Below are 117,798 nucleotides of genomic sequence, written 5' to 3' on the forward strand. Positions count from 1 at the left end.
GCGGCAAATAACATAGTAGCATCATCAATTAACACTTCGCCCCATTCTTCTGGCTTCCTCTATAAGCCTCTCATTGATGTTAGAGTGGCAAGGAAGGGTTTGTGATTTCCTACTAAGTGCATCTGCCACCACACTGGCTTTGCTTAAATGGTATTGGATAGTGCCGGATAGAGGGGTTAAAACTATGCTCAACTTCCGCTCCGGGACTGCTTAGTTATTTAGCTTAAACTAAGTTGTATGGATTTGTCCTCTAATAGTTTCCACCTTACATAATGGTATAAATCAATTCCGGTTTAGTTAATATAAAGTCCAGTGTATATAAGGACCCAGTGAAAATCAAACTCTGAGCTTATACTTCTAGGAATAGAGAGATGCAACTATTTCCATATACTTCGTCCAGTATCTGTACTCCTAAATTTTGGGTTGAATGACACAAGGCTGTACTACTTTGCTTACCTGGCTTTTCCTATGAGGACTTTCACTTCCGATCCTCCAATACCTAACTCGACTTTAGAATGAATTGGAATATTGATGGAATCCCTCCTGTTCACTCCCAATAACGGAGGGGACATTCGGGACCCATTACTCCACTCATATCTATTGTTGAGCAAGGTTTTGTCGAATCATTCACCCAATTCCTTTTTGTTCTTGATCGCACTTGGCTACACTAACACCGATATAATCTGTTCATCAACTTAAATTGCTAGATCTATCATTCTCTTTCAACTACATGATATAATCCATACCTCCTAGCATCAGTCCTAAATTATCCTTTCTAGATATCCATCGGTTCGTGGGTGTATAGACATATCGAGATTTAACTACGTGCCTATATATATATTGTTTTTCACCGTCCCTTCGGAATCTAGACACAATTGCAGGGTTTCCTATTGGACAAGGTCCCCGAACGTACAGGCCCATACACCAAGCCAATCCCGGCATTCCCGGTAGATTTACCAACAAGTCCTAAAAATGGCTCTCTGAGAGACATGTAGGGCCATAGGCTTACCAAGGGTACTTAGGACCAATACTCAAAATTTCTAGGTGGTTCCCAAAGAAAGCCGGATCATCGAGGATACGAGAAAAATGAAAGATAATTTCTCCTAATCATTAGCCTACGTAATGAGTCTGGAGAGTCTCTCACCGATAGCTAGCTTTTTATGGTTAGGCTAATCCCAATTATCATTATATTTTACATCATTGTTCATGACTTTACCCTCATAAACCTTAGTATATATCTTCTTCCTCTTTTTTTTTTTTTTTTTTTTTTTTTTTTTTTTTTTTTTTTTTGTAACTCCTAGGGTTTAGTATGTAGTTTCTCATCTTTTCTTCATTTCTAAACTGGTTTATGTTCTATGGAAGTCCCATACCTTTATTTGTATTATTAAAGCATTGTTCTATCAGCAAAATTTATATATTCTCCCTTGTTCTACTGATTCTTGTTTGTGGATAAGGTTTTTAATATTTAACCCTAATTTAGAGTAAATCGGGTCGTGTGAACACTGAGTTAGTCCATAAGGTAGAGCATCGCTCTGATACCAAGTTGTCACACCCCCATCCCTGAACCACGGGGAATGCAACTAGAGCGTACCAATACGCTCTCTAACCACCAGAATCACTGATGCAGTACCCAAGACTTACTCATTCACAACGACAGATAATAGGTAAAAAAAAAAGGATTAATATTAATAACATCAGAGTTAGCAGAAGCTAGGTGATAGCATATAAAATATCATCTATTCAAGTTTACCCCTTCAAGTACAATTCGTTCTAATCAGGACCTATGTATTACCTACTATATAAATAATACATCTATCATGAAAGGAATCAAAAGAATACACCTATAATTCAAAATGAATAATCAAGTGCATCAAAAGATGGCCACCGCCATAAGTCATGTCTCCGCCAGGAACACACATCGCAAGAACACTCGGTCCATGCTCCACGATCTCGGAGCCCACCAATCAACGTAACCAGCCTCGGGAGTCTCGTATCTGTGCCACTCTGCTCGAATGTACTGCATCAACTAAAAATATGTTTCCTCGAGGAGTGAGCTCCAACTGAGCCCAATGAGTGGCTAAGCCACACAAACATACACAATAATAATAATGAATGGGGTTGACTGCAAACCATACATGATGGACGGATACCAAGGTGTCCCATACCACCAAGGTAGACCGTACATCACATACAATTTACAATCATGCTACATGAATGAATGATGATGTATAGTTTTATTGTTATCCACCTAACACACAACTAAGTCAGGTATAGTACTATAGCAACACCTTAGGTAGCATCCCTGAACATCGGTACCATAAACGGATGGTATACCGGCGATGACAAACCCGAGTCGCGCTGAAGCTCTTGCACGGTCTCCACCAAGAGATATACGCAAACCCCGAGTCAAATCCCGCCCCGGCGTTCGCCCAAAAATACGGTTGGCGCCCGAACTTCCCGGTGGGTATACCGAATAACGGTCGGAACCCACGGATTTGACCGACACCTAACCCCCGTCGGTAAGGGTCATAGTACTGGGTAAACATTTATCCTAGCCAAGCATTCACCTATTGTATGAGTGAGGCACGCATGTGCATAGGCCGAGGCCGAGTCCATAGATACCGAAATACGGTCGGCCGACTATCCTCTCGCCCTCTAGCCCATACGACGTATACAAGTACGAGATGTGAATACCGAAGGCTCGGTCGGTCACCATCCCGTTTCCACCTAATGCAATGGACAACTCTAATGCAATTTCAAGTACGGCAATCTCAAGCCCAAGACCCACCGGCACTTGATCCCGCTTCAAGCCCTAAGTCTACATGCCATGAGTGAGTCCATATTATGGAATCCTCGTGTCCAAGACCAACCGCACCCGAGTCCCATAACTAAATCCAACACCATTCGCACCATAGTGCAGAAAAATAAATAATATCGCAAGACAAGAATGTAAAGTCCTATCAACATCTAAACATTTATATCGTCCTATATCTTACTAATAATTATATATTATAGCACACATGCATGAATGACATTCGCAAGACACGACACACAAACATTCCATAAATTAAGACGTTTGCTTAACTCACTCACCGATTCTCGGTCAATCGTCGACGGAGCTCTTCAAATCGGCGTTCGATGCCAAGTACACTGCCCCACGTACTAATACGCTCCCGAGCCGGGTCGGCCAACCTAAAGAGAGTGTACAACGTGGGGAGAGATTAGTGCCTTAGGGCTAGAAGAGTTGGGCCCCATAAGTTATCAAACAAGGCTAAAATAGGGGACCGGCACATACAGCAAGGCTATATCATGTGCCTGTCCATGTGCCTGTCCATGTGCCTGTCCCTCTCGGACTTTCCCACCTAGGTGGCAGATCTAGGTTCTCAAGGACTGGCACTTGTATGTGCCTGTCCATGTGCCTGTCCCTCTCAGACCTCCCACCGGCAGATCTTTCTCAGGGACTGGCACTTGCATGTGCCTGTCCATGTGCCTGTCCATGTGCCTGTCCCTCTCGGGCTTCCCACCGGCAGATCTACTTTCTCAGGGACAGCACTTGCATGTGCCTGTCCATGTGCCGTCTTGTTGCTCATGCCATTCCGAGAATGGTTTTGCAGCCCCAAAGTCTTGGGCTAAAATGGGGTATTCTTAGGGGTTTTTAGGGGTCTCTTTGGCCATGAGAACAACTCCAACCAAGGTGTCATAGCATACACCCAACATGGGTTTGTAAACCCCATGATCGATTAGGTTTTCTTCCATTAAAATACATATGGAAAGAAAACCCATAGGTTTGGGTATTGGGGTTTTGAAAGGGTCTTTAATTTATGTTATTTAACACCCCTCAAACCCACACATCTACGGTCTTCCATGAGGGTTGGTAAAACCCATAAATGGAGGTAAATCCCCAACTTAGGGTTCATAAATGGAGAAGGGTGAATGGGTTTAAGGTAGGGTTAGGTGCTTCATAGTTAAACATCAAGGATTTGCCATTAATGGCTCTTCTAATTGAGTACATGGAGCACTCAAGGTGTGCTCAACCAATTCAAACCCTAGGTAATAGAATTAGGGAAAGAGAGATGGAGAGAGAGAGAGAGAGAGAGAGAGAGAGAGAGAGAGAGAGAGAGAAAGAGACTCACCAAGGGTTGATGATGATAGCTTGTGCTCCACCATACTTCTCCCTTCTCCTTCCTTCTTCCTCTTCTTCTTTCTTCTTCTTTCTTCTTCTTCTTTCTTCTTCTCTTTCTTCTTCTTTCTTTTTCTCCTCTCCTCTCCACGATTTAGGATTGAAATGTGAGGTGAATAGTAGTTTTGGGTCTTTAATAACCCATCTAGGCATTAGGTCTTGTTTGGTTAGTCTCAAGTCCTTAGGTCCATTTGTTTAGGAGCTTGTTTGGTTAGGTATAAGCCCAAGGTCTAGTTTAAGTCATTGGGCCATTGGATCCACTTGGGCCCATGGCCCATGGCCCATGTCCTAAGTTCTAGTTACAATTAGAAAAAGACTAAGCTCCTAAGCCCAAGCCCATTCCAGTTCTTATGCTTATTAATGGTCATGCATAGGCATGAATTATTCGGATAGTGACTTACTCCCAATCATCGTTAAGTGGATAAGGGCGATTCAGGTGCGGGCCCCGCGGATCCCTATCATAAGGGAATTCCAAGAATATGCTTTCGTGGACGATTTTCCCCCTTTCTCTGACGGTGGATCTTTCCTCGAGGACTTCCCCTGTTTCGCGGTCGACAATCTCGTGTGATGGCTTGAGTATTATGACCCACAGTTCACGAGCGTACTCCACTCTTGGTTCTACACAAAAGGTTTAAACCAGACCGGTGGTCGATCGCTTTCAAACCGGGTTTTGGGCACTGATTTAACATCCTCCCCACCTTATAAGAATTTCGTCCTCGAAATTGAGACGTACCTAGGTATCTGCATAGGTGAGGATACTTCGACCGCACTTCACCTTCTCATTAACGAGATGCCCCTTTAATCAATGAGATTGCTCCACCGAACTTTATCAAAAGTTACAGTTCGATTGTGAGGATTGCTGTCCTTATAATCAAAGTTCTCTTCAGGTAGCTCTTCATGTGTCAATCCATGACAAGCTGATGTGGCTTTTTAGTCTTGACAATATCAATGTAGGGGTGTACTTTCTCACATCATTACGTAAAATACATTAACACACTTGCCCTCTTTGTCGAAGCGAATTACTCCCTTAGTTGGCGGTACTCGCAAGAAAACATAATCGGCATAGCTCTTCCATTTAGATTAAGCCGCCATGATTCGGTCCCTTATCAAATCTACTTTTCCACAAGTGGCTTGTATCAATTCAGACCCTAATATTCTTTGCTAATCAACTTCCTCCCAATATAGTGGTGTTCGAAAATTTCTATTGTACTGTGCTTTGAACGGTGTCATACCTATAGTAGTTTGGTAGCCGTTGTTGTAAACAAACACTACGAGTGAGATGTGCTCATCCCGACTACCCTTCATATCAATGACACAAGCCCTGAGCACGTCCTCTAGGGTCCGAATAGTCCGCTCTGACTTACCATTAGTTTGTGGAGGGAGAACCGTACTAAAATTCAGCAGTGTACCCATAGCCTTCTGAAAACCGCCACAGGACTTCAATGCAAACTCAGGATCACGATTAGAAATGATATCCATCTCCATGTAAGTGAGTCACATTTTCCATGTATAGCTTATTCAACTTGTCCATTGGATAGATCTCCTTTATTAGGATAAATGTGCTAACTTGCTAAGTCGGTCAACAATGACCCAAACAAGATCAATACATTTAGCTATACCGGCAATTTAGTGACAAAATCCATAATGATGTATTTCCACTCGCTCGGGAATAGGAAGTGATTACAATAGTCCATATGGTCGTTGCCTCTCCATGCCACCTTAACTCGCTCACCATTGGGTACACATAACCTATCCCCGAACCGAAGGACGTTATTTTCGGACAAGGTAAAATCGATTCCTCCCGCATCTCTTCCCGAATGTCATCTATCAATTTCTCGTAACTCCACATTGGTATGTTGGGCTTCCTTAATCTTCTCCGCCAATGAGGGTTGTATCTGTCGAGCGGCAAATAACATAGTAGCATCATCAATTAACACTTCCACCCCATTCTTCCGGCTTCCTCTATAAGCCTCTCATTGATGTTAGAGCTGGCAAGGAAGGGTTTGTGATTTCCTACTAAGTGCATCCGCCACCACACGGCTTTGCTTAAATGGTATTGGATAGTGCCGGATAGAGGGGTTAAAACTATGCTCAACTTCCGCTCCGGATCGCTTAGTTATTTAGCTTAAACTAAGTTGTATGGATTTGTCCTCTAATAGTTTCCACCTTACATAATGGTATAAATCAATTCCGGTTTAGTTAATATAAAGTCCATGTATATAAGGACCCAAAGTGAAAATCAAACTCGAGCTTATACTTCTAGGAATAGAGAGATGCAACTATTTCCATATACTTCGCCCAAAGATTCGTACTCCTAAATTTTGGGTTGAATGACACAAGGTCTGTACTACTTTGCTTACCTCGGCTTTTCCTATGAGGACTTTCACTTCCGATCCTCCAATACCTAACTCAGCTTTAGAATGAATTGGAATATTGATGGAATCCCTACTGTTCACTCCCAATAACGGAGGGGACATTCAGGGACCCATTACTCCACTCATATCTATTGTTGAGCAAGGTTTTGTCGAATCATTCAGTTCCAATTCCTTTTTGTTCTTGACTGCACTTGGCTACACTAACACCCGATATAATACTGTTCATCAACTTAAATTGCTAGATCTATCATTCTCTTTCAACTACATGATATAATCCATACCTCCTAGCATCCGTCCTAAATTATCCTTTCTAGATATCCATCGGTTCGTGGGTGTATAGACATATCGAGATTTAACTACGTGCCTATATATATATTGTTTTTCACCGTCCCTTCAGAATCTAGACACAATTCTGGGGTTTCCTATTGGACAAGGTCCTCGAACGACTACTGTGCCCATACACCAAGCCAATCCCAAGATTCCCGTGTAGATTTACCAACAAGTCCTAAAAATGGCTCTCCGAGAGACATGTAGGGCCATAGGCTTACCCAAGGGTACTTAGGACCAATACTCAAAATTTCTAGGTGGTTCCCAAAGAAAGCCCGGCCACCATCGAGGATACGAGAAAAATGAAAGATAATTTCTCCCTAATCATTAGCCTACGTAACAGTCCCTGGAGAGTCTCTCACCGATAGCTAGCTTTTTATGGTTAGGCTAATCCCAATTATCATTATATTTTACATCATTGTTCATGACTTTACCCTCATAAACCTTAGTATATATCTTCTTCCTCTTTTTTTTTTTTTTTTTTTTTTTTTTTTTTTTTTTTTTTTTTGTAACTCCTAGGGTTTAGTATGTAGTTTCTCATCTTTTCTTCATTTCTAAACTGGTTTATGTTCTATGGAAGTCCCATACCTTTATTTGTATTATTAAAGCATTGTTCTATCAAAGAAAATTTATATATTCTCCTTGTTCTACCGATTCTTGTTTGTGGATAAGGTTTTTAATATTTAACCCTAATTTAGAGTAAATCGGGTCGTGTGAACACTGAGTTAGTCCATAAGGTAGAGCATCGCGCTCTGATACCAAGTTGTCACACCCCCATCCCTGAACCACGGGAATGCAACTAGAGCGTACCAATACGCTCTCTAACCACCAGAATCACTGCGATGCAAGACTCCAAGACTTACTCATTCACAACGACAGATAATAGGTAAAAAAAAAAGGATTAATATTAATAACATCAGAGTTAGCAGAAGCTAGGTGATAGCATATAAAATATCATCTATTCAAGTTTACCCCTTCAAGTACAATTCGTTCTAATCAGGACCTATGTATTACCTACTATATAAATAATACATCTATCATGAAAGGAATCAAAAGAATACACCTATAATTCAAAATGAATAATCAAGTGTATCAAAAGATGGCCACCGCCATAAGTCACGCCCCGCCAAGGAACACACATCGCAAAGAACACTCGGTCCATGCTCCACGATCTCTGGAGCCCACCAATCAACGTAACCAGCCTCGGGAGTCTCGCACTCGGCCACTCGCTCGAATGTACCGCATCAACTAAAAATATGTTTCCTCGAGGAGTGAGCTCCAATCGAGCCCAATGAGTGGCTAAGCCACACAAACATACACAATAATAATAATGAATGGGGTTGATCGCAAACCATACATGATGGACGGATACCAAGGTGTCCCATACCACCAAGGTAGACCGTACATCACATACAATTTACAATCATGCTACATGAATGAATGATGATGTATAGTTTTATTGTTATCCACCTAACACACAACTAAGTCGTATAGTACTATAGCAACACCTTAGGTAGCATCCCGACATCGGTACCATAAACGGATGGTATACCGCGATGACAAACCCGAGTCGCTACTGAAGCCTCTGCCGGTCTCCACCAAGAGATATACGCAAACCCCGAGTCAAATCCCGTCCCGGCGTTCGCCCAAAATACGGTTGGCGCCCGAACTTCCCGGTGGGTATACCCGAATAACGGTCGGAACCCACGGATTTGACCGACACCTAACCCCGTCGGTAAGGGTCATAGTAGGTAAACATTTATCCTAGCCGCATTCACCTATTGTATGAGTGAGGTACGCATGTGCATAGGCCGAGGCCGAGTCCATAGATACCGAAATACGGCCGGCCGACTATCCTCTCGCCCTCTAGCCCATACGCACGTATACAAGTACGAGATGTGAATACCAAGGCGCTGGTCGGTCACCATCCCGTTTCCACCTAATGCAATGGACAACTCTAATGCAATTTCAAGTACGGCAATCTCAAGCCCAAGACCCACCGCACTTGATCCCGCTCCGAAGCCCTAAGTCTACATGCCATGAGTGAGTCCATATTATGGAATCCTCAGTCCAAGACCAACCAGCACCCGAGTCCCATAACTAAATCCAACACCATTCGCACCATAGTGCAAGAAATAAATAATATCGCAAGACAAGAATGTAAAGTCCTATCAACATCTAAACATTTATATCGCCCTATATCTTACTAATAATTATATATTATAGCACACATGCATGAATGACATTCGCAAGACACGACACACAAACATTCCATAAATTAAGACGCTTGCTTAACTCACTCACCGATTCTCACCAATCGTCAAGACGGAGCTCTTCAAATCGGCGTCGATGCCAGTACACCGCCCCACGTACTAATACGCTCCCGAGCCGGCCGCCAACCTAAAGAGAGTGTACAACGTGGGGAGAGATTAGTGCCTTAGGGCTAGAAGAGTTGGGCCCCATAAGTTATCAAACAAGGCTAAAATAGGGGACCGGCACATACAAAGAAGGCTATATCATGTGCCCGTCCATGTGCCTGTCCATGTGCCTCGTCCCTCTCGGACTTTCCCACCTAGGCAGATCTAGGTTCTCAAGGACTCGGCACTTGTATGTGCCTGTCCATGTGCCTGTCCCTCTCGCACTCCCACCGGCAGATCTTTCTCGTGGATCGGCACTTGCATGTGCCTCGTCCATGTGCCTCGTCCATGTGCCTGTCCCTCTCAGCTTCCCACCAGCAGATCTATTTTCTCGTGGACAGCACTTGCATGTGCCTGTCCATGTGCCGTCTTTGTTGCTCATGCCATTCCGAGAATGGTTTTGCAGCCCCAAAGTCTTGGGCTAAAATGGGGTATTCTTAGGGGTTTTTAGGGGTCTCTTTGGCCATGAGAACAACTCCAACCAAGGTGTCATAGCATACACCCAACATGGGTTTGTAAACCCCATGATCGATTAGGTTTTCTTCCATTAAAATACATATGGAAAGAAAACCCATAGGTTTGGGTATTGGGGTTTTGAAAGGGTCTTTAATTTATGTTATTTAACACCCCTCAAACCCACACATCTACGGTCTTCCATGAGGGTTGGTAAAACCCATAAATGGAGGTAAATCCCCAACTTAGGGTTCATAAATGGAGAAGGGTGAATGGGTTTAAGGTAGGGTTAGGTGCTTCATAGTTAAACATCAAGGATTTGCCATTAATGGCTCTTCTAATTGAGTAGATGGAGCACTCAAGGTGTGCTCAACCAATTCAAACCCTAGGTAATAGAATTAGGGAAAGAGAGATGGAGAGAGAGAGAGAGAGAGAGAGAGAGAGAGAGAGAGAGAAAGAGACTCACCAAGGGTTGATGATGATAGCTTGTGCTCCACCATACTTCTCCCTTCTCCTTCCTTCTTCCTCTTCTTCTTTCTTCTTCTTTCTTCTTCTTCTTTCTTCTTCTCTTTCTTCTTCTTTCTTTTTCTCCTCTCCTCTCCACGATTTAGGATTGAAATGTGAGGTGAATAGTAGTTTTGGGTCTTTAATAACCCATCTAGGCATTAGGTCTTGTTTGGTTAGTCTCAAGTCCTTAGGTCCATTTGTTTAGGAGCTTGTTTGGTTAGGTATAAGCCCAAGGTCTAGTTTAAGTCATTGGGCCATTGGATCCACTTGGGCCCATGGCCCATGGCCCATGTCCTAAGTTCTAGTTACAATTAGAAAAAGACTAAGCTCCTAAGCCCAAGCCCATTCCAGTTCTTATGCTTATTAATGGTCATGCATAGGCATGAATTATTCGGATAGTGACTTACTCCCAATCATCGTTAAGTGGATAAGGGCGATTCAGGTGCGGGCCCCGCGGATCCCTATCATAAGGGAATTCCAAGAATATGCTTTCGTGGACGATTTTCCCCCTTTCTCTGACGGTGGATCTTTCCTCGAGGACTTCCCCTGTTTCGCGGTCGACAATCTCGTGTGATGGCTTGAGTATTATGACCCACAGTTCACGAGCGTACTCCACTCTTGGTTCTACACAAAAGGTTTAAACCAGACCGGTGGTCAGATCGCGTTTCAAACCGGGTTTTGGGCACGGATTTAACACACGGTGAATGGGATCTCATTCACCAAGGGGTGGGAGATGGTGGAAATGGGTATCAGGAGGGTATTTTAGAACATATCAAAACCTTAGGAGGGGTTTGTGAACCCTAGGATGGTAGGTGAACCGTGTTCTATGGGTAGAGGATAATTTTGTCCTACTTCATGAAATTCAGGTGTTTAAAAAACTTAAAAAGTCAATTATAATTTTTGGATGAGAGTGAAAGGATATTTTGAGAACTTCATTCAACATCAAATGTTTTTTTTCCATAGTGGATGAGTTTAGACCACGATGTCCCATCACTGCTCTATCGTCCATTAGAAAAACTTTTGCCTTGTTATATAAGGGATTGTCAATGACACCTCTATAGGTTTATTTAGAATACATAATCTTCGTGTATCTGTTCCTAGTTTTATACCAACAGCTTTTTAAGTTAGCGGTTAAAAAGAGTTTTAAAAATAATTTGAAAGTGACTTACCACATGTCATTATTATATATGGTTTTTTTAGTACACATGTGAAATAACATGATTTTATCCTCGATGAAAGAGAAAGTGTGTTATATAAAGATATAAAAATTAAAAATTAAAAATTAAAAATTATTTGACATTTTAAGAGATGTTAATAAGCAATTCCCACCATATAATGAAATGTTACAATTTGCTAGACATCCCACAGTTTACCATGAGCCCAGTCCCTGAATCTATGTTTTCCATGTCCATGCAAAACTGCTTTAAAGTATTAGGGAGGATTTTGCTAATTTGCAATTAACTTGGCTGGCCATAAATTTAAGGGTATTGGTATTGGATCTCACAAATTTCTCCTAAGCATGAGATGTGATATCACTGGATACCTCTTCAGAAGATGGCAAGATCGAACGGTTGAAACGTGTCATTGTCTTGCCAACCTATGCAAAATGATCAAAACAAATTAATTAAAAAAAATAGAAATCAGCCTTATAAACAGCTAAACAAAATAATATAGTTAATTATGCTTCTTCCTTACTAATTTTGTCAAGAATTAATGTTTGAAAATAGGAACCACATTGCCTCAAGCCACTCATCCATCTGAACTCATATCTACAGACTAGGTAACTTAAAATTAAGGGAACCAATTTGGTCTCTACCCCCCCCCCCCCCACCCAAAAAAAAAAAAAAAAACCCATGCTCACCTTCATTTAGAGCTAATTTTAAGCTTCAAAATCTAGCTGCCCCTGTTGTTCTTCACCCAATTGGATTCGGTACAACAATGTAGGAAACGAATAGAAATCGCAGAAACAATATTTGCGTTGTGTTACAACCGCTCATTATCATGCCTCTGTCAGAGTACATAGAATGAACTTGCTACAATATCATAGCAACATTATATATGTACACTTCACCGAAATCCCATATAACCCTAAAAAATTTTCCTCGAGAGCTGCTGCCCCTGAACCCTCCACATGGACTCATCAGTTCGTTGAAGCCCTAGTAACGAAGATAACACACAAGGTGCAATGCCCTATCCTTGAGAGCTCAGTGAGTTCTCAAGGATGATTCCACCATTAGGGAGAATGAGAGAACAAAAGTTAGCAACTTACCGGTGAATATGGGTATTGGGATATACCATACAGTGATGGGTTCAACCACAAATCTAAGGTCATCATTACTCTCCCGTATATGTTGGAGGTCAAAAATACCCTTTACTATTCCCAAACATCCATCTAAGTGACTATCAGTGAAGGAATTCCTCCTTCACCATGGCTTAAGGAAACTGGGTCCAAAAATTGAAGTTTGTGATTGCTGAAATTGCAAAAAAGAAAAAAAAGAAAAAAATCAACCACATGTTCAACCTAATGTAGGCCAGGATGAGCCGTGCATCTTTTCAGATCCAGATGGGCCTATCAGGCCAAGCTTCTGCTAGGGAGGATACCCAAAACTATTCTATGGGTGGGCTGGGCTAAGTAGAGTATGCTAGCTGCCCATTTCCTACCATATGCTTCCATATATTTATCTAAGCCTAAAGCGTATACTGCACGTCCTCATATTCATTATAATATTAATTTTTTGAGGAGATAGAAACAATGATTTAAAAAAGGCCAAATGTTCTTTGTATGGGGGTGCAGGCTCTGCCTAGACACATGGGGGTGGGCGACATGACCACCCTGACCCCTAAATGGCAGGCCCATGTGTTTGGGGCCCTGGGTGCAGGCTGCACTGCGGCACAGAGAACATCACAAAACAACGTGAGAGGGTATATAATCTACCTTGTTTGCTGAGAGAACCCTCTCCCATCTTGCTTTGTTGATAAGTTTAGTTTTATTTACCTGAGCATCCCAATCAGTTCTCCATGTGATGAACATGAGTATTAGCGTCTGTGTCGCGGTCCCACATATCATCCCAGCCCATATACCCTAAATATGAAAAAATAAAAATTATGCAAGTGAGTATTTAGCTCATTATAGAAACTCAAGAAAGTTATAGGTTATCCACAAAGGTTTTATTAAGTTTCTCTTCACCAATGATGATGTGAAGTGAGGTTATGATTGTACTATGTGTTAGTCATCAACTACTATTCCTATTTTTCATGGTCCAAAATAACCTTCACCAGTCCAATTAGAGGGTCAGATAGGGTGGATGAAGAGATACTCTTCTCGTCACTGTTGGTGGAGAGATACTGCATCCATCCACCAAAATAGTCAATATTTGGGGATGGATAGACTTGTGAGTCACCCCAATTCAATTGAACATTAATAACTAAGCACATTAATTCCTTGAAAAATTCATTATTATTATTTGGGAAAAAGAATTCTAAAAGGCAGCATGGTCGTTGCACCCAAACATAGATGGGGTAAAATGACCGTCCCATTCTCATGAAGCTAGGGCAGTAATGATCGCTCCGTTGATGTTGTCGTGTGCACTTCCATTGGCCCTCGTACCAACGCAGGAGCCACACTATCTTTTGGAGTACCCTCTCCCTTATTATTATTATTATTAGGGGCACTGTTCTCTGTGCCGCAGCATAGGTTGCGCCCAGCCACATGGAGGTGGACGCAATGACCACCCTACCCCTTGAGTGGCTGGCCCATGTGCCTGGGCGCAGCTTACGGTGTGGCACAGAGAACATTCTCCCTTATTATTATTATTATTCACTTTTCTTTAGACTCCAGTTGTTTACAAGCACACCCTATGCAAAAGGAAATATTTTCAAGTAAAATTATTATTCGAAATTTACATATATTTTTTCACATGAATTTTACCTAGAATAACTGCAATTATTTTAAACGGTGATTACTTAAAAATAAACAAAGCCTAATTAACCCTTGTTATTTAAAATGGAATTAACCTACACCATTACTCCTTGTAATCTTTAATAGGTTCTTTTAGTCAAGATTTTAATTTGATTAACAAATAGATTTTTATATTAATTAATATGTTTTTTCTTAATTTTTTTTAAAGAAGGTTTAAGACCTCATTAATCAGCATTGATTTCTGGATCAATTGCTATGGATCAAAACAGGAAAAGCCAACCCAATTTCCAGTTCTGATCCCTCTCTTACTCTCTCCTTCTTTCTTCCAATCAAGTATATATCTTTGTTTGCTTATTTGATTTGCATTTGATCAATATTTCTTGGATCGTGATCTTCTACGGTGCGCCGCTTGTAGTGGCTTGAGCGGCGCACAAATAAGGCACGGTACAATGACCGCCTTACCCCCACTCTGGCAAGGCGCTCGGGCAGGGGTAAGGCAGTCATTGTGCTGCGCTCTGTTTGTGCACCGCTCAGGCCGCTACGGGCAGCACACCGTAGAAGATCTGGATTGATATTTCTTACCCTAACTTGGAGATTGATCACATAACCGAGATACATTCCTAAAGGAAACCCAACTACATAGTAGCAAAAAATGTTCACACATGCCACCAAGCTTTGCCGACCACAACCGATGGCCACCCCTGCTTGGACAAAGAGAGAGAAAACAAAGTTAAGAACTATGCATTTAGGCTACGTTTGGAAGCCAAGAAAAGAAAAAATATAATAAAACAAAATTAACGATGAGCGCGAATGATTGATTTATGTAACTATCTCTCTCCTCAAATTCAAATTTTTTTGAATGTTTTTTCTTCTTTTCTTGCCTTCCAAACATAGCCTTGAAAAAAGAGTCTAAAACTAGTGTGTTTTAGTAGTACTGCTACAAAGAAAACATGTCATTGCAATAAACGTAAAATGAAAAAGGTGATTGTATTCAAAATAAGGTCGATAATATTCTTGTATTGTTCCCCGATACCCTCTAGAGACCGTCCAAACGCCTCAGTCCCTTGATTGTGGCTGAAGTAAAACCATTTTCATCAAGGAATTGGTGATGGGGAACTTAAAAATGTAGAAAAAATTCAAAAAATGAGAAAGAAAAATCACAAACAAAATCAAGGTTTATATGGTCTACCCAAAACAAATCTTTTCATAATTTAAAGAGGGAAAAGGCTCTCTGAGCCTAAAGCGTACACTGTGTCCTCTCATAATGCATTATTTTATTGATTTTTTAAGGAGAGAGAAATTAGATTTTAAAAAAAAGATAATGTGAGAGGGTGTAGAGTACCCTGTTTGCTTAAAAGGTTTAAATTTAAAAAATAAATAAATAAATTGTTAGCATAATTAAAATAAAAAAGTTGTCATTACATGAAAAGAAATAAGAAAGCTTGCCTGAAAGTGCTGCTTGAACACTATTGAGCAAGATAATTGAAGCCAGTAGAACTGAGAGGCTCGATACCTCTTTTGCAACTTCAATGCTACTTGTGAATAGAAAAGAAATGGATTTGCCATAAACCAGAGCTAGAATGGAAAAGATGACACCTATAGTTAATGAAATACTTAAGTTTAATTTAATGGTAAACTTTGCTGCCTTTGCATCTCCTTTCCCCAGCTCATTTGCAACACGCACACTACAAAGACATAAAGAAAGAAATTATCAGATAACTGGCACACCTAATTGAGAGAGAGAGATGTTTGGCTCACCTACAAGGAGTCTGGATCGTCTCCCCACGTGGGGACGGTCCTCATGCCATCCACATTGTCCATGGGGTGTGGGTCCTGTAATGCGTCTTGTATTTTATGTACAAAGTGGATGGGATGGGGGCCGTCCATGTGAAGAGTGGATCTAGACCGCACGTGCAAGTACATGCATGCTACACAATGGTCCTTGCCCAACACCTGTCGTATGTTGGACCCATGCAACAAGTAGGTGTACATGCAGTCTGTGAGCGGGGCTCGAAACATGGACAGGAACGTGAAGTACCAATGTACCACTAACTAAGGAGCTCCAGCCCGTCATCCCAAGCCCATCGTCCCAAGAAAATCATACATGGGCCAATCAACTGTTAGTTTCGAGTTTTCCACCAGTTAAGGTGAAAGAGAATCTCTTCATCCAAGGAGATTGAGGCTATGATTGCATTTCCGGAATAGTGATTTCCACCACTTTTTTCTCAGTCCAATTGGGAGGTCAGATCCCATGGATTAAGAGGTTTTTTCTTCATCGTGGATGATTGGGAAAATTTGATCTATTTTTCTATGTTAGTCTCTTAGTATAGTAGGGGAATTTTATCCTGTCTGGCTCTCTACCCGGAATAGTTGTCCAGTTCCTCTCATAGGGAGGCAAAAATGACAACATAACCTCACTCAGGTAGTGTATTCAGACAGGGGGTTAGGTTGTCATTTCCGACCCCCTATGAGAGGAACCGGAGAGGATAATGATCCATAGTAGGGTTTATCCTTCTCCGTTTTATTGTTAGAATGTAAATTTGAGAAGGATGGAGTAAACCGTTTATAATTTTCCATGGAGGTTTTCCATGAAAAACTCTCTTAGCTTAGGCCTTGTTCTTGGTTTGACCTCAAATAAAGTTGAATTGGAGAGCAAAGATCCATGTGGTGGATCCCATTCAGTTGGACCATAATGATGTAATGCTAATGTTGTATTACGCCATCTCGAGACTTAGAGCGGAATGTTGGGCAGTTAAGAAACGGTGGCATAGCTAATAAGGGACGATGCCCTAGAGTTTGTGTCGATGTTGTTTGCCTCCAATGACCCCCCCTTTTTGTTTACTTCTCTATTATTATTTTGCTGTCTTTGCTAGGATCCATGTAGCCGACCCCATTAAGAGAGAGAGAGTGTGTACCTTGCTGCACTTAAGAATCCAAGGGATACCATATATACCCAAGCATTGATGTTGAGGCTGCAAAGTTCAAATTTTTACTACAAATCATGGCAATCAAACACAACCAAAATCCAAAATAGAAGAAAGAAAACATAGAGTGTACCAAATAGAGAAGGCTGATACAACAATTTGGGCATTTTTCATGTTGCCTACCAGTAAAACCAGCACTGCACCATTCCAAAACTCAAAGCTATTCAAAAGACAAAAGAGGGATTGGATCAATAAAAATGACCATATATAGTTCATGGGCTCATGTTCTCTGTGCCACAGCGCAGGCTGCGCCTAGACACATGGGGGTGGGCATAATGACCATCCTGCCTCCTTGAGTGGTAGGCCCATGTGTCTGGGCGTAGCCTGCGCTGCGGCACAGAGACCATTCTCCCTTAAGATATGGACTTTTAGAAAGAGAAAGGAATATTATTTGACTAAGCTTACCAAAGCATTACACCTGAAGATATAGAAAGCTTGAGAAATGGCCATAGTTCATTAAAGGCACTTTTAGAGAAACCGTTCCAAGAATCTTTACACCAACCTCCAAAGATATAGATGAATTGTGTTAAAAGGATCAATAAAAATGACAAGTTCATTGCACCCATGGCACCTGAGACTCCCCAACTCAACCTGTCAACCATTAGCCTAGATAAAATCATACTCAACACAAATGAGATGGCAGATGCCCATCCAACAATCATGATCTTGAGTTGGGCTTGTAAAAATGTTTGTGTGGTTATGCCAATCAATTGGTAGAAAAAAAGAGGAAGAAACCATAGACTCAATTTTCCTGCATGCTTTGTTAACTCCTCTTCTTCACCTAGAAACCTTAGAATTGGAGTTGTGAAGATGAAAGCAGGAAGCATAAAGAGAGAAGCTGTGAGAAGAATAATCCATGACTGTTGCAGGTAGATACCCATCATATGATATTTTCCTGCTCCAAATGCTTGACCACATACAGTTGGGAGGGAACTCCCCACACCTAACTGCATTAGAATTGGAAATGGGTTACTAGCATAAACATTTTGTTAGAAAAAAACGACGACTAGAATGGCGATTTTGCAGAAGAAAAAACGAAGAGAAAGAGAAGAACAATCACACAAGACAAGATTTATGTGATTCACCCCCAAGTAGGAAGGCTACATCCATGATCGAGTGATAGAAAGATTTCACTATTTCTGAGAAGCAAAAATACAAACCCTCAATCTCACATCTCTCAAAGAGATAATAACATTATATAAGAAAACCCTAACCCAGAAAGTACAGAACTGCCCCTAGAGACCCACCCAGTCTGGTTCGAACCTGAACCAACATATAGTTAAAATACATATCAAATCCACGACCTGCAGAAAAATCACCACAGTACTTTCTGGACTGACTGTGATCAAGATTCATCAATAACACAATTATAATTTATAAGAGAGAGAGAGAGTCTTACTAATATTCCATCAACAAATCTCATGATGATACTTTGGACTATTGAAAAAGAAGCAAGTTCTATTTCTCCAATGTGTCCTATATATGCTTGTGTAACAACTAGGATTCCAAACCCTGAAACCCTAGTGACAATGGTTGGTGCTGCAATCTTCCACAGCTTCTTTCCTTCTTCCCAAATCTTATCCTTTAATTCACTTCCATTTTTCTTTTTTGAGTAAAGTAAACTTTCTTTGATCCCATCATCCATTTTGATATTTTCACCTAAACAATTTAAAAATGAAAGAATAAATTAATATATAACAGGGTTATAAGTTTCAAGCAGTCTAAGAACAAATTAATATACAATAGGGTTGTAAGTTTCAAGGAGCCAGATATTTTCATGAATGAAACATGCTTATGTGAGCTCCTAACAACTACATATTTAAGATCTTTTTTATTTTATATTTGATTATTATAATACTAATAAAACAAAAGCATGTTTTCCCATGAACTCAAATGTATTTTTGATAATTTTATTGAAAATCAAATGTTTAAAAAAAAGAAGTTACAGGTGTGGAAATGTTAGGTATAATATAGAAGGGTATTATTTTCACTATCTCATAAGCAAGAAGTTAAAGCTTACCCAGAACTCGAGAAGTGCACTAAACCTTATTTTTACTATCTTTATCAAAAAATAGTACATTAAAAAACTCTTAAAATGGGCAAATGCTTCTAAAGAGTCCATACGGATAAACTAATCTAGATGGTCTAAATATCTATCAAACGGTTGATCAGATGGGACTCAAATTTTATATATAGGTCAAGGTCCTGCACGTACTTATCAGGTCTCAGCCCAAACGAAGATCACCAAGTGGAAATAACGCTTTGAAAATGTAGAGACCAATGGAGGATGCATTGACATACATAATTAGCTGAGAAATGCAGAGGTGCAGGAACATATACGGATGGATATTTGATTGAATTTTGAGTTTAAAGAGAAAATCTCTTCAACCATGGGATCTAAATGTCTGATTAGACTCGAGGAATGTATTTTCTGTTTTATACAATATGGGCTACGATTTAATAATGACATCCACCATTCATACACTTCAATCATAAAGTCAAACCACCAATGGTGAAGAGAAATGAGTGAAGGAAAATTTATTCCTTAATAAATGAAATATTTAACTAGCAGGCTTGTACTGGGTTTATTTTGTGGGCCCTAAGGTTCCTTGTTCAAATGTGCAAATGATGCTTTGAGGTTTGAAACATGGAAATAAAAAAAATGGATAAATAAAAATTGGGAGAAGGATAGGCACACCCGCCTGCGGTTGGCACCAGATCCGGATCCTCTATTTCAGCCCTATCCCTATTGCCGTGCGCCCTACACACAGTAAGGTAGAAAAGGCTGCCTTACCCCCACTCAGATAGGGGTAAGGCAGTCTTTTCACGCCTTGTTGAGTGTGGGGCGCACATGACAGTACAGGTAGGGCGGAAGTAGGGGACCCCGACACATGGCACCAATGGGGGCGAGGGATGGGTATGAGATATCATACAGGAGAGACAAAAGAGTCACTTCAAAAGGGGAAGAGAGAGAAAGACACAGCGGAGTAATAAAGTTTAGGGCTTATTTTAAATATTCCAGGTGTTAAATTTCAAAGCTAAATTTATCAGATATTTTTTGGGGTATCCTTTCATGACCCATTTGCAGAGGAATAAAAGTCATCTCAAAGGGTATTAGATTCTCTCTTTTCACCCTCTCTTTGAGGCATGCAGTACACCTAATGAAATAGAAGTGTTTTATTTGTAAAAAAAATTGAGGAAGAATTGAAGAACTAAAAAAGGAAAAAAATGAGAAAGAAAAACATTAAAGCAGAAATAAAACTTCAAAGAGATTGAAGATTACAAATCTTTTGATTTTCATTTCCAAAAATAAAAAAGGAAGATAAGTAAGTACCTTTGTCTGCTTTGAAGTTTATTTTCTGAGTCACTTTAGATTTTGGATTTCCATTTTCTTCTGCTCAATCTTGCAGATGGGAGAGAGAGAGAAGATGGGTTTTGGTGATTCGAAGTGGAAACAGAGATTGAGGGTTCTTTTTATAGTCTCTGTAGGTCGAATGAGAGAGAAAGAGCCAAAAAGGAAAAGATTTATTGCTTGATATTAATATCTGAAAATTGAGAGTGGACTCTTTCAACTCGTTTAGACTTTTGAGGGTGTGCAGCATGGTTTGAGGGATCAGTATTGGATTGCCCGAATCATGAGATTCGTATAAGAATCGATCGATGGTGATGTTGATTCTGGGGTGATCCCATATTGATGGATCAGTATTGAATCGCCCAAATCTGTTTTTTTTTTATTATTATTTTTTATTTTTAAGAGGGTAAATTTGTTCGATTTGACTCAATTCAAGGAGATTTAGATCAATATCGACCGAGACTGATCCGATACTAAAACAATGGGGTTTGGAGGTAAGACTGCCCCACACAGAAGTCCTTTGGATGGCATGAAATAGCACCACACAGCATGAAGCTTGCAAATAATGCCAATAAATATAAAAAAGACAAAGGCAAACACGTAGTATTGAGTTTTCTGTTTTTTTTTGGTAAATTTCTGTTTCCTTAACAACAGATTTTCCAAGTTTCATAAGAAAACAGAAAAATATGGGCAGAGGGTTCTCTGAGCAAGCCATTGACCCTCTCACGTAAACAATGTTAATTCATTTATTGAAGGAGAGAGAAAAAATAAAATAAAATGTGACTCCGCATCGTGTATACCTTAGGCTCACATTGCCTCCCTTTAAAAAAATAAAGGGGCGTTGTTCTCTGTGCTGCAGCGCAAGTTGCGCCTAGGCATATGGGGATGGAGATGGACGCAATGACTAACCTACCCTCTGCATAGGCTGCCCATGTGCCTAGGTGCAGCCTGCGCTGCGGCACAGAGAACATTCTCCCAAAAATAAAAAAGGAAAGGAAAAAGATTGTTATGTTGTCCATGTACAGATTCCTTTATACTTTTCTCACATAAAAAAACAGTGGGGTCTATATTGATACACTCTTTTCTATTCTGATCATGTGGGTCTCATATGGGCACCACGTGGATGATACTATTTTCAACCCCTCAATGATGTAGTGCGCAAATTTCTTTTTATACTGCCTTTCTAGGAAACCCCCCAATTTGCTAGAGAGTAAGACGTTGATTTAACATTTGACGAAATTAAGATACGGAACATGTATAGAAGTGTCAAATTCCAGCCCGAACCGAGCCGAGCTCGACTTCGGTTTGGGTATTCAAAAGAGTAGAAGCGAAATAACTGGATCTACTAAATGGAACAAAAATCGAACCAAAACCGATAAAAAGATAGAAAATCGAAACCGAAAACCAACTTTTTATTAACTTTTAAAACATATTGACAAAAAAAAAAAAGAACCGATGTAAATCCATTAAGAAAACCTAATAAAAGCCATTGAAACCAAAGTTATCGGTTCGGCTTGGCAAGTATTAGTCCAAAATCGATTCAACCCAACTAAAACCATATTGAACCGACCAATTGACACCCCTACATGATCACTTTGTACGTGTACGATATCCCTAGAATGCCACATTCAAGGGGAGAGAAAAAGAATTAGTTTGTATTTTAGTCAATTATATATTTATATGTTTTCCAAGTCTTTGTTGAAACATGGAACAATATAATAAGGGCAAGAGATCGCTGCCCTATTGTGTAGCCCTTGCAGCAGTGCAAGGATCAATGGGAGTGTGCGTAAGGGCATTTGTCTAGATGGGATTTTTTATTCACTTAAGCGTTGAACAGTAATTCCGTGTGCTTCTGTGTTTGGGTGCAAGAATCATGCGATCTGTCAACATTCTTTTTCCCATATAATTATATACAACACATAATTTCTTTAAATTCTTGAACATAATTATTTCTTTAAATTCTTCGATTTTTTTCTTCAATAAAATATTATTTAAGGCTCCATTTGTTCGCACGTAAATGCATGGAAGTAAAATAAAGTAGGGGATACAGATGCTTGAGCAAGTGATTAGTAAATGTCTTTTTTTGTTCTTCCTTTTTGACTATCTCTGCCATAGGTATGCATATCAGGAGGATCGATCCCTTGACCTCCTGGGGGCATGCGCTTCAACTAGCAAGCCACCAACCAACTGACCAAGCGGTTGTTTGCAATTGAATGTCTTATATTATATTCTTCTTAATTAACCTTCTCTTTCTGTCTTTTCTAACCTTATTCAATCCAACAGAATGAGATAGGAGAAAAAACCTATCAAAAAAAAAAAAGAGCAAAGGGATGAAAGGTGATGAAAGATGATGACGGATGTTATCACTTATTATTTTTTTGCTTGCTATTGACTTGACATGTAAGATGTACCAATATAAATGGATAGTGTCCAAGTAAATCCCTCTCCCTCTTATTTATCCCTCCCTTAAAGGCATTCATATATTACTCCTCTAGCCTTCCCATTGACCGGCCTCATTTGGAGCTCTACAAGAAGGAATCCTCCTACCATAATTCCACATCCACCATTCCCGAATTGGAAGAAAATTTTCTTAGGGTCATTGCTCCATTGTCCAAACCAAACTACTGTTCACAGCAAACAGAAATAGTCATTCTATCAACCTTAGACCAGCTCCCCATACGTGAAGGCTTCACGTATGGTTTCATGATGACACATGTCCCTTTGTTTCCATAAATGCCTCTCCATGTTGCCATTAAAAGTATTTAGCGGGGCATTTGTGAAAGAAAAAAGACACGTGTTTTCACGAAATCATGCGTGAAGAATCGTTACACTCCATGTACAGGGAATTGACCCGAACTCGCCCTATCCTCTTCCAATTTGCAACAAAATATTTGGAGACCAAAAATTGTTCACCACCAATAGATACGAGTTCGGATCCTCTGCATGTACATATAGAGGAGTTACATTTCACATACACTGGTGGGTTGCCATGTGTCCTATCATGATGAAGTAAGTTCTAACCATTTTTGTCATTTTTTTAAAATTTGTTCGGAGAAAGTTTTTCGGCACACCATCCTAGGGTTCACAAACCCTTGTAGAATTTTAGTATGTTTCCAAAATACTTTGCCGATATCCTGCCACGTGCATATGAAGCCCTACAATGATGAATGGATTCCCATTCACCATTGCTGAAGGAAAACTCGGTCCTTTTTTTTTTACTGTATTATTTCCCTTTTTTATGTTAGCAAAATTTATGGAAACCCACACTCAATTGTCGAGTCCCTTTTCCCTCTGTTTTCTGAAACTTGCAAACTTGCTCTGCCTTATTTTTGCTCCCGGTCACTCTCATTGTTACTAATATTATTGAAATTTGACTCTACATTGTAGCACTCTGCTGCTTTGGTCTCTTCCTCTTCTAAGTGTTGAGGCTCTCCATGCATTGTGGTCCTCAGATCTGTGGAGAAGGTCAGTCTTTTATGCTTTTTTGTATCCATTTTTAAATTCATCTTTTACACACTATTGCAGTATCAATTAATGGGTAGGGAAATTCCATCCACACTACAATCTTTTTCGGATTTGTCTAACTGATAAGAGTAGTTCGTTCAATACTCCCACCTTCTGTGGGCCGGAAAGAAGTCTATGTAAATTAATACTAGAGAGAGGGACATGCATAACGCTCATGTGGGATAAGCTAGTGAATGGCACCAATGGGGGCACAGGATGGAGCATCATACAGGGGGGGCATGGGTCATTTCAAAGAGTGAAGAGAGAGATAGACTCAGCGAGTGCTAACTTACAACATACAGATAGTGTGCTCAGTCTTTTCCTTAATATTATCATAGAAGACAATGAACAACATAGCATTGAACAATTTTTAAGCCATCATTCACTCGTATAAAACTCAAGATACTATTGGTATGTTGGAATATGGGTGTCTACTAGTTATTTGTTGCTACTCTGATGAGTGGAGGCCATGGTTCAAGGAATCAATATCAGAATAGTTAGATTTGTCGATTTGTATCGGTATCAATAGGGGCCGATACAGGTTTGTGAACGATCCTGTATCAGTGGATCGGTACAAACCAACCCAAGGGTAAAATTGAAAATATATATATATTAAATGAAACCAGGGGCAAAGCCGTCCGATATGGGCCAATCCAGATTGGTATTAGATTAGTATCGGGCAAGATTGATACTGTATCTTCCTAAATCCCAAGTGGAAGCATCACAAATATAACTAGTAATTCCTAAAGGAGAGGGTTGGGCATGCTGCCAGCTTTCTGTAAACTAACGACATATACCAACCACAAGGTTGGACACATTAGAGCAAGGAAATCTTATCCAAAGGGGGAGAAGAGAGGATGAAACATGTTGGGCACTATGGTTGTGTGCCCAGCCTTTTCCCAATAGATATTTAAGAAGCATTGAACAATTTGCAAAAGGGAAAGAGAGGATGGAGGCTATCAATGATGCAAAAGTTTCAAAGCGGATGGTGCCATGTTAGTGTGTTACTCAAAATCCGTTGCCCACAAGTTTAAACTATCCTATGGTGGCTACCTGTAAAGGCAAGACATTCCACCTGTTAGGGCCATGTGGAGGGCCGAATCATCTCATTCAACCATTGGATACATAGAATATTATAATTTTGATTGGCCAGGTGATTAGTTTTGGACTCCATCTCATATGCATGTGTACCATGTATTGAAGTTTTTTTTTGTGGGAAGAAAATATTTATTAAACTAAAGAAAACAAGAAAAAAATTACAAAGAGTAGCATTGCTCTCTCCAAAGTTGGTTGAGAGCTTTAGACATCTAGTAAACTTAGCAAAAAACATGAGGCTATAAACATGATTTCAAGGGACCTTCTTTACCACCACTGTTCTAAAGTTTTTAGTAGTTGTGTAATGTCATATACTAAAGCAAAAAAAGACCAAGGCCATAGTGTTGAAAGTTTTGAAGTTAGCCATGATGCCATTTGATCTGAGTCCGTCCAAACTTCTAGATATTGGTCCCCCTTGGAAGCTACATCTTTGACAGCTCGTTTGATTGCTTTTCCTTCTGCTTCAGCTATTGAACCTAAGAAACCATGATCATATAAGACAAAAATACAATCGTTATCCAAAAAGAGACATGATGCCCAACCTGACTCCTGAGTAGTCTGTAAAAAAATACCATAAATAACAAGAAGGTGATGACCATCAGTTGGTTTAAAAACAACAATTGCATGCAAGGCTCATCCAATGGAAAAAGCAAACCAATCCAGTGAATGATCCTAAGAACAAGATGATGCAGGTTAGGCTTCTTTGGCTGAAATAAAATCATGTTACGTTTAGACTATAAGTAAAACATTACATGAATTGAAGTTTCCCCCCTTATTTTTTCACTTGGCAACCATATTCCAAAACATTACAAGTCCAAAACTAAGTTTGGGCTGAAACATACTACATAAGTAGATGTGCACAAATTCTCAACATCAACTATTAGCTTCCACATGGGGATGAGCTTCTAGCTCAGTGGTAATTGGCTAGACAGTTGGGTCTAGCGTAAGTCCAAAGAAGGCGATAGTTTGACCCATCCCCCCCCCCCCCAAAAAAAAAAAAAAAACCTTCTTGAAATAATAGGTAGTATGGTAGTGTAGTTTTCAATAGGTAGTATGGTAGTGTAGTAATAAGTATAGCCCAGTGAAAAATTCCAACAAAAATAGCTCACTCTACTCACTACTTTGCTTCAATCTTCTAGTGTAAGTCCAGGGAAGGTCAAGAGTTTGACCACTCCCCCTAAAAAAATCACATTCTTGAAATAGTAGTAGTATAATAGTATAGTAATAAGTGTGGCCCAGTGGAAAATTCCAATAAAAATGACTCACTCTACTCACTACCTTGCTTCAATCTTCTGGAGAATCTCAAACTGATATAGGGAAATGAATACCGTAGACCTTTTGGTGAAGAAAAGTGCTTCTAGGTGGTTTCTTTGTTTGGTTGAAAATTATTTGTGACTTTCAAGAAAGACCACGTTATCGTTTTGATCTAGTTTGAGCATTGTTTGTCTATTTTTTGGTGCTTTAAGCTTCTGTTGATGGCAATGTTGAAGGTGGTTTCTTAAGGCATTTTACGCTATTGATTTGTTTTGTGATCTACTGATAACAATGTCGAAGGTGGTTCCTTAAGGCATTTTGCGCTATTGATTTGTCTTGTGATCTACTGATGACAATGTCGAAGGTGGTTCCTTAAGACATTTTGCACTATTGATTTATCTTGTGATATGCTAACAACGCTAAACAAATTTCTTACAATTTTTTTCTAGTCTGTGAATGCGGCCTAGACTTTAATCTATACATCCTTTTTTTTTTGTTCTTATTATTAATATATCTTTTGCTAAATTTTAGGAAGCAAAAAAAAAGTATGTTCCAATGGTCCCCAGTCCCTATGACCTTGCCCCAAGTTGGGCCTAGTAATTCCACCCCCCCCCCTCCCCCTACCAAAAAAAACAGATAGCAAAATGAAGCCTTGAAAATTGTTGAAGAATCAAGAAAAAGAGTGAGAACAATTTAATGACTAAAATTAAATACAAGAAAAAAAAAAAGTTCAATACAAGATGGGCCAGACGAGAAATATCACAGTTGACATGTTTAAGCTTGTGAATAATTGGGGTGAAGCCCTAGCAAGGGAAACCCAATTCAATTTTTTTTTATTTTAAATAATACGAGGGGAAATTATAATTAAGATCCTAAACTGCTAATTTAGTATTATCATATAGTTGATTTTGAAAAACTGGCAAATTTGACATTTGATCAATCAAATGTGTAACCATTCAATGCAATGATTCAAATTTACCATATTATCCCTACAAGTGACCTAATCGTATGACCCACCATGTATGAATTAATTCTACACTATCCTTCATATTTCTAACCATTGAAGTGGTATAATTTGATCCTTTTAATATGGAGGACAGACAATGTGCATTGCCATCATCCATGACATCTTGTGTTTAAACTCAATCAAAATATTATATAATACTTTTGGATTGAAATTTAAGCTTGATGGGTGATTTTTGCAATACACCCACACTGCTTGAGCATCAATTAAGTTGTTAGTTGTCACACGGTAGGAGAGACTTGACTTTAAAATAAAATCACACAAGAGAGAAGAGATCCACACTACACACTTCACTTTACAATCTTGCAATTTGTCTCATAAACCCAAGCACCTATGTACATCCTTCTCTTATCTCCCATTCACTTTACATCTTCCCCTTGGCTCCTTGCTTAGTCCTTGTACAAACGTTGCTCCCACATTATACCTCTTGGACTCTCACTTTGATCAATACTCACTCCTTTTTGGTAGACACAACTCTCTTTTTATAAGACTCCTTTTCTACCTTCTTGTTTTCTCTTTATTTAAAGAAAACTCACTAACTCTCGCTCCTCTACTTTATTGGGTAAGATTATACTTTCTCTCTTCTTAGAGAAAATCTACACTACACACTTCTTCCAATATGTCTCTTGGAAGACTCCACCTTACGTAATATCTTCAACGGCCAACCACTTCCACTCTTTTGAAAGACTCTACTCTTCCAGTTAGTTGGAAGACTTTACTTTCTTGAATACTCTACCTCCTTGGAAAACTTCACCACTTGGAAGGCTCTACCTCCTTCACTCTCTTGGAAGACACAACCTAGCAAACTTCCACTCACTCTGTTTCTTTTTTTTTATGATAGAGAAAACCCAATATACCCACTTCCCCAACTGACCTTTTGGTTTTCACACCCCAATAAGAAAAATGCTTGCCAACTCATATGACACTCACACATGAACTTGAACTCAACATGTCCAACACCAACAAATTTTCTACCTTCTTCATTAATCCATTTAAACCATTGAACCAAACTTTTAACCGATTTAGATAAAAGTAATCAAACCAACATCACACGCTAAGGGAGACTTGACTTTTGAAATTATGCCAATACCCAAGTTTGGGGATATAACTCCATTAAAACATTGTAATTTATTTTTTGCTGAAAAACCATTGTAGTTTATTGATGACATACCTTTGGCTAAACTCTACAAGTAAGACTTAACAGATCGTGTTGGATAACGTTGTTAAGGTGAGTTATTGGTATTCATTGCAGAAAATTCCAATGTTTATTTAATGTTGTTATAAGACTACACTAATAAGAATAAGGGAAAATGTTCTTTGTGCTGAGGGAGAGCCCAGAGCCCCAGACACATGGGTTGGCAAAATGACCGCCCCGCCCCCTAAATGGCAGAAATACCACCCACATGTGTCTGGGCGTAGCTTGCACTGCGGCATAGAGAACATCAACCCTAAAAATAATGGTATAGAGGCATTATTTCGTTCAATTATTTTTCACCATTAAAATATTGCATGATGAAACTTGAGGCATAAATAAGCTATCCAAACCACAAATTTTGTCCTCCATTAAGTCATAAACTATACAAGAGGTTCTACCAAAAAAAAACCTATACAAGAGATGAGAGGTTTCTATCTCCTGATACATTTCTATATATACTTGCACACAAGTGGGATTTTTTTTCCCCAATAATGTGATGGTTAAAGAAACACTTTCTTAAGTTGTAATTTCTTTAATGCAGTGTGCAGTTTCATACCTTGAAAGAAGGGTATTATATATAGGAAAACATTAAGAATAGGGGGACATGAGATTTTTACAAGGGGTGTGCTACAGTAATCTGAATCTTACGAAGGGTGTCAGTATGCAATTTTGAAATTAAGCTAGCATTGTGCAAATCTTTTACCCTTCTTTAATTTATCAAACATTTGGGCAAGTTTGTATTTTAGTTGAATTCCACTATGTTCTCTTTTTCGCTACATTATATTTCCCATCTATTGAAGTCTAAAAACTATTAGGATGGAATTTTACAAATTGTCCAACTATGGTATGTCTTATCAAGTGATACAACCTAGGAAGACGGCAAGATCCAACGTTTGAGATGTGATGCCGTCTTGTCAACCTATCCAAGGGAAAAGAACAAACTAGTTAAAAAAATCAAACTTGTTAACTCAGGAAAAAAAAAAAACAACATAGTAATTCTTTTTCTTTTTTATTCCATTTTGCACTATATGATGGGTTAGGTTTGTATCCAATCTACATTTACATTTTTTTTTCCTTCATTTTTTCGCATTATTAATAAATTAACTAATTAAAACAAGGGAAGGGTTCTCATAGCCGTCAAGTTATCCTACACTCCCTCACAGAGAATTAAACGCTCACATTATATAAGTTAGATATGAAGAAAAAAAAAATCATTCATCGTGGACTATATGGTTGAGATCAACCACAAATTTCAACAAATGAAATACTAGGGTTCAAAATCAATCCATTAGTCAATTTGCCAAATTATCAGTCTCTGAAGCTAAAAAGTGACATGTATGTTGGATAGAGTTCCTAACAAGTGTTTAGTGGAATCTTTTCCCTATTTATATAGTATTGGAGTCGATTGTACAAGATTTAATAATTCATAGCCAATAATCACAACATAAGAATGAACAAATACAATTAGCATCATAAGAACACACTATGATTTACAAAAAGTTACATATGTGCATGCAACTGTATTTTCCTTCGGCTTTGTTTGTTTCGGCGTAAAATTTTACCTAGAAAATTTTCACTTAAAAAATAAATTAGATGTAAAATTTTAAATGTTGGAAAGTGTTGCAACGTTTGTTTTTTTATGGAAACAAACATTAGAAAATTTTTCAACATGTAAAATTTTACATTTACGAAGTAAAATTTGCCGTGGAAAATTTTCTAGGTAAAATTTTACGGCGAAACAAACGGAACCTCATAACAATCACAAGATATACACGTAACAAATAAAAGATTCACTGAACTTAAGTGATTATGTCAAACATAAACTAAAATTACACAATTCAAAGAATTACATGAAAGAAACCTAATAGTTAGTTGTTGTTTGATGCATAAAGATAAAATGATGCAATCATACTCAATCCTTACAGAAATGCATTTCTAATAATAGTTACATACTTATAGATAAATATTTATTACCAAATTCCAAAATCTCTATAAATAAAATGGGCACTTTCCTATATAGTCCTAAAGTTTGCCACATGGCAAATCAAATGGGCCCAAATTTTGTTGACTGGTAGACCCAGATTCAATTATCAAATGTCATTCAAAACAAGTTCTCCACTTGAGAACATATAACTTTAAAAATCTTTGACTGTGGGAGAGTGCACAATAGTGGATAGAATATCGTAGGCTATACGAGGGGTTTTTGATTGAATTTGAGTTTGAAACTTGAAACTTGAAACATGACGAATGGTGACCATGATTTCCCTATTCAACTGTTAGAATAGCCACATCATCTGTCCACATGGCTCAAAATTGTGAGCTATCTAGGAAACTCTTCATAAGTAGGGCCATGCAAAACATCTTTTTTCCCAAATTGCAAATTTGCTACTCCACATCCACAAGTTCACTTAAGCAAAGTTATGCAAACAAATGAATCATGTCATAAAGACCCAAAATCAATTATTTTAATATCAGCACATTGAATCAAACCCCCATAATACATAGACATAATTAGTTAAACCTACAAATATTTCTCTTTGTTGATAAAAGTTTAATTTCTTTTACCTGTGCGTCCCAGTCAGTTCTCCATGTGATATAAGCAAGTACCAAGGTTTGTGCTGCCACCCCAGATATCACCCCCATCCAAACACCCTATATGGTAAGGGAAAAAATCAATACAAATGAGTTTTTAGCATTATGAGCCGACATATCGTCCCAATCCACACACTCTAAATGGAAAAGAAACAACACATATAACTATTCTACGAGTGGCAATACAGAGGTTAGTCCATGTGATAGAAGACCAAGCATAATAATAAGGGTTTTCTTCCCCATCACTAAGCCAGTGAACTATAACGTTTCAATATTTGCTACATGGCAGTACATGGGTTATAGTCCATGTAATAGAGGGCTAGGCAAGCATCTTATTGGTACAATTTCATCTTAAAATGAGTAGAGGAAGTAGTTAAAATTGCAAAAAAATATCATTTATATTTTATATTCATCTCCATTTGATCGCATTTTGGTAATTTTACTAAAACTTGGAATCAAAGTTGGAGCAGCTTTCCTTGCTTACTTTGGACTAAAATTTGGCCATTGAGATGTAGGTGAGGTCCTCTATCACATAGACTAACTCATATAAATCCAAGTGGTAGAGCATTATACTTCACTAGGCATAGTGACGCCTGGAAGGACCCAACCATAAATTGTTTTGCCTTATTCTTTAGATGGTTTATAACCTAGATCAGACGAGACTGATTTATTTTTTTTATTTTTGTAGTGACCAGCTAATCTAACTGATATTACTCAGGGTCAGTCAGCCTCTTAATCTTCTCCACAGTAAACTCTCTCTCTCCCCTCTTCTTCTTTGTATTGGCTTGTCTAACAACAATCTTCACTAGCTTATTTGCTTTGCTTTTGATTGTTAACTACAAATGCATTGCCTTGCATGTGTAATAGTCTATCATGTATGTGTGCATGTGTTTGTACTTAATAAGTTCTTACCTTAACTTGCAGATGGATTACATAACCAAGAAATATAGCTAAAGGAAACCCAATTATGTAGAGGCAGACAAGGTTCACGTTAGCCACCAAGCTTTGCCAACCAGCACCAATGGCTACCCCTGTTTGAGCAAGATAGAAAACATAATTAAGAACAAATCAAAAACAATATACAGAAAATAATGAAATACAAATAGAGGAAATACAGAAGCCACAAAAAAACCCCAGAAGTAGTCAGATGTGGAATTATTCTTCATAGCTTTTAATCCTACTCAGATCACCAAAACTATCTTACTGTAAGGTTTTAGGGTATTGATGCAATTTATAATGCATGAGCTTTGACATTTTAGGGGAAAAGATTCACACAACGCCAGCTCAAAATTGAAATTGCACACCCCCACCTGAAACACTGTAGCTTTCCCCTTAGGAATTGTCCTAAATACCCCTATTGGAAGGGTCGTCTTTTCCAACCCCTTCCTTCGCCTGAAATTGCACATAGGCATCGGAGGAAACCTACTCCCGATATTTTATTACAAACTAAAAATTAACTACAAACTACCATACCAAAGTAATACATGAAAAGAAAGCAAGACTTACCTAAAAGTACTGGTAGAACACTATTGAGCAAGATAATCAAAGCTACTAAGGTTGAGAAGCTTGACACCTCTTGCGCCACTTCATTGCTACTCGTGAAGGCATGTGATATATTTTCGCTGAAAACCAGAGCTAGAATGGAAAAGATGACACCTACAGTTAATGAAATACTTAAGTTTACTTTGATGGAAAACTTTGCTGCCAATGCATCTCCTTTCCCCAGCTCATTGGCAACACGCACACTACAAGGAAACAGAACAAAATTAATAATTACAACTTCCTATACAGAAAAATCTGTGTGGATTATATCGCATAGCAACCATTAATAATCCTGAGAGAGGGGGAGACCATACCTTGCTGCACCTGAGAATCCAATAAATATCATATACACCCACGCAATGATGTTGAGGCTGGAAACCAACTTATATTTAGATTAGTGGAATTTCAACACCCAAAATCCAAACATAGAAGAGAAGAAGAAGAAGAAGAAGAAAAAGGGAAAGAAAAACCACATCATACCAAATTGAGAAGGCTGATACAGAGACTTTAGCATTTTTCATGTAGCTTACTAGTAAAACAAGCACACCACCACTCCATAAATCAAAGCTGTTCAAAAACCATGAAAATTTGTTGAATTACTATCCTTAAATATTAATCAGTACTCTCAATAGCAATGATATAAAGGGGTTTAATTAAATTTTCACTAATTAAGCTTACCAAAGCATTATACCAGAAGATATAGAAAGTTTCACAACTGGCCAGAGTTCATTTAAGGCACTTTTCGAAAAACCCTTCCATGAATCTTTACACCAACCTCCAAATACATAGAAGAATACTGAGATGAAGATAAAACAAACTGACACGGTCATCGCACCCATGGCACCTGGAACCCCCCAATTCAACTTGTCCACCATGAGCCAAGATAAGATAAAATTGATCACAAATGCTATGGCAGATATCCATCCAACAATCATGATCTTGTGTTGTGCTTGTAGATACATTTGTGTGGATAAACCAAGCAAGTGATAGAAAAGAACAGTAAGAAACCACGGACTTAATTTGCCTGCATAGTAGGATAGCTCTTCTGGTTCACCTAGAAGCCTTAGTATTGGAGTTGTAAAGATGAAAACAGGAACTAAAAACATAGAAACAGTGAGAAGAATAATCCATGACTGTTGCAAGTAGATGCCCAACAGATGATATTGTTTTGCTCCAAATGCTTGGCCACATAGAGTTGGAAGTGCATTACCCATGCCATACTGCATTGTAATTAGACCCACTTAAGCTCTGTAACCAACTTGAATTTGACAAACACATACAAAGATGTATAGATGTATTGATGCATAAACTAGAAGATCATACTAAAAGCATATATATATACCAGTATTCCATCCACAAATCTCATGTTGATGTTTTGGACAAGTGAGAAAGAAGCAAGCTCTATTTCTCCAATGTGTCCCATGTATGCTTGTGTAACCACTAGGATTCCAAATGATGAAACCCTTGCAAGAATTGATGGTGCTCCAATCCTCCATAGCTTCTTTACTTCATCCCATGTCCTGTCTTTTAGGTTATCTGCATCTTTCTTATTTGAATCAAGTAGTCTTTCTGTGATCCCATTCTCCATATTCTTATTTTCACCTGAATGATTATAAATGAAAAGATATGTAAAACAATGGCATTGTAAGTTTCAAGCTGGATCATCATATATGAGAAAATTGGGGAGGGAGAGCATAGATAATTGGAAAAGATTAAATTGATTTGTAATATTTCCTAGGGAGAGGGTTGGGTATGCCGCCAGCTTTCGATAAGCCAGCGGCATATACCATTCACAGGGTTGGACACAGGAGGGCAAGGGAATCTTTTTAAAAAAATTGGGTATGCCTCCAGCTTTGAGTAAGAAAGACTATATTAAACTAGCTTAATTTACAATTTTCTAAATGCCCTTACTTTATGGCAAGATCCTGATGAACATAGCGTTTTTTTTGTCATTTGGTTTGTGAATTCACGAGGGCGCTTTTTCTCCAATTTTGTTCACTTCTTTCTTCCTCTTTCTTGAGTTGCAGAGCTTGATACCGTCTCCACCCCACACCAACTTTGAGTTGCAGAACACCGTCGTTGAGGTTAGGAGAGAGGTGGTTAATGGTTATCCCTGCGATGGTTGCCCTTCACTATTCCAATTTGTGTTGAAGCTTTTCCCAGATTATGTAGTAGTACCAGGGGAAGAAACTATTGATGCAGATATTTGCTTTTACAGATCCAGCCCAACTCATTTGACCCTCTGATCACCTCGACCACAGCTTCGGTGATATCTTGTTCTTCTGATTCATGCTCTTTCACAGTATCTGTATTCTGCAGAGATGGGGGAGCATAGAAGAAAGATCGACGGGGCATCCCGAGAGATCTGGCACCAAATTTCCCGTGTTTTGGCTCTCTGATCTGAATTTTAATCTCAGATTTCTGATATAGCGGCGGTGACCGTCCCTTCAGCTTCAATTCCATTGACCCCCATTCCATTTCCACCGGCCCTCTACACCTAAAGCAAGCATGCTCTCTCAAACTTTTACCTTTCCCACATCACTCTCGAATTTAGCTCGTCTCCAGGGAGCCCAGCACGCCCAGGGTGCTGCCAGCCGTTGGGCTGTGCCGCACACATCCCTGGAGACGATCCTGATCATAAGGGTTTGTCTGGGAGAGAGGAAATGCAGAGAGATCTCGAACCGAAGGGCTCTCCCGCACCCCGTTTCTGGCAATCTGGCGCCGAATCAAAATGTTGAAGCATGGTTCTTTATCGGTGGGATCGATCAAGGCCGATACTGATCCGATTCGGACAAAATTGGTCTAGACAAAAGACAGATTTACCCCTGCTTTTTAACAAAAATTTTGGTCTTTTATTGCATGTGTACCCTTTAAACGTACCATTGGATCGGTATCGAATCAGTCAAGATTCGGGTTCAGCCTCAACCGATGTCAATCTGATCCAGCCAATATCGGCCGATCCGATCCAAGATTACAAACCATGTGTTGAAGAGTTTCATCCATCGAAGACTGCGGATTCACAGATTTTCGTTTAGACCCTCATTCAATGGATGGGTTTGACATCATGTTGAAATTTCGTTTAGACCCTCATTTACAAACGAATTATAAATTTACTATGGGCAAGAGATCTCTACTTGGTCGCATGGTTTCTACACAAGCGTCTAGGCCAATGGGGGAGCACGCCTAGGGATCTACCTAGGGGGTAGAAGCATCATATCACAGTACCCTATGAGAGGGCGTAGGAAACACCACCAAGTAGAGATCTTTTTCTCATTTACTATCTAGGGAAAAGGTTAGGCACATCACCAAGTTGTGCAACATGTGTCTTCCTCTCTCTTCTTCCTTTGGAAGAGACACACTTGCTCTCCAATGTCCAGCCCTGTGATTGGAATATATCACTAACTTATCAAAAGCTTTCGACATTCCCAACCCTCTTCCTTTATTATATTAATATATATGAAACATAAAATTAGGTTACAATATTTTTTGTATCCTACTTCTTTTTTTTTGGGTAGAAAATCAATTTATTGAAGAGTTCGGATACAACTCCTACCGTCTACCACACAAGGGATAGCTAGGCAGGGATCAGAATTTGGCCAAACAGTTCGCTCCGTAACGGACTGGGCCCTCCTGGCCAGGGTGTCTACCACAACATTAGCAGCCCTAGAAATATGATGAAACTGGCAGGAATCAAAGTAAGAAGCCAAGTGAAGAGTATCCTCAATAATAGGACGGATAGTGAGCGCAAAGGTGTGGCCTTGGTTAAGCAGCGCATTGATGACCCCAATATTGTCACTTTCCACAACAACCGAGAGAGTGCCTTTAGAGATAGCCTCAAGGAGACCTTGCCGGATAGCCATAGCCTCCCCCACATCCACATCAGTAAAATAGATTGGGTCAGAGACCGCCAGGATGCAGCAACCATAATGGTTCCTAATTAGAAAACCGATACCACTTTTCTTCCTCTCCTTGCTGTAAGAAGCATTCCCACTTATCTTGACACAACTAAGGGGGGGGGAGGAGACCAGACCTAAGAAATGGGGGGAGTCACCTGCATCCTCGCCCTCACACTTGGACTGTGTGCCCCAAGGAACTCCCTACAAGCCTTAGAAGCCGCTCGAATCACCTCCTCGGGGCTCCAGACTATGTTGTTGAAGAGCAGATCGTTCCTCGCTGTCCAAAGATACCAAATGATGAAAGAGTAGAGAGACTGGTTTGCTTTCGTCAGCTCCTTTGGTTGATGGTTAAAATTCAACCATGAAATCAGCCACTCATGCATTTTCACATCTTCACTCGCAGGGGTTCTGTGCGAGAGAGCACTGCCAAACCAAAAGCTCCTTGCAAATTGGCAAGATACTAGAGTGTGCACACTAGTTTCCTTAGACAAACCACACCGTTGACAAGTTATATCCACCTGAAACTGCCAGCGACGAAGAGCTGAAGTTGTAGTCACTCCATCCGCGCACACCCTCCATAGAAAATTCTTGATCTTCGACAGCGTCTCAATCCTCCAAATCATCTTCCACATCTGCTCAGGGACCTCTTCCCAAGAGTGGAGGGAAGAAGAAGAAGGTCTTTGGGCAGCTACTTCCTGCTCCTGATTACAAAGGACGTAGTAGGAACTTTTTATAAAGAAAGTACCGTCCTTCGATCCCCCCTAAACCAGCCTGTTTGAAAAATTGAAGAGGCGCAACTGGATCTGCAGAATAGCCATCTGATCAGCAAGGTGGAAATATCTTTCCACCAAGGCACGATTCCAAACTCTGTTATCCTGGTCAATCAACTCGGCAACCTTAGTGAGGGGGCAGAACTCGCGGGGTGGGTGATTTGGTTTAAAACCCTGGGCTTTTGGGATCCATTTATCCTGCCAAATATCAATGCACTCCCTAGTACCCACCTGCCACAAGAGACCAGGCTCAAGCGCCTGACGCCCTGCTAGGATACTCCTCCAAGCCCAAGACGGGGATGATCCAAGAGAGGCATCCATCAAATCACATTTAGAAAAATAAATACTCTTCAAAAACTTGGCCCAGGCCGAGTCTGGTTCTTTCCAAAGTCTCTAGGCTTCCATAAAGAGCAAGGCCTTATTTTGAAGCTCTGGGTCTTTAAAACCCAAACCCCCCCTTCCCCTTAGACTTACAAAGCCTCGACCACGACACCCAGTGTAACTTTTTCTTGCTGGAACCATCCCCCCAATAAAAGTTTGTTGCGGTCTTGCGTAAGTGGGCATGGTGAGAAGCCGGCAGCTTAAAATGTGATGCAGTATATTAGGGAGGGAAAATGCCACAGCCTTCATCATAATCTCCTTCCTTGCAAAAGAGAGTAAATGCTTCTTCCACCCCTCAAATTTCTTGTTTGCCTTATTCGAGATCTCCTTAAATAAAGCTACCTTGGAAGAACCAAAGTGGGTTGGTAACCCCAGATACTTATTGAAACCTTTCCCATATTGCACCTTTAAAATACGGGAGAACCATCTTCTAAACTTCAAGGTAACATTAGGGCTGAAAGAAAGAGAGGACTTCTGCAAATTAACTGCTTAACCACTTGCCTTGCAATAAATCTGAAGGCAGTCTCGAAGGTGACACACTTCAGCCAGTCTCAACTCAGAAAACATCAAGCAATCATCCGCAAATAGCAAATGATTGATCGGGGTAGCTCTGTTACAGATTCTAATGCCTTTAACCAGTCCAGCTCTTCAGCAGTCGAGATCACCGCACTCAAAGCTTGGGAACAAATAATAAAGAGAGCTGGGGACAAGGGGTCCCCTTGCCGAATACCTCGAGTAGGGGTAACTACGCCACGAACAACACCATTAATAAGGATTTTATAAGAAACTGATCGCAAGCAACCTAGAACCATATCCACCCAGTGATTAGCAAAGCCAAACCGTCTAAGGAGCTTCTCCACAAAAACCCATTCCACCCTGTCATAAGCCTTCCTCATATCGAGTTTAAGTGCTAGAAACCTCTGCTTTCCTTTCTTTTTGTGGTTGATGTAGTGGAAGAGCTCATGTGCAGTATAGATGTTATCAGAGATGGATCTTCCTGGGATGAAGGTCGATTGTGAAGGCGAGATCAGCAGCTCAAGGACATCCTTCAACCTATTAGCCATGATCTTAGTAATAACTTTCACTGCCACAGAACACAAACTAATAGGGCGGTACTGGTTAGCACCTTCAGGGTTAGAGCACTTAGGAATCAAACACAATAATGTCTCATTACAATAGGGGGGAAGATAACCCCTATTAAAAAAATCCAAAAGAAAAGAAAAGAGATCCTCGTGTAAAACTCCAAAACTTTTGAAAAAAGGCTGGGGGCATACCATCAGGGCCAGGGGCCTTCAGGGGAGCAATATCAAATAGAGCTAACCTCATTTCATCAATGGTGGGTGAGTCGCACAGTCTCTTGTTCATATCATCTGAGACCACTGACTGGATCGAGTCCAAGACCAGTTGGAGGGACTCAGAATCAATTCCCTCATAGGAGAAAATATTCGTATAATATCTAACCATTTTGCCATACACCTGCTCCTGAGAGGTTGTCCATGAGCCATCAGCCAACTTCAGCCGAATAATTCTGTTCTGGCTGCGCCTTTGAATTGTTGACATGTGGAAGAAACTGGTGTTACAATCACCTTCATTGAGCCATAGGACCCTACTCTTCTGTCTCCACATGTCCTCCTCTCTTTCCAGCGCCTCATTAAGACGCGAGATCAGATCCTCTTCCCTCTTTTGGTTCTCTACCGAACTTGGATCACCTTGCACCTAAATCAGCTCACGATGCAACCCATCAATGGTGGTTTGAATATTTCCAAAAACCTGCTTATTCCAAATTTTGAACGTGTCCTGGCAGTTTTGCAGCTTATGACTGAGGACTGGCCCTTCACTTTGATTAATTGGGAGATTCCAAGCTGTTGTAGTAGTGGGCATGCAGTCTGGGTGCCGAAACCACATGGCTTCAAAACGAAAAGGGCGGGCTCCTCTGAACCTTCCCCCTTCAGAATCAATGACCAGGGGAGCATGGTCAGAATTAGCCGCAGCTTTAACAATAATAGTGGCATTCGCATAAGTAGTTCTCCAAGCAAGATTGGACAAAGCTCTATCTAGCTTGATCCTGATCTGCGACGTGCCTTTCCTCCTGTTGCTCCAAGTGAACGTGGGACCATAAGAACCAAGATCCAAAAGCGCACAAGACTCCAACATCTGGTTGAAGTTTGCCATATCACGACCCCCTGTCCTATTCCCGCCCTCTTTCTCGTGCCAGGCCAGGTAGGAATTGAAGTCTCCATAGCAAATCCACTCATCTTATCTACCACGGCTGAGATTGACAATCTGGTCCCAAACAGCTTGTCTTCTTTCTCTAATAGGATCACCATATACTGAGGTCATATAAAACACCGCACCACTAAGCAATTGCACTTTGGAATCAACAAAATTTTTATTAGAATCAAGAATGTTTAGGGATACCTTATCACTCCACAGCAACCCCAGGCCCCCAGCGGCACCCTCACTATCCACTCCAAAACATTGATGCATACCCATCCGCCTGCGAAGTTTCTCCAATTCATTAGATTGGCACTTGGTCTCCATAAGAAAAATAATATCAGGTCGTTCCATTCTAGAGAGGTGTAGGAGAGAACGAATTGTCGGGCCCCTCCCTAGCCCTCGACAGTTCCAAGATAAAATTTTAATTGTTCCTCATGGCATTGGTCCTCCCCAGCTGCCACGGGTTCGACCTCTAAAAAAGGCCCAGCCAACTCTACTGCCATTGATGTCTGTTCTCTTTGCTCATCCATCCCTGCAACTAGCCTTGGTCTCTTTGTGCTCTTTATACGCATGGGTTCCTTCTTTGAGGTTGAGTGATGATTTTGGCCCGGGCCCATGTTCACACCATCATGGTTTCCCAATCCGAACTGGATTATAGCAGTACCAGTCGTTGTGGATAGCTCCTGAACATTTGAAAGGTTCGATTCATTGCCTGGTGACGTAGCTTTCATATTGGGATGATCCGAATCTGGGGTAGGTGAGTCAATAGAAACACCTGAGAGATGGGGTAGAATAAACGCGATCCACTACATAACTTTCGGTGTCTGGATCCCCGAAGGAAGATGCGTCCGAGAAGCAAGCTGATTTGGTGGGAAAGGATTCCCAGGAATGGAATTTTGGTGAGTGCCTAATGTGGAAAGTTGAAAAAGAGGTTGGAGATTGAGGTTCCCCAAAAATCTGGGATAATCACAGCTGGCATCGAAGAGGCTATTGGCAGGACGCCAGGACCCCCACCTCCTCCTAGCTGTCGGTGGCCATTCAGGTCTCGTGGCTCCCTACCACCATGGTCCTGCTTCTCTGAACCAACTTGAGCCGCACTCATATCTGGTTTCTGGGGTTGTCTTCTACTAAGATCCACTACCATTATATTCTCCAACTGTCTCGGGAGAGGTGTATATCCCCTCAGGGCCGGACCAAAAAGAAAGGGGGGGAAGCTGGGGCAAGCGAAAGTATCACTACACCCATGTGACTGACAGTGTTGGCCTCTAGCATCAAACAGGGCTTCATACCTCTTCAGCTCATGATCCAACCTGCCACAATAGTAACAAAAACTAGGGAGCCTCTCATACTTCAAAATAACACTCGCGGTCACCCCTAATCTTCTCTTTATCTTGATAGATGTCCGGAGAGGCTTCAAAATAGCAATCTTGACTAGGCAACGAATGTACTTCACCCTCGTTCCAAACTGAAAGCCAAACATCATAATCTTACTTGGCTCTCCCACCTTCTTCACCAGTTGAGCGGCCAGTTCCAGATCGAATAACTCCATAGGAATATCGTGGAGTTGCACCCATATATCCACCAACCTGAATAACCATTCCTTTGACTGGTTCCATTCCTCCAAGATGATCAGGTTTCCACCCACAGACCAAGGTCCCTCAGCCATGACATTAACCCTGTCCAACCTATGTCGAAACTGAAATAGAAATCTATCACCTTGCATCTGGGAAATTTCCACCGGGTGCCGCAGGTTTCAGGCTTTCGGCAACGCCTCCATAACAGCCTATTTACGGTAAGACTTGACCACCAAGATCTGGCCGACTAAGCTATTATCCCATCGCTGCGCCAGCCGCGCTTCCAAAATGTCATCTACGACAAAGGAATCTTCCTCCTCTTCATCTGAGGGGTTTAGAGGTTCAGCGTTCGCCAGGTTACTGGTCGGAGGGGGGGGCAAAGGGTTGTGGGGTGGTCGTTGAGGAAGGAACTGGGGACGATGGTGCACTAGAGGGCAATGTATATTGCAGAATAGGACTGGAAACAGAAGGCTGGGTTGATGGGTTAGTATTCATGCTGGTGGAAAAGACAATGGGACGTGGGAGAAAGGCACAAAAAGCATTGCAATCGAACTATGGGGATCTGTGCGAATTAGGGTTGTGGTCAAAAGAGGATTATGTTTCAGTCATAAAGACGAGAGCAGCAGCATGCACCATGGTGGAATAACTAATACGAACACGTTGAATCTTCAAGAACCTTCAAGATCATATGAGTAATCTTGTGCTTAATTTGACTTAGTAGAGGATCCAAATTGCTATTATTGTCGGTTGTGTTTTTTTGTATCCTACTTACAACTAGACGAACTCTATTACTCTATCTTTAAAGGTGTGCTGTACACTTGTACTAAGCACTTATTCCCAAAAGTTATTTTTAGTTAAGGATTAATAATAGTTTTTAAAATAATTTGAAAGTAATTTATCATTATGTCATTTTCAAAAATCGTCATTGCATGTTTTACATATTTTTTTAGTAGATATGTGAAATAATAAGATTTACCCTCGTTAAAATAAATATTATACTAAAAGAACCAAAAAAAAATTAATATTACAAATTATTTGAGACATTAAGAAGTATCAATAAGAAAATCCCTTATAACTACATGAGGCCTTGGTTTCAACATCATCAAATACTTAATTGTTAAACATGCCTTTGATAAATGACTTCCTTATGGTCCATTGTGGACTAGGTTGGGCCAAGTTGGGGGCCCAGTGCACCTCACTTGTGCATATGACGGTGTATTTTTAAAGTTCATCCTCTCAGTTTCATGGCCACTATCTGATTCTCAAGTGTAGTGCGCTGGGCACTACACTTGAGAGGATAAAAATTCGGATTCTTTTTGCTAGCCTAATTCAACAAACCCTCAGCCCTCATCTAACCTAACCCAACCCAACCCAAAATCTAAGGTTGAAGCAGCTGAACAACAACCTTAATCCATGTGGACTGAACCCTAACCCAAATTGACAAACCCAATTCAAATAACACTTTTCTTATGGATCAAGATAGAAGATTCCATTCCAGAAGCTTTCATGCTGGTGGGTTTCCATGATATAATTAAAACACCTCCATTAAAGAAGGTAATGAGTCAAAATATCCACAACTCACCCCATTTCTAAATGGCAAAAACTAGTCATTTTAAAGATTAAGCTTCTTCTATAAAATCATAGTATCTTCCATAAGTAGAGGTGGCAAATTCTAAACCTTGCATGCTTAGCCCATCGATACAAATAAATGGGCTTACTTTGGTTGGCCCATTAAGCAGTTCGGTAATGGGCCTTGGACTCAATGGATCCGGACCTAAGCCTTCTCCACTGTGGTGGGATCTTCTGAATTAAAGGCTTGAGGACAGAAACATTAAAGGCTCTGTTTCCTTGTGGTTCAACATGTTCACAAGTTAATTATAACACCACACACCTGAGAATTACACGTATCCCACATGAAGAAGAAGAAGAAGAAGAAGAAGAAGAAGAAGAAGAAGAAGAAGAAGAAGGAGGAGGAGGAGGAGGAGAAGGAGAAGCTAAACAGAACTAAAAGCTAGAAAGAAACTAAAGATTACATACCTTTCTTTGTCATTGAAATTATCTCTGAATCACCTTAGGCTTGGAGTCTTTTGCTTAAGCTTTTATAGAGAGAGAAAGAGAAGATATGGAGGAAGAGAAGACTAGTGTGGACAAGATAGTGAGATGGAGAGGATTTTATTATCTTCGTGGCCTACTTATGTTAAGACACTTTGAATAGTTAAGAGAGAGACATTTGGTAAAGTTACTACTTTCTTCTCCAACCATCCATTTAATAAAATAATTAATAGAGAATGAAAGAAAAAATATCAAATAGGGAGAGAGAGAGAATCACATCAAATTAACTAGTCCAGCACTCAACTCATCAACCCACCTTATGAATGTTGTGGAGAGTAGCTCCACCACTTTCCTTTAAAAATTTTAAAATTTTAAAAGAAGATATCATTACATTGTACTAAAGTAACAACCATGAAGCCATGGAAAAGCAAGAGTGGATGACTCATATATACAAATAAAGAATCCACTCTTCTGTCCTCACCTCCCACCTCCACCTCCACCTCCACCTCCACCTCCACCTCCACCTACAATTGTCTGGTTTCCAAATTTAATACTATATTGGGAAAATTATTTGATCATGTAAGCGAATTAATAATCTCATGGATACAGTTCGGATCTTACCTGAATGGATATGGGAAGGCAACAGAAGAGATCAAGAACCAAACTTTTGATTACTAGCACCACTGACACGAACAATCTTCTGCAATCTAAATATCTCACAAAGCTTTTCCACAGAGAACTTCACACAAATTCTTGGGCAAAAATAGAATCCCACCGAGAACACAAAGACTTGGAGAACAAGAGTGAGAAGAGAGAATTAAACTCAAGTTATGGGGCCTTCGGATTTTAGGAGGTGTTTATAGAATCATACCTAAGGTTCCCCTTGCATAATCAGAGGGGGAAGGAGAGGAGGGAGAGTCGGTCACTTAAAGTGACCGGCCCTCTCTCTCTCTCTCTCTCTCCCTCATCGTGGGTAATGTGCAGCTGCCCCGGGTGGGCGCGCCGAACCCGATTCCTATTAACAGATCATCTAAGGTTAAAAGAGTACTCACCAAAATACCAAATGTGGTTTCAAAATTCTATAAAGTTTTTTTTTTTTTTTTTTTTTTTAATATCATCAATATTCACTTGCCCAAATCTCTATGGGTGTGAGTTATCCATCCAACTAGTATTTTTACCTTGAAAGTCATTCAAAGTCTACTTATTACATTGGCATTAGTATTTGAAAATCATTCTAAGTCCACTAATTGAATTTTTTGGCATTATTCCTTAACACATTCCCTCACATGTAGCTCTCATGATTTGTCATATACATGACAAATATAGTCCTTTATAAATAAATGGACTGTAAAGGAAGATGAATTATTGATGGTAGCTTTGGCACCATGTAAAGATAGTATTATAGAGAATGTGTTCATGCACATGGTTACAATTGATTTTCCTTGGTATTTTTGTTTTTTGTTTTGTTTTGTTTTAATGAGTTTAATCTCTATGAGTTGATCACTAATTGCTACCATTATTTTATGAGGTCAAAAATATTTTTCCTTGTTCCAATCAGAGGGTCAAATCCTATAGTCGAAGAGATTCTTTCTTTATCATGGGTGATTGTGATGAAAAACTAGGTTCGGAAAGGAATTTCCTACTCTCATGGATTTTCATTCACGTGGTGATGTAGTCTCTCATGAATGTATTATCTATGCATTATCATGTAAAGATAATATTATAGAGAATGTGCTCATGCACTCAGGTACAATTGATTCCCTTGATATTCATAAATTGTTGTTGGGGAGACATCTTAAACACATGGAGGCAAATTTTCCTCTAACATAAGGTGATGTGTACCTCTATCTAGTTTCTATGATTTTTTTTTAATGAGTCTAATCACTATGATTTGATCACTAATTGATATCCTTATTTTATGACATTAAAAATAATTTTCCACATTCCAATCAGAGGGTCAAATCCTATAGTCGAAGAGATTCTCTCTTTACCAAGGGTGTTGGTGATGAAAAACTAGGTCCATAAAGGAATTTCCTACCCTCTTTTTTTTTTTTTTTTTTGACGCAACCTCATGGATTTTCATTTACGTGGCAATGTTGTCTCTCATGAATGTATTATTGATGGTAGCTCTTACACCATGTAAAGATCGATGATATAGAGAATGTGTTCATACAATCGGAACAATTGATTCTCTTAGTGGGAATAAATTATTGTTGGGGAGACATTCACATGAGTTTAAGCACATGGAGGTGAGTTTTTCTCTAAAATAAGGTGCGAGTTCTTTATCTAGTCTCTATGAGTGTTTTTTTTTTAATTAAATGAGTCTAGTCCTTAATGAGTTGATTATTAACTCCCACCACTATTGTATGAATTCAAAAATACCGTTCTTCTTTCCAATCAAAGAGTCCCATGATCAAATAGATTCTCTTTTTATCATGGGTGTCAGTAATGATGAGAAACTAGATCCGATCTGTTCGAAAAGAAAACCCCTAAACATTAATTGGGGGATATATCAAGAATGACCTTTGTTGTCCTACCTTGACTTTCATCTTCCATTGAGGGGTTTTTGGTTTTTTTATCTCAAGAATCGAAGAAAATATGGAGAATGAACTAATGTAATGTCAAGCAAAATCAATGTTCACTTTTACCCAAACTTCAATAGATTGAAGTCGCTGAAATGGATTATGTATAAAAAATTGCGTTCGTCATCTTATAGTTATGTTAGGCTCTCTTTGGTATGATTTAAATTTATGTTTAACTTACTCACAAACATAAAGACTACCTAAAAAAATTAGTCAAATTAACAAATCATATTTTTTAGAAGAAAAAAAAATCAATACAATATCAAAATCTTGATCCCCATTTATAAGCAATCTACATGGAAAGTGTTTTTAATTTTTTCAAGAAAATCTACATGGAATTCACTACTATCCACCTGAATAGATTAAAAAAATAGAAATCTCAATGATTTGCATAAGCATTCTTTAGCTATTGTTACACTGGTCAAAATCAATGACCCAAGAAACACCTATTTTTTTAATGGCAATGAATGGAATCAAAACACAATAGAATGATTGTGGTTGAAACATATTGTTTATCTATTTTGAGCCCTAACTCTTAACTAGGTATATACATATCAATATGAGAAAAAAGGAACTCAAAAAATAATTTTCTATCATGGAATATTGTACAAAATTAAATAATCATTAAATAAAAATATAAAAAATAACATAATATAGCCATCATCACCAAAATATTTCTAATTTTTTAATTTCTAGATTTTTTATTACTTAAAAGTTTTAAAAAAAAAATCCTAATTTCTTTTAAAGTTCCAAAGTTCGAATGGGAGAAAAAATCAACTTTTGTGGGTGTGATAAGGTATCAAGTCGAATTGGCCACTCAAGGAACCGATTCAAAACCCGGTCTAACCGCTAAACTATGCCCTTGTCGCTCTAGTTTCAATATCAGGTTCAGCCAATTCTAATATGGATCAGTCGATGCTCTCAATGTGATACCGATACTTACAACCATGCATGAACGTGCTTCCTTAACTTTTCCTTTTATAAGAAGAAACTTGTTACCCTTTGTGAGGCCAAAAAAAATTATAATAATACATCACATATCTTATACATGAATTATACTTACGGGAAGAAGAACGTTGTCTGGTCGCGTGGCCCTTGCACCAGCGCGGGAGCCAATGAGAGGAGGCACATGGCATCGGGTATTGATTAGAGGGATTAGTCATTTTGTAGGGGGGCAGGATGGTCATTATAGGGGCTGTGTCTAGGTGCAGGTTGCACCTTACCAGGTAGTGCTCTTTTTTTTTGTATTATACAAAAGGAGAATGTTTCCTGTCTGGGGACATAGCCTCTGCTAGTACCCCCTCTATCTTTCTCTCTTCTCCCCTTATGAAATGACTTCTCTACCCTCTATTGATTGAACCGATAGGGATCATCATTGGCTCTCACCTGCCTGCGTAGCCTCTAGGCCAGAAACACCTTCCCATATACAAAACATGTTCCAAATTTTATCCATGGTAATGTATATACTATGTACATGGTCGGCGCTTCGATCCTTCATCCAATAGGGGCAGAAATGGTATTACATTGCTTCCTTCTATCCCTTATCCAACAGCTGATGCGGAACACGACCATGCACAAAACTTTTTGCCTGCGAAATATATAATACTCGAATATATTTCCAACAACACCTCATCCCAACACTCAACCTGAAATAGATGGTGGACATGGAATTGATCCAATTTTGCCAAGTACAATTCCATGCATCCAAATGCAAGCTAACATTGTTTGAGTAATTTTCTAATCTTCTTTGTTCGCTACAACAATAATTTCCATTTGAAATAGAATCCAATGTTTGAGTAAGAGAAACAAAACAACAATTTCTCAACCTCATATTCCAATTAACAAATCCAAATGCAATTTTGTATTTTGTACTGGAGGCCCAATGTAGGCCTAGATTGAGTTTGGGCCTAATACTGCAAGGTATGACTGGGCAGGCCCATAAATGCCCAAACATCTCTTTTCATCCTTTTCCGTGCATCAACTTACCCTTAACCTGCCATCGTAGACAATGGGACTTGAGCAACTGCTGACTTGTGAGCCCATTTGACTGGATAATTAATAACTGGCAACCAGTACATACGGTCAAAAATAAATAAAAAAAATAAAAAAAGGCAAATTTTTTTTATTTATTGGCAAATAAGATAAGGGTATCTCGTGGTATGGCCCATAGTTAGCAAGCTCGGGTACAACAAAATAAAGGTACAGATAACTGATGATAAATAAAGTGGGATAATCCATAAAATGTCACTTGGGAGTCAAACCCAAAACCTTAAGGGATTAAGCGAAAATGGGCTAAGGTTATACATTAAGATACATCCAAGATCTCAGATAACTGATGTTGGACTATACCTTTATGATTCGTAAGATTTCAAAACTAAAGGTGTGGGTCGATAGAGAAAAGGAAATGATGTGGGCTTCCGTTTGCATCTCTGTTTCAACAAATAATGACTTAAACCTGCTACCCTTTACTCTCTCATGAAGCAAAAAGTTATAATAATGCAACCATATATTTCGTACATGAATTATACTTATCTACAAAATAGTTTTCAATTTTTGTGCAAGATTGTGTATGTATGCAACCGAAGCTTTACCGTTCATATCCAGTACGGGAAGAAATGGTATTACACACTTCTTTCTCTCTCCCATCTAAGGGTTGAAGCAACTTTTCAAGTATGAACATAATCATGCACAAAACCTTTTGCCTACAAAATATATAATGGGAGAGGGTTCTTTGAGCAAGCGACATAGAGGAACGTATAAAGTAGATGTGATAAAATGCTATCATACATTGGAGGACAAGAAGGGAATTTCATGTGAAGATAACAGATGAATACAAAGGTGCTAGCGTACCCCATCCCAACGGCTTAGAGATTCTTTTTCCATATATAATATTCGAATATATTTCCAAGGCAGGCCTAGGTTGAGAAAATGCAATTTTGTATCATCTACTAGAGGCCCAAGGCAGGCCTAGGTTGAGATTGGGCCTAACACAGCAAGGTAGGACTGGCCAGGCCCATTAAATGCTCAAACATCTCGGCATCCTTATCCATGCACCTACAGACCCTAATCAACCATCGTGGACTGTAAGGCTTGAGTGGCTGTTGACTTGTGAACCAGTATGAACCGGAAAATTATCCGCTCCAATTTCCTAAAGCTCGGTAGTGTGGCAATACTAGGTGGAGATGTTGACACATGGCAGCTCGGACATCCAACGGTCTGAGCTCAACATAGTCGATGAGCTTGGACTGTTGGATGTCCGAGCTGCCACGTGTCGGCATCTCCACCTAGCACTGTTGATACACATATACTGGTACTCCAATCAATAATCGATCTCGTCCATTTACTCACATATCTAGTGTTGGTGATGCAGATTTGGGAATTTTAGATTTATTGGTATGCTTTGTAATGGTTCTTCTCTTTTTAAGTGTTTGGTTCATATGTTTTATTTATATGCGTATGAATGAATACTTGGTTATTTGGGTGCTTATGGATGAATATTTGATTATTTATATGTATAGGAATGAATATTTAATTATTTGTATACTTAACAAAGGAAATTTGGTCATTTGTATACCTAGGTAAATTTTTTTAGAATTTAGACATTATGGTAGTGTTTGGAACCGATCCCTACTCGAAACTGGCCCACCTATTATTATATAAACGGGTCAATCCTGATCCTGATCCATTAAGACGGAAACTGATTAAAAACCGAACCGATTACCCAAAACCGAATCGATTTTCACCTAGAGAGAGAGAGAGAGAGAGAGAGCATCAAGGGCGCATGAAAAAACTGTTAAAAGTGTGTTATTTATCGCTGAAGCTCTCTCTCCCTCGATTGCTTTTTGCGATTTACTACTAGCACAGGAGAAGAGTAGAATTGAGGGATAGAAGTCGCCATTAATCAGCTTCTCAGTCGTTTCTGCAAATTCCAAGGGTTTCTGTTACAGTATTTCATTTGTTACCGCAGCATCGAATTCTCTATCTCCATTGAAGACGGTTTCAACATTACAGCCTTCACGGATCTCTCCTTCATAGGGTTTCTATTGTTATTGCTCTTTAGTTCCCAATTTTTCATTCATGGCGGAGGTTTTGAACATGCCTGTGGAATCTCTAGATCGTCGCCGCGACCGGCAGTCTGAGGGAAGGGATAAATCTGACGATGAACCACCTCCGCCACCACCACCACCACCACCGCCGCCGAGGAAAAGAGACCGAGATTCGAGGGAGAGAAGAGATGACCGTGACATCGATCGTCCTCCAAGTCGACGTAGCGATTACCATGACCGTAACAGGTCTCCTCCCCCGAAGGATAGGGACAGGGATTACAAGCGACGTGGTAGCCCTAGCCCTCCGCCGTATCGTGACCGTCGCCACTCGCCTCCGCGAAGGTCTCCTCCGCCACCGCCATTCAAGCGTTCGAGGAGGGATGATGGTTATGATGGACGCCGTGGAAGCCCTAGAGGTGGTGGTTTTGGACCGGACGATAGAAGGTTTGTGAGAGCTTCTCGTTCAATTTTAAGTGTTTCACATGATACATGTTCCTTGTTGTGGTCTGATAAATCGAGTTGGGTAGCAGTGGAGTTTATAAGTGTGTTTAAGTTCTTTCTATGTGGGTATGCTAGTCTAACATGATTCCATATGAGAGTTGCCAGCATAGCAATAGGTGCAAGGTGTCACGCTTGGGTGAATGATTGGTGTTCTCGAGCTATTACTTCATCAATTGGAGAACCACTGATGGTTGGGGGTGTTTGGAAATGGAAATGGAATTGGATAGATTATTCTTATTAAGGCTATATCTGAAGGTTCTGAGTTGGAATTAGGATCTGATATGCTGGACTAGCATGGGGCTGTGCTACAGACTACAGTATAATCTTCTTTTCACTGGATAGTTACCAGTTGACATCAGCTAGTCTTGGTAGAACTGGTTGAACTATCACAAATCAACATTCAGAGGTGGAACTTGCAAAGTGATTTGTAGAAGTGTTTATGTCTGTTGAACTGTTTTTGATGCACTTATTGTTTATGTTTAGGGGTCCCATTATGGCAAGCCTTGATGGTGTTCGTTTCCCTTCTTTGGCTTGGTTATGTGCTTGTGCTTCCTCTTAGAGTGGGTATGCTAGCAAGATACCAGTGAAATCATTTGGAGGTTAATTATACTGGCAGTTGCAGGATGTTGGGAGTCTGCTGCGATGTTTATTCTAATTGATGGGTACCACATGCTCGATGGTTCCATACTGTTGTATCTTCGTAAGAGTCTATGAATTAGGTGCATTCCCTGTTGTAAATGTTACATTTCCAGTAGTGGGGAATGTTCATTGGTTTGGTTGGCAGTAGAGACCTAGAGGGTTTATATTTGGTGTTGCTTCATGCAATTTCTTTTGATGAATGCAATGTAACACATTGGATAGACTATGTCGGCTTCTTTATTCCATCTTCACTAAGTTGAAGACTTGAAGTCCTAGATGGGTTGTCCTTGGTATCAGTCACCCTTCTGATGCCAGGTTATTGGACATGGGCTCAACTCAACTCAACTCAGTAGGGGGACAGTGAGCATCTGTTTCTTAGTCTTATAATCTTATTGCTTCAAGTTGTCGTATGTTGTCTGCCTTACTCCTGCTGGGAGTTAGGCTTACCAATGTGGTCCCTGTGATTGTATGACTGGCACATGCTTGCATCGTAGATAAATGCAAAAACTTGATGGATGCAAATATGAAGGATTATTCTGTTCTGACATATCCATCAAACATCAAGAGATAATTGTGTTCTTACATATACACACTGCTTCAGGCACTTGGTTTTAGAATAATTTAGTATGTTTTCATACGCAATAGTGGAAAGCTATGTTTTATTTGATATACCTGTGATTGCAAAACTAATATATATATATAAGGGAAACATCTAAGGGACCCCCGGACCAGCAATCTAGAGGACCTCAAATTGGTTTGGACCTCATGGAGTAAAAGGCTCATGAAAAAAGAGAGGCAATGAAATAGGGGAAGACCATGTGGTGCAATGCATCTGGAGGGGTCTGCGAGATAGCTTTACCTAAACATGTCTGAGTCCTCGTAAATCAGACCCTTTTGCTTAAGAAGATTGTTAGCTAGACCTTAAGCGGTTCTAGACTAACATTGGAATAAGATATTCAGTAGAGAACCAATAGATTGGAAGTAACTAATGAGATGTATGTCAAGGGCCTCCCTCCATCCATCCAATAGCTCTAGAAAAGGTTGTCCACTATAATGTGAGTCTGCGAATGATGGCTATGAAGCTTTTAATGGTAGTATATTGGGGACTAAAAGATGAAAAGTTAGAGACAAAATCTGAGCTTGAGCAGAATCTGCCTCCCTCACCAACCCAAACAACCCACTGTCCCATCCCAATCATGAACTTTGCCACCTTTTCCATATAGCCTAGGATTTGTGAATTGGGCTTGAAGTTGAGATGCACAATATCTTGAATGTGGCTTTCCATGCCTATGACCTCTTTGATATGGAGACAGTCAGACATAGGAGCTCAACTCTCATATCGCAAAACTTTCTGGGAGACCCCTTAGTAGATGGCATCATAAGTAGCTCAAGGTTAGTTGGAGCGGAATAATAGGATTTTCTAGAGTAAGTTATGGTTGGTTGAAGAAGTTGTGACTGTTGTGGTGCAGCTGGCCAAATAGGTAACTGCTGGATCTCACACTGCTCACAGGCCCAAGGATAGGTTCAGATCTAATATAAGTGAAAAGAACAACAGAGATCAAATCTAAACTATGCGACTGTTGTGGTGCAGCTGGCCAAATAGGTAATGTAATCTGATGTTCAACTCTCGAGTCTCACACTGCTCACAGGCCCAAGGATAGATCTGATCTAATATCAGTGAAAAGAATAACAGAGATCAAATCTGAACTAGGCAACAGAACAGAATGTAGGAATTTTTCTTCTCAACTGAACAGAATGTAGGAGTTCAAAAATAGAACTGAACTGTGATCAGATCTGATGACGAAGATGCTCCTGCAGGATGGAGGAGAAAGAAGAGGAGAAAAACAGAAGATGGGAATAAAAGAAGAGAAGTAAAGTGAAAACAGAGTGATGTACCGAAGGAGAGAGAGAGGAGAGAGTAAAGCAAACTTAACTTTCACAACAACACTCAAATTCTTTTCATTCATCTAAATGCGTGTAGGATTACTACTCTATTTATACAGACCGAAAAAATGCTTTAGGACTCCTAAACCGTAAACAACTATCCGTTCAAGTTACCTAAACAAAAACTAATTTATACTGACCAGATAATTGCTATAGAAGACTCCAAACAACATAAACTACTGACCAAAAATAAGAGAACGTACTTAACTGAAAAGGTCTATTTCTAGACTAAGCCTATTTAGCAGCAAAGAGGATCCACACAATATTATCTATATATTTAATCCCCTGTACAAAACATAATTAGTTATAACTTATAACTGAATCAAGGGGGGGGGGAAACTTTGTTTGGTGTAACGTGTTTAAAACGGCTCCGAAAATTTGGATTGGATGGTAAAAAATACAAGCAACATTCTGAGAACAGGAAAAAAAGGAAAACTGATGGTTCAGGTCTTAAACATTTAGTTTTGGACTATACGGGATGGAAAAAGCGACAACATACACACATAAATTGCGGGACCAACTCATGTCTTATTAGTTAAAGGGACTGTCTGAATGACACCTCTATAGGTGTCTTTAGAACTTGACAACTTCTTTGCCCCTTGTCTTATTCCCAAAAGTTGTTCAATATAGGGGTATAAAAGGATTTTCAAAAATAATTTGAAAGTGACATATCAATTGAAGGTTAGATCGCTGTGCATGGTAGGAACCTCTTGTTCCAATGGAAATCTTATTCCGCAACACCATACTTCATGCATTAGATGGGTCTGAGAGATTATTGCATCTTTATACAGGGCCTTATAATGAAATACTGGTTAAGGAAACTAAAACAGTACCAAAGGTCCAAAACATAGAGTTGGAGTTGGTTTGGGAAAGTGCCTAGCTGACTCTATTACAACTCATGATTCTTTATAAAAGCCTGCTTGGACTTCAAAAGGTTGTGGACCCAAAATAAATGACTTGAAACATTAAAAGAAAAGAAATAACAACTCAACTTTAATTGGACCACCGGTTCTACCGTAACTAAACCAAAGACACTTGACAAAAGAGAACTAACTTAATACGGGAATTAAAAAGAACTAAACAATGCTAGGCTTGGCCTCTCTTGGATCTTCTGCGGTAGGTCTTCAAAACTGCATTGACACTCACCAGATTAGAGATATTCGACTCCGACGAATGGGTGAATGACATATAGCTCTCATATAACTCCGGATTGAGACGTTTGAAATCATCCGTGAGGATCCAAGTGCTATCGTGTCGTGGAAGACCTTTCCATTTGACCAAAAAGCGTAATAACTAGTTCCACGACGAGTCGTTTGAGCATATGTTTTGGGTCACTGTCATTTGAGCGATATCCAACATATAGATGTAGATCAGCTACATTGAAAATGTTGCTTATGGGCATATTATCTGGCAACTTGAGCACATTCGCATTTGGTTCCACCCGTTTTAGCACCTTGCAGGGATCCATCTTCCTCGGGTAGAGTTTAGTATTTGCACTAGATTGAAACCTATCGGGATTAACACGAACCATCACCATGTCTCCTGGTTTTAAACTCTACATAATGTTGATGATGATCAACGGTTGCCTTATACACATCATTGCTCAATGCGATCCTTCATCGAACATCTGCATGCACCTCAGTGATATGGCGCATGAACTCATCAGCCTCAATGCTGATATGGGGTTGGGGTGAAAGTGGAACATGATCGATAGGTTGTTGAGGTTGAATTCTAAGAAATATTTCAAATAGAATACATCCTATCGTCATGTTCACTTAACTATTATATGCAAAAATGTCAGAGGGTGGGTGGCCATGCCTTCTCATAATCTCCATCGAGACACCTCGACAAGTTTCCCAAGCTTCTGTTTTCTACATCTGTTTATCAGTTTGTGGATGAAATGCAGTTGGAAACTGATTTGCTGTTAGTTTTTAGCCACAATGTCTTCTAAAAGTAGCTAATAAACTTGACGTCATGATCAGAGAGAATGGTTTCTGGTAGCCCATGTAGTCACACTACTACTTTGTAGAATAACTTTGCAATGTGAGAAGCGTCAGAAGTCTTGCGACATGGCAGAAAATGGGTCATCTTCAAGAAACAATCAACTGCCACCTAATAGAATCATTTCTCTCACGAGTCGGAGTTAGTTTCGAGAATGAAATCCATGCATATGTCCAACGAGGGTGCGTGAGGAACAGGTAAAGGTGAGTATAAACCTGTATTTTGATTAGTTTCTGTAGCAGGTTGGCATACAAAACATCTTTTTATGGCATGATCAACGTCCTTTGATATGTTTGGCCAATAATAACGATCTGTGACCTGAATAAAAGTCTTGTCCTCCCAACGTTTCCTCCTAGACCTCCCACATGTAGCTCCCGAATAATTTGATGATGTAGGGATGAGTTTGGAATACAAAGTCGAGTCCCTAAGAACAAATACTCATCATGAGTGGAGTATTTTGGGTTCTGTCCACCCTGCTGCAACTCTTGATAAACATGGGCGAAATTGTTGTCAAATGCATACTGTCCCGTATCTGATCAATGCTAACTGCATGAGCTGAAAAAAGGTATTAAGTGTCAACACTTTGCGGCTTAATGTGTCAGCAACAGTATTCTCCTTTCTAGCCTTGTATTTCAATGCAAAAGTGAACTCTTGTAGATAAGTCACCTAGTTGACGTGTTGGTTGCTAATTGACTAGAATGAAGGTTCTTAAGAGCCTTGTGAACAGTACATAGGACGAACTCTTTACCGATGAGATAGTACCTCCAGGGACGTAACACTTAGACTATGACATAGAGCTCTAGATCATAGATCGAATAGCGTTGTTTGGCATCATTAAGCTTCTCACTGTAGAAAGTGATAGGATGTCCACCTTGCATCAATACACCTCCCAGACCGATGTGTGAAGCATCTGTAGCAATTTCGAATACTTAATCAAAGTCTGGTAGGTGTAATACGGGTGCCTCTGTCATCTTCATCTAGATAAGAAGAAAGGCCTTAATTCTCCGCTGCTTTCCATTCGAATTTGCCTTTGTTCTGCTTCAGACATTCAACGATTGGTGCCATGAATCTACTGAAATTGCGAATGAATCTTTTGTAGAAAGATACTAAGCCATGGGAACTGCGGACACAGTGATGGTCATTGGTGTTGGCCAATCAAAAATGCTTTTAACTTTCTCTGGATCAGCTTCTACTCCCTTTGAGAAGATTATAAACCCAAGGAAGATAACCTTGGGCAGCATAAAAGAGATCTTGAGATTGATGTAGAGCTTCTCAGTGCAGAGCACTCTCAAGACTTGTTTTAAATGATCAAGATTGGCGTCTGGATGCTTGTTGTAAGTCAATATAAATGTCAAAATAAACAACCAAAAACCGACCAATAAAGGGACAAAGCTAGGTGCATTCGTTAAATCGAAAGGCATGACTTTCCACCCGAACAGTCCGTCCTTGGTCTTAATGGCGGTTTTCCATTTGTCTCCTAGACAAATATGAATATGGTGATAGTCGCTCCTAAGGTCCAATTTCAAGAAGACCTTAGCAGTTAGCTCTTGACAACATATCTAACATATCATCGAGCCATGGAATAGGGAACCTGTACTTAACGGTAATTTTGTTGGCATCTCTGCTGTCCATACACATAATCCACAAGCTGTCCTTCATCAGAGTAAGCAATGCTAGTACTGCACATGGGCTTAAGCTTTCCTGAATGAACCCTTTGTGTAGCAAATAATCAACTTGACGCTTTAACTCTGCATGCTCTGTAGGGCTGAGATGGTAAGCTGGTAACTTTGGTAACAGTGAGCCAGGTACCAAATCAATAGCATGTTGTATGTCACCATAGGTGGTAACTTGTCTGGTAGCTCCTCAGGTACTAAGTCTAAAATGTCGGAAATCAGGTCCTTAATTGGCTTGTAAAGCTTGACCTTGGGTTGAAGAGTCACTTCCCTAGTAGCAAGAGCTAGAATAAGTCCTGAATCCTGACTAGACTTAATGAACTCCTTCTGTGGGATGATCAACATCTTCTTTTCAGCATCAACACCCTTCTGATTAGTTCTCTATGACTTACGTTTGCGTTCTTCGGCTAGGATATTGATAGGGTGGAAATAGTATGCTGCCCTTTAAATTGGAACACACGGATTCTTCTTACCCCCCACCATCCCATCATTATCATACATCCATGGTCTGTCAAGTAAGATGTCTGTGAGCTTCATAGGTATAACATCGCACCACTCGTCCTCCCCTTATCGATGGAGCTTTAAGGGTACTGAACAACGTTGGTTTACCTCCAATGTATTTCTATTTAGTAGGGAGACCTTGTATGGTTGTGGATGCTTCTTAGTTGGTAGTGTTTCCTTCTCCACAAAGCTTTTGAAGTCTCATTTACGCAGCTACCAATATCAATAATCACTTGTATGGAGTGATTTCCAACGCATACGACTATAGAAGATGCAATGACGTCGCCAATCCTTGTCACCAATCCTCTCCCTTGGTTTCAGCCACTTGGATGCTTCTAACCACATGAAGGACATAGGTCTCTTCCTCATTTGCATTGTCCTCTTCATTAACATCCCCAATATTGTCTTCCTCTTCAAGTTTATATGGAAATAGATCATCATCATTAGACTCTTCCTCCATATTAGCAACTGCATTCACTTTCTGATGTTGTGGACAAGCGTTTGCAAATTGTCCAAACTCTTGACAGTGTTAACATTTTGTGTTGTTGTTGCTGGTCATAGGTGCCCTCCCTTCATTGTCAAAACATGTAGGGGTTGTGACACGTGTAGGACATGTATTGGTGGGTTTAGGTGCTGGAAAATTTCTTCGGTTCCCCTCGTTTGAATCCCATACCTTCTCCAAGAGGATGTCGTTAGTTGTTCCGCTCGTATAGCTTTCTCAAAGCAACCTTGGATTGGGTAATTATATGTGATACCGATTGCCTTGTTGATATCATGTTTCAATCCCACCTGAACCGAGATAATAACTGAATATCATCTTATTCAATGCCTATACGAGAAGAAAGATGATCAAATTCCTCCATGTATTCAACTACTGATAGATTCCCTTGACGAAGAGAGAGTCAGTTGATCTTGCAGTCAAGCCTTAAATGTCTGTGGTAAGTACTTTTCCTTAAGCTCTTCTTTCATCTCTTCCCACGTAGTGGGTTCTCTGCCACGGTTCTCAAGTTTTTGTTCATAAGTCATCCACCACTCATGTGTTGCACCGATCAGTTTAGTTCGAGCCAACTTCATCTTCCAAGTCTCAGAGAGTTTGAACCAGTCAAATTAATCATCCAGACTTGCCAACCAGTCATAAAATACCTGTGGATCATGCCTCCCACTGTATTCCTTCAGTTCGAGCTTGACCTTCTGTGTGTCATCGAACTGTTGTTGGGGTACACCATTACCACCATTAAAATAAGTTCGCACGTGGTCCTCAAAATTTTGTTGGGGGTACATTAATCCTCTGTGGCCCCCTATCCATGAACCTCTGAGTATGGTTGTTCGCTGTAGAATGTGTCGGATATCTTGCCACACCTTCAGTTGGTGCATAACTACCTTGTATAGGTGTAGGGTTTCGGTTCTCCATTGCTATCAACCGTTCATGCATACTTCTCTGATTTTTATTCATGCTTTTCTGATCAGAAGTTAATTGCTGTAGCTTTAGGAAACTAAAACAGCTCCAAAACATAGAGTTGGAGTTGGATTGGGAAAGCCCCTAGCCAACTCCAATTACAACCCACAATTCCTTATAAAAGCCTACTTGGTCTTTAAAGGGTTGTGGCACCAAAATAAAAGATTTCCAACAATAAAAGAAAAGAAATAACAACTCAACTTAAATTGGACCACCAGTTCAACTGGAACTGAACCAAGAACACTTGAAACAAAAGAGAACTAGCTTAAAACTAAAATGAACTAAACATAACTAGGTCATGCTAGGCTTGGCCTCTCTTGGATCTCCTACTGTAGGTCTTCAGATCTGCGTCACAACTCCAGTTTGTTCGACTTTGATATTCTTCTTTTCTTCTCTGTTTCGTTCATGTTTGCGTTTGCTGTTCTATTGTACATTGTACTTTTCTGTATTCTTGTTATTCTTTTTTATGCAATATAATTAGTTAGTCATTATACGGGTAGGAAAACACAAAAAAGGCAAAGGATGAACTAGAAGCACTTAAAGATTCTGTTCATGCTATATCAGTTTTTTGGGTTTTGTTGTCTAGTAGCAGTGTGTCAGTTGGGTTTTATGAATATTCATTTTTGGTGAAGATATTCTTTGGATATATGGGCTTATTGTTTTGGTGGTGCAGGTTTGGCTATGATTATGCGGGTGGATATGAACGTGGAGGGGGGAGACATGGCTATGCTGATGAAAGGTCTCATGGTCGATATATGGGTCGATCATCTGGTGGCTATCAAGGTGGGCCTTTTGGTAACTAGTCATTTTAATTTACTTTTTTTTTCTCCCAAACTTTAGTAGATTGTTAACTTCTAGCTAGTATTTGAATCTAGAATATGCATCAATAAAAGTGCTCTTTAAGTAATTTCTTGATTCCATGAAATTTGCTCCTTCCTAAATATATATGAGTACTCCTTTCCGATTATTTGCGTTTGGTACTAAAGTTATTAACTTTGCTGCCTTGGTGTGTATACATCCACTTCATATTTTTGTTTGTGTTCCAGTGCTGTGTTTGTGTGTATTTTATGTCCCTTTTTTTTTTATAAAATTGATTATGAAAAACAAAGCCTGTTCAAAGAAAGGAGAAAATATTTCCATAATTCAAAAGTTAAAAAGATGCAGAAGAAGGAAAAGCTACATTTGTTTCTCGAAATACTTGAACAACATATCTTCCAATTACCAACACAGATGTTTGGCACAGTTTTTGAACCTTTTAGCTTCTTTTTTGTAAAATAAATTTTGGTGACTTAAGTATTTAGTTGGTAGTTGGAACTTGTTGCAATGTGTGGTAGGTTATCCGCCGCCCCTCCTTCAACTGTGTTAGATAAAAGATATGGCTTCTACAGTAATGGTGTATAGTCTATAAATGTTGTATGTTTTCCTAGTTTGGAGTTTTTGTAGATTCCCATGTTATGCGAGTTTCATTTAGTGCATATTTTTCTATCTTAACCATTTTTAGGTTGCAATATTAGCGCTAGCATATGCTGTATGTAGATCTGTGCATTTTAGGAATGTTGCTAGTCAACTATTCCTGTACGGATACTGTACTGCTTTGGTTGTATTCAGTATTTGATTTCTTAATTCTCTTGTCAGTAGGCCCTTTTTAGGGCAGCTGACTGGCTGATGTAGGCCCTTGTTTAGATTTGTTTAAAGAAGTGGCTAGGAATCAGGAAGTCCTGTATTTAGACTTGGGTTGGCTAAGCTTTATTAATGCAACCCCGAGTCACAAAACCTTGCTTTGGGGTTGCTATGGGCCTACAAGAATGGTAAATAACTCAAGTTAAGATCATATGGTGATTTCGTAATTTCTGGAACACGGGCTTTTCTGGAATTTTAGAATGTCATGGGAAAAGACAGAATTAACTTAAGGAAGCATGGGATATTTGTGAACTAATAGAGGTCTTCTTCAATCTTACAATGGAAACGAATCCAACGGGAAAAGACAGAATTAACTCAAGGAAGCAGGGGATATTTGTGAACTAATCATTCAAACAGTGTTTAACTTGGCCATAGGAACAAAGGTCTCCTGGTAGTCTATGCCAAATGCCTGGGTGAAGTCCTTGGCAACCAATCGAGCCTTGTATCTGTCAACTGTACCATCCATCTTCTGCTTCACAGTAAACACCCATTTGCATCCCACAGGTTTCTTCCCCAGAAGAAGAGTGACTAAGTCCCATGTCTCATTTTTCCAAGTGCCCTCAGCTCTTCTAGCAGCCTTCCAGTTTGGATTAGGCAAAGCTTCCCGCCAGTGCTTAGGAATAGAAATAGATGACAAGGAAGGAAATGAAAGCATGGAAAGAAGGTGAAAGAACCCCATGGGGGTTGCTCAGTTGGCAAGGACCTGCACCTCAGAAATAAGAGGTCATGAGTTCAACTCTCCTTGGGGCCTAACTATCAAAAAAAAAAAAAAGGGGTGAAAGAGGCTCATAAGAGAATACATTGGAAATAGGATGTAGAGTGCAAGTTCTAACATGTTTACGGATGTCAATAGGTAAATCAAGTGTAGGATCAGAAATAGTAGAAGACTCTCTAGATGGAGACTGTGTAGGAGAACTTGGTCAAGAGGTGACAATTGGAGTGGCACAGTGGTAATGGTGGTGGCTTCATCTTGCTTCCGTTTAGACTTGGAGTGAACAAAAGCCTTTAATGGAATCGTGAGCTTATCTGGGCCATAACCATGGCCCCTCCTGGGCCGGGATTATGTCTTCTTCCGGAAGCTGAACCGAATTTGGGATTGGAGCAATCAGGAGCACATCTTCTTGTGAAGAGGACTCCTCCTGAAGAGGTGCGGCGGCAGGAAAATATGTCTCATTCTCATGGAACACCACATCCATAGAGACAAACATACGACGAGAGGGTGGATGATAGCATTTATACCTTTTTTGAGTCGCCTAATAGCCAAGAAAAATACAGCGGATGCCACGAGGATCAAGCTTACCGTGTGGTGATGAATACGGGCAAAGCACACACACCCAAAAACCTTCAGAGGCACAATGAAATTTAGGGAACCAGTAAGCAACTCCAAGGGGCAGCGAGAGTCCAGAACATGAGAAGACATTCGATTAATGAGATATGCAGCTGTGAGGACAGCCTCGCTCCAACAACCTCCAATAAATGCCGATTCTTGTGTTCGGCCACGCCGTTTTGAGCCGGGGTTTCAACACAGCTTGTTTGATGAATGATTCCATTGTCACCCAAATATGTTTGAAAGGATCCATCAGCATACTCTTGTCCATTATATGTACGTAGAATCATGATCTTGGCATCAAATTGGGTTTTAACCATCTGATGAAAGAGCTGGAATCAACGGAAGACTTCACTCTTTTGGTGCAACAAATAAATCCAAGTAACCCACGTATGACAATCAATAAACGTGACAAACCATCGGGAAGGAAAAAAAGGTTACTTAGCAATTCAAATCCCCAGTAAGGCTACTAATGGAGAGGAGATTAGTAGCAAAATTGGGAACATACAAAACAAAGGATAAAGAGAGTAAAGGAGAGCATTTGACAGAACCCTTCCCAGAAATAGAGGAGAGGGAACCATCAGCAACCCTAACTTTACCCTTACTTGAACCAGGGAAATACTCAAAAAAGGAATGAGATGAACCAGTCATATGATTGGTGGCCCCTGAGTCAATAATCCAAGGATTGGATGCAATGGAGGCACAGTGACCACTAGAAATACTTTTGTGGGCAAAGTGGGAATCTGAAGAGGCTGGCAGGGAAGTGGCTACAGATGCTGATGGAGGACTGGGTGAAGCAAGGAGACGGCGGAGCTGAGTCATCAAATCCTCTGGAGAGAGAAGTGCCCCGATGGGTGCAGCATCAGTAGTTTTGGTTTGCTGTGCCTGAACCGAACCACTCCCACGACCATGACCTTTGCCATTTGCAGGTCTACCAAGGAGCTGATGCAGGAGCAATTCCTTGGACCGGGTCCGATTGGGTTTTTGGGGTTTAATAGGATAGTTATTTATTTATTGGGTTTATCTTGTGTAATTTTTGTTTTAGTTGGCTGAGTATTAAAAGAGTTAAGAGTCCATGCAGCTTTAGTTGTACATAACTGTAAGGCATGGCACTGCCTAGCTGGCTTGATGACATGTCCATGGTACCTCATCAGAGGTCTGGCTTGAAGTATTTAGTGCTATATTTTAGCTTTTTTTCCCCCTTTTTTATTGCAACTTCAACTGATATTAGTAGCTCTGCCAATGTCTGATGTACAGCTTTTTTCAGGTTGAATTTCTCTCTCTTTTTTTTGTTTTAAATTGGGAATTTATTTCTTTTTCTTTCTTTTGTGTGTCTAGATTGGGATTCTGGTCGTGGTGGTTATGGTGATGCTTCAAACACAGGGAGCACACAAAGGTTAGCATTCATTATGTCTGTACGAGGTTGAAATTTTATGATATGCTATTCCATTCAGCGGGACAACATGGTTACAGTTATTGCCTTTTTTTTAGTTGTAGGCCTTCTTTCAGTTTGATCTTTTTTTCTTGACCTCCTGGCGGGTCCATGAAAAAAGGAAAAAATCTGTGTTCTCTGTACTTATAAAAGGGCATACCCAGTGCACAAGGCTCTTGCCACTACGGGATCTGGGGAGGGTCATAATGTACACAGCCTTACCCCCGCTTCACGGAGAGGCTGTTTGCCTACTTGAACCTGTGATCACTGGGTCACAATGGAGCAACCTTACCGTTACGCCGAGGTCCACCCTTGGTGTTCTCTGCACTTATATGAATTATTTTGTTTTTTTTTTACTTTGATTTAGTTGGATCTTGAATCTTTTTCAGTAGATTTTATGTATTATTTCACAGTAATTCATACTTAGGTAAACATTTAATCGAAGTTGAGATAAGGTGTGAGGTGCTCAAGTGCTTAGGATATCACCATGTCGGGAACTTACCTTTACCCAGATATCCACATGTTAACTCAGTTGACTGAACTTTGTGATTTGGTTGAACCAATGACTTCAATAAATTGGAAAATAATGATCTAAGGGAAAAGGATCTATGAAAAGTGAAAATGTTGTTATGTTCTTTCAGTTTTTACGTCTTTTTAAACAATTTTAACATAATACTAATGCAAGGCATTTAGTGCATTCTGTTGGTAATTAGTAGATGATATTCATAACTAAAATCTTTCATGATTTTTAGATGTTGTTTGGTTTTCTTTGTTTAATAATAGATTACACTGGTTTAACTTTCTTTCCTTGGCGGTAGAAAACAAGAAGTTGATGAGACCTATATGCTTTGGTTGACTTTCTTTTATAGCTGACAGGGTCTATCTGCCTATCCTGCTTTCCGCAATTCAGCAAGGTCAAATGATCATCTAATTTGTTTCAAATTCTATTATTCTTATGTGGGACTTATTAATAGTTGTGTCTATTTCAACTCTTGGTGGTTTCGTTGTAATGGGCTTTCATTTCGCTCTTTCAAATGGAAGCTTCAAGCTTAAGTCTTATTTGCTTTTTATAAATGGGTTGTGGGCGTTGATGGTGTTAGACTTCTTGACTCTGGCTCTTAGTTGGTGGGGCTATTCCTTCAACTCCTATAGAAGGTTTTTCAACCAACTTAACTTTTCTTTCTGAGATATATGAAGTATTAACATTCTTTTTAAACAAGAGGAGGCGCAGTATAGTATAAACAAACAAAAAAGAAATAAGAGTAAACATAATCTAATTCTAATTCTTTTCTTTAATCTTTACCAATTATAAACTCTTTAACCATCTACCATACTATAGACTATAGGGGTATATCTCCATATACCCAGACGGATAAATATGTATCATGATCATAACTATTAACGAATATGTATACCGATCCATATCAATTAATTTGTATAAGTATCTATTTTAAAAAGAGGCTACGCAGTGCACGAGGCTCCTGCTACTGCAGAGTCTGGGAGGGGAAAATGTATGCAGCCTTACCCCCTGCATCACGTGAGAGTCTGTTTCCAAGTTTTGAACCCGCAACCAACAGGTTGCAATAGCTCAATTTGACCATTGCGCCAAGGCTTGCCCACTTGTATGAGTATCTATTCTAATTCCATAAATTAACCATGTGCTGGGAACCAGATTTGAACTGGTGAAACGAGGATTTTCAGTCCTATGCTCTACCAGCTGAGCTATCCATTGGGTTGGGCCTCTTAGGAGTCAATTAGGCTAGTTTGGATTCTAGAAGCTATGTTTCCAGTTTTAGATTGCTACTAGGAATGAGTTGTTGTTTGAGTTATATTTCTAATTGTATGAATTACATAAATATGTCATGCATAACACCTATAAATTTCAGTTTTGAAGAATATAAAATTTCAAATTTGCATTGATAGTTAAGCTACCAATCCGTCCTGTGTGGCTGCTTGATTAGGTGTGTTATTCCTCTCTTTCTTCTCCTTTCTCCATAGGTGATACCCTGTTCTCTCATTCAATTTTCCCTATTTTTTCACTCACACATGCTGTTTCTATTAATCTTTTGATCTGCTAGCTCATCCACATAGTTCTGTTACTATATTCTACTCATCAAGATCAATAAACTTTTTTTTTAAACTTCCATACAAGATCCCTGTTTCCTTAATTTTTTCTTTTAGATCAATTTCCCCCTATATTTCTCAGTAGAAATCTGAAATTTCTTATAGATCATACCCAACAGAGTAGCCTACCCTAGTTTGGGCCTGATCTGATCCGTATTTTTTAAGTTATCAAATTTTGTCCTTGGTTCTGAAACATGGGGTTTTGTCAATTTCCTTTCCTTTTTTTTGGGATATTATTTTTTCGATTTCCATATTTTTCCTTATTTTGCTATTTATTTATGTACCTATTATATATTGATTTCCTTGTTTAATTCACCATTGTTTACTCTATTTGCAAACTTCTGATTTGTTTCCTTGGACTTCTATATCAATTCCTTTCTTAAAATTGTGATTATCTTTTAGTTATCAAATCTTTCATTTATTTCATTAGGTTACAAGACACTTTTTCCCAAAATTTCATAAGTAGAATTTAGTTTGCATTAGTCTACCTTACCCGGCAGCTTGTTCTTATACTGTTGGTCAGTCCAGGGATTTTTGTCTATAGGGTTCTTCCGTTTAAGAAGGTTTTTGCTTGCTGTCATTGGATAATATTCTGGATCACTTGCTGACCCCTTTGCTCTTTTCTCCAGCTAATGAGGATGGCTCTTTGCTTATTCTTTTTTAAAATTGTATGTTCTTGTTATCATCTGCCACAAATTATATCTAATATTCTTCTCTGGTTTTGAAGTCTTAAGTCTGCAAATTGCATCATCTGAATTTTTTTTGGACCCAGTTCGAACAGTTTTGATTGATTTTATACGGGCACTTCTTTTTTTTGGGGGGGGGGATTTGAGTCTAGTTTTACGATTAAAATCTTAAAATCTGTGGAGTACGAAAGTTGATTTTTACATATTGCTTTATTTTCAAACTACAATTTTTTATATAGGTTTTTTATGCTACTTGGAGTTCTTAATTTTGTGTGTGGATATGCGAGAGCATTACCTGAGAGATAGACTTTGTATCTAACCATCTGCATTCTTTCAGAGACCTCCTTGCTTGCTTCTGTAGCATCATCCTTTTTGTCAGTGGCAATTAGTTAGGTGTCAGGTTTACTTTTGTCATTGTGGTAGTATACAGGATATCAGTAAGCTTGGCCTAGTGCGGGCCTCAGTCTTGTGCCTGTCACCTTGGCGCTTATTTGGCATCCAGGTATATCCACTTCAATCGGGTGCTTGCCTTTTTGTATCTTTAGGCACCTGGATTCAGGCAGTGCTGGTCGGGCATGTGCCTGTGATGCAGATGCATTACCTTGGACCGATCCAAACCCATTTGGGAACCCCGACAGAGATAAACTGGGTCCAATTTGGGTCTTTGGTTAGAAGGATATTTTAGGGGTTTTTTTTTTTTTTTTTTTTTTTTTTTTTTTCTATTTTGGGATTAACATGCAATATTCTATTTCCGATAGCTGAAGTAGAAGATAGCTACTATGATTTATTTTCGTAATTAATTTGAATTTCCAAATTAGAGTAGGTTTCCTTTTCATGTTGGATTTCTTATTATTTAAGTACATGCAACCGTGCAATTAAAACTCAGATTTGAAATAATGATTTGAGATTGTGTTTGTGAAGAGCCTACATGGCTAGGTGTGTTTACAAACTTCTCTCCCCCCGTCTCCTCTTTTCTTCCAATCCGATTTCTTCCCCTCCCCTGCAACTCTGAGACCCCTCTCAGGTTAACCCCTTCTTCCCTACCACCCCTCCACAAGCCTGATTGAAAAAGGCAAGTTTTGTATAATATCCTTACTGTTTTTACAATTGCTTTTATATAATTGCTTGAAGATTATCTAAGTGCATACTAGTGTAAAGATATTAGCAGATAGGTTGAATGACTATTTATACAATATGCATGCTTGCGTACATGTATGGATATTATCTGTCTGGCACAGGCATCAATTGGTCGCTTGGTGCGAAGAAGCCTTGGAGCCTCCATTGCACTTCTTGCTTTAACTACTCGGCTACATCAGCTTGATTATCGGTGGCTAAAATACGTTGTATCCATCTCTTTTACACTTATTTGAGAATATGAATTTTGATTCAAGTACTTGAAAGTTTGTCATTCAAGTGCTTGAAAGTTGCTCAGTTGAGCGTGTCCGAGAGTTTGGTCAGTGGATCGTCTCTTCTGAAAGTGCACCATCATAGAGGTGTTTCAGATGTCCTTCATGTGAAATGTGAAATGCTATATGGAGATTGTATACCTTCATGTTTCCAACAGATGTAATTGTCAATGGGTAGTTTTTCCCTACGAATATATATCAGGCATTTCTTGGATGCATTCTTCATTCTTCAAATGATTTAAGCTCAGAAATTAGGGGGACAGTGACTGCAGGTAGGAGAAAAGTAATGCAAGGGATATTTATGACGTCATTTTCTGTTCAAGAAATTTTTATTCACTTTAGCTTATGTTGTAAAATTTTTTTTTGTTTTTGTTTTGATAAAGAATCGTTCTAGCTTCTTGAATACCTTGTTCTGATTTGGGCTTTCCAGATTTAATTCCTTTTTCTTTGCCTCCCTTATTGTTATAAAATATTCAAGAATTTTATCTTAGTTATATTAATTTAGCAATGTGACCCAGTGATTAGTTGTTTCAGGGAAGGCTTGATGTCATATAAACAATTCATCCAAGAGCTTGAAGATGATATACTGCCCTCTGAAGCTGAGCGCCGGTATGTAAGGGGTAATTGCTGTGGGTATTGATTAGTTGATTACTGAAAATTTGCATCTTGATGCAACAACATTTTCTTGTTAGCATGGAGTGACATATTCCTTCAATGATATAGGTATCAAGAATACAGATCAGAGTATATTTCGACTCAGAAACGTGCTTACTTTGATGCTCACAAGGATGAGGAATGGTGTGTTTGCTATTTCATTATTTGTTCATTTGATATTTTATTTTATGTTTCTTCCCCTCTTTTGTTGCTTTTCCTTTCTTAATTTTATTTTTCATGTGGTCATAGGCTGAGAGACAAGTACCACCCAACAAACTTACTATCAGTCATAGAAAGGTGTGCCTCTACATTGAAAAGACTAGTAAGCCTAAGTGCTGAATTTCATGTGCATGTTCATTCCTAGTTTGCTGGTGATATGGCTATTTTTATGGGTTGAAGAAATGCTTAGTCCTGAACAGTGCTTTTCATCTGGGAATCAGCCACTCTTTACAGTTTCTTTGTGTAATTAGTTTTTTTCTCTCTCTTTTACATCTTTCTAGGAGGAATGAAAATGCTCGGAGATTCGCTAAGGACTTCTTGTTAGATTTGCAGAGTGGAACGTTGGACCTGTAAGTTCTTCTCAATATCCATGCATATACAGGGCCTTAGAACCTACTAATTTATTCCATTTTATGATGCAGAGGTCCAGGTATCAATGCTGCATCATCAAACAAATCAGGACAAGCAAGTGATCCTAACTCTGAGGATGAAGCAGATGCTGGTGGCAAAAGAAGACGACATGGTAGGGGGCCAGCTAAAGAAAATGATCTCCATTCAGCTGCTCCAAAAGCTCACCCAATCAGCTCTGAACCTAGGCGGATTCAAGCTGATATTGAACAAGCTCTGGCTCTTGTACGTAAACTTGATCGAGAAAAAGGGATTGAGGAAAATATTTTGTGCATGGCCAATAATGACAAAATGGAAGGGGAGAAAACTCATGGTGGATCTATGGGGCCGATAGTAATTATTAGGGGTTTAACTTCTGTCAAGGGCCTTGAGGGAATTGAGCTTTTGGATACACTCTTTACTTATCTTTGGCGCATCCATGGTTTGGATTACTATGGCATGATTGAGACAAGTGAAGCTAAAGATCTTCGGCATGTGAGGGCAGAAAGCAAGAGCCAGGATGAAACAAGTGCTACTGGGGCTGAGTGGGAAAATAAACTTGACTCATTTTGGCAAGGAAGGTTGCAGGGTCAAGATCCGTTGGAAATAATGACAGCCAAGGAGAAGATAGATGTGGCTGCTGTCGAAGCTTTGGAACCTCATGTCAGGAAAATAAGGGATGAGAAGTATGGGTGGAAGTATGGCTGTGGAGCAAAGGGTTGCACAAAGCTTTTCCATGCTGCTGAGTTTGTGCATAAGCATCTGAGGCTGAAACACCCAGAGCTTGTGATGGAATTGACTGTAAAAGTGCGTGAAGATCTGTATTTCCAGAATTACATGAAGTAAGGTTTCAAGCTTCTCTTCTCTTTCTGTAGCATTGTTGTGCTTCTGTTGATTCATACCAATTGATGATTGCCTCATTATCATTGCAGTGATGCAGATGCACCTGGTGGACAACCTGTCATGCAGCAATCTCAACCGGTATGCTTTCTTTGGAACATTAACACAGGCATGCATCCATGCATATACATGTACAGGATATACAGATACAACTAAATTACCATCTTTGTGTATGGAATTATCCTTTAATGTGCTTTTTATCCTTGTACAAGCTCTTGAGGTGCATCCTCTGGTGTTTAAAGTGGAAATAATTTATTAGGTACATTTGAGGCATGTCATGTATTTCAATTTTTAGGCATGTCCTAAATACTCATTATTGAGTAAGTTTGTTATGGTTCACATTAGTTAAATTGGTCTAGAAAGGAGATAGGGCTTCAGTATTGTCTTTTTGAAAAGCATTCTGCATATAAGTGTTGTTCTGGTGGTCAGAAGTAACATGTTTTTTCCTCTTAATGTTTCTGCCTACCGTGTTCATTATGAGAACCAACAGAATGAAATTCTGAGCAAATGTCATTCGCTGGAGAATGCTACTAACTTTGACTGAATGTGCCAAGTGTGATGATTATTGTTACATAGATCGATGAGGGCATGCCTCCTTTCCAGTGACTGGAGTGGTTAACTGAGAGGAAAGAGAGCGGAGCCAGAGTCCTCCAGCAGGCCTCACCCCCCTCTTCTTCTCTTTTTTCTCTCAGTGGACTGCTCCTGTCACAGGAGAGCATCCTTACGTGATGTCTGAAGATCTAGTTACGTTTGAAATTCAGTAAGTATCACTTTCCTTATGTTATTGGTTCCTCGTAAGTTTTGCCGTGTCATATCTCTTACAACTTAGATGGGCTTTCAATTCTTTTCTTTCAATTATTGCTATTGTTTGTCTACTTCAGGTTTTCTATGGACTGATGGTTTTTCTTACTTAAATATACTCTTCTGATCTTTCTCGCTGATCCATCTCTTTGGTGTGTGCCTCAGTCTCTGGTTCTTATTTGGCTTTGTTTGGGTTTTTTTTTTTAAATTTTTTCTTTCAGAAGGACAAGTTGCCACGGCGTAGGCCTGGTCCAGAGAGTCGATTGAGGGATGATCGTGGAAACCGTAGAGAGCATAACAGGGCTGATAGAGTTAACGGTGATGAAAGATTTGATAGGGCTGAGAATTCGCCATCCCGTGATTTCCAGTCCAATGCTGGTGGCCTGGAAGGAGGGAATCCAGATGACCCAATGTTTGATGCTTATGGTGGACAAGGAATGCGAGCTGCTCCCCCTTTTCCCTCAGATATTCCCCCTCCTCCACCAGTACTGATGCCTGTACCTGGTGCTGGGTAGGTTGTCTATTTGTTCTCTTTGTTGTATGCCTGGGAGCTATCTTTTTATTTGTTATTAAGCATATATTTGTGGTAACTGTTGCAGCCCATTGGGACCTTTTGTTCCTGCACCACCAGAAGTTGCAATGCGGATGTTGCGGGAGCAGGGTGCACCTCCTCCTTATGAGGGTGGTGGTAGGAAGGGGCGGTCTGGCCCGCAGGTAGGCGGACCAGCACCTATTATTTCTGTGTCTCCTGCTTTCCGGCAGGACCCTCGACGTATTCGGAGGTAAGTTACAGCCAGGACAGTGGTCAATACCTTTCTTGTATCTCTTTTACTTGATGTTGAAAGTATTGCTGATAACTACAGAATCTTTTTGCTGCCTGTTCTAATTCCAACTTTACCTATTTCAACGGTGTTCTTTTTAAAGTGAATAGTTTGGGTTCTATCATGAGTAATGTAAGATTGGAATACCAGTCCCAAAAACCCACAAAAATTCAAATAAAGAACAGAACCAGAATTAAAAACTTAGGGTTTATGATCAAATTAGCCTTGTGATGGTCACCACACTTGGATCGAGTGCAGAGACCAGTGGGGGGAAAACTTATCCCCAAAATTGGTACGCTTTCTGATGGCTTGATGTGGAGATATCAAAAGATCACCAAAATAGAAAGTCTGCAAAATCTTCAAAAAGGTCTGCACTTGAGCTCCTGTACAGATCGAGTGAAGGGGGGGATGAAGATGATCCTCTGACGAAAGTCTCAGCCAATTGTGATGGTGGATTTGGGAGATATGAGAGGTTTCTTAAATTATAAGGTTGTGGTCTACAGGTCTGCCCAGCCGGCAGAATCCTCTCAAACTGGGGTCGAGTGGAGAAGGCAGTAGGGAGGTTGTGTGCTCCAAAAATCAACCAAAGTTAATGGCTGCTTGCAGAGATATGTCCTTCACAATTCTCAACACCAAATCTGGGTTTGCAGAGCAGCAACAAGATGGCTCGATCTCCTTGACTGAAGAACAGCAGCAGCAGCAGCAGCAGAACTGGATCTGATCAGCAGTAGTCTCACTCGATTGGTCTTCTCAATGTGTGGAGCAGTCACAGAACACAGCAGCACTCAAGGATTAGTGGAGAGGCAGAGGAGGTGGAGAAGATAGATAATAAAGGGTAGGGGGTAGGGGGAATGGCTCTCTCACCCCCAACTATCTCAGCTGTTGCAGCACAGGGGAAACTCCCATACTTGATGGATAAATTGGCCTGAGGATTCCTTTCTCTAAATTTTGTCTTTTCATTAAGATGTGATGCCTTTTAATAGCTTAGGCAAGGTTACAATAGAATAGAAACTTCCCAAAAATTAAAACTAATCTAAAATAGAAACTCAGTAAAATAAAAACTACCAAATACTAACCAAATAGAAGTCAACTAAATTAGAACCACTTGGCTTTATAACTAACCACAAATTAGAAACTATTAAATATGAAAAATACTTAAGTGCACCAATTCTAGCTGACTGGGCAAAGGAGGATCCTAGCAAAATTGTGGAGCATCTTTGACTGGTCAAAGGGGACCCTCAACACATTCCTGGGGTAAAATAGACCCTGCCTAGCTGGCTCGAGTTGGCCCTGCTGGGCTGGCTCAAGCTGGTCCATCTCTGGCCCAAAGAGGAGCCTGGTCTTTTGTCTCTTCCTCTGGCCAGAATCTACATCAATGAGTGAGTGAGTCTAGGCGCTTGTAGGTGTTGTCCTTAAGAGGTCTACATGGGTTGTCTGAGTAATCGTTCCTTTCATATGCAATGAATTTCTCTCTCTCTCAATTCTCTCTCATTGAATTCCTTGATTTTCTTTAATATTTTTCACTTACAAACGATGTTCCACCTGCAACAGTTGCACCGGTGTTGACATGGCTGACCTTTCATATCTTTTCCTTACTCGAAATCACCACTAATCTTCTTCCATCTAACCTGCCTAATCAAGCATTCAACAACTCTTTCAGTCCATCCCCCAAAATCCTAGCTAAAATGTTTTCCCAAAATGTCCTTATGTTCATGATGCAAGCAAAGGCCGCAAATCTGGTTGAATGGGCTTAATACTCAATTTTACGTCCCCAAAAGGTTATATGGATCATGAACTGATAATGCTTGGGTTTTCTATTGTAGTGGGCCAATTCTATCAGCCCAAGTGTTAGGGGATTAAGCCCTGCACAAAATGAGGTGTCAGTTTCTTGTTTCTATTTTCTTGGAGGTTTAGGCTTGAATGAGGCCATATTGAGTCACTACTTTTGGGTTGTTTCTATTTTATTAAAAAACTGTTGAATCTAGTTCTAATCACTTCTAAATACTATAGAAGCTGTATAAAGTTTCTGTATTCAGATTCCTTGGTTCTCATGTCTAGGGATTTAGGGAATTTTCTAGAGTTTAGTCATTGTTAAGAATAGTTTAGGGTTAGTCCATAAGTTGGTGGTCTGGTATGCTATCTAATGCGTGATTTTTGAGAGAATTGAATCGAGTGAATGTAGACTTGGATTCCTATAGAAGCTGTATAAGTTGGTGGTCCCATTGTATTCTTGATTCTACCTCTCAATCGACGTCATCATTGTAGGAATTGGGTTCAAGCTTTCTCCAGCCCCTTCTCATCAATGGACTCTTGACGTATACGAAGGAGTGTAGTTTGTTCGATAGTCAAACATCGACCTTCCCTCTCATCTCATTGTGAGGCGTTAGGAATTCAATCAAATGTTTGTTATTCAGTATCTCTCTCAAGAAGTGGGATTAGCTGCTGCTCCAAGCCGGTGTGGATTCTGGGGAAGGGGTGGGGGGAGGAGGAAGGGCAGAGCCTAGAAAGACATGCATAGGTTAGAGCTAGTAACAAGTATGGCTTTAGGCGTGTCTAGATGGTGTCTCGTGATTGTCGACATGGTTCTGCTTCTGGCATGAGAGATGATATGGCTGATCTAAGTCCAACCTTTGGACATATAGCATACCGTGGATTTCGACATGTCAAATTTGGTGACTCATCGCATCAATATGACATTGTGTTTCCTCCCCTTGTATTGTGAGCCGTCAAATCAGTTGAGGGTTGATGCGTCCATTCTAACCAGTGGGTAGAGAGGGACCATTTGCATTGGACACATGTCAGTCTGTCATTTTCAAAGCCATTTAGTCATATGGCCGACCATGTGTTGATGTCCTTAAGTGTACAAATCTTGACCAAAATTGAGTTGATGGTTGTGCCTTATGGTGTAGTAATTTATTATTTGAAACGTTTACCGAAAAAAATATTATTTGAAACAAAGCACAAGTCAAGGGTGATTTGGACACCTATTGTACAATTTGAGCACTATGTCACAGCCCGCCTAATTATAGCCCAAGGCTAAGACTTGCAAGGCCCATTGACATGGACCTTGGGCCAAGGAAGAACCAAGGTCTAGAACTCTCCATACTTGGAAGAGGCTAGACTCATTCTAGAAGCATTGAAGAACCTCTAGAAGCTAGGAAAGATCTAGCAAGCTTCTAGAGCACTCTTGTAAATATCTAGGATTATTCTAGACTCTATTCTAGAGGGTTCTCCACCGTTGGATGGAGGACACATGTAAATATCATAGCCATTCATTGTAGGCTTGGTTGCCTATAAATAGAGGTGGCCTCATTTGGCCAAGGCACCAAGCAAGTAAGCTATCAAGTCTTGTACTCAAAGCTTTCAAGCAATTCAAGTGTTTTCTTTCAAAGTCTCTCTAGTGTTCTCTAAGGTCTCTTCCCACTAAGGTCTCTTCCCAAGTCCCTTGCTAGAGTTGGTGAAAGGCCGACTTAGTGCTAGAGTGAGTGCTAAGTGCCGGCGCGGTTGCTTAGTAAAGTCTAAGGCCATGACAACTAGCTAAGCTGTGACGTGGCTGGATAATAAAAGGACCTGAGGATGCTCGGTAGACTGCACTTGTACTTCTATTGTCTTTCAAATATTTGAAAGGGGTATGGCTCATTATAGTATATTTGTACTGCACTTCTCTCTCTCTCTCTCTCACACACACACACACACACACAACAGTCATTTCCATGGATACACATACACACCAGAGTTAGTGTTGCATCTCTCTTCATATCATGTGCCCCCTCTTTTAAAAGTAACTAGGTAACGTTGGTGTTAGAAATCAAATTCCATTATTGTGATATACCTTTACATGGGTAGACCAAGTGCAGACAGCATCAAGGTGTAGGTGGAATAGGTTGGGTGGGGTGCCAATTATTATTTTCTTTTCCTTTTCCAGGAGAGTTTGTATCCTTAACAATGTGTGCGATTCTTTTTTCCTCTATGAAACAACTAATGCATCCTTACTGTTAAAGGCGAACGGTAGATTTTGTGTCTATTCTTGTTCAGCAATTATTAGGCTTTCACTCCATCCAAGCCCCAAAGAGAAAAATACTATTAACTTTTATTTTGCAGCACTGACTCATGCATTTGTTTTTGGTGTGCAGTTATCAGGATCTTGATGCCCCAGAAGACGAAGTCACAGTGATAGACTACAGGAGTTTGTAGGTGTTATCTGTTTTCAGTTGGTTGTAGATCCTGAGTTGACATTCTGGAGTCTCAGCAAGTGGGAAAGGCACAGTTCCTCTCGGAGTGGCTACTCTTGTTTTTTGAGTATCGTTGAAGAGGAAAAGCTACTAACTCCAGGCTTGCTAGCAATGGCGGTGGTGGAACCACAATAATTGTAATGGAATCCTTCACCTCTCTTGTACAATAGTCAAAAGGATTAATTGATTACATGCTCTGCTACACATGTTAAAACTATTACATGCAGTGCTACACAGTCTGTTTGTGCTCTTGATTGGGTATCCGTAATGGTTAACTCTCTTCCCTGCTGGTATTGGAATGGGTTTTTTTTGGCGTCATTGGAAGCAGTAAGTACATTCGTGACTTTGTATGAAGAGCTGGTGACAATTATTATTCACTTGAATTTCCTTCAAATTCCTTATTAAAAAAAAAAAGAAGGAATTGCGTTCAAATTTTCATTGGTAAAGAAGATAGAAGACGTTGAGGAAAGTTGAGAGAAAGCCGTGATATCATTACACTTTGTGTCAGAGACTCAGACTTACTTTGTGGGTCTATAGGAGACCCTGAGTTGAGTTTTCATACATTGCTTTGGAGGTTGTAGGCACTGAATTTTGTTTTGTCACTCCCAGTGACGATGATAACTGGATAGGATCCACATCCTATACTTCCATGGGCTGTACTTCCATCCTATTTCCACTATTTCTCAGTGCACCACCTGTCTTTATGAGCATCCAACCGCTTGTATTGTATTAATTCAAATTTTTTTGAAAATCTGATGAGACCCTCTTTGAAGTGGTTTAAACCCCTAAACCAAACCTACTAACCGAACCAAATTTCACTTAAACCAAACCCATTTTTAATTGAACCATTTTCACCCAAACTAAACTCATGTCCGTTTCACTCATCCCTAGTTCATTTGAATGAAAAGCCCTAAAAGTTGCAGAACCTCTCCATTGCTCCATCGCTCAATGTTGTTCATATGCATCTTGTCTATGGCACCGTCTCAGACTATTGAAAACCCAAAGAGATGATGATGATTAAAGCTCTGCATTGCCTCTTCCATTTCTCCACAGCCTCGTTCCTTCTCTTCTTCCGAAAAATCAGTGTTGTGGGTATCCCAAGTGTTGGTTAGATGTATGAATGATTTTTTTTCCAATCGCTTTTCCCAGCTTTTGTAATATCTCTTCCAATTGACCACTTCATATCCAACAGAGAAAATGATCTCCTTCATACTTCCTTGACTTTAAGAGTCCTACGGGTCCATTAGCTCTAATACAACAGAACGCGCTTGCTGATATTGTGAATGGACAGCAGCTGTTCAGGACAACCCTAATCAGTATGGTCGAAGGATTTGGCTTCACTGTTGCGGTGTCAATTTTCTTTTGTTAAAGCTCTCTGGCTGGTGTTTTATAAATCTAATCTTGGTGTTCTAGTCAGCTTGTAGCTGATGAAATTCTTTTTCAAGCTCTCTGCTGTAGATCCATATCTTCAAAGGAGCCACTAAAATTTGCTCTTGTTAGGAAATTAAAGAGCTCCATTCACTGCTGGACTCTGGGCTGTGGAGGAAGCTTAATTAACCCGATCCACACTACACTTCAAAGAGCTTCGTTCCCTTCCCTTTCTTCTCCAACACTAAAAACCAAAAATGGGTTGTTTGATTGTCATTTTCTCAGCTACAATCAAGTGTGCTCTGTTTCTCCGCTGTACTCAATTGATATTGTGGATTTGTGACAGTAAATTAAGTTCAAAACCACTAACTGAAAAGGAGAACTTTTTTATATGGAAAATATATATATCTTCTCTAATCCTAAGAATACTGCAATAACATCTATTGACCGTTGTCCTTCAACATAGTTTAATGGTGTATTATGGGTTTGGTTTACTTAAAATCAAAGAAAACCATTGCTTAAGTCTTGTGATATCCACTCCAAAAGCCAAGGAAAGGAAAGAGCTGAACACTGAAGTCTTGACAAGTCTTTTCTTCTAGTACAGCAGCTGGAGAAAAAAGACATACTACAAAGACAATGAGCTTTATACCAGCATTTTATTGTGATTCAAGTAACTTTCTTGCTATGAGCCTTACCATGTGTGATCCTCACAAGGGATTTCAGACTGGGCCTAGGTCATGGTAAATTTTTTCAAGTATCCACCATGGCTCTCTGCAACTCAAGAGATCCTAATCTCTTTTCACAATGCCCTCTTCTCCTTCACTTCCAAATCTCCTCTTCTTACAGTGACCCTCAACAGTCAACACTACTGTAAATACTGTGGTTGAAAGTAAATAAAATCTTGATTATGAGTCCACAAAGCTTGATTTATAAACACAAACGACCTTGATTAATAATCCTGAACTGACTTGTTCACCAGATAGTGGTTAAGAGAACTGAAACTGGCTGGAATCTAACAAAATTTTATATGTAGATAGTAAAATAAAAAAAGAATACAAATCACAGTCAGCAACTAACTGATCGAGCCTATGATAACTGAGTTTTCAAATAGAGCAAGGAAAGTGGGCTGTATATAGATAGATTATCATTTCAAGATCCCCACTTCTATGTTTGATATAGAATATCATTTCAAGATCTTCACTCCTGTGTTTGATACTTGCAGGGTGGTGAATGTGAAAAATGAACATTGAGAAATTCTCTCTTATTGCTTTGGTGAATGTGAAAAATGAACATTGAGAAATTCTCTCTTATTGACTTTATATTACCAATCATCATTGCTTGAGGAGGAAGAAAAAAAGATGAAAAGAAATTTCCCTCTTCAGGAATGAGCATGGAAAAGCAGGGATAGAGACAGCAACAAGAGCATATTATTCCTAACACTTGGAATTCCATGATTTTGACCCACCCAATTACTCATTCACTCAAGCCCCTTAATAGAACAGCAAGGATAGATACAACAAGAAGAGCATATTATTCCCAATATTTTGTTGTTTGAAATAACTAAGAAATAAAAGGGAAGTACAAAAAAAGGACAAAATTAAGCAGAGAATGAACAAAACCCAACTTCACAAGCTGCAATCCTTGAGACCTGATGGATTCGAACCAACATAACCTAGGAAATAATTCCTAGGTGCTCTTCCATTTTGAGCTAAGGCCTCAACCTATAAAAAAATGAAGAATTTAAAAAACTGCATAGATCTCATGCTTCCACCAGAGTCACCCTATCCTCCATCATTATAGACTAGGCTAAACCATCCTTGTCAACAAGTTAATTTTATTCTAGCCATCCCAGCTGCTTATTCAGTTTAGGAACACAACTTTTCAAACTGGTTGATAACTGAATTGATTTTAGTAGCATAATCACAATGCCACACCCTTGGCTTAGAATACAAACTCTCCACTGTTGACAACAACCTAACAGAATAGTATCCCCCAACTGTCCAAATTCAGAAGCAATTCCAACTTTTTTTCAAGCCATTACCTGTTCTGATTTATAATATCAACCCAAACACATGTGCTCAATGATGTTAAAAAATCGTATGAAAATACTGCTCAAAACAGTAGCCATAAACAATTAGGTATCCGTGGCAAATAAAGGTTGTTGGCCTTTGAACTCTATTGAAGTCTTCGTTCATGAGTTCCATGAGCTATTTGACATATTAATAAGCTCTCAAGTTGAGGAAGGAGGGGGAGTGGGGAAGTCAACAAATAAAAGAGATGACAGAAGCTCTCTTAGGATTTTCTAATTGGCATGATTAGGATTAAAAACATTGGAAAGAGAAGGTGCTGCATCAGTGAATCAAGAATTTTTATTAACCTGTCATATAGTTAATTCAGAGCTACAGAGGTCCACCGAAACCCTAGAAAACGTTCTTCTCGATAGTCACCGTGAGAATAATTTTGGTATCCTAATTGAATCTCTTACAACACTACCATCGAAAACAAATACATCTAATTACTAAAAGGTGAAAGGTTATAGCCAAAAAAATCATCTTGAGCATCAGAAGCCTAGAAATAGCAATTAAAAGAGTTGTACAGAAACCAATAATCCTATACCCTTCCCTTGAGGAATCAATAAACCAGTCAGAATATAAATTTATGAAATTTTCAATTGAAGACTATCACTGTAATCATGGAGGAGACATTTTCTAGAACAACCACGAGCATCTGATTAGAAACCCCCAAGTTTGAATGAGACTTACATTTTTGACGACTCAGGCAGCTTGCAGCAGGAAGAAGCTGAGCTCTGAGTTTGAAGCCCGATAAGCTCTGATTTTTCGGAAGAAGAGGAGAAGGAACGAGGCTGTGGAGAAATGGAAGAGGCTCTATAGAGCTTGAATCATCATCATCTCTTTGGGTTTTCAATAGTCTGAGACGATGCCATAGACAAGATGCATATGAACAACATTGAGCGATGGAGCGATGGAGAGGTGGCTTTTCGTTCAAATGAAATGGGGATGAGTGAAACGGAGATGGGTTTAGTTTGGGTGAAAATGGTTCGATTAGAAGCGGGTTTGATTTGAGTGAAATTTGGTTCGATTAGTGGGTTGGGTTTAGGGGTTTAAACCGCTTCAAAGAGGGTCTCATCAGATTTTCAAAAAAATTTGAATTAATACAATACAGGCCGTTGGATGCTCATAAAAACAGATATCGCATTGAAAAGTGGTGGAAGTAGGATGGAAGTACAGGATGTGGATCCTAACTGGATATAGACAGACATCAATATCTCTTTTCAAAAATTTTTGCATTTGTATCTCAGCCATATCACCTTCAAATCTTTAAAAATATCTTAAAACACAAATTTTATCAAACTTTGTTTTTTTATTATAGGAATGATGGGACATGGTTAGTAATCCATAAAAATGGATAAATGACATCTGAGGTACCAACGTTATGAGAAATTGTTTGGTGCCAAACGTTTGTAAACTCATCAATTTTGAGTACCTCAGGTTTCATAATTCATAATATGGTGCTTGCTAGAAAAATGCAGAATCGGGTTTTAGCTCTTTCACGCAAATGATTGAGTTCCAAAATCATCAGCGGATTAATCTCCAAATGTTGCTTGCTCAATTCTACAAGTAGATGATATAACTATTATTGTTATACACTCGATCATACGAACGATCAAATGTTCGAACAGAGACTTTAGGTTTTCTTCCATTACCTCGTGGATTCTGAAGTACCAAGAGAAAAAGTGGTATTAAGAAAAAACCAGAAGGGATTTTGTCGCCTCCATTGAAAGAGCTTCGATGATTTTAGACAAGAGTAGACCGAGACCACCGACATTCACTATTCACTTATTGAGACAATTGGAGAAAGAATTGGTTTTATAGGAATAGCAGACGTAGGCCCATAGCACAGCCTGCGATCAGGCACATAGGGGTAGGGCGTAATGATCACCCTGCCCCTTATATAGGCTGCCAATGTGTCTGGGTGCAGGTTGCGCTGCAGTACATAGAACATTCTCCCTAAAAAAAAGATAAATGACACCTCGAGTACCCAACGTATTAGAGTACCTCACGTCTAGTAATATGTCCATTGAGGTACCTTGTTTTGTTATGATCTCAATTTTACCTCTCCCATCCATTCTTTGCCCCTGCTACTTAACCTTGCAAATCGGCCCCCACCCCTAATCCCAGTCGCATACTTCTCCCTACCCCCACCCTACCTCTGTCGCCACCCATCCATTTGTTCCTTCCCCAACTTCCCAACCCTGCGGTACAGAGCACTTGATCCACCTCTGCAACTCATAATTATAAGCCTAGTCAGATCGAATTCCAGATCTGGCCGTGTAGAGAAACTCGGTCCATCAAACTAAACTTAAGAGTTGAGTATTGTCAACCCTAAGGGTGTTGATGGGTTCGGTTTTAATTTTTCTATTTGGTTCAAGATACAACATGTGGAAACCAAAACCCAATATGAACTATTTTTCATAACAAAATTGAATTGACTCGGTTTGGTTTGACTCGATTTGTATTCGTTTGGACCCTATGTCAAGTGTTTGAACCAACATTTCACATTTTCACCAACAAAAAAAGCCCTTTTCTTTGTTAAGGCCATAATCCACCAATTTTTTTTCTTTCTAATAGTAAGGAAAAAAAAGTAGAATTTATTTTTCAAAGTAATTAAAACATTAAGAAAAAAAAATTAATTTGGTTTAACAATGAGTAATTCGATTTAGACCACATAAGAGCACATAAAATTACCGTCTTACCCATAATGAAATAAAAAATGTTATTCATATTGATGTTTTTACACGTGCTCTCTTTGCCCCCGGTTGGAGTTGGACAACTTTTGCTTTTTTAGATAAGAGGCATGTTTAGGGGGCATCCAACCGTTGGATTATGCCCCACAAGTCCCTATCCCTAGGCATGCATCGCCCTGGGCGCTGAGCTCCCTCGAGAGGAGCCGGATCCATCAGGCAGTGTGATGCGAGCCCAAATAAATATCTCGCTTCCCAACATTGGACACCGAATATCCCTCTCCCGTCTTGTTGATGCTCTCTCCAAACTCTAAAGTCAAAAGTTGAAAACCCAAAACCATCGCTAGCCAAAACCCTTGGAAACCCAATATTTCGGATAATTTTTCTGTTGGTATAAATTTTGATGGGACTTATTTATTGATTGTTCACTAGCCCTTTTAATTTCTTCCACCGCAGAGTGTTTAGCTTCGGAGCTCAAAATTGGAATCGATCTGATCGAATTCTATCATTTATAGTCGTACGAAGCTAGATTTTGATTGGTATGCCTTTGGTTTCGTGATCTTTTCAATTTCTCAATTTCTAAGTAATTTTGTTCTTGAACTCATTTGTATTGGATAACAAACTATTCTGGTTGTTTGAGCTTTTCAGAAATTTCTGTTGTGTTTTCACTTATTTAGCTGTTTTGTTTAATGGGCAATTTAGTGTGGAGATCTGTTGTTCTGCTGATTGAAATTCGGATATGTTATTTGATTCAAAGTTTCGTTTCCGTGATAAACCCTTTTACCCGTCTCCTATTACTGTTTTTTTTAGATTGTTTTTTGTTCTTCGATCGACTGTTAAGTTGTTTTTATTTTACTTGTTTATTGTCTGCTGAGTTCAGAGAATTTTATGGAGGCAGCATTTAGTATGCATTCTAAGTCGATTTCGCATTCTTGGGTGATACAAATAGGTGTTTTTATCGCCTGAGAATGCGAAATCAACCAAGTTTGCATTCCAAGAACGCACACAAAACACAGCCCAAATTACACCTGTTCCACAATGCCACTCTTTGTTCAGTGTTCCATTAGTTTATTTTGAGTTGGTGTGAGAGTTGGTAGTTCATGTTAACTGTGTTTGGGGTTGTTGTTCCCCAATGCTCTTGGGAGCTGCCAGTCATCAAATGGAGATGCACTTAACTGATAGAAGGCAACAATTTTTGCTTTTGATTTGTGGCAGTTAGCCTATTTCCTGTCATTTCTTTAAAGAAGGCCTTAAACATTTTAATTTGATCCTTGGTTCTTACTCAACCTAAGCCTTTTCCCAACTACATGGGATCTGCTACACCGATCCTGTTTTGGCATTCCACCCTGTTGAAAGCCAACTTACAACGTGGTCAACCCAAACCTATTTATATCCTTTCAGAACACTTCTTCCCAAGTAATTTTAGGTCTACCATTTGGTCTTTTCAGCTCCACTAGTCTGCATTACTCGTACTTATTGCCACATTCAAAGGCCTCTGTTGCAAATGCCCATACACATCAAATATCTCTTCTTAAAGTGAACAAGTGCCTAGCACACTTGGTAGCATGTGGTGTTCGGAAGCCCATTGCTACCAGGAGGTCTTGGGTTCAAGCCTCCTGGTTCACATCTCCCCTCCCCCATATATATATATATATATATATTGCTTGTAGTTTTTCCACTCATCCTTCTCAAAACCTTCATCTTATCTACACTTCTTTAATCAGATTGCTTTATTTCAAGCAATCCTTATTTTCCAAACTTTTCAATACCTATAAATTTCTCCATATTGTACACCTTACTTCTGTTCTGTTGCCATTCTAAGCAAAAGTTGTACCAAATTTTTTTGGCTTTTGGGCATCTGTCGCTATATTTCTGTCAACGTGATGTTCCTCACTTTTCTAGGACTCTTCTTTTCTTCATAACCTTGACACTATTTGATAGGCTTTGCCGCTTTGGTATGTGTTTGTGTTGTAGTTTTTCCACTCATCCATCTCAACACCTTCATCTTATTTACACTTCTTTAATCAGATTGCTTTATTTCAAGCTATCCTTATTTTCCAAACTTTTTTCCACTCATCTATCTCAACACCTTCATCTTATCTACACTTCTTTAATCAGATTGCTTTATTTCAAGCAATCCTTATTTTCCAAACTTTTCAATACCTATAAATTTCTCTATATTGTACACCTTACTTCTGTTCCGTTGCCATTCTAAGCAAAAGTTGTACCAAATTTTTTTGGCTTTTGGGCATCTGTCGCTATATTTCTGTCAACGTGATGTTCCTCACTTTTCTAGGACTCTTCTCTCCTTCATAACCTTGACACTATTTGATAGGCTTTGCCGCTTAGGTGTCTCTTAGAAATTTCTGCTATAGTTGCTCGAACTCTATCGATGCTTTTGCACCGGCAGTCCCAAGTTCATATACTGGAGCATTGGGAGTCACAGGTTGGCATTAAAGCCAAAAATTTTGGCATGGATTGTGAAAGTTTGCCATATGTTGAACCTGGATTTGTGTAGCCAATCTCAAATAGTTGGGACTTGGGATAAAGCTTAGTGAGTTGAGTGGGGATAGCTATAGTTTTCAACATCTATTAAAACTCTGTAGTTTTTATCGGCATTAAAATCATATAAGTTCGTTTTGCAGGTATTTACATCAACTTTTGGCTGGAGTGATTAAACGTCAATATGGCACATTTACTGTCAACTTCTTGTTCTTTGAAGCCTTCAGCCAACATAAAACCTTGCTCTAGACCACTGAATCAATGTTCTGCTACTTATCCAACTTTTTTTACAGTACAAACTTCCCGATCCCCGTTTAAAAGACTTGTTTCACAAGAAAAAAGAACCCAAAGACCCTGTACTGTCTATGCAACTGCAGCTCCTATAAGCCACGAAGCCCAAACCAAACCCAACTCTGGCTCTCATCTCAGCATCACTGAACCAACTAAGCCGAAGAGGGTTATGGTCATTGGTGGAGATGGCTACTGTGGGTGGGCCACTGCCCTACATCTCTCCAATAAGAATTATGAAGTTGCAATTGTTGATAGCATGGTCCGCCGCCTCTTTGATCACCAACTTGGCCTTGACTCCCTCACCCCTATCTCTTCCATCCATAATCGCCTCCGCCGTTGGAAAACTCTCACTGGAAAAACCATGGAGCTCTACATTGGTGACATCTGTGACTTTGAATTCCTAGCAGAAACCTTTGACTCCTTTAAGCCTGACGCACTGGTTCACTTTGGCGAACAAAGATCAGCTCCGTACTCAATGATTGATCGTTCTAGAGCAGTATTCACACAGCAGAACAATCTTATTGGAACACTTAATGTTCTTTTTGCGATAAAGGAATTTAGAGAGGAATGTCATCTTGTGAAACTTGGGACTATGGGGGAATATGGAACTCCCAACATAGACATTGAGGAGGGATACATAACAATTACTCATAATGGACGAACAGATACTTTGCCTTTTCCAAAGCAGGGAAGCTCATTCTACCACCTGAGCAAAATTCATGATTCAACCAATATAGCCTTTACTTGCAAGGCTTGGGGGATCAGAGCCACTGATCTGAATCAAGGAGTGGTCTACGGGGTCAAGACCGATGAGACTGAAATGCATGAAGAGCTCTGCAATAGGTTTGATTATGATGGAGTGTTTGGAACAGCACTTAACAGGTTTTGTGTCCAGGCTGCTGTTGGACACCCAATTACAGTATATGGCAAAGGGGGACAGGTATGATTATGAGGGTTTTCCCAGCCCCGCATTCTGCATTATCATGTTTGCTTTTCTTCCAAATTCTTGTTTTAGAATGAACTAACTGGTAAGAATCCATGGCACTGGGGGGGAAGGAGGGGAACAAGACAAGAAGGCAAGAGAAGAGGATAATATGCCATTTCAGGGCCCACCCTGAGTTCTCCTTTGCCAAAAGTCGCCCTGGTCAAATGATCCTGAACACCTTAAACTTCTTATTCGACCATTAAAAAAAAGGACAATGGCTTCAAACCCAGAAGGTTATAATTCAAATCAAATAGTTATGAACATCTGATGGGACTCATTACCGGCATATCCTCTTGGAGGGATTTTTTAATTGAATTTATGAGCTCTCTTGGATCTGTCATATATAGGAACATATTTGTTCCTCCTATCCTTATCGTCCCTAGAGCACTTATTCTGAAACGTAATCAATCTTTCCCTGATGTGACCTCAATTATGCAATATTTTCTGCCATTTATTAAATCATGGGATGTCTCGGTCAATAAGCCAATATATTCTGTGATTCTGACACTTGTACCCTCCTTTTTTACTTTGCAGACCCGGGGATACCTCGACATCCGAGATACAGTCCAATGTGTTGAGCTTGCTATTGCAAACCCAGCACAGCGTGGTGAGTTCCGGGTTTTCAACCAGATCACTGAGCAGTTCTCTGTCAATGAACTTGCCGCACTTGTCACAAAAGCAGGAAAGAAGCTAGGAGTGGATGTACAAACCGTATCTGTGCCCAACCCACGGGTGGAGGCAGAAGAACATTATTACAATCCTAAGCATACCAAGCTTATGGAATTGGGCCTGAAACCACATCTCCTCTCTGATTCTCTTCTTGATTCGTTGCTCAATGTTACCATCAAGTACAAGGATAGAGTTGACACAAAACAGATTATGCCAAATGTTTCTTGGAGAAAAATTGGAGTGAAGCCAAAGACAGTTGCAGCCTAATTGGGTAGCCATTAGCATAGGATTCAGTCAATATGAGAAAGTTGACGACAGCCTTGTTGTTTTATTCTAATATAAACATGTATTACCTGTGACATTTTTGGGGTCTGTTGTTTGGTGAAATTCTCACTCCAGTCAGCCTGGTGAGTCAACTTGCCTGAATTAGTTGGATTTTTATTCTCTGCCATTTAAATAACAGATTGAAGTTCGTCAGTAACTAATGTTTGGATGGAAATTTTTCTTTTCTTTTTTCTTTTTAAATGAGAATGCCTGGATAAAACTTGATTCCACTTGAACTACACACAGTTTCCCAATTGTCTGCAACTTGAATTTTCTCAACTGTTTGCTATATTGAATAATTGGACAAAAATCATAAGGGATTACTACGTTATCTGGGCCTGTCAGGTCATATTGTCTGAAGATGTTCCCTCACGGATTGGAAAGGAAGATGCCATTAACAGGAAGAATTAGGTTGGTCGCAGGGAGTGGAGGACTACATCTTGAAGGGAGCTATCTCTCTTCATGGCGGCTTTGAACTCTTCAAAGGTGACCTTTCCATCAGTGTTGGCATCCATTCTTTCAAATATCTCATCTAGTGTGCCAGGTTCTGTGATATCTCCTGGAAGGCAGTCCTCTGGCAATGCCTGCCCAGTTTGATATGTCCTGTTAAGATCAATGGAAAGCAAAAAGGGGATGGATTCAAAGGTAAGTGAAAGGGGAGAGATGATACCCTGAGCATGGATGCCACTTCGTCTTTGGTGATCGATCCAGACCTGTCCGCATCATACATCTAACAGCCAGAAAAAAGCATAGGAGTTCAGTTTTAGTTCCAGAAGAATTCATCTTTGAAATCGGATACTGTAACAAAAGGGTTAAAAAGGGAGGGAAAAAAAAGTGGAAGAAGCATAACTAGTTTAGACTTTTGAACGAAAGAAATCTCAGAATCATGATAGGGAGGACCCTATCTTTGCATCATTCATGTGTACAGATGCAGGGAAACATGGAACCAGCCAAGCTATGTTGTTTGTGGAAAGTTTACCCAATTTGATGATGGTAAGTAGGTTACTGTCCTATTTAGATTTTCTTTATACTGGATCATTTCATAAATATTTTCTTTTAAAAAGAATGTGAATTCTACTACACTACAACCAAAGCTAGAAGTAATCAAGGCGTTTCATTGAGGAAAAACAAGTGCATTTAAAACTTGCTAATGAGATAAAATTAAGATGAAGCATCTCCTGATTATATAATTTTGTGAGGAACAATAAAATATTGCTATAATAGGAACAAAACTAAGTGTAATTTAGTTATAATAGTGAACCAAGTCAAATTTGCTTTTAGAAATAGACGAATATCTATATAAAATATATTGAATTTTGTTCCTTTTTACTTTTCCTTTGTTTTATGTTTTTTGGTTGCGGTTGGGGGCAAATATCAAACATGAATACAAGTTCCTAGATTATTATCAAAATTGAAATATTTAGTTTCAGAATTGAATTCTAACCTACTGATCTTGTTTTGTAAATTTGGTGACCATTGAAGTGCTAACAGTTGTTTCAAACATTATAGCATAACATTGTGTGTGTGATGACAGGATCTCCTAACAAAATTTTAAAAAAGAAAAAAAATATAAAAAGGGAAAAAGAAAGAGAGAAAAGGCTGTGGTCATCTGATCAGATTGATTTCCAGTTGCCAATGGATGTCTTCATTTTCATGTAATCTGAAGCTATGGAAAATACTTTGAACACAATATGATTAAAACAATTATAATCCTTCAACTCTATTCAATTTATTTCCAAAAGAAATTTTATGGAGAAGACATGTAAGGTCACCTGAAAACAAAGGTGAAGAGCATCATCTCCTTGTGAATGTCTAAGAGTTGAGAACCCACATAGTATCTCTCTCATGTCCACGGTCCCATCTTGGTTATTGTCAAATAGGTCAAAGATACGGCGAGCAAGAGGAAGCAGTGAGGACATATTCATTGCTTTTAGCACCTCTTCAAACTCAGATAATGTGGCGATAACACACTCTTTCCGTCTGCATTTTGGAGAACTTATTCACTCTTAGAGATTCAAATACTGCTGAACTAATGTTAATTACAAATCCTTTATTTTTTTGAATTCACAAAAGTTACATGAACAATTTCAATATGATAACTCAGCCATGATTTGTGCCCTAGATCCAGTACTGCAACACTTTCAAATTGTATGTTGATCTGGACTGACTTCACCAGTACAGATCATGTTGGCTGTCAAGTGGTTTATTCACTGTACTAAATGATAGGTAATAGTGTACTTATATTGGTGCCATCTCACTGAGAAATAAAGACTTGGATTTTTGAAAACTGCTTAAACTGTTTGAATGTTGTCAAAGTAATCAACTTCCAATAATGTTTACAGGTTAGTTCCTCACCATTGATCATCTTCTTTTTTGTTAGGGGTTGGTGGGGGTGCAAAGAATGCATTTGTACAGATTGCTCCCATACAATTTGCTAGCTTCTGGTCTTTTATAATACACCAAAAGCTAATAATAATGATAAACAACTGAAATTGAAAGATCCTAGCATTCTACATTCTCTGTATTCAATCATGCTGAAGTCAAATTCTTGATATTTCATCCATAAAGGTCTCTCTCTTTTGGTCTTGATATAATTTTAAACAACTATACCAATCACCAGATATACTGGCAGCCGAACTCTTCGGGTGCAGTTTGAACATACAATAATCAAATTACTTTTGTGTCCCAGCTGGGAGGAAGAAAGGGTATTGCCATAGTCAAGCAAATTGACTTCTTGTCAATGGCTCTCTAGACATATTTAGGGGTGTTCTTCTCCATTGCTATGCCTAGTGAAAATAACACTTAACTATTTGCCATATGGTAGTACATGGGTTTATTCATGTAATAGAGGACCACAAACATCTCATTAGTATAATTTCAGCTTAAAATGAGTAAAGAAATTTGCTAAAATAAAAGACCCATTTGTATTTTATATTCATCTCCATTTGATCGCATTTTGGTAATTTTACTAAAACTTTGAATCAAAGTTTGAGATACTCTTCCTGCTTACTTTGGACTAAAATTCGGCTATTGAGATGTATAGGAGGAGGTCCTTCATCATATGGACTAACCCATGTACTGCCAAGTGACAAATATTGAAACATTATACTTCACTAGGCATAGTGATGCAGAGGAACTAAATTTAGATCTTCAAATTTTCACAATCAGGGTCATCTAATCAACAAGGAGCTTGTCAAAGGAGATAGGTCTTGAGTGAATGTGGACACTCACATATTCTTGAAATGCATCCTCAACTTCTCAAGTTCCTCTGGTGTAAGATAATGAGACTCTAAAAGATTTCTTAGCCTCTTTGTTCGCAACATTACCGTGCTACTCAACAGGCTCGCTATCCCAGCTGCTCGAAATTTACGTCGGCCATTGAAAGAATGTAATCGAGAAACGATTTCGGCATCCATGAGCTCCTGCTTTGCTGAATCCCCTATGACCCAAGGATGCAAAAGAATCTGTTTACAGATTGAATGGGCATCATCAGTAAATTATTAAAGTCAGTTTGTGGAAAGGAATGAGAAAATCAAAACAGGGTGATCAATCTGGAGATTTTCATCTGTTCAGTCGCAATATGACTTTTGTACTTCTTTATCCATCCTAGTTTCTTGAATTTTTTATCCAAACTGATGCAGATAAGTTACCTAAAGGGTTTATTTTATTGTAAATAAGCCTGGGCTGGGTTGGGTTATGTATGTGTGTAATCGCACAACAATATTGAAGAACTTCAAACTTTGAACTCATAAAACTGTATCTGAGCCAGCCAATGGCTCTTATAAGCTATATATAGCTAACTTAACTTAGAATTCTAATTTAACGACGAAAAACAAATCAAATTGCTAAGAAACAAAAATAAGAAGCAAACTAATAAAGGAATCCTTCTCAACAAGGTGAAAGAATTCAAAGTCCATTAAACATCTTAAAAATAAAAAGAATTAACTACGCCTAATCCTATATGCCTACCTTTTACCCATTTTTTAGGTCCATTAAAGTGACTCATTACAATAAAAACACATGGAATCAAAGCCTCAACACATACATAACCCAACCCAAGACTTATTTCCAATAAAACAAACCCTTTGGATGACTTAACTGCATCACAAACATTGCCAACTTCATCCAGAAAGTGATCATATCATACCTCTTGAGCAGTTGGTCTTTTTTGAGGATCAACAGTCAGAAGGCGGGATATCAATTGTTTTGCTGATGGAGAAATGGTTTTCCAAGTAGGGTCTTTGAAGCTGAAATCTCCCTGTGAAGAGATCAATTGAATAAACTACAAGGGAGATATCATGAAAAGGGAAATTAAACTTGGGACTATGGTAGAGTGACAATTCTGCACACAACCGAAAGCAAAAGGAAAAGGACTTACAGCCAATATGAGTTGCTGTTTTTGCCGAAATGATGTAGCTTGGAAAGGTGGATCACTGAAATATTGAAAGAAGAATCATTGAGATTCAAGAAAAAAAATGTTTCAAACCAAGTCCAGAAAGAGTTGCTGACATACATACCCAGAGAGAAGTATATACAGAATCACTCCCAAAGACCACATATCAGTTGCACATGTTACTTTTCCCTGAGATAAGGTCTCAGGTGAAACATAATCAATTGAACCAAACAACCCAACTATTGGTTCAGTGAATTCCTCCACAGAACTCACTCCAAAGTCCATAATTTTCAAAGGTGAATTCTCACTATTGTTCAAGAAAAGGCAGTTTTCTGGCTTCAAGTCATGGTGGACGATATTGGCACGATGAAGGGCACTTAATCCATTGGCAATTTGTCGAACCATTGCTGCAGCTTCTGCTTCTGAATACTTCTCTTGATCCACTATTCGATCGAAAAGCTCACCCCCAGAGCACAGCTCTAGTACAAGGTGGACACCATTTAGGTCTTCATAGAGATCATAGAGGTCAATCACATTTGGATGGGGTGTCACATCTTCTACTATCTTCCTCATAACTGTAATCTCATTAATCAGCAAGGCATCTGAAACTGGTAAATTCGTCTTCCCTTTTTTAGTTTCTTTTGAGGCTGTGTTGCTCTCCTCCCTCAGACTTTCTGGTTTTTGCACAAAACTTCCGAACCTCTTGAGAGTTTTGATAGCTACCTGGGATTTGCGTCCATTGGACTTGCAAATTCCTCTCCTCACAACTGAAAATCCCCCTCCACCAAGAACGTCCTTGACATAATAATCGTCCGATACTTCCCTTGTTTTTGACCTCATGATTTACCCAAAATCTGATAACAAAGATCACCAGAGTTCTTGATATTTCTTTACTTGTTCACGCCGAAACAAAGAGCTGTATTCTTAAAATTAGAACCTGATAGTAGTTCAAAAACAGAATCAGAACTACAATGCAAGAACCTCGCCCATGATTCATTTTGGAAATCATCCAAATTACATTATGCCAAGAAAGAAAAAAAAAAGTAACAAAACAGGACACTAATTAGGAGAAACCCAATCCTTCACAGAACACAGTAGCTGAAAGCTGGAGATCTGAAAACATTAACATCAATGTGTTATAGGGTAAACCAAATGATAATTTGTGACAATGTCACTAAATAACAAATATATCACAGGTATCACCATTGATTATAACAATTCAATAACCAAATGAAGAACAATGTTACAAAGATAACACAAAAAGCTTTAAGAACACATCCAATTTCCAACTGTTTCAAGGAAATTTTTTTTTTGGGGGGTGGGGGGGGGGAGGGGGGTTGGGAAACCACGGTTAATCACCAAAAACCATTTAGAAACCCAAGAGAGACCAACCTTAATTAAATATCATCATCATCAGAAGAAGAAGGACGAGAAACAGGACTGGTTATTGCATAGGTTAAGGTGATAAAAGGAAAGAAACCCATCTTACAGGTTAGTGACAGGAAGGGATTGGAAGTTGACGTTGATTGATTTCATTCCTTGATCAGTTTCAGCCATTAAATTACAGCCTTAAAATAAAATGGAATGCAGGTGGAATGATGTGCAAGGAAATGAGGGAAGAAAACTGGTCGGCTTGGAGCCGAAGAAGAGATAAGAGAGAATCCCCTAACCTTAGCACTTCCATGAAGATCTCTTCTGTTTCTGTAATCCTTTCAGAGACAGACAGAGAGGGGGGAGAGAGGAAGACAGAGAGCCGTTAAAAGATGAAGAGTTTGTTATGAGGATATTTTTGTAATTGAGAGAATGGTTGATGGGCCTAATGGCCAATGGATCCTCAAAAGACCTATGACTGGAGGTCCATAAAGCTCCATGAGCCCACTGGACCCAGCGATTGTCCTCCACATCCAAAAATAAAATGAGCCCACTTGTGAACTTGGTTTTCTTTCAATTAGTTAATTCCCTTCATGAGACCTATTCTTTTTTTTTTTTGTTGGTAAATGCAAATTTATTAGAAATACACCAAGAGCTCATGGATGCCAAACAAGGCCTTCCTTGCCAAGGAGTCAGCTATGCTGTTTAACTCAACATGGGTGAGATTTCTACCTTTCAGGGGGTCATTTCTCCCCATCTTATATTTGGGTATAGGAGCTACGCTCCTAAACAATGTACTTTTTCTTGTATTTTAATAGGGAGAAAGAACATTGTCTGCCACTATAACATACGCTAGAACCTCCTGTGTTTATCTCTCTCCTCCTATAATAAGGACAAATATGTCATAGGAGAGAGGAGAGAGATAGACCTAGGGAGACACTACCGTAAGCAACACAACATGACAACATTCTTTCTCCCATTTAAATATATATAATGATGTGGTGCCTAATATAAGAAATAGGGTGGATGTAATAAATTCCCAATTATAATTGGGTTACATCAAGGATCAATTTTAAACCATTATTTGTTGCCATTTATCATAAATGAATTAAAGAAAATTTACACATATCATCCCTCAGGTTTGACGAAAGGATATTTTCACCCCCCAAGTTTTGGAAAATTCTGCATACCTCCTGAGGTTTGCAAATGGTAACAAATAAGCCTATTCCGTTAGTTCATGACTAATACTGTTAAAAATTAGACTTAAACCGATGGAATTACCCTTTTAAAAAGAACCCAAAAAAACATAAAAAAACAAAACCTGCAACTCATCTACCCCAAAATCGATTGGGGAAGTTGAGTTGCAACCTGCTAAACCTCTTTTATTTTATTTGTCTTCTGTTTCTTCATTGTTTCTTTCTTCCCTCCCCTGTTCCTCCTTCCTCGGGTTTCTTGTTGTGGAGTGTGGGTTTGGTTATTCTGTATGATGTTCCTTTTTAATTGGGTTATGGGGTTTCTCTGGAATTTTGGTTAGGGTTCTTATTCGATTTGATGGATTGGAGCTGGATTTGGGTTCATTTTGGCCAATTATGTACTCTATTTGGGATTATTACATATCGATTCTGCTGTATCATCGTGGTGGATGTCTTATTGACTTGATTGGGTTCTAGGGTTTCACAGCGCAGGATTTTTATCATTTTCTGCTGTGTCAATTCTTTAATTACTTGAATCTCTTCTGCTTCTGCCGATCAAAAAGAAAAAATTGGAAATGGTTTCAAATTAGTTGCAGATTTTAAGTACAATTCTTGTGATCATTTGTCGATGTTCTTGTATTTGACCATCATGTAATCTTCTGACGAATTCTCTGTATCTTTGTAGACGGTTGTTCCACTCAACACATGGATCCTCATCTCCAATTTCAAAATTGCTTACAATCTCCTTCGCCGGCCGGATGGCACTTTCAACCGCCACCTCGCCGAGTTTCTAGACCGTAAAGTCCCTGCAAACACCACCCCTGTTGACGGAGTCTTCTCTTTCGACGTCGTAATCGACAAAGCCACCAGTCTCGTCACCCGGGTTTAACGACCAGCACCAACCGATGCAGCTCAGCCGGGCATTATGGAACTCGAAAAGCCCCTTACACTGATGTCGTCCCTGTCATAATCTTCTCCCATGGAGGAAGCTTCGCTCACTCCTCCGCCAACAGTGCCACCTACGACACTCTTTGCAGGCGACTCGTCGGCATCTGTGATGCGGTAGTGGTCTCCGTAAACTACCGCCGTAAAACCTGTACCCTTGTGCTTATGATGATGGATGGGCAGCTCTCAAGTGGGTAAGCTCCAGGCCATGGCTATGGAGCGGGAAGGACTCTAAGGTTCACGTGTCCTTGTATGGAGATTGCTCTGGAGGTAACATGGTTCATAATGTCGTGATTACAGGTGGGTTTTTTGGGAAGATGAGTTGCAGGTGTTTTTTTTTTTTGGTTTTTTTAAGGGCAATTCTGTCAGTTCAAGTCTAATTTTTAACAGTGTTAGTCATGAACTGGCGGAATTGGCTTATTTGTTACCGTTTGCAAACTTTAGGGGGATACGCAGAATTTCCAAAAACTGGGGGTGAAGATATCCTTTTGTCAAACCTCAGGGGTGGTATGTGTAAATTTCCCATGAATTAACCAAAGACATTTAAGATTAAGTCCCTTAGTATATGTTTTTTGCTGATAATATTATTTTGGTGGACAAGACAAAAGTTGTGATTACCGTCCGGTTAAAATTATGGCGATCAACATTGGAATAAAAAAGATTTAAGACAAGTGGAACAAAAAACAAAGTATATGGTCTACACATAACTTTAGTACAATAGGACAGAGTAAGATTGATTTCTCCATAAAGATGCGAAGTACCAATGGCTAGACGGTAAGACCCTATGCATAGTGAGAACCAATCATGAGGTAATGAAAATTGATGATAGGGAGATGCCGCAAAGTGATTATTTAGGTATATGAGATTAATCATAAATAAATGACGATGTTATACAGCGTATTAAAATAGGACAATCATGCAACCCACTATGATGTATGGTGCGGACTGTTAGGTAATTAAGAAGCATCATGTAGATAAATTCAGTGTAGCGGAGATGAGAATGCTGAGATGAATGTCTGGCAAAACTAAGAATGATAAAGGTAAAGAATATCATATTGGAGCTGATTTAAGAGTAGCTCTATCAACATGATAGGGTATGAGAAAACCGTTTGAGGTGGCATGGTCATGTTCAACGGAGACCTTTGGATGCTCCAACACTAAGGAGTGTTTTGATTTAGATTCCAATAACTAAAAAATCCTAGACAGATCTAACACGACCCTAAGAGAAATAGTGAGGAAAGACATGCATAGTTTACAGCCTTGTATTAATTATAACCTCGAATAGAGCTGATTGGAGAGAAAAGATCCATGTAGCTGATTGGATAAGACCTAATTGAATTAGAGTAATACAAAATTTTCCAAGCTTTGCAAGTGAAGTACTAAACAATAATAGTTTGGAGCAAAAGGATGCTCTAACAAATAAGGATATAAATGTAGAAATTATACACTAACCAACCCATTCAGCAACTGAAAAGCAAAATTTGTGGCTTGAAGCATTAGGTTTCCTCCACAGAACAGGAAGGGTAAGTGTGGATTGGAAAAGAAGGATGATTAAGAAGCACATCAAGAATTGCTTGAAATTCCCAATCCCAACTCCAAAAGCCCCTTATTCTCCTCAAAGCACTACAGTGACATCTGATCCCAGAATGAAGAACGGCCCAGGAAATATGTTGGTTCTGTAAAAATTGCAAAGGGCAATTGAAAATCTGCAAATAATTTCCTTACAGGCCATAATAATCATTAAGAACATAGCACAACAGGGAGAAACTGTTATAGCAGCAACCAAGGTTTTATTCCCTATTCATCTTATCTCTTAATCAGTTTGAACTAAACTGCTCTTGGATGAACAGCAACTGGTGAGAAATGCCAAGTCACATTTAGGGATAAGAATAAGGAAAAAAACAAAGAAAACCTGGTAGTCTATAGACATGCAGAAATTCAATAAGGAATTCATTTTTTAAAATTTTGTATTGTGATTCAGTAAAATAATTTTGGTTAGAACTATTTCCTCTTGTTTTTTAGTAATTTCCGAAAATATTTTCTGTTGAAATAAATGGAGCCTTAACTTAGTGTGTGTGTTTTACCATAATTAATATAATTAATTAAGACTAACAACTAATAGGTGTACATATTTCTACTTGTCAACCAGTAGAGGATCATAAGCAACCTTCTACCTCAATTACAAAGGATAGAGACATCAATAATTATTCTCCAATTATATATTCTTTTATGAATTCATAATACTATACCATAGATCTTGTTCAGCAGAAACAGAGAACTTGTGTGCAACAAAATTTCTCCATGATAGGGAATAGTTCTGGCATTCTTCAGAGGAATGATGTGTTCAAGATTTGTGCGCCTCTGTGTGTGAGATGATCTCTTACAGAGATTACTCTTGCAACTAAATTCTTTCTCTCACTGCATTCAGTTTACACGAAAGAATATAAACTTGACCACGTGGCTATATCAGTCCACATTTACTTCTCTCAGAACTTTTGCAGCATCCTCGGGAAAAACAGGATTTATGTGACACCCAGTTGCCATCTCAAAACCTGCTATAGTGGTTAGTTGGGGCACAATCTGTAGGAACCAGTGGGAGTATGAAACTTGAGAGACTGCAGCCTGAAGTGGAGAAGTGTGAATCATGAAGTTGAATGGTGGGTCGTTCAACTGACGTGATAGCTTCAACAGCATGAGCTTCAACAGGCCCCCAAGATCTACTGCCTGTCAATAACATTGCATTGAGCGGGGCATAGTCTAAAAAATATGCACAAAACATAAACTTAAATGTGTGTATGGTCTCACACTAAGGCTATAATTGACTGTACCATTTATTACTGAAATTGAAGTAACAGTTTACAGTTGACAGTTCTAAAATCGTTCAAAAAAAAAAAGTTTTAAAATCTTGATATATGCATAAATCTCTACTTTAGTCATCAGAGTTTGTAACTTATGAGCATCCACCGACTTCTTTTACATGCATACAGAACTCAATCTTGCTTCCGTCTATTAGTAGGCATTTTCTTTTTTCCCCTCCCACCCAAAGGCCCTGACGGCCTTGATACAATTCTTATACAATAAAAAGTGTCGAACAATGACCAAGTTACAAGAGAAAGCGTGCTTCTTGGCATCATTGAATTTTTTGGCTAGGCGTCCCTCTTGACTTAAGACACAGTTTATACTCAAGTGTTTAGTCTATCTACACTGGGTTTCTCTCAAGTGTCATAGGTCGAGTCTATGCAATTGAGGAGTTGCTTTGTGATTGTAGACATAAGACACACCTCCACAGGGTGATCCGTCCTTTCTCCTCTGCCATGTTTCATAGCTGCCGGGTGAGGGGTTGATGGATGGATCTGTTTCCAGATGATGTGTCTCGGTAGTAGGTCCAAAAAGGATGCATATCACATGAGGTGAAGGTGAAACTCGATCCCAAATCTGGGCATCAGCAGGCCAAAGACTTTACCAGCAGAAGTTGCCCGCACGTTCTATTATATTAGGTACTCTGTGACCACTTAGCTACACCAGTAATCTGCTTAATCCATCCCCTCCCCTCCCCTTCCCCCTCAACCCCACCCACTCCACGAAAACACATATTGTACTATTAAACCTGGGAAAATGTCCAAACTGAGTTTTACTGTGATGAACTGTAGCACGGTAACACTTTTAACATTGCCATGAATTACAGAATTTCTTAGGGGTGAGGATGTGAGTGAATCAATAATTTTGATAGTATTAGAATAAATGGATGAAGCCCACATGGATCAAAAAGATGTATGAACAGTTTGTTGTTTACCTTCTCATTATCTAGTTCATGGAAATGAGACAAATGATCCTTTGGAATGATCCAGATCTCAAAAGCAAATGAAGCTGCAAATGGAACCACCGAAATGAAGTGGGTTGACTGTTTGATTAAAAGTTCCTCAGGTTGAATCTCACAGAGGCTACATTTTCCTGTCCTATCAAAATACTCCTTCATACTGTCTAGCCGGACAGAAACAGAGGGAGGAATGATGGGAAGAGCAATGATCTGACTGTGTGAATGACTAAGAGATGCTCCAGCTGATGCACCATGATTCTTGAACACCTGAAAATCATAAAACCCATATCAACAAAAAGCACGACTCCATCTACCAAAGAGGGCGGAGATTAAAGATTTAACCAGCACAGAGAGGAAGTCGGGGGGGGGGGGGGGAATACACAATGAAGCTGAAAGATTATGCCAAGCAACTGCTCTTTTTCTTTTTTTTTTTCTTTTGTCTTTTACGTTGCCTGAATTCCATAAAAAATGGGGAGGAATAAGAAAGTCAAGAGGCAACAGTTACTCCTTTTAAAACAAATTAGGGCACGGGAGGAAAGAAATTAAATTCATATAGAGAGAAGTAATGCCCAAGAAAGTGAACCAGTTAACAGCAGAACATTCCCAGAAAATGGTAAACGAAATTAAATAATAAACACCAAATCAAATAACTTTATTTAGCTGAATCAACGAGGAAAACACTAGAACAATTATATAAGAGATCCCCAAACCACAGATATAAATGAGGACAAGAAGAAAATTTTGCAGAGTGAGAACCAAGGATGTTATTTGTGTATTGAACAAATTGTTAGTTCAATTAAGCCTTATCTCAGTTTTAATAATGACAAATTCAGTAAGTTCAAACAAAGGACATTTACCTGAGCATATTGTATTGATTCGTGGCACTCAAGCTGTTTAATCCTCTCCTTGTAAGCAAGAAGAACCTCACCAACTTCTGTGCCAGAGAGATCAGACAATTGAATGGCGTGGGTGGGAGTTTCAATGACCACGTCATGAAATCCAAATCCACTTAAAGTGCACTGGTTTTGGGCATTGGGTTTAGGGTTTTGAAGCAGTTGCTGTTGTCTTTCATCCCTGCTGAGTGCTGGATAGAGGTTTTCAATGACTCTGATCTTCCAATCAGATGTCGAGTCTCTAGGGATCCGAAAGATCTCTGGTGCACACTCATGTTCATTACCGGCACAAAAAGGGCACTTCGATGCATTATGGTTAGGATTAGCAGGGGATTTGGATTTGAAGTCAGATGGTCTTTTGGCTCTGGCAGGAGAGAAGACGACCCAACAGTTAAACACTGTATCCTTCCTGATTTCAGGATTTCGACTTGACGCCATTTACTCCTTGACTCACGTAGCAGGTTCAACTTTCACTTCACATGTCACAACAGAATTAAAACCAATGGTTCACTAATCATAGCACCGCAAAAAATCAGAGGTGTCATTTTAGTTATTTCATAATAAACAAAAAAATAAAACAAAATAAAAGTTTTTAGATGCTTGAATTCTTAGAGACATTAAATAAATAAATCTATTTATTTACTTATTTTTTAAAAACTTATTAGATACACTAACCAGAAAACCATCGTCTCACCATATTGTTTGATGTATGAAGAGCAGGAGAGTAGCATTCTTGCGCTGATATGGCAACCAGATAAATTGTAGTGGCAAGGTTTTAAAACGGATCTTGCTTAAGTGGGTATAATGAAAATAAGAGCTAAACTAAAATTAAGATAATTAATTTTCTTCAAAATTCAGTTTCTTCAAAAATTTAAACCCTAATTGCTGATTTTAGCAGCAGTAGATGTAAATACACATTAGGTAGCAATGGATGAGCCATCACACTAAAACATAAATCATACAAAGATCAAAAATTTTCTGAATGACCCTAACTTATTTAATCACAAATAAATCTCATAGAGGTAAATGTGCCTCCTATTTTAACACTGAAGATCAAAGAAGGTCAATCAAAAGACAGTCTAAATGCACATTTGATTTCTAATTTCACCATTTCTTTCTTGAGTAGCTAAATATGATAAAACTTGTTAAAGGAAATAAAGAAATAATAATTGATAAATTCTATCTAAATTATAATTTTCCCAATAGCCACAATGACTCTTATGACATTTTAAGGGCATGCTCCTTTTACATTAGATGAGTTAAATACCACAAATTAACTCATTATCCTGTTAGAGTGAAGCTGGAGAATTTTTAAAAGCAATCAAAGTCCATCCCTATCACAATCTCTCGTTTGGAGATTTTAAGTTTGATTTAAAATGATTTCCCAAATCAAAAGTCAGGGTAAAACAAAAATTAAGATTTTCTCCTCTCAGATGTCATAAAACTCCACAGGACACAAAGCGACAATCAAGAGATAGATAGATGAGTAATCGATTTGGGAAAAACTTAAAAAAGAGCGAGCAAAACCACATCAACCTAACTTTTTTTTTTTTTGTTAAGCATACATAAAGTGAAAAAGAAGAAGAATCTTTATACGAGAAGAAAGAATGGTTAAATACTAACCTCTAAATTAAATTAAATGGGGCTCAACCAGAATAGAGATCGTTCATCTTCTTCCCTAATTTCTCTACAGTGACTCTTATAGTCTTATACGCTTTGGGATTGGAGCTGTGCCGAGAGAGAGAGAGAGAACGAAGTGTTCAGATTATAGAGGAAAATAAAAGAAGAGGCGGCTGTGAGTCATAAAAATGGAAGGAATATTCGACTTGGAAGTTGGAATTCAGAGATCGCCAAAACAAAAGATTGATTGGTGAGAAAATAATAACAGAGAAAAATGCAAAGTGGAAATGAATTGATCGACGGCCACTGGACGCAGAATCGATTCTTCGCTTAAAAGTTCAAAAACAAAGAAGGTAGTGAAATTTATTTGGGCAAGAGATCGCTGCTTCACTGTGTTTGTGTAGCCCTTCCACCAGCGTGGGGGCCAGTAAGAGTACGCAGGGCATCAACATGCATGATATTTTTTAGAGTAAATTACTCCCCCTCCCCTCGATTATGCTCTAATGACAAACCCCTCCCCTGGGTTTTGGGTAATGACTCTCCCCTCCCCTGCATTCCTTAGATTCTATCAAGTGTACCCATTCCGTTAAAAAGGGCTGTTAAGTGTTATAGAAAGACTATATTACCCTCTGACCCCCTTCTTCTTCTTCCTCCTGCAACTCTGTCTGCAACTTTGTCCCCAATCGGTTGATTCAAAAATAGAAGATATAAAATCAATTTTCATTATAAATTGATCATCCCTACCCATTTAAAAGGAACACTACCGATCCATAACTCATCGTCTCTCCTCTTCCTACTTTCAGATGTCCATTGAGGATTTTATGTTATCAGTCTCTGTTTCTTGTCAAATCTTTACTAATCTCAACAAATCCTATCTAATTCGAACAAACCCAGATTAGATTCTTTATAGGGTCTTTTTTTTTCTTATTTATTCCTCAATTGCAGATCACTCTGTAGTCTTTATAGATGGAATTCTCTTTCATAGGGCAGCATAGAAGAATTCCAGAACCACAGGGTTAGGAATTAGAACCAGATTAGAGAAAGTTGATAGTCGGAACAAATCTGGTTGGGGCTGAACCTGGTCGATACGGTCTAATTAACAGGGATAATATGAGAGTAAAATTTGATTACAATGCAGTGGCTGATTTGAGACATATTGAGGTTTCCTGTTGGAGTTAGGAAACTTGAAAACCCAGATGGAAAACAGAAATTGGTAGCAGTGATTTAAGGGCTCAAAACAATGATCTAGTGATTAAACAATAATATGTGCAATTAAAGAAATGACTGAAACCAGATTCAGAAAAATCAGAATTGAAGAAGTAGCCTTGAAGTAGACTTGTGGAATATCAAACAGAAACCTGAAGATTATACAGAAACGGAATCCTTAATTAAAGAGGCAATTCAATAGCTGGTTGCGAAGGAAGAGAGAGAGAGAGTTATGATATTGGAGTAACATAAAGTAGGGCTTAGCTTCCAGTTGTGATTGGAGTGACTTAAACTATCTTCCTCACTTCACCTCATCACCGTGACCCACTCCCTTTCCAAGACTCCCAAAAATGAAACCCATCTTCCTCACTTCACTTCACCTCCACTCAGACGATCTTAATCGTTTCTTCTTTCTTATCTTTTCTGGGTCTCTTCTGTTTGTCCAAATTCACCATAATTCTTCTTCGTTGGGAACACCCAGATCAAGAATGTGGTGGTTTATTTCTCCGGTGACCTTTCCGAGGAGATACGTCAGATTCGGGAAGCCATTGAAGGTCTGGATGTTGGCATTCTCATTAACAACGTCGACGTTTCCTAACCCTATGCAAGGTTCTTTCATGGTGGCGGCGGCGTTTCCTAGAGATGTTTTTAGGGTTTTGATATGGTTAGAGGGAATTATTGGAATATCACAAATATATGGGCATTTTGGGGTTTTATTGAATATATTTAAGATGATGTCATCACTTAACAGTCCTTTTTAACGGAATGGGTACGGTTGATAGAATCTTGGGAATGCAGGGGAGGGGAGAGTCATTACTCAAAACCCAGGGGAGGGGTTTGTCATTAGAGCATAATCGAGGGGAGGGGGGAGTAATTTACTCTATTTTTTATTTTAAGAGGGGTTGGGTGGCAATTTCGTGAATTTTTATTACCTACGATTCCCCTGTCCTGTACGGTTCCTTAGTGCCTCTAATAAAAGGGGGTAGACCCCACCTGGGTAGTGTGTTTGGTCAGGGGGTGGAATGGTCATTTCATCTCCCTATGAGAGGAACTGCACAATCGTACCAGTTAGCGAACCTCAGGGGATAAAGGTCCCAATTTCGTGGCCGCTTGATAACCTTACCAGAAACAATTTCTGGTGTTTTTCCATTCTGAGAAAAGGAAGAACACCCAAAAACCGCTTGATAACGAAGTGTTTTTTGTAACTTTTTTTAAACATAAATCAAAATTTACGCTCCCTAGAAGACTTTTGACAGAACATGTCCAACATGTTCTGTCGTTTCTTAACATAAATTTGCAAACTTGTTCCAAATAAAAGTCTCAAAATCCAAAACCATGGAGATGGCCTTCTTGTTGCCGGTATGAATTATGAAATACCCTGGAGAGAATATCGAATGAAGAGCTCTGCAACTGCAAGTTCGTCCTGGAAGCTCCGGCCATCGTTTATCCTCTCTCTCTACAATCTGGTTGTTGCGATCTGAGTTGAAACTCTGGGTTTGTCTCTCAGGAGGCCTTTTCCTAAGTTATTTTTGGGAAAGACATTGTTGCCTGAGCCTCTAGAGTTTGCACGAGCACTGACCAATGGAAGCGCAAGTGCAAGCATCAGCCTAGGCGTGGCCCGTGTGGCTCCAGTACTTTTATGCGCTTTTGTGTGTAGGTGCAAGAGCCACACGGGCCACGCGACTTGGTAGTGTTCTTTTCCCTTTTATTTTTAAGGAGAAAGTTCTCCGTCGGGAGAGTGTACTGCCATGCCCAAACACAAGGGGGGCAAAATGACCGTCCTGCCCACATTAAAGGTGGATATGTCTGTCCAATTGATGCTTCGTTGCGCACTCTCATTGGCCCCCGTGCATGCACAGGGGCCATGCTCCCCCACAGAGAACTCTTGTCCTGTTTTTAATTTTTTTTTTTTTAGAGATCCATTGCTAGTGTAGGGGAGGAATCTATACGCACACCAATGAGTGTCCTATGATATCCACATTTTCAGAATAGGTGAGAAAAAATAAAAAATAATAGATGGGGAATCGCTGTCAGGCTGTGTAGTCCCTCCACCATCGTGGAGGCCAACGACAACAGATGTTGGCACATCAACAAGGGTAGGATTTTAGAATTTCATTGGGGGAGAAGGGTGTCGTCATTTTGACTCCCCTTTGTGTATGGGCACAAGTGCCACACAGCCAAGCATGGACCTTTTTTCCTAAAATATATGTGTGAGGAAACTGCATATATCTGCCTCCCCCCTCCCCCCCAAACATAATAGGTGCTAGCGTATGCTACGTAATCGGACAAGGTTCTTTACTCTACCCGTATAATAGGGGGGAGGGAAGGTAAGGGAGACTTGTAGGAAGGGCTTTAACGCTCCACATTCCACAGACAAATGGTTCCTACATATCCATTGTGGGATATTATGGGTCCCAAATGCCACTATAATTGCCACGTGGTAGCTTGATGAGTCTCAAATTCAGTGAACATCTTGTCCATGTCATCAACCTAGTCATGTGTCAAATTCTAGACCAATATAATGTATCCACATGTCATATTGCAATCCATTAAAAATTGCTTAAAGAAATAAGACTATTTGAATAACAAGGACCATTGAAAAAAGGAGAGAGAGGGCTTTCTCTCCAGTGAATGGAAAGATCTAATGAGAGAAACGAGAAGAGTCAGAGTCATCCAGCAAGTTCCACACCCTCACACTCCTTTCTTCCCTCTCTCATTTCTCTCATTGGATCTCTCCAGTCACTGGAGAGGATCTTTACACAGGATATTAAACCCTTTTCCATGGTGGGCTACAAGGTTGAGATGTCCAATAGTTAGAATGACATACCTTCTTATCCATCCTAATATGATATATTCACCAGTAAACTTGTCAAGTGAATTAAGGCCAGATCTTCTTACCAGTACCACTGAAAATTTGTAAAAATAATCTTAATTTTGAAGAAAGCTTCCCACCCTAGTAAGATAAACTCACCATTCAAGAAGATCTTCCGCTAAAGGGTTTTTAAAAATAATTTGAAAGTGATGTATCATTATGTCATTATCAAAATGCGTCATTGTTATGCACATATTTCAAGTACATTTGTAAAATGATAATATTTGTCCTCATTGGAAAAAAGTTGTATGTAATGTTAAAGGGGTAAAAAAAATAAGAAAATCCCTAACAGGTATGAAGTCTAGCTAATCAATGGCAAACAGATTCTTTGGATTGCAGGTCCAGAGATACACCTGCATCTCACATTTACAGATCTATATACCCATGAGATTTCAAGGGCTGTGCCCTAATTGATACACCTAATCACCATTATGAATGGAGAACCATGGACTGACTGACCCTGTTTCTGCCTTGGTGTTCTTGAGAGAGTCATTAACAGCCCTTAATTACTTGAATTCCTTTATATGATAATGAACATAAAAGAATAAGCTAGAGAGCTACTGACTCTGATTTTCCCAATATTTTCTTTTCCATGTCTCCACTTCATGCATGGAATCTTCCTTTTCCTTAAGAATTCCTTGAAGTGCTGAAGGATCAAAGGGAGGAGGCATGGTGCAGGGTTTCTTATTTGAAGGTTCTTTCACCATGGATTCCAACAAAAACTCCTTCTTTAGTCCATCTGCAGGGCAAGCCAATGCCTCCAAACAAATCTCATTGGCACCTTCAGGTACTGTGGGTTTATATTTCAAGAGATTACCATACTCATTCAGCAGGTGAAACATGTAGTCATACACATAATCCATCTTCATATCCTCTAGTATGAACTTACTTGCTGCCTTACCAATGGCCTGAGCCTGCTAAAATCCATGGAAGCTAATTAATAATTGTAGCTCAAAAAACAAACACAATCTGAATTATATTAGAGAGCTGCATCAAGGATATGTGGTTAATTGACCTCTTCTGTGTGATGGTTTCCCCAATCGACGGCATACTTAATAGACCTGCACTTATCACCGTCATCCCTCACCGGCCAATAATGATGCATAGGTATCAAAGCTCTTGTGATGAAGTCATAGTATTTAGGGTTCACAAGCAATGTGACTGAATCACAAGCTAGAATGTATTTCATACTAACAGACCATGCTATTCCTTCAATGTAGATCTTGTACCTAGTAGTGTAAATTATATTTTTGCAGAAGAAAACTTATTTCAGTCAGTCTTGTAGTAATCAACTTAACAAAATGTATGGGTAAGGTTTGAAAGAAACATATGGGTTCATTTGATCCCACTTCTCACCTGTGAGTGCACTGATTTGCTAGTTTTGATTGCTTGAAACCTTGTTTGCTTTCTTGGACCCAATCCTGCAAGTACTGTACCTATTAGTACTGTAGTTCCAATGAAGGCTCGGTTGCTTTGATACCACTGATATGAACTTGGGAGAACTAAACCCATAAACCAGCAAGGTGAAGGAACCCAAGACCATATCAGTCCACACCAAATCACTTCTGTAAATTGAAGAAGATGGTAATTAAGTATCACCTGGACATAGAGGCGAGCGTTCCATTCTTGTTTATCTGTGACATTGCATTTCAAGAGCTCTCGCCTGTTCTTGGACATGTTTGGATTCCCTTTCCAATAGGCATAAGGTTCCCTTTCAGTCCAGTTAGTTCTTCCATTGCCTTCCCTTAACTCTTCCAACAAAGAATCCCATGGCTTTACGTTTATCTCTGGCCTGCATCCACACCCAAACAGTTTTAATAGTACGATGACTGAGCAGAATCAACACTCACAAGAGAGACTATGTATGTAATCAAACAGAAGTTCAGAAATGATGGGCTATTTAGATCTTTATCAAATCAATCATATGACAGACAATGTATGGAATTTTCCTTAACCATCCAAAAATCTTAACCAAATTTGACTTGTTCTTCTCTTTTTTCTCATTTCAAAATGGTGTTCTAGACCCTGAATCTATTCAGAGAATGCATACCAAACACAGCATTAATTCTAAAAATAAAGCTCAAAGAAAGCAAGGAAGCTTGTGATACATACCAACCCCAGAAGGACCAATCAGGGAAAACAATATCAAATGACATATCATCCCCACAGTAATGAAATATGGCTGGTGGGATCTTGGCTTTGGATCCATGGTAAATTCCTGATGTGATCACAGCTTTATCAGCACAGTTAAACATTATATCCAAGTCTGGCAGCTTTCCTGGGTATTTCCTCAACAGTTGTAGAATCCCCCAAATGGTATACAGGTCTCTGGACTGAGATGGGGGCACATCCTTATATTTCTTCAAGTAGACTCTCCCATTTAGAACAACAAGCCTGAAAAATGCTTTATCTCTAATCCCCTCTACTGTCTCCCTTGATATTCCTGTATCTTTCCATGGCTTTAAATTTTCATGGATCCAACGAAAATACTCTGGGCATACTTGAGACTCTGAATCATCATTGTCTTCTGTTTTCGATGTCATCATCACCGAAGAACTTGCTGAACATATCTGTGTTAGGTTTGCAGTTGAGCAGTCCAGTGTGTTTTTTACTCTGTTTGTGTTTGAACTCCTTGAAAGTGGTGGAGTTCTATAATAATTACTTGTGTAATTTAGTATTGTTTCCAGCTTTAAGCCTCTTATGATGGACTGCAAAGACAATTCAGATAAACCATATAAGAGAATTGCTCTAACCATAAGATGAGTGCCAAAATTAGTAGTACAGAGGTTTTTGTAACTATGGTAGTGTGTTTAGGTAGTTGGATATACTTACAGCTTCAATCCAGAAGGAAGAAATGAAGGCAGTAACAAAGAGGAGGAGAAAGGAGAAATAGAAGACCATTGTTCTTGTGGCCAACATGTTGTTCTTGTTCATTGCTAACCATGAATTGAAGAAAAAGAATGAAGAAATTGGATCAGTACTATCTTTGGAGAGAAATTAAGTTAGAGATCAAGAACTAAAGACTGAAAATAGAGGAAGAAGAAGAAGAAGACCAGATTGGAGATCCTATCTAGGATCTCTCTCAAGAATTATTTTACATTTCATGTTCTGATTCCTTGAAAATGTAGATATTGAAGGAGTATATACCACGGAAGTCATATATAAACTTATTTAAATATCAAGTCAAAAAGAGGCCATAGCTTGCAGGATAGTGAAGGCTGTCTCCAAAATTAAGGATCTCTGCATCTGGATAATGTGGTTATCAATTTGAATGCGTTGGGAGGTGGTGCAGGACTGATAAGTCGAGAGTTTTAGGTCATGTTCAACCAAACAAAAAAAGGCCAAAGATTTCATACACGGCCGTGCAAGCGTCGTGTCCCCTCTCACAAAGAGTTAGAAAAGTCATAAACCCTCCACTCATATTTAATGCCTCGAAACTCCTACCCTCTCACATGCACGGCTTACACAGCCGTATATGAAAACTATCCCCCAAAAAAATAATAATTAATGTGTTTATTTACCAAAAAAAAGTATTATTACTGTGCTTTTGAAGTTTTAAAAACATTTTGGATTTCATTTCTCTATGTTTACTTTCAGCAAAAAAGGAGGACTAATTAATTTGCCTTCATGTTATATCTATGATTTTCCTATTAATTTGGATCTAAATAATAGATGATCAAGGTTTAGAAAATAAGTAATTGGATCCAAATAGGTATTGGAATTGGCCTGGATCAGCTCCGAAATTATTTTTTTTGTTTGTATGTATTCTCATAATAGATTTTGGTTCTAGAACGCATTCTAAGACCCAATTTTTCTTTATTTTCTTGTTTCAATGTGTTCTGAATCTAAAATCTATTCTGAGAATGCATATCAAACACAGCCTTAATGTACTAACCGTAGTTTTCACGTAAGGATTGGACAAACTAGATCTGCCAGAATCAGGATCGTTCTTGAAACACCGTAACTGATTGTTATGTACTTAATGGGGCTCGATCTAGTGTATGAGTACTAGATTAGGTCAGCCTAGAGTGGGATAGGTTAAATGATCAAGTACCTAACATTTGGTACTTATCTTCCTACCTGCCTTATTGGCAAGTAATGACCAAAGTAAGAAAAATTATCTTCCTACCTTATTGGCCAGTAATGACTAATGAGACTCAGAAAGTCAGAGAATCACTGGTGGTATTTCTTGCTTACGGACCAAACAGGACCTTTAAATATAAAATCTTATTTCTATACTTAATTGTCAATTGGTAATCATGTTTCATCCTTAAGAGGAGAAAAGAGTGGAATATGACGGAAGAAGTTAAAATGTGGAGTTGAAGTTGCGATTTTATAAGTGAGTGCCTTCTTCTGTTAAATTGTTTTTCTCGCCCTTCTTGGGAATCACTAATGTTCCCAATTTTTTTTGCCGTTGTGGGAATTCATTAACTAAAGCTTGAAAAGTAAGATTGGAAGAGAATTTAGCTCGTTTCCGTTGGGTTGTGCCGCACACATTTTTAGACGTGCGCCAAGATATATATGGCACAGCACAACCGTTGAATGTCCCCTGGGCTCTGGGCTCCCTGGAGACGATCCTGATCGCATGATTCTATGGACGGATCAGATTGGCTAACACCAATCTCGATACCTGGCCTGTATTGGTGGAATGGTAAAACAATAAAAGAACCTGACTTTTTAAAAAATCAGGTGCAAATCGTTGGATACAGGCCAATTTGTGCATGTTTGTATCGGAATGATATCAGTTTATGGGATGTTTGATACCTGATCCGATACTGTGCACTAAATTCATGATTTTGGTTTATGGAATGTTTGATACCTGATCCGATACTGTTTCCTAAATTCATGATTTTGAAACCTGATTGATGTATCCAATTACCCGCTCATGGCGGATGAAAGTGGACCTAAAAACTTGGAATCAGCTTGTTCGTGCCCAAATTTAACATAATTCAATCCAACACAGTACATATAGAATCAAGGTTAATCATAATTGGTTCCGATAAATTCTGAACCAAAATGGCTGTTCTCACCAATCTTCCCAATTTTCTATCCGATCTTGAAAACTCTAGCTGTGAAACGAGACTTATCTAGATTCTAGAGGGAGAGAGAGATCAACCCAACCACAACCTTAGGAACAGGTTTGCCCGATCATGACTAGGGAGTATCTGAATGATACCTCTATAGATATGTTTAGAATTTTATACCTACATTTAATTGCCCTTTTTTGGTCCCCAAAAACATTTAATTCGATTTTTTCATAATGATTTTTAATTTTTAAAAAATATTTGTTATCACTATTAAATTACTTTTGAGGATAAAACAAGAAACAAAAAAAATAAGATTAAAAAACTATTGACACCTTACCTTAGGGATGTTAATAAGAAAATGCCATCTGCAATGGACCAAGTTAGAGTATGGATGGCAGCTATTGCTCTTCATTCATCCGCCTCTCAATAGCTGCTACCGTCTCCTCCAGAGTGGTGTAGGGATAACACCACTGCTTACGTCTTCACCGGTTAGGTGAGTCTTAGGTCTCTGCTTTCTATCTCCAAGATTAAAAAAATGGGAATTTTTTTTCCCTTGGGGAAAATCGTTATAATGAGATTTCTAATATAAAAGTGTCGGATCTTTGACCTGCTTGCATTTGAGTTTGATTGAGCTGCTGGCACTCTGTATGAATGTTTTCGTGGCCACCCAATGCTTGCAAGTTAGTGAATTCACGATAGCAATATTGGCACCCGTATTTTCTTCAACCGTCTCTGGAGGGAAAACCCTGGATTCCGGCGGCTCTGATTTTTTTTGGCCTGAGTTTACCTCTTCTTCTGAGACGTTGAAGCCAAATCACTTTTGATGTTCGAGTGGCACTATTTGGCTGTGTCTGGTAATCAACTTCAGCCACTATTGAAAAAGAAAGAAAAAAATTTTAAAACAAAAATGCACACTTCTGCAGCTGTGTAGCGAGCAAGGGTGAAACGAATGCAATGCATAGGGCCAAAGAAGCAGCATGTGAATGATAGGTTCCCTTGTCTAGAAGGTCATCAGCCAAAAACGCAGCAGCAGCAGCAGCATGTGATTGATGGGTTCTCCTGTTTAGAAAGTACTCAGTTAAACGGAAAAGAGAGCATGAAAGAAGATTGAGATCCTGCTTATTTTAATCTTGGTGGTATTTCAGGGCCTTGTTTACCAGCAACTATCAGTGCCTACTGCAGCTGAAATAAGAGTTTAATGGCTGTAGGGGAGAAGTAATTAGTTTCCCCAATTCCACCTCTTTTTTTATTTTCTTAACTGCATGGATAACAAAATGCATGCTTGTAACGGGTCACAAAACAGCATTTCCTCGTCAAAAAATGCATTCTGCAATTTGAGAGTGGGAACTAGCAATTTGGAACAAGAATGTATGGCAAATGCAACCCACAACACAGGAGGAGAAAATGATCCAAAACCTGTTTGGATATTTTGGGGATCGAAATGATGCGGTACAGCCAATCCATATATGGGCATACAGCAACAGATACCGGTTATAGTACTGTGCATAAAAACCCTGGTCTAAGTGCCAAAACAGGATTACCAGTGCCTATAAATAGATTCGCCATCTCCATCAAGGGGAAAGGCATAAACAATTATTTTGAAGTTCTACTCTTCATTAAATTGTCCTACCCTCGAGTGAACATTTGAACCAATAATTTTCAGCCTTTTTTTTCTTACTCATGAAAAACAAGCATAATAAGTACCGTGAAGCAATTGGTTGGACATTGAAGAGTCTATATTACTTTCCTAAAACATCAACTACGGAATCAAAGCGAGACCCACATGGAAACATATCTACCCAAGCTTGTGAACATCCAAAACAACAAATTAAACTCCAAGCTCATTCCAATATCAGATGGCCCAGATTTTAGAGCTTCATCTAAGTAGCTCAATAAAAATAGCACAACAGAAAATAAAGAGGATGTCTTAACTTGATTTTCTATCTCTGAAACATGTCTTTGCAATAGCTAAGACCCATCAAAATTTGACTTCCCAAAACTAGAAAGGGGAAATAAAAAACCTGATACTAAAACAGACCAAATATGTGAACATAAGAAAGGAGTTACACGCTACTCCCCTAGGATTCTCCTCACTGATCACCAGGTATGCTCTTGATAATATCAGAATCCCCTGAAAAAATGAACATTACCACATCAGAACAGTTCAAGATTCAAATAAACAAGGCACGTAGTGTAGCCAGAAAACTTACCTGGGTCAATAATACTGAGGCAGCAGACACGGAAGTATTTTCCGCAAGCAGTACCCAGATCAACGTTGTCTTGAGAAAAAAATGGACCATGAGTTAAGAGACAGCAAAACTTGATGCATAGAAATATCGAATGCTACAGCCATGGTTAAGAAGAGGCTTCATGAGGAAAAGTGAACCAAATCTTTAGAATGTTTCTCCAACCTAGTTTTGGGTGATGGGAAAGAGACAGAATGAAATATAGGCAACAAGATGAGGCAAAAAATGGACCAAAGTTTAGAATGTTCTTTCCCAACTAGTTTTGGTTGATGCGGTAAAGAAGTTAAGGATGTAATGCAGTTGACAAGAAGACGAAAAAATGAACATTTTCCAACTAATTTTGTATCAACTACTAAAGAGGTTAGAATGCAATGTGGGTAACAAGTATGCAAATATCAATGACAACATAAGCTGTGTTAAATAGAAACTGGGGATCAAATAAATAACCACAGCCAAACATACAATAAATAAGTGTTCGCAATGATCATCAAAATTTTTATCATTTCCAAAGATGAGGGCCAATCCAAATGTTGCAGCCTCAATGATTTCAAAGTATGAAACGATGGTATAAGATGTTTCCACCAGGCAGCCCCTCTTAAGTGCCCTGAACTCATCAATGAATATGCAGCTATTCTGCTTCCCAAAACATACATCCTCGGGGAAAACCCTTAAGAGTTTGAAAGAATCAAAAGCAAACATGATCTACTAGATTACTGGTATAGGAAACATACTTCCATTAAAGTGATGCACTCCAACTTTCGACAACATTGCGTAGTACTCTATCTCTGATTTTCTAAGAGGAGGGCAGTTATTTGCAATGATGATTAGCTTCCCTGCAGAGAACAAATATAAACAGTTGATGTAGTTATAGCAAAGACCTAGTAACATGAGAAAAACAGTGAAAAAACACACAATGTATGTTTTTCGACAATTAAAAATGGACCGGAAAATTACAAGTAGTCACCAGTTCACCGTGTACTGGTATCCTAATAACAAGGGGCGTAGAAGTACTTTGATAACAATGTCATTGAAAATATTATTACTATTTCACTTTATTATTATACACAACTATTGATATAGCCATCATGTCCTAAGAACTGTATAAACTGGTTGAATTTCCATTTCATAGAAGAGTCTAAATACCATTGAAGACAGATTTTGACAATATTATATGTTTTCGCCTTTAAGCAACAATACACGGTAAATATATGAAACAATAGAACACGTTACAAGCATTTGACTACACCCAATATGCTATGGCTCCAGACAATACAGTGCAATCCAAAGTCCAAACCAGCAAGAAATACATAGGCTCCATTCAAGAACCACGGTTGGGTGAAAATTAGCAAATACATATCCAGACCAGAAAAAACGTAATTAAGTGTACACAGTCACCATTTTGTGTTTATCAGGAACATATATCCTCTTGAATACCACAAAGGTAATATTTACATCGACACTAAGTTCTTTTTCCTCAAATTGAAACAAACTACTTATAATTAGGCATTTCCAATTGCAAAAAATCTGAAGCGAGAACCATAATGCTAAGCAACAAATCCATGACAGTCTTCAACAAATCAGATTAGCAAAGACTAAAACCAAATGATGTTAGTGAAACCAACCTTTGGAGCTCCTTAGAGATTTGAGAACGGTCTTATATCCAAGGGTGTACTTCCCGCTCTTCATAACGAGAGCGAGCCGATTGTTGATGCTCTCATGAGTCTTCTTCTGCAAGAGAAAATAAGATAATAAAAAAAAATGTAAAATCCCAAAAGATATACAAATGGGAACAACGAACCATGAATTGAAAATTAAGGAAACAAATGCACTTCGTAGAAAACCTCGAAATGCAACAGATCCATAAGAAATCGAAGCTATGAGCAGGAGATCAATCGATACTTGCATTGTTAGAACAGCAAAAGCTGTAGAAACAATAGCCTAATCAAGTGCAATCAATTTTTTTAGCAAAGTGATAAAATTTATTCAATCGCATGGAACAACCGAGTAAAAAAACAGGAACAGAAATCAATAATAGAAAGGCGAGGAGAGATTCATAAGAAAGAGAGAGATTACAGTCTTCTTCGCGGTGACCATGGTTGCCGCTCCAACAAAACGATTGCGAAACCCTACTCTTCAATGGCGGCCGAGAAACCCTAAGCCTCGCAGCAGACCTTATTTATAATAGATCACCGGGTCATCGACCAAATTTACGGACCCAATCGCCCTTCTGCATCCAAAGTACCCACATAAAACTAGTCAGGCCCAGCTGAGCTCGGAGCCTTGGACGAATTTAGCTTGTCTCCAGGGAGCCCAGCACGCCCAGGGTGCTGCTAGCCGTTGAGCTGTGCCGCACACATCTCTAGGCATGCATCAAGATGTGTGCGAAACAGCTCAGCCGCTGGATGTCCCCTGGCAGCACCCTGGGCACACGTCTCCCTGGAGACGATCCTGATCCATCTCGGCCTGACAAATCTCAACCCTGACCCAGCCCATCCAATCTCAGCTCTATTATTTACAAGTGGGTCAAATGAACCATATTATTTACAAAATTAGCAAACTGTTATTGTCACAAAGGTTTGTTATTTTTTCAAATTATTATAAGTTATTTATTCTACTACTACGTAGAGATGATATGTCCATTCCAACCGTTGGATAGAAAGGACATCATCTAGTTTAGATACGTATTAAATTTTAGTATTTATTTCAATCAAATATTTATATTGACAAGATGTGTGCGGCACAGCTCAGTCGCTGGATGTCCCTTGGCAGCACCCTGGGCGCACGCCTCCCTGCAGACAATCTTGATCCACCTCAGCCGGACAAATCTCAACCCTGACCCAGCCCATCCAATCTCAGCTCTGTTATTTACAAGTGGGTCAAATGAACCATATTATTTACAAATTTAGCAAATTGTTATTGTCACAAAGGTCTGTTATTTTTTCAAATTATTATAAGTTATTTATTCTACTAGTATGTAGAGATGATATGTCCATTCCAACCGTTGGATAGAAAGGACATCATCTAGTTTAGATACGTATTAAATTTTAGGATTTATTTCAATCAAATATTTATATTGACAAGATGTGTGTGGCACAGCTCAGCCACTGGATGTCCCCTGACAGCACCCTGGGCACACTCCTCCCTGGAGACGATCCTGATTCACCTCGGCCGAACAAATCTCAACCCTAACCCAACCCATCCAATCTTAGCTCTGTTATTTACAAGTGGGTCAAATGAACCATATTATTTACACATTTAGTGAATTGTTATTGTCACAAAGGTCTATTATTATTTCAAATTATTGTAAGTTATTTATTCTACTACTACGTAAAGATGATATGTCCATTCCAACCGTTGGATAGAAAGGACATCATCTAGTTTAGATACGTCTTAAATTTTAGTATTTATTTCAATCAAATATTTATATTGACAAACATCCCGTGTATATCATGCAAGTGTATTTTTTTTTAATTTTTTGGTAAGACATGCAAGTGTACTTCTCAGCTCTAAATGAGTACAGACGGTTTAGATTAAAAAATATAAAAAAATGGATGACTTCGATTTGTCTTGTGATTTTTAGAAACACCGCGTTCAATTGTTACAAATAAATGTTCCCATTACAAAATACTGAAAATAGTGTCAATTCACTTCACTTTTTTGTTAAAACTATTTAAAACTACTAGCTTTGATCCAAGCCCACCATCATTAGATACTGATATTCTATAATCTTCAATAATTTGTTTTTTAAAAAATCTATAGGGGTGTAAACCGGTCCGATTCTAGTCAATCAGTCCAGTTCTTTAATAGTTTCGGCTCAATCGGGCCAATTAGCTCATCGTTTCCAAACTTTAGAACTAGAACCATTTACTAATGAGTGAGTCAATTCCAGTTTCTAATCGGTTCCAAACACTATTCTAGTGTTCAAAATTCAAAAAATCTTTACTTAAGCATACAGATAACAAAATATCTTTTGCTGAGTAGTCAAATAATTGAATATTCATTCAGAAGCATATATATAATAAAATATCTTAAATCAATGTAAAGAAGAAATGTTTGTTTTAATTTAGAAATACGGTGGGTTAAAAGCATACGTTGGTATAGAGAATATATGTAGAAGATAGGTCAAAATGATGGGTGATAGTTAAATCATGATCTCTACGAGTTGGATATGAGATATTGTATTTTGCAACTGTAGTTCATTTTGATATTAGAACTCATATTTGCAGAAATTCATTTTCGCATAGAAGCAGTTGGTGATGCAATGAGGAAAGAGGGTGAATGTGGACCAATTCACATGTCAACTCAATGTATCAACAACACTCCATAACCTATTAGATCTCCCTAGCAAATGTTGCTATTCCATCTGAAGCTTCAATAAAAACAAATTCCAAATCCAAGGTTTTTGCACAATGTATACCGGATCTATGATTCCGATTCCAACAGTTCTAAATTGGTCTATCGGTTCTGGAATCGTTAGGAGAATCACTTTAGAATCTGCCCAAACCAATAAACTAATCGATTCCAAACAATAGATCTATAACCCAACGTAAGTTAACCGATGCGTTGGTACTAGTTCCTAGAGTGTTGGTTCTCTCCTAAATTAACATCCTTAATGTTCTATGCTTTCTAAGATAGTTTTCATTTTCAAAATTGTCAGTTGGAATCATTTTTAAGTGGAAGGAAGAGGAAAGGAGATTGAAGACAAAATGGACGACTTAGATTCTCTACAAGACATATAAATGGAATGAAAGGATGAGGTGTTGATGTTGTATCTTTCTTCTCTCTTTAGATTTAAATTTTCCATGGGAGAGGGAGCTAGCTAACATCAGGGAAGGTCAGTTTTGAACCGGTTCGATTCATCCGGGAGAATATAGAATGTGTTCATGTCTCTGCAGCCTCAAAGCAAAAAAGCAAGACAAGCAAGGGTTTTAGTTTATCTATTCAATCCAGAGTCCTGAATAGGATAAGAACAAGGGGGTTGGGGGGTCCGCTGTGTTGCGGATTGCTACCATGTCCAATGGCCACTGGCTCACGTCCTTCTAAATAAATAAAGTTTATTTTATATGAGAGGGAAGTCGTACGTTTCACTCACCTTAAAGCATCATACGAAGTAGGCAAGGTTACATTAGTACAGTCAGCAAAGAAGGAAAGGAATAGTTAGAAAATGAAAATCGTAAAGCCTAGTTTTTCTTCCTCGATGGTCTGACCCTCCATTTAAGCTCAATTGTTCAGCAAAGCGAATAAGATCTGTTTAGTTTGAAATTCCTTGATCGAAATATGACTGATGAACCGAGGGAAGGGAAGTTGCACCCAAAAACAAAAAACAAGGTAGGATGAGTTGGAAATCTCTTCTTAGATAAAGTGTCAACTAAAAGTATGGTTGGTCTTTTTAATGGAAAGAAGAGGGTAGGCTTAGGAGTGCTTAAGAGCAAACCACACTTCACTGACCTAGAGAGCTTTTCACTGTTCCCACCCACAGAAACTTTTGCTTAATAATTAGGGCAAGAGATCTCGACTTGGTCGTGTGGTCTCTACACAAACATCTGGACCAATGGATAAGCATGCCTAGGTATCTACCCAAAGTACAGAGACGTCATCTTATGGTACCTTGTAAGAAGGTATAGAAAACACCACCAAATATAAATTTTTTTCCCTAATAATTCTTTTAGGGGGAAGAGATTCAAACACTGCA

General features: G+C 39.2%; 7 protein-coding genes, 1 long non-coding RNA gene and 1 pseudogene across 11 annotated transcripts; 4 read left to right on the top strand and 5 right to left on the bottom strand.

Annotated features, from left to right (window-relative positions):
* Window positions 1-11,650: 11,650 nt before the first annotated feature.
* On the bottom strand, window positions 11,651-43,647 carry LOC122638393 (protein DETOXIFICATION 20-like). 2 transcript variants are annotated; one of them, XM_043831336.1, is made up of 9 exons: window positions 43,596-43,647; window positions 34,063-34,322; window positions 33,399-33,940; window positions 33,201-33,287; window positions 33,035-33,091; window positions 32,685-32,923; window positions 32,091-32,209; window positions 31,152-31,238; window positions 11,651-11,856 (listed from the first exon to the last, which is right to left on the bottom strand). In XM_043831336.1, exons 1-9 carry the CDS (start codon window positions 43,606-43,608, stop codon window positions 11,773-11,775), a joined length of 1,488 nt encoding a protein of 495 aa, XP_043687271.1. In that variant the 5' UTR covers window positions 43,609-43,647; the 3' UTR covers window positions 11,651-11,772. The 2 variants fall into 2 exon arrangements, with proteins under 2 accessions (XP_043687271.1, XP_043687272.1); XM_043831337.1 differs by lacking the exons at window positions 31,152-31,238; window positions 32,091-32,209; window positions 32,685-32,923; ... (3 more) ...; window positions 34,063-34,322; window positions 43,596-43,647 and adding exons at window positions 13,255-13,341; window positions 14,761-14,879; window positions 15,625-15,863; ... (3 more) ...; window positions 18,562-18,821; window positions 20,497-20,581.
* A 6,396-nt stretch (window positions 43,648-50,043) lies between these two features.
* On the top strand, window positions 50,044-75,883 carry LOC122671276 (serrate RNA effector molecule-like). The gene is made up of 12 exons (XM_043868404.1): window positions 50,044-50,682; window positions 59,627-59,736; window positions 63,299-63,356; window positions 68,143-68,217; window positions 68,332-68,406; window positions 68,512-68,559; window positions 68,763-68,831; window positions 68,904-69,710; window positions 69,801-69,849; window positions 70,791-71,080; window positions 71,169-71,351; window positions 75,524-75,883. Exons 1-12 carry the CDS (start codon window positions 50,270-50,272, stop codon window positions 75,582-75,584), a joined length of 2,238 nt encoding a protein of 745 aa, XP_043724339.1. The 5' UTR covers window positions 50,044-50,269; the 3' UTR covers window positions 75,585-75,883.
* LOC122671277 lies at window positions 52,345-53,411 on the top strand. Its single transcript, XR_006334327.1, has 2 exons — window positions 52,345-52,859; window positions 52,982-53,411. It is a non-coding gene; the product is annotated as an uncharacterized LOC122671277 (long non-coding RNA).
* A 6,309-nt stretch (window positions 75,884-82,192) lies between the features above and the next one.
* LOC122671312 (UDP-sulfoquinovose synthase, chloroplastic) lies at window positions 82,193-86,760 on the top strand. Of its 2 annotated transcripts, XR_006334334.1 has the most exons (4): window positions 82,193-82,291; window positions 84,398-85,485; window positions 86,065-86,549; window positions 86,581-86,760. XR_006334334.1 is itself a non-coding variant. In XM_043868453.1 (3 exons), the coding sequence occupies exons 2-3, from the start codon at window positions 84,439-84,441 to the stop codon at window positions 86,464-86,466; spliced, it is 1,449 nt and encodes a 482-aa protein (XP_043724388.1). In that variant the 5' UTR covers window positions 82,193-82,291; window positions 84,398-84,438; the 3' UTR covers window positions 86,467-86,760. The 2 variants fall into 2 exon arrangements, 1 of the variants encoding a protein (XP_043724388.1); XM_043868453.1 differs by having other exon boundaries at window positions 86,065-86,760.
* On the bottom strand, window positions 86,723-92,646 carry LOC122671311 (calcium and calcium/calmodulin-dependent serine/threonine-protein kinase-like). Of its 2 annotated transcripts, none has more exons than XM_043868452.1 (8): window positions 92,587-92,646; window positions 91,041-91,853; window positions 90,902-90,956; window positions 90,671-90,781; window positions 89,755-89,987; window positions 88,296-88,503; window positions 87,194-87,253; window positions 86,723-87,107 (listed from the first exon to the last, which is right to left on the bottom strand). In XM_043868452.1, the coding sequence occupies exons 2-8, from the start codon at window positions 91,754-91,756 to the stop codon at window positions 86,931-86,933; spliced, it is 1,560 nt and encodes a 519-aa protein (XP_043724387.1). In that variant the 5' UTR covers window positions 91,757-91,853; window positions 92,587-92,646; the 3' UTR covers window positions 86,723-86,930. The 2 variants fall into 2 exon arrangements, with proteins under 2 accessions (XP_043724387.1, XP_043724386.1); XM_043868451.1 differs by having other exon boundaries at window positions 92,406-92,604.
* A 303-nt stretch (window positions 92,647-92,949) lies between these two features.
* On the top strand, window positions 92,950-96,801 carry LOC122672483 (annotated as a pseudogene).
* A 13-nt stretch (window positions 96,802-96,814) lies between these two features.
* LOC122638275 (ADP-glucose phosphorylase) lies at window positions 96,815-100,808 on the bottom strand. The gene is made up of 4 exons (XM_043831159.1): window positions 100,759-100,808; window positions 99,100-99,657; window positions 98,219-98,509; window positions 96,815-97,149 (listed from the first exon to the last, which is right to left on the bottom strand). Exons 2-4 carry the CDS (start codon window positions 99,571-99,573, stop codon window positions 96,892-96,894), a joined length of 1,023 nt encoding a protein of 340 aa, XP_043687094.1. The 5' UTR covers window positions 99,574-99,657; window positions 100,759-100,808; the 3' UTR covers window positions 96,815-96,891.
* Window positions 100,809-105,352: 4,544 nt separating this feature from the next.
* On the bottom strand, window positions 105,353-107,568 carry LOC122670799 (O-glucosyltransferase rumi homolog). Its single transcript, XM_043867787.1, has 5 exons — window positions 106,946-107,568; window positions 106,433-106,625; window positions 106,190-106,254; window positions 105,849-106,062; window positions 105,353-105,747 (listed from the first exon to the last, which is right to left on the bottom strand). Exons 1-5 carry the CDS (start codon window positions 107,377-107,379, stop codon window positions 105,391-105,393), a joined length of 1,263 nt encoding a protein of 420 aa, XP_043723722.1. The 5' UTR covers window positions 107,380-107,568; the 3' UTR covers window positions 105,353-105,390.
* Window positions 107,569-111,783: 4,215 nt separating this feature from the next.
* LOC122671016 (60S ribosomal protein L30) lies at window positions 111,784-114,324 on the bottom strand. Its single transcript, XM_043868094.1, has 5 exons — window positions 114,180-114,324; window positions 113,729-113,834; window positions 112,838-112,939; window positions 112,071-112,139; window positions 111,784-111,991 (listed from the first exon to the last, which is right to left on the bottom strand). Exons 1-5 carry the CDS (start codon window positions 114,198-114,200, stop codon window positions 111,951-111,953), a joined length of 339 nt encoding a protein of 112 aa, XP_043724029.1. The 5' UTR covers window positions 114,201-114,324; the 3' UTR covers window positions 111,784-111,950.
* Window positions 114,325-117,798: the final 3,474 nt, after the last annotated feature.

This window comes from Telopea speciosissima, chromosome 8, assembly GCF_018873765.1.
Source record: "Telopea speciosissima isolate NSW1024214 ecotype Mountain lineage chromosome 8, Tspe_v1, whole genome shotgun sequence".
Lineage (NCBI taxonomy): Eukaryota > Viridiplantae > Streptophyta > Magnoliopsida > Proteales > Proteaceae > Telopea > Telopea speciosissima.

What these genes read in the sequence shown, in the direction of transcription:
- LOC122638393 (XM_043831336.1), bottom strand. An exon ending in GATTTGTGGATGGAATACTG is followed by an intron (nt 33,941 to 34,062) that starts GTATATATATAT and finishes ATTACAATGCAG; the next exon opens with TATGGCATGGGTAATGCACT. An exon ending in TGTTCTACCAGTACTTTTAG is followed by an intron (nt 32,210 to 32,684) that starts GTAAGTCTTGCT and finishes TTGCTCAAACAG; the next exon opens with GGGTAGCCATTGGTGCTGGT.
- LOC122671276 (XM_043868404.1), top strand. Translation starts at nt 50,270, where the DNA reads ATGGCGGAGGTTTTGAACATGCCTGTGGAATCTCTAGATCGTCGCCGC. An exon ending in TCATGCAGCAATCTCAACCG is followed by an intron (nt 69,850 to 70,790) that starts GTATGCTTTCTT and finishes TTTTTCTTTCAG; the next exon opens with AAGGACAAGTTGCCACGGCG. An exon ending in GACCCTCGACGTATTCGGAG is followed by an intron (nt 71,352 to 75,523) that starts GTAAGTTACAGC and finishes TTTGGTGTGCAG; the next exon opens with TTATCAGGATCTTGATGCCC.
- LOC122671312 (XM_043868453.1), top strand. Translation starts at nt 84,439, where the DNA reads ATGGCACATTTACTGTCAACTTCTTGTTCTTTGAAGCCTTCAGCCAAC. An exon ending in TATATGGCAAAGGGGGACAG is followed by an intron (nt 85,486 to 86,064) that starts GTATGATTATGA and finishes TTTACTTTGCAG; the next exon opens with ACCCGGGGATACCTCGACAT.
- LOC122671311 (XM_043868452.1), bottom strand. Translation starts at nt 91,756, where the DNA reads ATGAGGTCAAAAACAAGGGAAGTATCGGACGATTATTATGTCAAGGAC. An exon ending in CTGTATATACTTCTCTCTGG is followed by an intron (nt 90,957 to 91,040) that starts GTATGTATGTCA and finishes TCAATATTTCAG; the next exon opens with TGATCCACCTTTCCAAGCTA. An exon ending in AACAGCAACTCATATTGGCT is followed by an intron (nt 90,782 to 90,901) that starts GTAAGTCCTTTT and finishes ATCTCTTCACAG; the next exon opens with GGAGATTTCAGCTTCAAAGA.
- LOC122638275 (XM_043831159.1), bottom strand. Translation starts at nt 99,573, where the DNA reads ATGGCGTCAAGTCGAAATCCTGAAATCAGGAAGGATACAGTGTTTAAC. An exon ending in AATCAATACAATATGCTCAG is followed by an intron (nt 98,510 to 99,099) that starts GTAAATGTCCTT and finishes TATGATTTTCAG; the next exon opens with GTGTTCAAGAATCATGGTGC. An exon ending in ATGAACTAGATAATGAGAAG is followed by an intron (nt 97,150 to 98,218) that starts GTAAACAACAAA and finishes TGTTATTGACAG; the next exon opens with GCAGTAGATCTTGGGGGCCT.
- LOC122670799 (XM_043867787.1), bottom strand. Translation starts at nt 107,379, where the DNA reads ATGATGACATCGAAAACAGAAGACAATGATGATTCAGAGTCTCAAGTA. An exon ending in GATTGGTCCTTCTGGGGTTG is followed by an intron (nt 106,626 to 106,945) that starts GTATGTATCACA and finishes GTGTGGATGCAG; the next exon opens with GCCAGAGATAAACGTAAAGC. An exon ending in GCAAATCAGTGCACTCACAG is followed by an intron (nt 106,063 to 106,189) that starts GTGAGAAGTGGG and finishes TTACACTACTAG; the next exon opens with GTACAAGATCTACATTGAAG.
- LOC122671016 (XM_043868094.1), bottom strand. Translation starts at nt 114,200, where the DNA reads ATGGTCACCGCGAAGAAGACT. An exon ending in AGTGCATCACTTTAATGGAA is followed by an intron (nt 112,140 to 112,837) that starts GTATGTTTCCTA and finishes TTTTTTCTCAAG; the next exon opens with ACAACGTTGATCTGGGTACT. An exon ending in CCTCAGTATTATTGACCCAG is followed by an intron (nt 111,992 to 112,070) that starts GTAAGTTTTCTG and finishes TCATTTTTTCAG; the next exon opens with GGGATTCTGATATTATCAAG.